Genomic DNA, 138,845 nt, shown 5'->3' with positions numbered 1-138,845 from the left:
TCTCTGTCTCCACCTTCAGAACCCACCGTCCCAATTCGCGTTTTGTTCTAGCTAGCCACGTGTTTGTCGCGTATTTGTCTTTGCGATTTTTTTTTTTCCTTTCCATGGGGCAACAGAAATTCAAATACTACAAGCTATTAGTCGCTGAGCGGAGAAAGACTTCTGTCCAAGGAGTCGGGCGACATGTGTATCCCCCACCCCCACCCCTCCTCCCACCCTTCCCCCTGTTTCTATTTAACTCTTGACCATAAACATCATTTTAAAAATAAGAGCTGGGATCGGTGCCTGCCACATAGTAGGTATTCAATAAACGTTTTTAATGAAAAACGAACTAATACAAACTGCAGAGCAAAGAGAATCCAAAGGATACAGAACCCAGGAGAAAACAAATGATCTTGGCCGGAATTGGTGGGTCTGTTGCCCGGGGACTTCCCTCGGTGTGGTGTGGGTGTCCTTTGAAAGGGCTAAAAGATGGTCTCAGGAAGGCGGTTGTGTTCCTTGGCCTGTCCCTAAATAGGAGCCCCTTCCAACTTTTCTGTTATGTTGGGGGACAAGAAAGAGGGTACTAGGCAGGGCGTCCCACTTCCCAGAAAGTGCTCTTTTCCTTCATTTAATGTAAAAGGCATTAATAGACGCACCTCTCAGGTTTTCTCCCTGGGGGACATAGCCACTACTCAACTTCTTTATTCCTAAAACCAAAGCAAGTGACACCCCACAAAAATCCCCCTCCAGACCTCAAAACGCCTGTAAAACGCAGTCCACCCTTTCCCATCCTAGCTTAAAAGGAAAACAAACATTTTTTAAAGTGATAATTCCGTTCACTTTTAGGTGGTTGTTGTGTGTGTGTTTTTCCATTTGAAAAAAAACATATTACAAGTCTAAACGTTAGCTGAAATGAGCTTTTACAATGACAGTAGAGGAGAAAATATGAGTTCTTAAAATTGTACCAACCATTGCTAAATTGAAACTGATTTTTTTTTTTTTAATCAGCTGTTTCACTGAATTCTAATCCTCCCACCCCACCCCCTTCACCAAGATCTTCTGTGATAGTCAAGAGTCTGCAAGAACAGAGAGGAGACAGCTGGGGTTAGAGGGAGACCTTTTTAGCCCCCCAAATCAGTTTTGCCTCAGTGACCTGGCTATTTTAGGCTGAGGTTGGGGATATTGAGTGATGTTGATTGGTGCTTCATCTCTCCCTCTGAGTGAGCCCAGCACTAAAATTAACCTGAGAGAAGGGTTATTTCTTGTCAAACTCACATTCCTAGGTTAGGGATAAAAATGGGCAGACTTAGGACTCCACAATTTATCATCCTCCTTTTCTTTGGCTTGATTTTAATATTAAAGACAAGTAATAAACATTGTGTTTATTTTCTTCTTTTTTCTACACAGCTTCTTTGGACAAGATTAATATGCATTTCAGAGTTAAATTTAGTTTGTGAAAGTTAGCTGCAGGATAACTTATTTTCTTGAATAATAATCTGTATAATTTAATAGCATTCTGATCAATTTTAAAATTATTATTATTATTATATTTGTTCTCTTTCATTTTTCCCGGAGAGATGTTTGGTCCACTTACAGAATTCAGTTTTCCTCTGAATTCAGAAACACTGAAACTTGACTCCATTTTAAAGATGGGATTCTGATCCATTTTCCTACAGTGTGAACATAAATATTCATGCAGAGAGAGAAAAAAAAAGAGAGAATTAAACAACTCTTTAAACATTGGAAATATAAAGTGAAAAAAACAATTACACCATTGTCATACAAAATTAATTTTGTTTCTAAATTGTTTCCAGCATTTGTTCATTTGTAATAGTTTTGTATTTTGTCATCTTATTTTTATATTTTTATTTTTCACTTGCTATTGTACCATAAGCATTTTTCTCATGCTGCCTCAAAATTTTCATAATTCTCATTTCCAGTGAACATGTAGCATTTAGCACAGTAGATGGAAGTTAATCATTAATTGTTATTTTTACCTATATAAAGTTACATCAAAAAATTTTACTTTTGTAACTAGTGCTAAATAGATTTTGAGGAGCATATAACTTTTTCCTCTTAGGTTAGCTCCTTTGGATAAATCCCAAAGAATATATATTGCATTTCAAATCTAACATTTATCAATGACTTTCTATTTTTAAAGTTTAACCTGTTTTACAAAAGAAAGGACAAAAAAGTGGAAAAGCTGTTCTAGGGAAATACATGAAAGGAGAATTTTTTTCTATTTATTTTCTAATGAATCAATCGATTTAGAGATGAAATTATGTTTCTATAAAGGATAGAAAAAGAAAAAAAATCACATTTCCTGACAGGGTTGCTTTGACTTCAAAGTTTTTGGAGGAATTTGGTTTTTGTTTATTTTGTTGTTGTTTGCTTGTGTGTTTTTTTCATTGTTACTGCCTTGGGTTATTTTGTTTCTTCCTGCAACTTTAAGTTTTAGTGTAGTTCTTTTAAATGACTATAAACTTTGAAAAACTGTAAAATAGTCCCAGTTAAAAGTACATGCAGCATTTTCTCCTGTCAAATAAATAAGGATAATTATGTACTTAAGATAACTCATAAAATGTAAGAAAATTGTAAGCAGAAAAGGAAAATTTCCTCCTTCAAAGTATCATTCAAGTGTTCAGTGTTTTTTTTTTTTGGTGTTTTTTTGTTCAGTGTTTAAAATCTTAAAAAGAAATGAGTTTATTCCAGAAATAAAAAAAAAAGACTCAAAGAGAAAAAAGAATTTTAAAAACAATCATTTGTTTTTCTATGGGTCACACAGTAGGTGACAAAACTCAATTTTTTGTGTTCTGGCTTAGATTAGCAATTTAGGAACTTTTAAATAAGTAAGGGAGTAGCTTATTTTATTAACTTTGGAAAAAATGGATATTTTCAAATTCATTTTGTTAGTAAATTAAACTGCATCACACTAGCCTCTATTGACACATGTAAAATAAATGGTCAATAACATTCCTCACATTACTCTTTTATTGCCTTTTGCATTTTTTTCACTCCAGAATTATTTGGTTAAAAGATAATAAACAACTGGGAACATTTGATATCTTGCTCCCCAACACATATCCTCAATTTGGCTCAAATAGATTCATAAAAATACAATAAAAAGATAATGAACAATTTTGCTTAATCCCAATTTTGCACAAAATGCAAAATAGATCACTGGTTCATTTGGGGGAGGAATTGTACAATTTAAGAAAAGAGAAGGAAATAAATGTTGTTTTTCAAAATAAAACAAATTGCAAAAAGCAACAAAAGAGAATCCATACCTGAATAGTGTTTCAGTGAAAATAATATAATGTTGTTCTTGAAATCTACATATCTTCAAAGTATTTAAATGAATTTAATTCAAAATGAATCAATTACAAACTTCATGGAGGTAACTTGATTTTTACTACATAATATCTATGCTTTTTAAGACAATTTTTCTAGCTGGAAAGCAAATTATTTTTGTTTGCATGTTTAAAGTTTTACTCCTGACTATAAGTTTAATTGGTTTTACTCCTGTTTCTAGTTAGGATTTTTTTTTTTTTTTCAGGAGCTGTCTTAAATATTTCAAAGTGCCTAAAAGGAGATGCTGCTATGGTTTTTTAAGTTTAAAAAATTAATACATATAGTATTTTACTAAGATTTTTATCACCAAACTATTCATTAGAAACAGTTTAATCTCTTTGTAAAACAAACCACTTTTGTAAAGAAAAGGGACCTAGACTAATAGTGTTATTTTTTTTAAAAAAACTGGTTGTGTGACTAACCAAAATACAGTTCTAAAAGTGATTTCTAATTTCCATGGGTTGATAATTACGAAAGAGTTTTGGTCCACCCACCTCTCCCATAAAGACCCTTACATTTTTAAGAATTATTAGCACAACTTTCATGCTATAACCTGAAAGTATTTGGTCAGCAGTCGTATGATAAGTTAGTGAATACGTTTTTAGAGTTTTCACTTTTAAAATGTGTTCATAAACTGTGTAGGAAACAAATATTAGGGTTATTTCTAAACTGCATTGAAATGAGGTTCATGATCTCCCTATCTTCCTCTTCCTCCCTGCCCCTCCTCCTGCCCCTCCCCTTTCTCTCCCTCCCCTCTCCTTTTGTTCCTCCATTTTTCTTCCTACTCCCGACACTGTCAATTCCTTTCCTCCCCCCCTTTACCTTTACCCTCTTTTCAGTTTTTCTTTTTTCTTTGTCACTTCTCTTCCCCCTTTAATTATTCTTGGGCTCCTCTGCCCCTCAACCCATTTCTTCCCTGTTTTTAATCAATATACCTACCCAAACTTTCTATCTTTTTCTTCACTCCTTTCCTTTTCCTTCTACCTCTCCCACGATCACAACTTGTTATCATTCGAACTTATTTCTGGCGAAGTGGAAAGGTTCAGAGAGGCTTGAATTATTTCATGCACCAAAAGGTTCTCATTCTGCATTTTTTGAGAGCCCCAGGTTGACTCAGACCCCAGAGCTCCTCCACCCTGTGCCCTCGCTCTATGTTTATTGGCTGAATATTCACAATGTTACTTCTGTGTGTTATTTTTCTGTGTCGTCTGTTGCTTATAACTAATTTTGTTCTCAGCATTTTATGTATCAAGTCCTCAAGGTCAAATCACTTGGGGAGTCCAACACAATGCTGACACGTCTCCAAAAATATATATTAAATAATTGTCTTGGTACTATCTGAGAAGACGTGGTCATTGTGATCAGACAAAATGATGTGTTTCGCCTACTGAGTGCTTTTTCTTTCCTTGCATCCTTTTTTTTTTCTTTCTTTTTAATATACACTTTTATAAATACAATACTCCACAATCATCGGATAGAATACAGGTAAATTGGGTAATTCAGAAGGTTGACTTGTCTACATCAAGAATAGCAACCACAGCTGATCGATGTTTCTCTCTCATCGATGTTTCTAGCTCTCTATCCCTCTCCCTTCCTCCCTGTAAAAAATCAATAAAAAAATAAAAATAAAAGAATAGCAACCAACAAACAAGTGCCGGTGAGGCTGTGCGTTGATTGTGGGATTGCAAATTGGTGCTGCCACTATGGAAAACGGTATCGAGGTTCCTCAAAAGTTATGAATAGAGCTACCATGTGACCAGCAACTTCACTTGTGGGTATCCATCTGAAGAAAACAAAAACACTAATTTGAAAAGATATATGCAGCCCCATGTTGACTGCAGCATGATTTACAACAGCTAAGATATTAAAGCAATCTAAGTGTCCATCAATAGATGAATGCATAAGGAAAAGGTGGTACGTATACAATGGGATATTACTAGCAATAAAGAATGAAATTTTGCCATTTACAACGCTTCAACCAACTGAGCTACCCAGCCAGACTATAAGACATTTTATTCAGCCTTAAAAAGGAATGAAATTCTGATACTTGCTATGACATAGATGAATTTTGAAAACATTATGCAAGTAAAATAAGCCAGGCACAAAAGGACAAATATATAATTCCACTTATATGAGATATTAGAATAGTCAAATTCATCAGGACAGAGAGTAGAATAGAGGTAACGTTACCAGGGGTTGGCAGGAGGAGATGGGGTGGGGAGTTAGTGTTTCAACTTGGCAGGATGAGAAAGTTCTTCAGATGGATAGTGTCACAACAGTGTAAATATACTTACTGCTGCTAAATTTTACACTTAAAAATTGTTAACATTGTAAATTTTATGTTATGCATATTTTACCATGATTTCAAAAAATAAAAAAAACCTTTCAATATCTCAAAAGTAATAAACACATGTTAATTACCACTGTAAAGAAACACAACCATAAAAATGCTTAAAAACAGGGGACTCTTTCCAGTAACTTTTAACATAGGCGCTTGGTAAAATACGATGTAGCTATGAAAATTGTATTCAAAAGGGTTTAGAAAAACTTGGAGTTTTTTAAAAAAAAGAAAAGACAAAAGAACTTGGAGGAAATTTACAAAAATGACACATCACAAAATTGAGTGTTTGTGCACATATACTTCATATGATTGGAACTATCTTTTAAAAAGAACTACATGTGCATAAAAGATTAGAAATAACCTTACAGAAACTCTTGCACATGAATGCCCAGAAGGATGTACAAGCATATTCAAAGCAGCACTGTTTATAATACAAAACCTATAGCCCTGGCCAGCTAGCTCAGTTGGTTAGAGCATTGTCCCAAATACCAAGCTTGAGGGTTCGATCTCTCGTCAGGGCACATACAAGAATCAACCAGTGAATGCATAAATAAGAGGAACAACACATGGATGTTTCTTTCTCTAAAATCAATAAGTTTTTTTTAAAAATTTCAATCCTTACCCAATAATATGTTTTTATTGATTTTGAGAGAGAGAGGAAGGGAGAGAGAGGAACATCAATGTAAAAAACATTGATCAGCTGCCTCCCTCACATGCCCTAATGGAACCTGCAACCTGGCTGTGTGCCTTGACTGGGAATTGAATCAGCCACCTTTTGGTGTATGGGAGGACACTCCAACCAACCAAGCCACACCAGCCAGGGCTTTTGTAATCTTTAAAAAAGAAAGAAAAGACAGAAAATGATAAATAAAATTTCAGGATGTGGTTAATTCTGGGAAGGAGCACAGGGCACTTCAAAGGTATTGGGGATGGATGTTCTAGTTCTGAATCTGAGTGGTGGATACACAAGTATCGGTTGTATTATTCTTGAAACTTTACATGTACAACTTAATTTTCTTTGTTAAGTGTGAATATTTTATAATAAAATTAATTGAATTAAAAGTCTGGGAAAAACTGTTAATAATTTTGTTTTGAGAATATAGGTACATTTTTGTTTCTCTCTCCTTCCTCTCTATTTTTCCCTCTCCTTATCTATTTCCCTCTCTCTTGACTCTGCTGTATTTGCCAAGATTTCTGGATTGTCTGTTATACTTTTATAACAAATGAATCATCGCAGGATACCTTCACCAGCTAATGGGGACTGGCTCTGGATCATCCGCTGTCCCAAGGTTTGATGCAGCCAGAAATTCTTCCATTAGCAACCAGGGTTGAGGGTCAACTGCAACACACCCTGATCAATCACGGATGTGGCTTGACTTTTGCTAAAGGACTGATTAATTATACATGTGTTCCTAACACACTGGGACGGGATGTGCTGGAACTTGGGGCCAGCACGGTAAACAGGAGGAAGCAAGTGCTTGGATTCACACCTTCCCAGGTTGTCCTGGATCTTGCAGACACATTCCTCCTTTGAACTCCCATGTTTGAGTCATTTTCGTTTTCTTTTGCATTCACGGGTACCCTCTAAGAGTGAAGCCCATTTCTTCTTCATCAGTCTGGGAGTCTCTAGCTAGCTGTGGGGTCAACACACTGGCAAACACAGGGCAGGATCCATGTTGCTTTCTGGATCCTGCCCTGTGAGTGGTTTCCTTTTTTTTTTTTTTTTTATCACCGAAGATTTCCTTTATTATTTCTCCACGAGGCCAATGTTTTGAAAAATGTGGTCTATCAAAAAATTCCGTTGTCAAGTAATAACAAATTGTTCCCGTATTGAGTAGCTAAGCAGAGATCATGCTCTGAACAAGTGGCAAGAAGTTATACTAGTCCCACCCACCAAAAGCAAAGGGACTCGGGATGGGAATTTGCCCAAGCAGCCTTGCCTGGAGAAAAAGGTCTGATTTGTGTTAGATGTTCTAACTGGTTGAAAATAGCTCATGGCTGCCCTAGCTGGTTTGGCTCAGTGGATAGAGCATCAGCCTGTGGACTGAAGAGTCCCCGGTTCAATTCTGATCAAGGGCACATGCCCTGGTTGTGGGCTCGATCCTCAGTAGAAGGGGTGCAGGGGGCAGCAGATCAATGATTCTCTCTCCTCATCACTGATGTTTCTCTCTCTCTCTCTCTCTCCCTTCCTCTCTGAAATAAATAAAAATATTTTTTTTAAAAAAAAAAGAGAAGAAAATAGCTCATGGGTACCATCGAACCCATTACGCCTTCCTGCCTTCCTTCTTAGAGCCCTGGGAGTCTAAGAGTTGGAAAAACATTACTCAAGTGCTCATTTTGCAGCACATACACTAAAATTGGAATGATACAGAGAAGATTAGCATGACCTCTGCACAAGGATGACATACTAATTCGAGAAGCATTCCATATTTACAGGGATGTAATGTACAATATAGGAAATACAGACAATAATATTGTGCCCTGCTCAGGCAGCCCAGTTGGTTAGAGCATCATCTGGATACACCAAGGTTGTGGGTTCCATCCCTAGTCAGGAGCACATACAAGAATTGAACAATGAATGCATAAAAAAGTGGAACAGCAAATCAATGTTTTTTTCTCTCATTCTTCCTTCCTCTTTCCTTCTAAAATCAATACATTAAATTTTTTTAAAATAATATTGTAATAACTATGTATGGTGACAGTTGGGTACTGGAAATATCAGGGCAAACACTTTGTAAAGTATATAATTGTCTAACCAGTATGCTGTACATCTGAAACTAATAAAACATGATATTTAATGTAAACTGAAAAAAATATTTTTTATTGATTTAAGAAAAAGGGAGAGAGCGAGAAACATCGATTTGTTGTTCCAGTTATTTATGCATTCATTGATTGATTCTTGTATGTTCCCTGACAGGGGGTTGAACCCACAACCTTGGCTTATCCAAACAAAACTCTAACAACTGAGCTACCCAGCCAGGGTGAAAAAAAATTTTTTTAATCTAAAAAGAAATAAAAACATTACTCAAGACCAGCTTTCCCAGCCTGGCCGGTTTGGCTCAGTGAATAGAGTGTCGGCCTGCAGACTCAAGGGTCCCAGGTTCGATTCTGTTCAAGAGCACATGCCCAGGGTTGCGGGCTCAATCCCCAGTGGGGGGTGTGCAGGAGGCAGCCTATCAATGATTCCCTCTCATCATTGATGTTTCTGTCTCTCTCTTCTGTTCCCTTCCTCTCTGAAATCAATAAAAATATATTAAATTTAAAAAAAAAAGACCAGCTTTCCCAGTTCTCGCGTGCTGTGTGGAAGGAGAGCAGAAGACACAGAGAGAAACCACTGTAAATTGTAGAAAACACCCTGACGTGGGTAGTATCATTATTTCTACTTTATAGGTCAACTATGCCTAGATAGGTGACAACTAGGATTCCAACCCAAATGTGCCTAGATCCCAACCAAACCCATGCTCTTCTTGCATTTAAAAATGGAGCATTTAAAAATCCGAATCCAACCCACAGATATGTATCATAATTTATACAAAGGTGTAAAGACAACTCGATGGGAAAAGGATAATCTTTTTAACAAATGATGCTAAAACAATTAGATATTCATAAGCAAAAAAAAAAAATTTTTCCTTCCATACTCCATTCTATCTACAAAAATTAACTCAATCATATACCTAAATGTAACCATTTAGGTTATATAACTAACTATAAAACAAAAGCCTATAAGACTTCTAGGATAAAACCTTTGTGACCTTGGATTAGGCAAAGATATCTTAGATATGACACCCCCCAAAAAAATACTTCATAAAAAGCTGAATTCATGCATTGAACTTCATAAAAAAATGTTTCATCCTCACCTAAGGATATGTTTTTTGTTTGTTTGTTTGTTTTTAGGATATGTTTTTATTAAATTTTTAGAGATAGAGGGAGAGAGAAAGAGAAACATCGATGTGAGAAAGAAATGTCAATCTGTTGCAAACTAGGGATCGAACTCAAATCCGAACCTGAAACCTGGGTATGTGCCCTGACCAGGAATCCAACCCAAGACCGTTTCATGTAGAGGATGACGCTCCAACCAACCGAGCCACACCAGTCAGGGAAAATGTCATCAAAATTTTAAAAACTTCTTTTCCTCAAAAGATACTGTTAGGGAATAAAACAACAAGTTACAGACTAGAGAAAATATTTGTAAATCATGTATCTGATGAAGGACTTGTATCAAAATCTCAAAACTCAGTAACAAGAAAACTCAGTAACAAGGAAACAAATACCACACACACACACACTCACACACACACACACACACACACACACATACACACAAGGAGCAAAACATTTAAGCAGATATTTCAATAAAGAGGCTATACAGATGGCAAATAAGCCCACGAAACAATACTTGATATCATCAGTTATCAGATAAATGCAAATTAAAACCACAATGAGATACCACCATGTACCTATTAGAATGGTTAAAATGGAAAAAGACGGACCATACCCAGTTTGGGCAAGACTGGGAAGGAAGTACAACTTTTATACAGCTGGTGGGGATGTAAATACTACCACCACTTCGGAGAAACAGTTTGGCAGTTTCTTAAAAAGTTAAACATGTTCCAATCCTAAGTATTTACCCAAGAAAAAGAAAAGCTTACATCCATATATAAAGATGTGTCCACAAATGTTCATTGCAGCTTAATTTGTAATGCCCCCCAAACTGGAAACTATCTAAATCCATCAACAGGTGAATGGATAAACAAACTGTAATGTATCCAGATGATGGGAGAATACTACTCAGCAATAAAAGTGAATGCACTGTTGATCATGCTACAAATAAAATTGGATATCAAAATAAGTATGCTGAATGAAAAAAGCCAGACCCTCCCCCCCCCAAAAAAAGAGTACTTACTGTATGATTTCATTTATATAAAATTCTAGAAAATGCAAACTAATCTACAGTGACAGAAAGCAGATCAGATCAGTGGTTGGAAGGGGAGTAAGAGATAGGAGATAGGAGCTCTAGGAAATTCTGAGGATGGTAGCTATGTTCCTACCTTAGTTGTAGTGATGGTTTCATGGGAGAGCATAGGTCAAACCATCAAAATTGTACACTTTAAGTTAAATGTGTGCAGTTAATTACTTGTCGGTTATATCTCAAAAATGCTGTTTCCAAAAAAATCCCAATGCTGGGGAGGGAACGGTGAACTGGAAAATGACCATTTTCCATCATCATAGTAAAGATGGGTTCAAGCAAGAATCATCAATGGTTGCTCAATAAATCTGAGGGTGGGGGAAGTCTGAGGAGGAAGAATGTATTTGCATTGTCTAAAAGTGTCTCCCTTCCCCCACCTGGTGAAAGAAATAGACTTACAAGTTCAGGAAGCGCACAGAACCCCAAACAAGAGGAATCCAAAGAGGACCACACCAAGACACATCATAATTAAAATGCCAAGGGCAAAAGACAGAGAATCTTACAAGCAGCAAGAGAAAAACAGTTAGTTACCTACAAGGGAGCACCCATACGACTGTCAGCTGATTTCTCAACAGAAACTATGCAGGCCAGACGGGAATGGCAAGAAATATTCAAAGTGATGAATAGCAAGAACCTACAACCAAGACTACTCTACCCAGCAAAGTTATCATTCAGAATTGAAGGGCAGATAAAGAGCTTCACAGATAAGAAAAAGCTAAAGGAGTTCATCACCACCAAACCAGTATTATATGAAATGCTGAAAGGTATTCTTTAAAAAGAGGAAAAAGAAGAAAAAAGTAAAGATAAAAATTATGAACAACAAATACATATCTATCAACAAGTGATCCTAAAAATCAAGTGAATTAAAAATCTGAGGAACAGAATAAACTGGTGAACATAATAGAATCAGAGGCATAGAATGGGAGTGGATTGATAATTCTCAGGGGGAAAGGGGTGTCTGTGTGGGGGGTACGGGAAGAGACTGGACAAAAATCATACACCTATGGATAAGGACAACGGGGGGGAGGTAAGGACAGAGGGGGAGTGGGAACCGGGTGGTGGGGAGATATGGGGGGAAAAAAGGAGAAACAATTGTAATAATCTGAACAATAAAGATTTATTAAAAAAATAAAAAATTAAAAAATAAAAGTGTCTCCCTGCACATGACCTTTTAGTTATAGGAAGAAAAATAGTAACGATACAGTGGGAAAGTTCAACAAAACTTTGACTGGGGGATCAAAATTATCATCAATCATGGGCAGGTAGACATCTTGCTCCTCCAGGTGGGATGCCTTGGAAAGGACACACCTTCATTTTTCTAGTATTCCGGCTAGGATGCATACCCTGAATCTAATTTGGAAGAAACATCAGACAAACCCAAATTGAGAAACATTCTATAACATAACTGGTCTGTACTCTTTTTTAAAATATATATATATATATATATATATATATATATATATATATATATATATACATATACATATATATATATATATATATTTTTTTTTACAGAAAGGAAGGAGAGGGATAGAGTTAGAAACATTGATGAGAGAGAAACATCGATCAGCTGCTCCTGCACACCCCCTACTGGGGATGTGCCCAAAACCAAAGTACATGTCCTTGACCAGAATCGAACCTGGGACTTTTCAGTCCGCAGGTCGACGCTCTGTCCACTAAGCCAAACCAGTTAGGGCTGGTCTGTACTCTTAAAAATGCCAGTATCGTGAAAGACAAAGAAAGGCTGAGAAACTGAGGAAAGAAAATAAAGAGATATGACAATTAATTACAGTACACAATCCTGGACTATATCTAATAATGGAGGGGAAATAGCCAAAAGGACATTATTAGGACAATTTAAAAATAATTGTAATGTGCACTATAGACTTTATATCAATTTTACATTTTTAATATTTTATTGATTGATTAGAGAGCCAGAGAGAGAGAGGAAGGAAGAGAGAGAAACTTAGATTTGTCGTTCCACTTATTTATGCATTCATTGCATTCATTGGTTGGCCCTTGTATGTGCCCTGACCCGGGATGGAACCCACAACCTTGGCATATCAGGACAATGCTATAATCAACTGAGTTATCCAGTCAGGGCAGTGTTATATTTCTTGACTTTTATAATAGTACTTATTGCGGTTATATAAGTGGACATCTTTGTTCTGAGGAAATATACTAGTACATGAAAATATTAAATGATATAGACCCTTGCCTGGTAGCTGAGTTGGTTAGAGCATAATCCTGATATGCCAAGGTTTCAGGGTCAATCCCAGTCAGGGCACATACAGGGATCAACCAATGAATGCATGAGTAAGTGGAAAGAATAATCGATGTTTCTCTCTCTCTTCCCCTTCCTCTCTCTCTAAAACCAATAAATAAAAAATTTAAAAACAAACGTGCCTGCCCAGCCGGCATGGCTTAGTGGTTGAGCATTGACCTATGAACCAAGAGATCACAGTTCCATTCCCAGTCAGGGCACATGCCTGGGTTGTGGGCTAGATCCCCAGTGTGGGGTGTGCAGGAGGCAGCTGATTAATGATTCTCTCTCATCACTGAAGTTTCTATCTCTCGCTCTCCCTCTCCCTTCCTCTCTGAAATCAATTTTAAAAAAATATTTTTTTAAAAAAGAAGAAACATGCCCTAGCTCAGTGGTTCTCAACCTTTCTAATGCCGCGACCCTTTAATACAGTTCCTCATGTTGTGGTGACCCCCAACCATAAAATTATTTTCGTTGCTACTTCATAACTGTAATTTTGCTACTGTTATGAATTGTAATGTAAATATCTGTGTTTTCCAATGGTCTTAGGTGACCCCTGTGAAAGGGGTCGCGACCCACACGTTGAGAACCACTAGCAGGGTCGCCTAAGACCATCGGAAAACACAGATATTTACATTACGATTCATAACAGTAGCAAAATTACAGTTATGAAGTAGCAACGAAAATAATTTTATGGTTGGGGGTCACCACAACATGAGGAACTGTATTAAAGGGTCGCGGCATTAGAAAGGTTGAGAACCATTTCGTTTGGCTCAATGGATAGAGCATGTTCCTGCAGACTGAAGGGTCCCAGGTTCGATTCCGGTCAAGGGCACATGCCCGGATTGTGTGTTCGATCCCTAGTAGGGGGCATCCAGGAGGCAGCCAGTCAATGGTTGTCTCTCATCATTGATGTTTCTATCTCTCTCTCTCCTTCACCCTTCCTCTCTGAAATCAATAAAAACATATTCTTTTAAAAAGAAGAAACATGATGTATGCAAATTTTGAGAAGATAGAAAATAGAATGATACAACATAGTGGCAAAATGTGAAAATTTGTTGAATCTGTGGGTATATTGGAGTTCTCTGTATTATTTTTGCAACTTTCCTATAAGTTTTAAATTTTTTAAATTGATTTTTAGAGAGAGAGAAGAGAGATCGATTTGTTGTTCCATTTATTTATGCATTCATTGGTTGATTCTTGTATGTGCTTTGACCAGGGATGGGACCCACAGTTTTAGCATACCAGGACAACACTCTAACCAGCTTTCCCGGGTGGGGCTAAATTATTTCAAAAGGAAAAGTTTTAAAAATCTCCAGGCTAATGACTCTGGGAATGGCCCTGAGGCATTGAAATTTTAACCCTGACCGGTGTGGCTCAGTTGGCTGGAGCAGGTTTCAGGTTTGATCCGCCATCAGGGCACATGCCAGAATCAATGAATGCATGCGTGAGTGGAACGAACAACAAATCCATGTTTCTCTCTCTTTCTCTCTTCCTTCCCTTCTCTTTCTAAAACCAATCAATCGATAAAATTTTAAAGAATAAAAAGCTTTCCGTGAAGAGTACAAACTGGGGCAGCCAAAGTCCTATGTTTAGAAAGTTTCTTCCCCATTTGACTGAATAATAGTTGAAAGGGGTGCTGTGGAAACTAACCAAAGGAGGCATTGTGCTTCCAGAAAAATCTCAAGGAAACGTATTGCAAGCAACAGTAGTAGCTGTTGGATTTGCTTCAAAGGAAAGGGTGGAGAGATTCAACCAGTTAGTGTGAAAGTTGGAGATAAAGTTCTTCCAGAATATGGAGGCACCAAAGTAGTTCTAGATGACAAGGATCATTTCTTATTTAGAGAGGCTGACATTCTTGGAAAGTATGCAGACTGAAATAAATCACCACTGAAATGGCATCACGGGAAGCTGCCCATCCCACTGAGGTTCTGAAATTTTTCATCATGTAAATAATTTCCATGTCTCTCTCTCTCTCTTTTTTTTATAGATCTTTACTGTTGAAAGTATCCATGTCTCTTTTATAATAAACTAATGCTATCCAAACCAATGACATCCAGTGTCTTTTAAATTTTAGTTTCACTGTACTAATATAAACATTTCCAAGTAAAAATATATAAATGTTCAAAATAAAAAATTTTCTGTGTAGGGTTGCTAGATTTGGCAAATAAGAGTACATGATGTTTCGTTAAATTTTAATTTCGGATAACAACAATTTTGTTGATATTTTCTTTTTTTCTTCTGTGTCATTTTCCCCCCCATTGGATAAACAACAATTTTAAAACTTATTTTAGTACAATATTTGCTGCCTCACCATCAGTTAGCCTCTAGGAATGCGACATACTGACATCTGTACTCTGCTGGTATTTGTGGAGCATCAGAGAAATTTCTGGCTTTATCTGTCTTCAGTATCTAAAATCATCTCCGTTCCCACTCTTGCAGAGAGAAAGACACCAAGATAAATAGATTTTAAATGGCAGGAGGTTATGACAATGAGAAGAAATGTGTAATGAATCTAGCATCTTCTATAATAATGACAATGGTCAACACTTTTCAGGGTAGATTACACAGGGGTGGGCAAAGTAGGTCGTATGGAAAAAGACATGCAGGTTATAGTAATCACAACAGCTTTATGAACTCCATGTTTCACGTACACCTCCTTTTGCCAACCTCTCAGGTGACTCCCAAGGATCTCTGCCTCCTCGGTAGTCCCTCCCACACTGTACCAGAGTTAGTCTGTGTGACCAACGACATAGAGCTGAAGTAACAGTATGACATTCTGGAGTTAGGTTTTATTAAAAGGCATTTAGGCTTTCGTCCTAGGTGCCTGCCCTTGCTGTGAGCAACCCCATGGTGAGCAGTCGCGGGAGTGAGCTCGGAAGGAGGTCTACAGCCCCGGACGAGTCTTCTGAGATGGCAGCTCAGCTGATAGCTGACTGCAACTTCCTGAGAGACCCTGAGCCAGAACCACCCAGCTAAGCCACTCCCAGATTCCTGAGCCTCAGAGACTGAGATAATATGTGTTCCTTGTTTTTAACTCGTAACATTTGGAGTCATTTGTTATGCAGCAAAAGGTAACGAATGTATCAAGGTAAAATGTAATGCAATGCATGTTCCCCAAGTCCGAGTCAGTTATTTGAGGTAGGAACCCATTTTACAGAAAGGCAGACTAAAGCCCAGAAAGAGAAGTTGCTCTAATCACCCTGCTAGCAAGCATAGGTGGTTCTGAATCCCAAGCCCTTGCGCCTACTATGGAATTTCACAGCCTTCTGTGTGCCAGGTGCTGGGCTGAGCCAGCCTGGCTGTATTATTATTCCCTCTCATTTAATCCTCCCCTTAGCGTGAGGCGGAGGAGATCATTCCAGAGAAAACCAGCAGCCAACACTTGCAGGATGCCTACAAGTTAACCAGACGCTAACGTCACACTTACCTTGGAGGCGGGCAGGGAAGATTTCGTTTTCTTATGCCCAAGTCAGAGTTAGGCAAACTAAGGCTCAGAGGGAGTAAGGGCTTTGGCCAAAGTTGAACGAAGAAAGGCAGGAGTGGGGGGAGGGGGGCGTTTAGGCTTGAATCTTCCTACTCATCCCTTTCCAACCAATCAGGCTACTCCCGAACCTAATTAATGGGGGCAGGGGGTATGTTTTCTGAAGCTGCAGAAGGACTTCCCCACACCCATTCCAGGAGTGAGTGTGTGTGTGTGTGTGTGTGTGTGTGTGAGTGTGTGTGTGTCTGTGTGTGTGTGTGTGTGTCTGTGTGTGTGTGTGTGTGTGTGTGTGTGTGTGTGTTCGGCCAGAAGAGGGGTGGTCAGTGGGGACCCTGGAAACTGCTCCATCCCTTCCTTCCATGCAAGGAAAAGGAAGGGTAAGCCCTCCCTTTCACCACCCTCTCCCTTTCTGTGAGATGTGCTGCCCCCTGCTCCCCCCTCCCCCCACCCTGGACTGAGAGGGCTCAGGAATGCTGCTCGCCCTGGGAGTCCCAGCCCTTTGGTCTTTTATCCTAAATGCATCACCAATTCTCTCCCTCCCAGCAAGTCCAGTAAGAACCTTTTGGCCACCCCTCCCGGTTCTAACTCTTCACGGGGGCTCTCCTCCCAGGGATTAGGCTGCAACTACGAACAGCTGAGCTCTTTTCTTGACAAACAAAAGCAAACAAAATAGCCTTTGAAAACAGCAAGCGGGGCTGGAGTTAGCGCTGAGAGGGGACTTCCAGACGGATCCCTGGTAGCCGATGGTCCCGAGAAGCTGATCCTTCTGGGAAGTATCTTTACCTGAGCAGCACTGAGGCTGGTGCGGGCAAAAGTGTTTGGGACCGTGACGGTTTGTGATGCGACTGGGGAGGAAAGCTACCGGTCGTCCCCCTAAGAATCAGGAGAGACCAGATGACCTGACACAGTTTGCGAGGGTTCCTGTCACCTCTTGTCCCTCTGAAGGAGAACAACTCTGCCACCTGTTTCCAGAGAGATCAGAGGAGGGTGCCTGCCTTCTGAGTCAGGCAGTGAGCCTGAAGACCAACTGGACTTCAAAAGCAGAGTCCACGCAGGAGGCTGTGGCCACTGTGTGAGTCAGCCCGGCCTGGCTGCAGGGGGGGCCTGGAATGTCTGCGGTGGTCCGGCCGGCCGGGGTGGGGGTGGGGGTGCGGGCAGTGACTCACCACCTGGAGCTGGAGGAGTCAGTAAACCCCCAGGGCTCTCCTGCTGTTCCAGTTCTCATTCCTGGGGCTTCAACTACGAAGCCAGAGGGTATGAGAAGCAGGACCGTGGGTTCTCTTGCAACAGTCCTGCCATCACCCCTTCCTGTACGCGTTCCTGACTCCGGGAACTCCTTGGACAGCCCCACCCCCACCCCCAACTCGCTCTAACTGTCTGGGCCATCAGCCTTAGTCTCTGGGCTTTGGGCTGGTTGGAGGGATCCTCCTGCCCCCCCACCCCGTGTCCTCTCTGACCCCTCACATCCTGGAAATGGACCGGGGCTCTGCCACCCCCTGAGCTTCCCTCCCCACCCCGCCCGCGCTGCACTGAGTCCTGCACACCGGGGCTCGGGGCACGCCTCTCACTGGGGCATGAATGGGCTGGCCAAGTTGCCAGTGGGGTTGATTGAATGAATTTGATCAAGTCCAGAAGGCCCTTTTCATCCCAGAAGCTTCTCAAGGCCGTTCTTTGCCATTCCCTGGCCTCCCGCTATGCCCTGGGGGTGGGGGGGAGCTCCCCTGGGAGTTTGGCCTTTTCTCTGATCTCCTCCACAGGTCCTCCCCACATCCCTCTCCCCCCACGGGCCCAGGCCACATTCTCCCTAGCCTGTCCACTGCACTGCATGGCATGAGAGCCAGAGATCAAAGGAAATGGGGGGGGGGGGGCCTGCAGAAAGGTCTCCTCCAAGAGGGGGTAGGTGGGGACTTAAAGCACAACAGGGCCCTGGTCAGTGTGTGTGGCTCTGTCGGCTGGAGCGTCATTTCCTGCACCGAAGGGTTGTGGGTTCAATCCCCGAGTTGGGACCCATATGGGAAGCAACCAGTCGATGCTTCTCTCTCACATTGATGTTTCTCTCTCTCTCCCCTCTCCTTTCTTCTCTCTCTCTAAAATCAATAAAAAAAACATATCCTTGGGTGAGATTTTTTTTTTTTAAAAAAAAAGCACAACTGGCCTGAGCAGCCCACCCCCCCCAAAAAAAAAAATCCACAGAAAACGAGGCGGGGCTCAGGGCTGCCAGGACCCATCATAGAACCTTCCTGACTCTGGTTTGGCATCAAACCAGGAAGTGATGCCCATCCTCTGCCTCTGGGGTCTCGACACAAACCCAGTAAGTGTGTTGTTCAACAGGAAGCAGGATCACAAGCAGCCCCCACATAACCTTTGGAGGCTGAGTGTGAATGGATGTCTAATCTCTGCCCCTTGGTAGCTGGGAGATGGGGTTTGGAGAGCTTGCCCAGAGAGAAGTTTTTCTGGGTGGTGAGAAATGGGTGGTGGGCGGGCAAGGTTTCCAGGAAGCAGAGGTGAGTGGCCCTCCTGGCCCCGTTACCTCTCATCCCACACAAGCACTTAACCTCAAGCTGAAGCTGCCCCAGGCAGGGGCGTTCACCTGGAAAGAAAGCGGCCTTTCCTAGGCCCTGGAGCTAACAGGCAGAGCCTGGACTCAGTGGTTGAGGCTTACAGTCCCCCCGGCCAGTGGAGAAGGGAGAGCCAGGAAAGGCGGCCTTGGGGCCCTGCCCAAAATGCAGTGTGGACAGAGCCAAGTACTTGGAGAGAGGCCAAGGGAGCACCCCGATGAGTCTCCCGTCTGGGGGGCAGACCCAGCCCGCAGCCTCCGGATGCCGCTGGAGGATGGAGAAGGTGCAGCCCCTGGTTCACATCCCTGCGCTCAGAGAGCCCCCTGTCTGGTCAGGGAGACCAGCCCCAGGCCTACAGAGCCCTCCTGTCTGACTGATCGGCTCAGCGTGGCCTCAGGGTCCGCAGTCTGACGGCAGAGACAGGACCACAGGCTTCTCTTAAATAGATTATCAGTCTTTATTATTTTTTTAAAATATATTTTATTGATTTTTTACAGAGAGGAAGGGAGAGGGATAGAGAGTTAGAAACATCGACCAGCCGCCTCCTGCACACCCCCCACCAGGGATGTGCCTGCAACCAAGGTACATGCCCTTGACCGGAACCGAACCCAGGACCCTTCAGTCCACAGGCCGACGCTCTATCCACTGAGCCAAACCGGCTTTGACAAGATTATCAGTCTTTATAGATAGTAGAGTTGAGGCTGCTCCCTCTCCCTCTAAGTTCCCACGGGGTAAATGGGCCTCCTTTCTCTCCTCTCCCCTGCCCCTAAGAAGAAAGCCAGCCTGAGTGTAAGGTCTCAGCTCGCCCAGCTACCACCAGGGAACTTCCATCCTTCCCATCCCCTCCGCCCACTGCCCTGATTTCCCAGTCTTTCCCCAGCCAGCTGGGGCACCCTCCTACATATCGCGATGGGGACACTGCCGCATTGCCAGTGCTGTAGGCCACTAGCCAGAGCTGGGGTTCAAATGGCTGCACCCCACCCTTTCCCACCCAGAAGCAGCCTATTGCCTCGGATCGAGAGTGTCTTCCTTCCCCAGCTACTGCCACCCTCCCCAAGTCTGCCTGCCCTGAGGGCATCCTTTCTAACTGAGGACACCAGCAAAAGAAATGGGGGGCAGGGGGGGGGAGTAGAAGAATACTGGGCCCTGGGCCCAAAAGGGAGGGGGAAGTAAAAAGGGGGCACTTAAGGCACCCTACCCGTGGGCAGGCTCCAGACAGCGGCTGGATATACCCAAATGTTAATCACCAATTAGCACAGTTCAGGTGGAAAGGGAAACTTTATTACGTGTAAAATGGACTTAATGTGGCAGGAGCTGTGGGCTTAATTTCTTGAGATAAGATGCTTTTAGGCTAATCAGAGGGTCTGCAGTGCCTGGATATAAAGGAGGCACGCAGGCAGAAGTCACTGAGCAGGCTCCGCAGGGCCAGAAGTGAGGGGAAGAGACGCACCCTGCCCTTCGGGGAGCCCTGGAAAGGACAACTGGTAAGAGGGCAGCTGGGACAGGGACACTGGAGGGAGGTGGGCCTGGGACCCCGAGGAGCTCAGCACCCTGGCACCCCCTTTCTTGTCCTCTCCATAAGAAATAAGACAGTGGCTCTGATGGCTCCTTCAAGCCCCAGGTGACGAAGGCAGGAAGACGAGGTCTTGCCGCCCGCACATGTCTAGCCTAGCTTTGGTTTTTAGGGCCTGGGAGGAAGGTTACTTACTGTTCTTCCTGTACTGAAGACCCCCCGCCCCCGGCCCCGACCACCACCACACCCCGGACGAAGCGGGGGGCCAGCCCTGGGTAGAGGGGTCAGACCTCAGAAAGAACTTCCCTGGGTGGAGAGAGTGAAGTCTGAGAAGGCAGAAGGGGATGGTTCCTCGGGTGGTTTTCACTTGGGGCTAGAGGGCTGTGATGATTTAGGTGACAAGCCAGTCTGAGAGCTGGGAGGCTGGCTGGTATGAACTCTGGAGGGCTCTGAGGGGAGAATCCTGCCAAACCACATGCCTATGATGTCTAGCCACTGAGCCGGGAAGGGGGGCTGTCCAGGCACACAGGTCCCACTGCTTCCTCCTGCCTGAAGCACCCCCCACTCCTTACCCTCCCCCTCCCCCCCCCCCCCCCCCCCGCCCCTCAGCCTCCACTTAAACACAAAACAAAAAGAAGGCTCACCTCTTGGCCAGATTCCTCGTTCCTTCTAGTTACTAGCTGTATTGCCCAGCACGCCCCACCCTCCCTAAGATCCTGCTCCAGCCTCTTAGAAAAACTCCAAACCACAGGACCCAGTGCCCCCCAGCTTTCAGAACCCCCACGGCTCTGAGGCATGCTGACTGCTCGCTCACACAGTGCTTCCCCCTCATCCTGCTCCTGCTCTCTCTTAGCTCAGGAATAACCTTGGAAGATGGTGGCCATGAAGATCTCTCTGCTGCTGGTGTCCCTGCTCCTGGCCGTGGTGCTAGGAGATAAGGAAGAGAGTCCTTCCAGGTGCGGAGAGGAGGGAGGGGCCGGCTGCTGGGGAGGGGGCTGGGGAGGACAGGGCTCTGGTCTTGGAGGCGTGAGAAAGGAAGGAATCCTGGGCCAAGAGGAAAGAAGCTCCAGGGGAAAATGTGCCAGAAGTCTGAGAGCAGAGTGAGGCCAGAAGCAGAGAGTATTTCTCATGAGCTCCTGGTTAGGCCTCTGGAAGGCCTTCTCAGTGGCTAAGCATCTGACCACACCTCCCTAACCATTCATTCAGGAGAGCCTTGGATCATCTAACTTGATAAAGGACCCCACCCCACCCCCCGCCCCGTGTACAGGTGCAGGAGATATACGTGAAGAGTGGTCCACAAAGCCCTCCTGCCCTCATGGCGCATACAGGGCCAAGGGGAAAACAGACAAAGAATCACCGAGGCGAGCTGCAAACTCTCATGAGTTCTGTGAGGAAAAGCAGCGAGTACTAGGAATGAGCACAGCAGGGGGCTCTGTGTTTTGGGGACCAAGAGAGACCTATCCGAGCAAAGTGTTGGGCGTTCTTGGACGCAAGGACAGCTACAGGCTCATGTAAGTTCAGTGATGTAAATCTGAGGCACGGCTGTCAGAGACATGTACAAGGAGAGACAATGTCACGCAGAAGTTAAGAACATAGACCTGGGCCCAGACTGCCCTGGGGGCGAACCCTGGCTCTGCCACCTATCCTGTGCGCTAAATTAATCTCTCTGCTCTTTGGTTTCCTCATTCACAAAAAGGGGGTATGGCTAGTGTCTGCCTCCTCGGGGTGTTGTGAGGGTTGAATGAGGGTACGTATTAAAGAGCTGTTAGAGGCCCTGCCGCATGCACAGGGGCTCACTATTGTCAGCAGTGACTGGGAACCAAAGACCTGAACCCGGTGCGGCCAGGGCGAGAGGAGTAAAGGAAGGCACTGGGAGCCAGTCCTTTGGGGTCAGGGGGCCCTCTGATCCCTCTCCGCCCAGAAGCCAGAGCCACACACGCTAACGATGCAGGAAGTGGGCCTTTCAGCTGAAAATAAAGTCCCAGGGGCTCAACGCAGAGCCAAGAGGGTGTCTCCACAAAAACGGACCCCCAAGAAACGGGCTGGTTCATTTTCACATGCTGGCCTCCTGTCAGCGACAGTCATGTATGCCGGGATGGTGAACCCCCTCAACCCTGCCCCTTCACGGCACCCTGGTTTCCCTCTCTCTCCCCTCCCTGCCCCCCAGAGTCCACTCGAAGGTCAGAGGCTCTACACCTCGAGGCCGCAGGTATGCCGAGGGGACTTTCATCAGTGACTACAGTATCGCCATGGACAAGATCCACCAACAAGACTTTGTGGACTGGCTGCTGGCACAGAAGGGGAAGAAGAATGAGTGAGTCATCGCGCAAGCCCCTCCTGTCCCCAGCCTCCCGCTCCCTTCCTGCATTCAGACCAGGCGCCATCGCGCCCCACAGGGCCCTGCGGTGCACAACTCCAGGTGGCGCCTTTCACTTAGGCGATGATAGGGAGCTGGACCGCGTGGCGGCCCTGCTTCGGGCAGCGGTCCAGTGTGGGGGCAGGACTAGGGCAACTTCCCAATCCTTTTCTCCTAAGGGGAAGGGTCGGTGAAGATGTGCGGGGCTCACCGAGGATTCCCAGGAGGCTGGGGGTGAAGGCAGGGGAAGCTGAGCTGCTGCCAATGACTTTTTGGTGGTGGCCTCCTCAGACTCTGGAAATAGAATGAACTGCCCTCGTCCTACTTCCTTCTCTTTGCCAAATCTCGCCCTGCCCTCACTGTTTGGTCGGCATGGTAGATTCTGGAAAGCTGTTCACCAGCAGCTTGAAGACAAGCGGTGAGGAGGTTGAGGGAAGAAAGAGGTACCCCCTGTTCTGCCACCCACTCCGTAATCCTTATCTTACCAGCTGGAAGCACAACATCACTCAAAGGGAGGCCCAGGCCCTAGAGCTGGCCCATCAATCTAACAGGAAGAAGGAGGCCAGGGAGCAGCAGGGGTGAGTCAGCCCACAGGGGAAGGAGGGTGTGGGGCCTCCTGACCCACCCCCACCTCATTGTTCCCTCTCCCAGACTCCAGAGCAGGGCCAGGCCCCAGATAAGCAGCCCCTTCCACTCGGAGTTCAAAGAGGGGTCTTCGCTGAACTCTCGGAGGTCAGCCTGAGCTTAAGGGAGAAGCCTGGGCGGAATGGGGGCGGGGTGCCTGGGAGGGGTTTGGGGGCCTGGGTTTCTAAGATTGATGATTTAGTGTGTAGTAGAGGGGCAGCGAAAGAGACCTCAGGAACCGGCTCCCCCACTTCTCCCTGCCACACACCAGGAAGGACATTTGTGGAACTGGGACCATCCTGTCCCACGGCCAGTCCCCTAAAGTCAGTTACCCCGCTCTGAGGAAGCTGAGGAATCTATGGCACAGATCGTTATGAAGAGCGAATGTCCCCCAAATAATCTCTTGGGGGTTCGGACTGCATTCTGGGATACTTGTAGAGGTGGAGAGTGGGGTGTCTCCCACCAGAATTCTGTTTGGCTTTGCCTGTATTGAAGATTGGCAGGCAGATAGGGTTGGCGTTTTAAAAGCTAAGGTAACCCAGAGGCAACTGTGTTGACTCCCTCCCCCACCCCCTCCCTCGGAGTCCCGGTCCCGTATTTACTCTCTCTGGGTGGGGCCCGGGCTAAGGCAGCCTGCCTGACGCTTTCTCCTTTGCAGCTCCCTACCCGCGAAGCCCAGTGATGAAGATCTGCTCAAGGACTTACTGATTCAAGAGCTGCTGGCCTGGATGGTGGATCAGACCGAGCTCTGCAGGCGCAGGTGGCAGATGGGAGGCTTTGGGAGTCTTGTGTCGTGGTTATGAGCTTGAGTATTGGGGTCTGACACAGTTAAATCTTCATCCCAACATATGCTGGCCAAACCTCAGGCTCTCTGAACTTCGTTGTTTTCATGAAAATCGGCACTATTTAAACCACTTCATGGGGCTGCTGTGGGTTTTAAATAAGGTAACGTAAGGGAAAAGCTGAGAGCAACCTCTGTAGATAGTAAGAGTTCAGTAATGGTGGCAGCTATTATTACTGCTTGCCCTTCTTTCTCAACCTCCTCCAAGTGAGATGCTCTCTCCCCTCCCCTGCCCACCCCAGCTGACCTGCCCATCCTATTCTCAGCTCCACCTCTGTACCTGTGTGCTGTGGCACCTTCCCAGTGATGGAGCCCCTATAGCTGGAGGCATGATGCCCTTCCCCGTAGCTGGTCTCAGTGGTCCTTGGATCCATATCACTATTAGGGAGGCCTTCAACCTATTATGCCTAGAAGAAAGGGACAGCTGAACACCATGGAGAGACCCATCCACCTAAAGGGTGAGACAGGACACTCATTCCAAGTGCAGACACCCAGGCACAGAAACCAAAAGGCATGTAGACCAGCGGTCGCCAACCTTTCGGACCTCGTGGGCCACTGACCACCGGTTGGCGACCGCTGATTTAGACTTCCATGCTGGGGAGCTAGGGAAGGGCTGAGGGCACAAATGGGGGAGGACTCCCTGTAGGAGGATAAGAAGGATGAGAGGAATGTGACCACAACAATAGAGAAGAGGGTATGAGAAAATATCCGTAGGAAGGTGGGTAACAGGCTCTGTGCTTTTTGAATCATTTTGATTATTTATCAATAAAAAGGTACTTTGGAGGTAGGAGCAGTTGAACTATGGCTGGGTGCCAGGATAAATTTACTTTGCTGATTCCAAGCTGATAACCACCCTCCGTCCCCTCCTCTCTCTACTCTCCACAGGATTCAGTGACTCTGACTAAACCCAGCTCAGGACTGGACTCTGCCCTTCACTGACTCAGCTCCTGGGTACCCTAGACAAGCCAAACCAATAAAGTTCAAGCTGAAATAAATCTTTGTGCCCATTGTCAAAATATATTCAAATGTCTACTGAGCATATCTGTGTGCCGTGTACCACCCAAGAAAAAGAAGATATGGCTCTGACCCACCTGTTAATTCATCTATTTATTCTGTAAACACTTATTGGAAACTTAACATAAGCAGGGTTGTGCTCAACAAGCGTACAGAGCAATGAGGGAAACCAATACAATCCTTGTCCCTGTGAGGGGTTTACAGTCTAGTGATGAAGACAGACCTTAATCTGTAAACACACAAACACAACAATCACGTAGCATGCTAAGTTCTGCAAAGATGAGGTTGTTATGAGAGAGGACAGAGAAACCTTATCTAGGTGGAGTCCGGAGGGCCTCTTGGAGAAAATGACATTTAAGCTGAGTAAGATTTGAAGGATAAAAATGGCCAGACCAAGGATGAGTGGAGCCTTCACATTAACCAGAGTTATTATTACAGCAACATGGGCAATGGGAAGACGAGGACAAGCAGGTCTCGACAGGTGGGCGGAGGCAGGGCCTGAAAGACCATGTTAGAGCTTTTGGATTTTATCCTCAGTGCAAGGATAGGTCCCAGAGGGATTTTAAACAGGGTCAAGTCACAGAGGATCTATTTGCCTTCCAAAACGATCACACTGATGAAAGTAAGAATTACTAGTATAGCCCTAGCTGGTTTGGCTCAGTGGATAGAGCGTCGGTCTGCGGACTGAAGGGTCCCAGGTTCAATTCTGGTCAAGGGCACATGCCCTGGTTGTGGGCTCGATCCCCAGTGGGGGGCGTGCAGGAGGCAGCCAATCAATGATTCTCTCTCATCATTGATGTTTCTCTCTCTCTCTCCCTCTCCCTTTCTCTCTGAAATCAATAAAAATATATTTTAAAAAAAGCATTACTAGCCGAAACCGGTTTGGCTCAGTGGATAGAGCATCGGCCTGCGGACTCAAGAGTCCCAGGTTCGATTCCGGTCAAGGGCATGTACCTTGGTTGTGGGCACATCCCCAGTGGGGTGTGTGCAGGAGGCAGCTGATCGATGTTTCTCTCTCATCGATGTTTCTGACTCTCTATCCCTCTCTGTAAAAAATTTAAAAAAAAGAGAATTACTAGTATATTGAGATGAATAGGGATGAAAGGGGAAGAGGAAGACCAGTAAAGAGGCTTTTGCAGGATTCCAGATTTATACTAGGGTGGTGGTGGGTGGGGACGGGGGGAGGAGCAAAGTGGGCAAAGTCAATTTACCCAAAAGTCAATACCTTTATCTCCCATGTTCAGAGCTTTCCCCACCTCAGCTTGCTGCCTTCTCCAATGCCCTGCATCCACAGATATGATATACCTTCTCTCCCTAGCTTGGGTCACCTTTTCCTGGAATGTCCTCCTTGATCTAGTCATAGTCCAGTAGACTACTAGAGTCAAACACACCTACATTCAAAGCACCTACTAGCTCTGTGAGTCAGCAAGTTAGTTTCTCTCTCTTAAACTCAGTTTCCTGTCTATAAAAATGGTGAAAAAGTATCCACCCAATAGGGTTAAAGTAAGTATTAAGATCATGCCTGGCACAAAGTAAGTGGTCAATAAAAGTTAACTTTTGTTATTATTACCCACACACCTAAGCCTTAGTTTAAAAGGGTATTAGTTTAAATCAGGGAGTGGCAAGCTGGATGGCTAAAGGTCTGGGCCAGTAACATAAATGAGCAAAGTGAGGAGGGTGTAAGACAATAGGAAGGATGGGGACTGGGAAATGGAAGAGACATGTTCGCCTAAAATCTTTCTGGCGCCAAACAACACTCTTTTGAGAGCTGAATTGGCCTGAGCACTGCAGGTTTGCCATCTCTCCCATATTTGGTTTCCTCTCCTCTATAAACTCCTGAGGTCCCAAGAATGTGTACCACACAATTTAGAGCATGCCTTTGTTCAGAGGATGAATTTTAGTGATTCTCCATGATAGTACTGATTGTCTTGGGGAGAAGTTTGGATCTAGATTTCTGAATTCTTGGGTGTTTCTTGAAATCAGTAAATCAGAAAGGGTTATTTTAAAATATTTTATGCAATGTTCTTGCTATGGGGCAGGCATTGTGCTCAGTCTCCTATAAGCATTTTTTCAACTTTTTAAGTTTTTTTATTCTTTTAAAAAATTATTTATTTTCTTATTTTAGAGAGAGAGGAAAAGAGGGAGGGAGAGAGAGAACAATCATTTTGTTGCTCTACTTATTTACTCATTCATTGGTTGATTCTTGTATATGCCCTGACCGGGGATCGAACTCACAACCTAGGCTGACACTTGAACCAATTGAGCTACTCGGTCAGGGCTGAAGTTTTTTTATTATTTTGTTGTTGTTCAAATTTATAAACATCATTTTAAAAAGTCATGATGATCTCATTGAAAGCCTCATCACAACCCTTTAAGATAATACCATAATAGCTGCTAACCATGCACTACACTGCCTCCATGAGGCAGAGAATTAAAAGCCTATGCTATTAGCCACCTTGCCACAAGGCCCGTGAGTCACTTAAAGCAAGTGAGGGCATCTGTCACCATCAGTATTCCTGGTGTACTGTAGCCACGTGCTTCTGAGAGCCATTGTTAAATTGTCAGGAATTTTGAGAGCAGGCTGTAAAACCACTGATAGCTTGAAACTGGCCATGGTTAGAGGATTTATACCATAGCAATCCGCATATGCTATGTACATCAGAGCCCCCCTTCCCACCTGGAGAGGTTGTTAAACACTTATTAGCATATTACTGGTCAGCATCCTTTCTCTAAAAGTATAAAGGAGAACAAATGTGTACGAATAAGGGAATAAGCATATATGCTTGAGGATGGCAATGAGGTTTGTCAAGGGTCAATGTGTGTATCTAAAGGAGTGAATATGTATATGTGCATTTGAGGATATGAATAGTTAAATCTAAGGTCAAGGGTGTGAGTTAGTGGTCAGTGTGTGCACCTTAAGCTGTCATACACTGTGAGTCAAATAGTGATAAATGGACCTGGCTGATATTTCTCAATGGTTAGAGTCTTGGTTGCAGGCTCCATCCCCAGCACATGCAGGAGGCAACCCATTGATGTTTTTCTCTCACATCCTTGTTTTCTCTCTCTCTCTCTCTCTCTCTCTCTCTCTCTCTCTCTCTCTCTCTCTCTCTCCCTCCCTCCCTCCCCCATCTCCCTAAGAAGAAAAAAAAACAATGGAAAAAATATCCTCAGGTGAGGATTAAAAAAAAAAAAAGTGATAAATGAAGCAATGAAGCAGGTGTGTCTAGATGGTGTCAATGGGTACCTAAAGGACCAAGTTTTTGTGTTAGCAAATGGTGTAGTAGGAAAATGAGGATATGAGGTCAGTGTATCAGTATGGGACTAGTGTGTGTTTTTTTTAATTATTTATTGATTAAGGTATCACATATTTGTCCTCGTCCCCCCATTCCCATCCCACACCCCTCCCCACACATGCCCCCACCCCCCTGGGGACTAGTGTGTTTTTCACAGAAAGGGGTGAGGAGGTATATTGGAAGTCAGTGTGTGTGTGGGGGGGTGGGGTCTGAAAAAGCTAGTGTTTGTTGAAGGGGACAAATATGTGTTTGAGAAAGGTTGTGTCTAAAGGGGCGTATGCTATCTGAGCTTAGTGTCTGAGGATGTGTAGGAGAATGAATCTGAAAGACAATTATGAAAGGCTGAGTGATTGTTTTAGCCTTGGTCCGTGCATCTGTTAAGACTGTCTTCTGCTTCAAATAACAGAAAAACACAAAATAACAGTGGCTTTAGCAAGATAGGAAATTATTTCTTTTTTGTAAACAGCCAAAGGCAGGCAGTCCAGGGCTGGTGTAACAATTCTGCTCCACGAAACCCTCAGGGACCCAGGCTCACAGGACTCACAGCTCCATCAGATCTTAAGGCTGCAAATGGCAACTAAACATCTTGCTACCAATCTGCACCATCCTCTTATCCTTTTACTAGAAACCCCTCTAATAACATAATTCACTTTGGTTTCACCTGGATCTGATTCCCAGCCCAACTTTTCCTGTAGAGTTTCATACAGAAATAACAATTGGCCATCTCTCCTGTGATGGCCGGAAGACCTCAATTTCTACATGTTAAAAACTACTCTTAATTATTGCCCCAGCTTCATGTTGTGGTCTCCCCCCACCCCCAATGGCACCATCCTTGGTGCTCAAGCCAGAAACTGAGCATCCTGCTGACTTTCCCCACCTACTCTGGCCCCATCTTGTCAGTTTTATCATTTCACCTTCTTCCTATCTCCTGAATTTGTCCCATTGTATCTTTATTGCCACTATCTTAGTTCTGGCCCCCATCATTGCTTGTTTATTTGGCAGAAACAGACTTAAGTATAGGTCGCCACTACCTTTTCTAAGACAAAAATTTCATCTTTTAACTCACTGACTTAAGAATCCTCTATAGCCGAAACCGGTTTGGCTCAGTGGATAGAGCGTCGGTCTGCGGACTCAAGGGTCCCAGGTTCGATTCCGGTCAAGGGCATGTACCTTGGTTGCGGGCACATCCCCAGTAGGGGGTGTGCAAGAGGCAGCTGATCGATGTTCCTCTCTCATCGATGTTTCTAACTCTCTATCCCTCTCTCTTCCTCTCTGTAAAAAATCAATAAAAAATATATTTAAAAAAAGAAAACAAAACAAAAAAAGAATCCTCTATATTGACTCCTTTGTTAGACTCAATAATCACTGGGGGGGAAAAATCACCTACGGAGTTCCCTAAACACACAGGTGACTAATACCCCTCTTTACTGACTAACAATCATAGCTGATACTTAACTGATGTGCCAGGCATTGTACTAAATGCTTTGCTAATATACTTTCTGAATTAATCCTCACAACAACTTCACGAGTAGGTATCATTTACCACAACTGTGGACACTGCCACACCAGAGACAGAACTTGCTTGAAGTGAACTGGACCATGTGTCATGGAAGTAAGCTATGGAGCCAGCAACCTAATTCCAGAGTCCAACTTCTTAACCGCAAGGCCTTCGCCGGACAGAATGCGTGTGACTCTCACGGGTAAGGCCCATCAGTCTAGAGTGGATTCTGGTTTATGCTCTATGTCTATATGGAACCCTCGTTGTCCAAGAACCAAGTAGGCGGCCCGTGAGCCTGGTGCCGGGGGTGGGGATGCAGGGGCAGCCACGGGAAGACGAGAGAGTCCGAGACGTCCACGTGGGTGAGGAACGCAGGGCCGCACCAGGACGGCCTGGGCCGGCATCCGGACACCGTGCCTTCCCCGCCGCCGCCAGCTGCGCGGACCCGGCCACCGAGGCAGAGCAGGGCCCGGCTCCAGGCGCGGGGCTGTCGGCGCCCCGCGGAAGGAAGTCGGCGCGCGGCTTCCGGCGCGCGGAGATGACGTAAGGACCGCGCTTCCGCGTTGGGGAGCGGGCGGCGGGTCCCGGGAAGTGCACACCCGGGGTCCCGGCAGCGGGGTGGCCCGCGGGCCCACGGCGGGATGCACCGCCGCGGGGTGGGAGCCGGCGCCATCGCCAAGAAGAAGCTTGCCGAGGTGAGGGGAGGAAGGCGGGCCCGCAGCCATCTCCGGTCCGCGGGAAGCTGGAGTCTCTGGAGCGGAGAGCTCTGGAGCCTCAAACTGCCTCCCATCCATCTGACGCGGGCTTCTTGGGTCCCCGGGAACGGAGTTGCTCTGGCTTCCGATAGATTGGAATGTCAGCATCCCCAAATCTACCCACCCTTTCCCCCACTTCGTCCATTCTACTTCCTCATCCCTCTCCCTAAGAAAAGCCAGTGGAGAGAGACCTTCTTTTCAGCGGAGGCAGTCTGAGTGGGTGCCCCCAGCGCCTACTCTCTCAACTCATGCTGGTCTCTCTGTCCGACAGGCCAAGTACAAGGAGCGAGGGACTGTCCTGGCTGAGGACCAGCTGGCCCAGGTGAGTCGTTTGGAAGGCTCCAGGCAGGAAGGGAGACCTCACAAGGCTGGGCAGGACACATCTGGAATAAACTAGATTGTTTGGGTTGAGTTAAAAATAGGCTATTTGGCAAGTCCTGATTTCTGAGCTCCTCAGATCTTGTAGGTGACTTGCTAATAATAATGATAGCTAACATCTTTGAGTGATCACATGCTCATAGCCTCCCAGGCATGTGTCCATTTTCTTTACATAGACTGTCTTGTCCATTCCTCCTGAAAATCCTGCCAGGAAGGAACCCTGTTCTTCCTAGTGTGAAATCGAGGACCCTGTGGTATTACGTAATTTATCCAAGGTTACATGGGTAGTAAGTAGTAGTGCTGTTTGACTTAGGTCTTTTGGATTTTTTTACTTTAAATTCCTAAGAATAAGACCAGCTTTGGTGGATCTGGGGTTGAGCTTCAACCTATGAACCAGGAGGTCACGGTTTGATTCCCGGTCCAGGCATATGCCCAGGTTTTGGGCTCAATCCTTCCTCTCCGAAATCAATAAAGATATATCAAAAAACTTAAATTCCTAAGAATAACATGAAAATATTGCCTACCCTATGGCACCCATCACCACGATCATCATGTCTAGGTACATACCAGAAGTGTGTATGAGTGATGGGTGTGGCTCCTGCAGTTTCCTTTTCTAACTACTAGTACTTCCCTTTTCTGTGCCTGCCCTGAGTTTACTCAGTTATTGTAACTGGTGAAGAAGAGAAGAAGGCAGTTAAGCAGGGAAATCGGCCCTTGAACTGAGGAAAGATAGTAGGCACAGGTTGTGCTTTTCAAAAGCTCTCACTCAAGGGGAAATGGCATGCAGGAACCACTGGAAATGATGACTAAACAGTATGTAAGTTTCTCATGTGCAGCAAGTGAAGAGATATTGGGCCAGACGTAACTCTAGGTGGGGTAGAAGATAGGCTTTGTGAGAAGGAGTAATACAAACAGGACGTCAGAAAATCCCCAAAATATTTGTATTTAACTCTGGAATGTAATCTGGAAGAGCCACAGCCCTCAGTCAGGGATTCTTTATCTGGAGTTGATCCTCAAGGAGGTCCATGACTCAGATTAGACAACCACCGCAACGGCAACACCTAATTCATGCCAGGTTTCCTTTTTCTCCTATCCAGCCTTTCGTTCAGGGGCTGAAGATTTCCCGTTGCATGCATGCTGCAGTCCCTCATTTTGAAGACAAAATGAATCATTAGATTCATCTTCAATTTAATAACAGTTTTCCTGGGGAAAAGAAGTACCACATTAGATAATGCACATTGATTGTTAGATGCATCTTGACTTTAGAACAGGAAAAAAAAAAGTATATTTTAGAAATAAGGAAACATTACCGCATCTCATTTCTGCGGACAACGGAACTGCGAAGGAGAGGCAGGGATCAAAAGAAAGGGAACAGAAAACAGCATAATGGCAGGCCCGAGGACATACCTACTTCAGCCTGCGCACTGCCACTGGGCCAGGACCTGTTTTGACATCTGATTTTCACCTACGGGGGCTAACCTTACCCTCCCCCTTGTCCATCTTACAGATGTCGAAGCAATTGGACATGTTCAAGACCAACCTGGAAGAATTTGCCAGCAAACACAAGCAAGAAATCCGGAAGAATCCTGAGTTTCGGGTTCAGTTCCAGGATATGTGTGCCACCATTGGGGTGGATCCTTTGGCCTGTAAGGAGTTGTCTGTAGGAGTCTGTGTTCTCCTAGGATTCCCAAGGGACAGAAGCTACCTAGTTGTTATCACAGCTGGTACAGGGGCATCTTCTAGAAGGGACTGCAGGGAGATAAAGTGTTGTCTTCCAGTTTGATGGGGAAGATGGAGAGGCTGGAATGCAGGATGAGGAGCCAGTGTTCTCCTCTTGAATGATCTACAGTGGAATTTTTTATGGCTATTTTTTCCCTTTATTACAAAATACTTAGTTTTAATTAAAATAATGTGTGATCATGCAATCAACAAAGGAGAAAAAAAGAAAAGGAGAAAGTAGAAGTCTTCTCAGTCCTATAATTTCAGAGATAAAGTACTGTTAAGGTATATCTTTCTAGACACCTTCATATTTATAAATTTCTTTTACATGTATGGGATTAATGCTCTAAGTACAACTCTGTAACTTGCATTTTTCACTCAAAATACTGTCTTCAATAGATTTTTTAATGCTAGGTCTGTGTATTTCTCTGAGCTTTGTCTAGACCACATGTCCCATTATGTTTCACTGCATACTTTGGGAAAGGAAAACTCATTTTTATAGTATCTTGAGCCAGAATCAGCAGCCAAATAGAAATGCCTTTTAGATTGCCTACCTTTACAACTGTCTGAGCCTGTTTCAGGAGTCAGATTGTGTTGAGGATCCTACGTATAATTGGAGCAGAAGGACTTAAGGCTAGGCAGGGAAGACTTCCCATAGGGTAGCTTTGAAAGAAAAAAATGTAACTAATGAATACCTGGCTTTTGTTTTTCTGTCTTTTAGCTGGAAAAGGATTTTGGTCTGAGATGCTAGGTGTGGGAGACTTCTATTATGAACTGGGCGTCCAGATTATTGAAGTGTGCCTGGCCCTGAGGCACCGGAATGGAGGTGAGGTGGGTAGGTTCTGTGGACTGGGCTTTGGGTTTCTCTGAGAATAAACCTTGAAAAATAACCTTTCCCGTCCTGCTATCTGCAGGCCAATAAGGTCTTGAGAAGCATCTTAGCTGCTTCATGCCGTTGAATCCTTGGTAGGCAAATGGAATTACCTGAATGATTGTCTCTGTTCTTGAAAGATCTTTGGCTAGGAAGGTCTAGCCCCTAGTCATCGCAGAAAATAGTAGGGAGGTAGGAAATAGGGAAGGATAATGCCAACTAAGCGTCTGTGTTCTCTAAAATGTGACGTGGCCCGCGTTGCTCAGTTGGCTGAGCATCGTCCCATGCACCAGAGGTCACTGGTTTGATTCCCAGTCAGGGCACATGCCCTGGTTGCAGGCTCTATCTCCAGTAGGGGGTGTTCAGGAGGCAGCTGATTGATATTTCTTTTTCTCCCTCTCCCTTCCTAAAAAAAAAAAAAGTCAATAACATATTTAAAAACAAAACAAAATGTGACCTTAAATATGGTCATCAGTGTCATCTTAGTAAGCACATTAAATGGTCTGTGTTGAAGTTAAAGAGAAAACCTACAAAACGGGTTATAAATCATTGGTTATAAATAGACAGCATTGATGTGAAGAGAGCATTTATAGTTTTTCAAAGATGCTGCTGCCTTTGTTTATTAGCTATAAAGGTAACCCTTCCTCTGCTTTCTGTCCCCCTTTCCAATAGGTCTGATAACTCTGGAGGAACTACATCAACAGGTGTTAAAAGGAAGGGGCAAATTCGCCCAGGATGTCAGCCAGTAGGTATTAACTTCCAACCTCTTGGAGTATAGAAAGGTCTTTAAAAAGCAGATGGATATTTTTCCTCCTTACTGTTATATGGCTAGAATAGTTTAGGAATACTTTTATTCCTCATTATGATCAGAAAACTCAAAATACAGAGAGATAAAAAACACAAAAACCACTCATTATTTCTCAACTGAGAGATACAACCGTTAAACATTTGGATATATTTTCTTCTAAGTTTTCCCCCATGCATATATATGTGTATTTTTAAACATTCTTGGGTCTTTGTATACTCTGGAGATTGAGATCAGGTAGAGTGGCAGGCACCAAGAGAGGCTTGGGAAGGGGATTGGGTTAGAAGATGGGGTATAAATTGTTCTGGTTCACCCAGCCTGTGTGTGACTCCAATTTGAGAAAAGGTGAAAAAGGTTGTTAGTATGTGGGCTGAATATGTGGTCTACACATTGTTGTGCAGGTTTTCTTTTTTTCTCATTTGAGTTGGTTTGTTGAGTGGGGAGCCTGACCATCTTCCCCGAAGGGAAGTTTGGTGCCCTTGAACCCTCTTTTTACTGAAGTAGTTAAATGTTGTACAGCCTTTGGAGTCTTCTGTCAAAGTATTCTGCCCAGGGCAGAGGTGAAATTGCATTGTTGCTGGGTTTGCTTTGCCAACGGTCTTTCAGCAGCTCTTCCTCACCTTAGAGACGACCTGATCAGGGCCATCAAGAAACTAAAGGCACTTGGCACTGGCTTCGGCATCATCCCTGTCAGCGGCACTTACCTCATTCAGTCTGTTCCAGCTGAGCTCAACATGGATCACACTGTGGTGTTGCAGCTGGCAGAGGTACTGGTGTGTGTGTGTGTGTGTGTGTGTGTGTGTGTGTGTGTGTGTGTGTGTGTTAGGGAGGGGATTCTGGAGCATCTTTGATCTCAATCACTCAAGTCTTTTTGCTGAAACTGTCTAATGGATGTACTACTCAGACCTGTGCTTATTTAGCAGACATTTATTGAGCAGCTACAGTGCAAAGCACTGGGCTAGACTGTGGGCCATATAAAAATGGGTACTACATAGTTCCTGCTCTCAAGGAGCTTACAGTCTAGTGCAGTAGACATGCAGACAACTAACCGTATTTACTTGGGTAGACAGATTCTTGGATGTCTTCCTAAAACTGTTATGGATTCTTGAAAACAAATTTTTAAATCTTGTTTGCCATCCCCCGTTCCTCATGATGCTTTAAGCATAGGCCATCCTCCCTCAAATCCTTATCATGTATTTAAGGAAGACATGTTCAGTCTTCTTAATTCTGTAATGTAGAACAAAACTAATAAGGGAGGGGCTTTTCTTGATTGGAGAATAGGTAGGGTGAGATGGGCAGGGGCTGAATCCTATATAATAAAAGGCTAATATGCAAATCGACCGAACAGTGGAATGACCAATCGCTATGACACGCACTGACCACCAGGAGGCAGATGCTCAACACAGGAGCTGCCCCCTGGTGGTCAATGCACTCCCACAGGGGGAGCGCCACTCAACCAGAATCCGGGCTCATGGCTGGTGAGCGCAGTGGTGGTGGCAGGAGCTCTCCCGTCTCCGCGGCAGCACTAAGGATGTCTGACTTACGGCTTAGGCCCACTCCCCAAAGCTCGCTGCCTGTGGGGAGTTGGCCTAAGCCGGCAGTTGGACATCCCCCCAAGGGCTTCCGGACTGCGAGAGGGCGCAGGCTTGGCTGAGGGACGCCCCCAGCCCCCACCCCGAGTGCACGAATTTCATGCACTGAGCCTCTAGTATTTAAATATTTTAGATTACCACTTTTTCCTATCACTTAATCATTCTGAATCTTCCCTTGTCACACTAGAGTTCTCTGAGAAAGTAAAAATATTTTAGGGCCAGAGACTCTACTTTTTAAGACTGAATCACTCAACCTACCTGTCACCCCTCCCTTCCTCCTCCTCCTCTCTGCTGGGACCTCTAAACATTGTTGTGTGTTTTTTAAACATTGTTTTTCTATGCTCTTAGGCTTTCTGTGCCCACAAACAGTTCCTCCTTCTGTCTGGATAAGTCAGTTGTCCCTGGGCAAAGGCTGGGTTCTAAAAATTCCCATTCCTCCTTCCTTCAGAAAAATGGCTACGTGACTGTCAGTGATATCAAAGCCAGTCTTAAATGGGAGACAGAGCGAGCTCGGCAAGTGCTGGTATGTGACTTTTGGAATGGCCCAGAAAAGTTGGGCCCCAGATGGGCGGAAGTGGGTGGTCAGGAACCACACAGACAGGAGTTGCAGCCTTGATCTGCTGGCCTCTTGCCTGGAAGGCTACTGCTGCCACACTGAAAGTAACCCCGGCATTTCACTGAAGACGGCTCTGAGAGGTAGAACACATAAAGGCAGGCTTCTAACCTCGACACGTGTAAAACCCGGCTGCCACTACTGCTGGAGGATCAACACCTGCTCTCTCTCCTGACCGTAGAACTTGGTCAGATGGTTAATAGAGTTTATACTGGAAGTAACAGTTCGGAGTGAAAGGAATTATTAACACTTATGATAATTACATATCTAAGTTATATACTATTGCATATATATCTATAATTATATACTATTGCATATAGTTATAGTTTTATATATACAAATTTCATGTACTAATGAAAGATTGATGTGGTGAAGAGGGAGTAAGTAGCATGGAAATGTAGGCTTTTAATACCTTCTTTCTTAGCCAGACAATTAACCTGTAGACACAACTTCATCTGTAATGTTAACATAGACATCTGTAAAGATAAACATACACATCTGTTTAATATTGGGAAGAACAAACTCATCTCGAGCCTATTTCCAGCTGTAGGAATTGAGTCCATTATAAATACTAATAATGAACTTGCATTAAGTTCTCCAAAAAGGTTTACCCACATTACCCAGTAAATTAACTGAAAGATAGTGATCTCCATTTTGCTTCAGGGAATGGAGTCTGATTAGCTCAAGGCCATATACAAATACTCCTGTAGTTTGTACCCTTTTTTTTCTGAGCAGCACAGGTTAAGTGACTTGGTGGCATTTTTCAAACCTCAAAGGTTGAGGCCAAACAGATCATTACAGTTTGGTTGTGTAAATGTGTGAAGGCACTCGTGTAGACTTAATTTGAAAACCCCATTGAAGCCCGAATAAGACGGGATTCTCTACTTTTGTTTGTGGGAACTCCCCTTTCTCAAATGATTCTTCCTTTTCCCTCCAGGAACACCTGCTGAAGGAAGGGCTGGCCTGGCTGGACCTGCAGGCCCCAGGGGAGGCCCACTACTGGCTGCCTGCTCTCTTCACTGACCTCTACTCCCAGGAGATTACCGCTGAGGAGGCCAGAGAAGCCCTCCCCTGACTCTGGGAGTGTGGAAGGGGGCTCAGCAGCAGGCAGGGAGAAGAGGGAGGACCTGTGGGTAAATAAAACCTGGACAACTTTGTTTAAAAAAAAAAAAACCACACACACAGAAAAATATGTTCCAAGTTTTTTTCTTCCCCCAATATTCTTCACTCATTATTTTATTTTATTTTTTAAAGTGCCTTCACATTGCATCTTTATTGGAGAAAACCTCATTTATCCAGTAAGGATAACCTGAGTAACAGAACAGCGAGCACGTAAAATGACTTGCACTGGTCATTGACAAGTCCATGGTAGAGCTGGGCCTAGAATGAAGGCCATCTGTCTCCTGGCTTAGACAGTCTAGTCTCTTTGTAGCCCTGAGACATAAATTACAGCCTCTGTTAATTCAAACTTATTCCTTATAAAATGTTTTTGTTTTTTTTAAATCTCAAATGAGATCCTAACGTACTAGTAAATTATATTCACTCTTCCAGCATCCTCTTATAGAGGTTCCAGGTTATGAGACTCAGCTATGAGTGTGAAGGAAATAGAGGTTAATGTTAAATGGTTATAGGGAAGAAAACAATGGGATTTAAGGGGAACTGACTAATAGTGAATGCAATGTTTCTTAAATTCCCTACTAGCTTTTCCTCCTGGACTGATCACTAGGTCCTTATAGCCTTAGTTGTGGGAAAGGAAGTAATTTACTGAATCCCTACCCTGTGACCATTTCTATATACACCTCTTAATCCTCACTACCACCTTCCAAAAAAAAAATAAAAAAAATAGGTATCCTTAACTTTGCAGGTAAGAAATCTAATTTGCCAGGGACCACCAGTTTAAGAAGCAAAGCTAAAACTAGAGCCCAGGCCCACTAACCTGAGCCCTCACTGCAGGACACAGGCTGGCAGGACATCCTTCCTCCACGAATGGTCAGTGAACAGGAAAAGCCTCTGCACCAGAAAAGCAGGGGTGGCGATGAGCAGGAAGGCTAGTTCAGTTGTTTTCAGTCTGAATGCTAAACTCCTAAGGGTTGGCTTAGTACAGAAAACAACCCAATGGATTATCCATACTAAGACCCCCTTCCCTTAGTAGGGGACATAGCCTAAGTCCATCTTTACCTCTGTCTGTGCCCGTAGGACATGCTCTTTCCAGTTTCTGAACAGGTATCTTTGGAAGCAACCGAGATTCCAATGGCATTCCTTTCCTTTATTGCCAGAGCTACAGCCTTGAAAAAAGACCCTATTTCTGGTTGATGGAAAAGTTTTACCAGTAGCCCTGCTCCCATCCACATCAAGTAACTCGTTTTTAGCTTCCAGACAATTCACTGAACACTTCCTTCCTGACCTAGGTGAGATGTGTGGTTGTCCATATCCCATTCTTCCTTGACACAAGCCCTCCCACACCCATAGGCGCTTCCTCCTTCTGCCAAACAAACTTTATTGCACCAAAAAGAAAAAAAAAAAACTTCATTTATGTACAGTCAGATATAAAGACATCTCTTTGACTCCTGTGCATATATTTCCTCAACTCAAGATTACGGAGTAAAAGTCAGGCCAGTATGCCAGACATGCTCTGCCCATGACAGGGCCAAGGAGAAGATTGTCACTTGAAAGTGGGAACACTTAAATGGATGACAGACAACACTGGACCGACAGACCAAGGGCATTCTAAGCCCTGTACTAGCTCTGGGAATGGAAGAGGGAAATTGGAAGCAGGGTGCCTTTTTGAGTCCTTGCAGAAAGACCACCCTTTAGATATCCAAGATAAACTTCTGTTCTCCAGACCCACTTCCTGTCCAGTTTCTTTGCTTCCTGCCCTCCCAAGTAGGACATTCTCCTTTGTGCCCAACCCCCTTCCCAACTCACCCAGGGAAGTCCCATGATTCACAAGGCAGAGGCCTCCATAGCAGCTGGAAGAGCAGATACAAGTTATCCTCTCTTTACATGTGGCTGGATACTGATTGGGGCCCTGTGTCAGGCGGGTCACCAATAACCCACTGGGAGCCATAACAGTAAGAATCTGGAAAGCACAGGGATAACCCCTCAAAAATGGGAAATATGGACTCCCTCGATGCCCAGTATCAGGGCACTTAAAGCACATTTTTCTGAGCCAACCAGCTAAAGGATCACTGCAGCTAAATACAGATAAGCACACAGCCAGGCAAACACCCATCAGAGCCAGTGACAAACAGCAGCTGGGAGGAAGGGAGAAAGGGAGAGAAGGGTAGGAGTTGCCAGAGTTCCACCCTCAATCTCTGCCACTGGCTACCCTTACTCCCCACTAGTCCCTGGGCCTTGACATGAGGAAGGGGGACTATAGGCTGGGGGTTGGGGGGAGCACACAAGGACAGCCAAACAAAATATAACAGGATTAGCATCAGCCTCCCCCCTCACCCCACCCAGGAGAAATACCCTCATTGTGACTAGTATTGATGAAAATCTGAGAGACTATTCTATATAGTGGCTCTATCATACATCCAGCAGCTGCCTGAATTGGGAACTTTTTGAATCAATGATTTTTGGGAATAAATAGTACTTTCAGCTTCCTATGGTACCTGTGCAGGCTTTACCAAGACTTTGGTTCAGTCCCATCACATTTACCTTCTGTCTTAAATCTAGAAATGGGTGAGGGGATGGGCGGAGAGAAAGGTGCTCAGGTGCTAAGTAAAACTCACTGATCAGCAGCCTAGATTCCACCACTGTTCCTTCTCTTTGGTCTGTCTAGAACAGTGACTATAAATTAGGAAAAACAAAATTATGCTGGCCCACGGGAAATAATGGGGGAAAAGAGGCGAGGAGGAAAAGGGCATTGGGAAGCCCTGCTTCAAGACTGAAGACAGACAGACAACCAACCACCCAGACTGCTTAAGTGTCACAGACAGCCCCCCCACCCCAAGCTCCCTTCCAAATATCCCATAATCATTTGGGCACACTCCCTCTTGGAATTGCAATTTCTGTCTCCCAACTATCCCTAAGGAGCTGGCCCTTTGGAGAGGTGTGTCGGTTGTTTTGTTTTTGCCAGAGGCCCTCGCCCTAGGTGCTCCTGCATAGGTCCCTTGGCCCCTGATATGGGATGAACATAGCCCCAGATGCTTGAGAGCCAGGGAAGTCAGATCAGGAACAGCCTCCCCACTCCCACACCCTGGGAGATCCAAGCTTGCTTGGTTCTTGCCATCTTGCAGGATGACATCACGTTGGAGGGAGATACACAGTGCCTCTCCATCCCTGGGGTGGGGGAAGGAACTTGCTGGGACTCTCGAGTGGGGGGAAGGGAGAAGGGAGCAAGATCTAAACCCTCAAGCTCCCATGCAGGTCTGTCTCTGTCCCAGACGAGCTGCTGTCAGAGTCCATTTCGGCGTTTTCATTATGGAGCCTCTCCAGCACTCTCTGACGAATCAGTCCCAGGCGTATCAAGAGGGACTGGTAGTCAAAGTGGCCCCGCTTCTCTCCAAAAGGGTCCTGTAGGGGAAAGGAGACAAGGGGGATGGAAGATGCAAGTCTGGGTGGCTCACCCTAGCGAGAGCAGCTTTAGGCCCATGTGAAACGCATGCTCAACTTCTGAATCATAGGAAGAGAGGAGGGCACAGCACAGATAGTTCTGAACAGCAGACAACATACCGTATTCTCCGGCGTATAAGAAGACTGGGCGTATAAGATTTTCCTGGGTTAAAAAGTCGTCTTATACTCCGGAAAATATGGTAGTCTAATATATCTAATCCATTATATCTAATCTCATCAATATACTGTATTTTCCGGTGTATAAGACGACTTTTAAACCCAGGAAAATCTTATACGCCCAGTCGTCTTATACGCCAGAAAGTACGGTAATCTTTGTTCAGGAATATTATGGCACATGTACTGTCCCAGACAGGTCTGGCTTTGGCCAACATTCAAATGTGTTTGCATTCCTCAGAAACAAGCCAATATACAGAGGTGACACTAAAGGCAAGAAAAATGGGGAAGAGAAATACAAGACCAGGATTGTAATAAAGTATATCTGTGTTTCCAATTAACCTAAAAAACTATACAAGGGGGAAATTATCCTTCATTGCCTATAGAATAGGTCCTCAAATCACTCTGGTTCAACACTGATGCCTAGGAATGTAACTCTTCTTTATATCAATTACTAGTGACCTGGTGCATGAAATTTGTGCACGGGGCGGGGGAGGGTGTTCCCTCAGCCCAGCCCGCACCTCTCCAATTGGGGACCCCATGGGATCGGGCCTAAACCGGCAGTCGGACATCCCTCTTGCAATCTGGGACTGCTGGCTCCTAACCGCTCACCTGCCTGCCTGCCTGCCTGCTTGCCCCTAACTGCCCTCTTCCCCTGCTGGCCTGATCGTGCCCCTAACTGCTCTCCCCTGCAGGCCTGATCTCGCCCCCAACTGCCCTCCCCTACCTGCCTGATCTTGCCCCCAACTGCCCTCCCCTACCTGCCTGATCTCGCCCCCAACTGCACTCCCCTGCCAGCCTGATCTCGCCCCCAACTGCCCTCCCTTGCAGGCCTGATCTTGCCCCCAAATGCCCTCCCCTGCCGGCCTGATCACCCCTAACTGCCTCTGCCTCGGCCCCCACCACCATGGCTTTGTCTGGAAGGAAGTCAGACGTCCAGAAGATGGCTGGTTGACCTAGTCTAATTAGCATATTACCCTTTTATTAGTATAGATGGTAAACTTGGTTTTGTTATATGTTGTTTTGCTGCCGTTCCAAGAACCTAACAACATTAAATGAGGACTTACTGTACTCAAAAAGGGTAATTTGTTTTCTAAGGTCACAGAGAGGTCTAGAACTCAGGAGTTCTGACTTCTAAATAAGCACCTGTACTCTTTCCCAGGGACCAATCACCATATTCCTGTCCAGGTTTCTGGGCATCACGCCAGGGCAACTAGCCTTGATCCTAGTCCTTGTCATTCTAGATCAAAGATCTCCAAACATTATACAGAAAGGGCTTAACTGTCCTTAAAGTCCAAAAATAGTTGGGATGAAGGATATAAAAAAAGGAATTAAAACAAAACAAAACAAAGAATTAAAAATGCTACATAAGGAATATGGCAGCCAAGTAACATGGCCGAGGCTCAAATAAATGGAGACTACTTTCCTTGGCAGTCACAAAAAGGCATATGATTTTTACTTCTCACAATTTGTCTCTTTCACCTACATAAACTCCTTCCACACTTCTGCCCACATATAACCCTCATGATCTGGGACTAGGTGATAGAAGCCACAGTCACTGTGACCATAGTGCACATTTTACACTTACGAAGGTTATATTCCCCCAAAGGCTGAAATCCACACTTACTCTGGAGCTATCAATTTTCCAAATCTTCCTTTTTTTAAAAAAAATATACTTTTATTGATTTCAGAGGGGAAGAGAGAGGGAGAGATAGAAACATCAATGATGAGAGAGAATCATTGATCTGCTGCCTCCTGCATGTCCCCTACTGGGGGATCAAGCCTGCAACCTGGGCATGTACCCTTGATTGGAATTGAACCCAGGACCCTTCAATCTGCAGGCTGACGTTCTATCCACTGAGCCATGCCGGCCAGGCCAAATCTTCCTTTTTTCGTCATTGGGTCCATTTCTACCCACTGTCCTTCCCAGATGTTGCTCTCCCTTTCCTTCCCTCATCATGAGTTATTTTTCCTTAATAAACTGAATATTGGAAATGCTGCTGGGTACCAGCAATGAGAATTCCTGATGGGGAACAAACCACAGCATCCATCATCTTCAATATACTTTTTAAAATAAATATTTTTTATTGATTTTAGAGAGACAGGAAGGGAGAGGGAGAGAGAAAACATCAATGAGAAAGAAACATTGATCAGCTGCCTCCTGCACGCCCCCTATTGGGGATCAATCTGGAAACCTGGGCATGTGCTCTGACTAGGAATCAGGGCTTGATATACTCTTGAGCTGGCCTTACCCTTTTGAGTTTAAATGTGTCAGGTGGGTGTGAAGTCCTTGAAGGAAGGATAGGGAAACTAACATTTCTAAGCAGCACCTGAGGGAACAAGACATTTACTTCTGCTGCTGGTGCTGGGTGGGAAGTGGGAGGGAGTGGGGCAGGAGAAGAACCCAAGAAGACCTGGAGAGAACCTTAAGAGGTCTTAGTCATTTACCCAACTCGCCATATTTCTAAGTAACATCACCAGTAAGTGACCCAAAAGACTCAAGAACTAGTCCTTCAATACTAAGGGTTCTCACACTCTACCAACCAGGTTGTTTATTTTGAAGCCTATTTGCAATTTGGTTTAATAAGAACCTCTTTTTTAAAAAAATTATTATTAATTTCAGAGAGTAAGGGAGAGGAAGAGAGAGATAGAAACATCAATGATGAGGAGAATCATTGATCGACTGCCTCCTGCATAGCCCACATTGGGGGATAGAACCTGCAACTAGGGCATGTGCCCTGACCGGGATCCAACCATAATCTCCTGGTTCATAGGTTGAACCTCAACCATGATCCACACTGGCCAGACTAAGAATCTCTTCTTAAGCCTTAAGTTCTGTACTCTTTTAAAAATATATATATTTTTATTGACTTTAGAAAGGCAGGGAGAGAAAGAGAGAGAGAGAAACATCAACGATGAGAGAGAATCATTAATCGGCTGCCTTCTGCACGCCCCTTACTGGGGGTCAAGCCCGAAACCCAAGCATGGGCCCTTGACCAGAATCAAACCCAGGACCCTTCAGTCCGCAGGCCGACGCTCTATCCACTGGGCCAAACAAGCTAGGGCAAGTTCTGTACTCTTATTGGAAGCAGAAGCACATTTCCCCAGTATATGCACAGAATGAATAATTGGTTACCATCTTGTAATAGGAATCTCAACATATAACACTATATACACAACGCTTCTCTAAGCCTTCTTTCTCTTAGCACCCCTCTGGGCTAGGGATGGAATTCCAATAGATGACTCTACCCTTACAACCCTTAAGATTCTGAGAGAGCTGAGGGTTCTTGATTCGAAAAGACTGCTGACCAAGAAGAGGAGTTCTAGGCTAGAAGGATTCGTATTCTGCTCATGAGTACCTAGTTTATGCTAGGAATTGAGAACCAACTCCATATGGCTTTAGGCAAGTCAGGCTCCTCTCTGAGCCTCAGCTACTCAACTAAACTAGGTTCCTTTTGGCTCTGAGTTCTATGAAGGGGTGGATGTCACTCTAGAGGGGGATTTTACATAGTCCGCTGGAAGGCCTCTGGAGTCAACAGCAGGGGCCGCATTACCTGCATGGTCTGGCCTTGAAGGTGCAGGCGATCTTTGCAGGCCACCTCATAGAAGTCATAATACTCCAGGAAGGACTTCTCCATCACTCCTCTGGAAAACAAGCAGAGAAGCTTAAGTTAGGAACAAAGGGGCAAGGGGTCACCCCTTCACTATCTAAGCTTAAGGCCAAATTAAACAGTCAGAGTTCCTAAGCTCATGGTTAATTTCTCTAAATCTTAAGGATTATAAAATGAGTAACTGTTAATACTAATCATTCCAATCCCAACGTTAACTCATGTCTTGCTCAATCTCATTTGTTTTCCATAGGCCATCCTTAATTCCAATCCTTACTCAACATTCTCCAAGGAAGTTTGTTTCGTTGCTCTTGACTTTATTCTTCTTGTTTTAACACTTAGAAATAAAGTTGAACATTAAGAAATAGGTTTATTATGAAGTGCTCTATACCTCATTTGGCTGTAGAACAGTTATGTCTTTAATATGGTCAGATTCTCGAAACTGGGGGCTCCCTGAGGACATAGATTATATCTTTCCATCAGGCCTGACACTCTCTAAGAACAGAGAATCTCTCTCTGAACTTCCTCTTGGGGAACCCTCATGAACCACATGTTTTTAAACCACTTGCTTCTTCTCTGTCTCCCTCTGGTGCCCAACACGGGATTTTGCCTCAAAAGTTCTCAAAGGTATGAACCAGCTAAATCTCCAAAAGGAATACAAGTTACAAGTGGGTTCTTGAGACACATACCGTAAGGGTTCAGGGCAGGGACACTTTCCTTCCATCATGTCACAGACTGCCACTCTGATGGTCTCATGCCGAATACACTCATTATAATTTTTGCTGTCTCCTGGATGTCTCTCCTGTAATGTGACAGTCACCATAGAATCCAAGTACAAAGAGAAAAGCCAATGGGAAGAGACTTCAGAATTAGTATGGGGCAGGTGACCCAAGCAACTGAACAAGGGAATATCTTTTCACTGTATGGCAAACCCATTAAAGAGCAACTAGGCCTTCATTTTTGAGACTGTTTACCTCCTCCCAATGCATACCAATACCCATCCTCTGTTATGAGTCATATGATCTATAAGCATCAAACTAGATCCATCAAATTTTCCAAAGCCTGAAATGAAAGGCTTCTCAGGGAAGGATTAGTGAGAAATAACCAATTATGCACAAATGACGTTAGGAGTCTCAGTCCAGAAAGTCTGTAAGATATCAGGATGCTCCCTGGTTAACTCCTTTACACATCTGTATGGTTCTACCATTATTGATTATATGTGAATTTTCCCCCAGTAAATACAGTTAGCCCTTCTCATCTGCAGGTTCCACATCTGTGTATTCAACCAACAGCTGATCAAAAACAGTATCTTCACATTCCCAACCATGAATAAAAAATACTGTTTTCAATCCACAGTTGGTTGAATAGATGGATGCAAAGGGCCCATTATAGTCAAAGTTATATGCGAATTTTCTTCCTTAAAAAAAAAATTTTTTTTATTGATTTCAGAGAGGAAGGGAGAGGGAGAGAGAGATAGAAATATCAATGATGAGACAATATCATTAATCAGCTGTCTCCTGCATGCTCCCATAACCCTTGACCGGAATGGAACCCAGGACCCTTCAGTCTGCAGGCCGACACTCTATCCACTGAGCCAAACCAGCTAGGGCTGTACATGAATTTTCAACTGTGGATTGTTCAAGGGTCAACTCTTATTTCATAACTCCCAAAGAATGCCTGGCTTGGCAACAGTCATTACAGAACACCTCAAGGGGACACTGGAGAATGGAGGCATGCAGAAGAACACAGTAGGTAAGACAGCCCCCAAAGCAGGCTCAGAATTAATTTCCAAATGATTCCACTGACTTCCACATGGTGGATTAATCCAAGTCAAATGGCAATACCTTGAGTGTTATTGTAACTTACAAGGGAAAAAATTCACTAATGAGGAGCACTCATGTCAGCTCCTTTTTTTCCTCCTAAAGTGACAAGTTTAATACATAGGCTAAGCCAGGTTAAAAACAACAATCCCAAAACCCTTGAACAGACCTCTCAGATCTCTTAAAACCCAACATTCCACACCCCAGAGCTGGACCCACCTGGCCTTACCTGCTCAAAGCCAGGCTCATTGTGATAGGGGTTCTCAGTCATCAGGGACTGGATGGAGATAAGTACAGAAGAGATGCTCTGGGCTGGGCTCCAGGCAGGGCCAGTCCATGTACTGCAAAATACATCAGAGGAAATGGAAGAGGGATGAGGCACAGAGAGAGGGGGAAAGACCAGTACACAAGTACCCTGGGGCCTAGCAGCACAACCTTTCTCTTTCACTATTAATACTCTGGATTTTCCCAACCTCTGTCTCACCCTCATTCACAAGAAATCAGTCAACTGCCTAATCCTCTTATCAAGTGGGACAAAAGAAAAGAGGGTAAAGCAAGCAAGATAACTTTGAAGGGATTTTCTTTGGGTTAGGAAAGAAACAGTAGCTAGGAAAGGTTCTGTTAATCAGAATGAAAGAAATAAGGTGAGAAAAAGCTCCAAAGGGAGTAAAAATGTTAACTTCTGTGGACCTCAAAGAGCTTACTTATTTACTTAGGGGTGTGATGGAGTTAGGAGAGAAAAGTTGAGCACAGAGGGACAGAGCGGACAAAGCCATCTGGTTAGAGGCCACATGGTGGGATTGATGATCAGGGATTCAGTGCTCTTTCAAGCCCCCAAGGAGTGTCAAATTCTCTGAGGATTACAGAACTCTGCCAAAGGACATGAAGGTAGAATAAGGGGCACTTCTATATTGTGGAGGGTCTGAAAATATATGAAAAACAATTTGAACAGGAGAGAAACACCAAAACCACTCCTCTCTTTCATAAATCTGACCAAATAGTCAGAGGAAGAGGGCGGGCTGGACATTAATTATATTTATTTTTAGTAACTGATAAGAGGGCACCTGAGCCACAACTGCTTCTTCAAGTTAGCTGGTCAATTCTTCTTCCCCGTTGGACTCGAGGAAAGCCCAAGTAAGCGATTCGAAACAGTAACTACGTCAGAGCTCGCTCTCCAGTACCTCTCAATCTGTTCTTCTCAGCTTTGCTCCCCCCAAAACTAAACTTTGTGCTAAGGTGTCACATATTCAGGGATTCAAGTCAACATGGTACTTTCATTAAATTTCTTTTGTAAGTCAGCCCAGCATTTTTTTCTAGGTAGGGAGGAAAAAAATGAGGCTGATAAAAGTGAATATAATCACCCAAGAACTCACGGGAAAGTTCTACTTCAATTCTTTGTGGCAAATATTCAATTTCAGGGTAGCTTCTTCTTTTCCACCCAACATACTTCTGCCACTTTTACCCACCACCATCTTGCTTCCCCTATTTCTACTGTGAGCTGGTGTTTGCTCAAAATAGTTTTATATTGGCCTAGTGAAGGAGAATTTAATACAAAACACTTTCATGAACAAACTTTATACAGAAGCAATAACTACACTTCTTTACCACTGTGGGTTACACAGACCACTATCCTACCTGCAGACAGTTATATACCCTAGTGAGATGAAGGACTTCCTTACTGTCACAATCATAAAATATACCCTTAGGTCTGAGAGATTAAAAATATATATATATATATCATGTCTCCAGTTTGTGTCAGCTACCTTGTCCACACACAACCCTGGAAATTATTGGACAGGAAGAAAGGAAACAGTATCACCAGCACGGGTAACTTTCTCAACTGCAACCTGCACTTGCTCTCTGCCCCGGGGAAATTCAGACCACACTAAAAAGACCAATTCAGAATATATTAGAAGACATTTCCATTCTGAATTTTCAACCCCTTAATGCAATTAAAAAGAATGGATGAGAACTACATGAAGCAAAATCTCGGTTGCTCCCAGAAATGAAATGTACTTAAAACTTCTGTGTTTTGTATGTGATGTGATTTCCAACCTCAGGCATTTTTCATTCACTTGTTAAAATATCGTAATTATCATCACCGCCTCCAAAGCCACTCAACGAGAGACTCAGAAATAAGACACCCACAATCTTGAATGGCACAGATCTGCAGCCTTTCTCAACCTGTTTGGGAGAGAATTAAGCCCTGATGCCCTACGGGAGTGGTTCTCAAACTGGAGTGTGCAGCAGAATCACCTGGAGGACTTAGAAGACACAGACTGCTGGGCCCCAGGCCTAGAGTTTCTGATAGAGTAAGTCCAGGGTGGGGCCCCAGAATCTGCAAGGCGACAAGTTCCCAGATGCTGGTGCTGCTCAGGGAGAACCACTTCACTAAGGCATCCACTGTATGTAATGAATTAACTTCTCTCTTTTGCATCTGGAACGATACTAGTTATGGACCATCCTGAGGAGAATAGTCACTCCAATTATTTTCTGTGTTCTGTAGTTCAGACGAGAAACTCTGGTTGATAAAGGCTGGCCTAGAGTAATTATTTGCTAACAACCAACTTGGCCACTTAGAAGTCTCCTCTTACCCTAGAATACTCAAGCAGACTTTCCCATTGCGGTAGAAGTTGGGGTTAAACCTCACTGTGTTATTGCCCGTTGTCATCAGTTTGACCCGAGGAGGGTGGATGGGATAGTCGGGCGGACACCGAAACACGAACAGGAAGAAACCCCCTTCATAAGGAGTGTCAAATGGGCCTGTGATCAATGCATGAATCTGCAAAATAAAACCCCATCTCAAAATCGTGAGGTGATGTCCCATCCCAACCCCTCCTGGCTTCCACGTGCTGCCCGTGCTGGAAGCAGGACCTTCATCTGGGATCCAGTCCACATCCTCTCCATGCAGAATGAACAGCCTGGACTCACTCATATTAATCAACATGTTTGGCCCAGTGGAGTGGCATCTTACTCAGGGGTTACATTCTAAAGGTAGAGCCTAAGGTGAAAAGCCAATCTAGTCAAAATCATCCTTCAGTATCCTTAAAACTCCCTTAAAGCCTATTTTTTGCTCGAACTTCTCTGACCAGTGTTATGTATAGCAAATGGACAGAACACCGATGTGCAAAATATAATATGTATCTGTGAAGTATTATCCTAACATATTCTAAGAAATAGGTGTTTTTTTCTGAATATGTATGTTTGGATTTGTCCAAGTTTAACATGCGTAGGATGCAACTCCACCCTCCATTTATGTGGCACAAAGGGGAGGTAAGATGAATGGAAAAGAGGAAAGGGATTGGAAGCCACAGCACCAGTGCCAGTAACAGTACAGAGCTGAGGGTTGTGATGGAGGCCTAGGGTGTCTACTTCCTCTACAGAGGATCAAACCTTCTGTAGAGGATGTGGCTCAGGGAGCACCCAGCTGTGTCAAAGGTACTAAGAAAAATATGAAAACCTCATGGTCTACTCAGAGCCATTAGACCATCCCCAGAACTTTCCCCAACACTGTAGGGTACTTTTTTTTTTTTTTAAATTAAAAAGGAAAAATGCAGTAGCACTTAAAACAGAACACTAAATTCTCTTCCTCCAGCCATGATTATTGAACAAGATTCCCCTAATCTGAACTCAGTTATATTTCTTCTACAAAGGTTCCTAGGCATGTGAGTCTACTCAGAATTTGAACAGCAAGAAGGACCTACAATCCAAGGCCTCAGTGTAAGTCCCTCCCTTGCTCGGGTGGCACGCTGTTTTCTTTTAGCCCTCAGTCATTGGAAAAGCAAGCTCAATGGTACCAACATGGCATCAATTCTGGGAACCTAGGGACTAGCATATTAATACTGCTACTTGACTGAGGACAAGATGTTCCAGGAAAAACATTTCTAACCACAAAAATTTTTTTTAATTGAAAGAGAAACCTATTCATAACAGATACCAACAATACAAAATCTGAATTTCTACTGTTAAGAAATTTGAAACTATGAGTTTTCATTAAACACAAGATTTAGGAAATTCACTTCTGATGGTAGAACACTCGATGACAGAGAAGCCTGTGTATCTATGCCAGAGAAATTCGACGTGGCATACTAAGCTTTCTGTGTTTTGTGTGTGAAGGACAGGAGAAGAAAGGTATTTGGGTGGAAGGGATACTCAAAAGCAGCCAGTAGGGATAGGAGCCTAACAATGCCTTTTAACTACAAACTCTGTTCACTAGAGCCTGCCCTGTCCCCAACCTTCTCTGCGCCTGATTGACAGCAGCACACTTAAAGGTCAAGGGTGGCGAGGTGGGAGAAGAGTTGGGTAGTACAATGGTAGGGTGTCCACATAATTTATTATCCAAACTGGAGCGCTTCTGAGAATGAAAGAGTGCCCTATTAATAGTTAAGCTGGAACAAGAGGTGTGAACTGGGATTTTCCAAGCCAAGCAGGACCTATTGGCACCCTAATAAGATACCTGTTCAAGGCTTTGTTCCACCTCACTGTGTAATCTTGGGCAAGCCATTTACTCTCTTGGGGGCTTGATTCCTTCTGTATGCAATCAGAGATGTGAGCTGGATAATCTTTTAGACTCTTCCAACTTTATGGGCCCAACTTCCCAATAAATCCCGACTCCCAGCAAGTTACATACCTTAGTCATGTCAACAGTATCAGGTACAACGAACATTCCCGGAGGAGGCTCCTTATAAATGGACATGATATCCCTGTATAACACCAAGAGGAGGTGGGGGAGGGAGTGAGGGAGAGGAGAAAAAAGGGGAATCCCTTGAACAGGACAGTTGTTATCACCTCAGTGAGGCCAGGGTTCGAGAAAGTGGTGCTTGGTACCACAAATGTTTGCACTGTCTTGTTGGCTGAGAAATCTCAGCTGAGTACTTGTCAGGCAGACAGAGAGCAAATTATTATCAAAGGGGCATTGTTTCCTCAGGGGGAGGATTAGGAGGGGGGGGAAAAAAATCAGAGATCCCAATGGCATCAGATGTCACCCTGGAAAAGCCACATCCCATTTACTCTCACTTCCTCCCACATGGCAATTCATTCACTCCCACCCCCGAGATTCTCAGGTACTACAGCTGAATCCTCAATGGAAACTTTTTTTAGTTAACTGGGAAGGCACCATCAACCTCACTAAAAAAATGAATTCCATAAACCACTGTGGACCTTCGTTGGCAAGTGAACTGTCAGGGAGCAATGATCTTCTTGCCCAGGAGACTAATAATAGGGCTGAAATCGCTTCAGGCTGGGGAGGGGACCCTCCGAAATTGCTGAGAATCTCACATCTGGAAGATGACAAGTAGGGACTACTATAAAATTGGGAGGATTTCTAGATCATATCTCACAAACCAGAACGGATCAGTTGTAAGCAAGGGTCTAACGGGGAACATGCTAGGTGGAAAAAGGCTAGGGACTTACCAGGGTACATAGGGACATAAAAAGGTGCAAGTAGAGCAGAGAAAGTAAGTAGTGGCAGAATTCAAGGTATGTCAGGATTGGAAAACTGTCCTGTGTCAAGCACTGCGCCAGGGACTTTATTATACACAATGTACTCTTTAATTTCCATTAAAGTCTTGAAGAGATACACGTGAAGGGACTGGGAAAGTGGGGGATGAGAACACCTAGACGGACTGGAATGGGTGCATGGGGAGAGAAAGTCTGGTCATCAGGAACCAAGTTTCAGGATTAATAGCAGCTGAAAAGCATTGCCTTGTACTACGCTAAGCATGTTTGCAAAATATTACCTACCACATGATATGATCAAGATCAGTCACCCAAGAAGCAAGCACAGAAGGGACTTAGGACCTTGTTCCTGTATTTGAATTGGGTACAGCTACTTCAGAAAAGTAACCCAGATAACCCAGAGGAAAAAATACAGGAAAGAAATATCTTGACCGGGATATGACATGCCAGAGTGAGACTGGGGGGGAGGAAGCCCGAGTTCCTGGAACAGGTGTGAGAGTGGCAGTGGTTCCAGGGAAGACTGTGGGTATGTGAGGGAAGTGACCTAGACTTGGGAAGGGAGTCTACGGAGGGGGTTTCAGGAAACGGAATAAAAACAAAGGCTGGTCTCGGGTCTGAGGCCAAGAAAGCAATCGATAGTGTGTGTGTGTGTGTGTGTCTCACAAACGGGGCTCGGGAAGAGACGCCCGAGGGACCCCGAAGGGTGGGAACTCCACGGAGTACCTACAAGGATGGGGTGGGGAAGGGGGAGAGGGGCGGGGCGGTGGGCGGGAGGGGGTGTCACTGAAGCGCGAAGGGGTCGGGTTTCGGGCAGCAGGTATGGGGGAGGGTTCCGGCTGGGAGACGGAGGGCTCGCCGGAGGTGGCCGAGGGGCGGGGTCGGACCTGGGCACGCGAAGGAAGAGGGGTTTGGTGCGTGCGGGGCGGGGAAGACGGGGCTCGGGTCCCGACGCCCCGGACTGGGCAGAAGCGGGCCTTGCAGCCGGGCTGCCGAGGGAGGCGCGCAGGCGGCGGGGAGCGGTAGCGGGAGGGATGGGGGCAGGGAAGGTCGAGCCTGGAGCTCGGGGCTGGGGGAGGAACACCCCGGCTCACCGCTTGATCCGGAGTAGACACTGCGGCGCGGTTCGCTCGCTGTCCCAATCGGAGCTGAGTGTGGGGTCCCAGTGGCTAAGCAGCGCGGCCCCGTGGGCAGCGGCCGAGGGCGGGAGCCCGGGCAGCGGAGCCAGGCCGCTCCCGGGTCCCCCGGCCCCGCCCGCTGCCGCCGCCGCCGCCCACACATCCGGCAGGAAAGGCGGCCCGAACCCGCCGCCGCTGCCGCTAACGCCAACAACACCAGCGACGCCGCTCGCCCCGGGGCCTGCCGCCCCGGCGCCCGCCGTCGCCGTCGCCGCCTCTTCAGTCGGACTCTCCGCCATCGCTGCTTCGCTTCCGGGACTGCTCGGCAGCACGTCCGCCGACCAGAGCGGCCGCTGCTCCCACCCGCGCCCGCACCACCGAGAGCCGGGCCAGAGTGTCCCCACCCTCGGCAGCCACAGCCCGGTGGCGCTGGCTCCGCCCACCCGCCTCTACCAGCGAGAGGCGCGCTGCAAGAGCGTCCACCCCGGTCCTCCAGGGCGGGCGGGGGCGGGGCTGGCGGGAGGGCTGGAGCCCGGGGCTGGAAGGGCGCCGCGCTTGGAGGAGCGAGCTTCCGAGGCGTCTCCCCGGGCGCCTCGGTGCAGTTGACAGCCCAATTCCAACATGTCTCTCAAACGTTGAAAGGGGAGGAAGGGAGGGCCGTATCCCTTCTTAAGGAGAGCGACCCTCAGACGTGTCCGTGGGGCAGGGTCGGGGGTCCAGCCGCCTGCAGGGAGACGCTGGATAGATTGGGATCGCTCGTTTAGGCCCCTTGCGGTCCGAAAGGCTCGGTGACCTATCCTTCCTCCCTGCACCCTCACTGCTGCCATTGCCCCTGCCTGCAACAGGACCAAGAGGAAGGAAGAAATCAGAACCTGCGAGTAAAAAAACTATCTCGTTTTAGTGTTTATTCAATATATATTTATGAAGAGACTGTTAAATGCCAGGCACTGTTGCTAGGCGTTGCCATAGGGATCAGGAAACAGACCTAGAGAAGCTTGGTGAAGGGAAAATTCAGGCCTCCTGACTCCAAGCTCGGTGTCACACAAGCCCTTGAATATACAGGAATCAAGCAAGGGGCAGTGAGTTTAAATCCTGGAAGGGCTTCTATTTTCCCGAGATATGTAAGGTGAAAAATAATACTATGGACTAAGAAAAACAGCTTTCTAAAAAAAGCTTTCCCTTTTCTCCCTTGCAAGATTACAAGCTCATAATCTTAACCCGAAAGCCCTGAGGCCAGATGTGTTTCAGAATTTAGAGTAATACTTAGCAGCAGGGCCTGGGGCAGTACCAAATACCCAAACATTGATACTTCTACTGTAAAGTGTATGAATAATCATACTAATCTGGGTGCCCTCATGCTTATTCATACTTAAGTCCACGGAATAGCCTCACTTTGGATTATATTTTGCCTCCAAATTTGTATTTGTATTTTTGAAATATATTTTTATTGATCTCAGAGAAGGAGAGGGAGAGATAGAAACATCAATGATGAAGGAGAATAACTGATCGTCGGCTGCCTCCTGCACGCCCCCTACTGGGAATCGAGACCAAAACCCAGGCATGTGCCCTTGACTGGACTGAAACCTGGGATCATGTAGTCCGCAGGCCAGCGCTCTATCCACTGAGCCAAAACGGCTAAGGCCAAATTTGTGTGGGTTTTTTTAAGTGCAATTTTGGTCCTTGCTGGGTAGCTCAGATGGTTAGAATATCATTTGGATGTGCCAAGGTTGCGGGTTCAATCCCTGATAAGGGCACATACAAGAATCAACTAATGGGCCTGCTGGTGTGGCTCAGTTGGTTGCTGGTTTAATTCCTGGTTAGGGCACATGCCTGGGTTTCGGGCTCCATCCCCTGAAGGGAGCATGCATGAGGCAGCCTATCAATGTTTCTCTCCCTCCCCCTCTCTCTCAAAAAAATATCAAAGATATTTTTTAAAAAGAATCAACCAGTGAATGAATACATAAATGGAACAACAAATTGATGATTCTCTCTCTCAAATCAATAGATAAAAATTACACACACACAAAAAGGCCCACTTTTCACAGCTTTGTGATTTCCAGTAAGGGACTGTGATCTTGAATGAAAATGACCAACATTTATTGATAGCTGAAAATTTGTGGGGGTTTTTTTAGCTGATATTTATTGAGACTTAATATGTGTCAAGCTCCTTGTATACTTTGTCTTATTCCTTTGAAGGATCCTATGAAGTAAGTACTATTATTAGTCTGTTTTGACAGATGGAAAAACAGGCTTACAAAGGTTCAGTCGCTTACAGGGGTCACACTGAGAGCAAGCTGCAGAATTAGGGCTGGACGCCAAATCTGCCTGACTCCAGAGAAAAAGTTCTAACCACTAGGTCATACTGTCACAGCTATGAACTCTGCCTGCATTTTACCTTATACCAATTGTCCTCTGGTCACTGTTGCTCCCACTCCCTATCCCCCAACACACACACACACACACACACACACACACACACACACACACACCTCACACTCTTGGGGCTCCAGACTATATACTAGTATTTGTGAACCCAGGACAGGACCTGGCACAGCTTAGGTACGTAACATGAAGCAAAATGAATCAATACAATGTTTTATACAAATTTCATGATTCATTGACAGTGTTTTACCTTCTGTAATAAAGATGACAGAATATCTCAGAAAGAGTACACAAGAAACGCAACCGTGGTTGCCTCTGGATGATTCTGTTGCTGACAAGGTGTGCCAAAGGGAGAGAGATACCTATCTCTCTCTTTATACCTTTTAAATGTTATACTGTGCATCTACTGACTATTCAAACTGTGTGTTTTATTGATTTTTAATGGATTTCTGAATTTTGCTTGGGTATTGATTTAGTAAGATGGTCCAAAAGTCCATTCACTGGGTAACCTCACACAATGAAAAACACTACTCCAGAAACGCCTCCCTGGCTACGGACTGCAGAGGTCCAGCTATGGACTCCGGGGTGAGAGGATGCCTCCGTTTGTCCCCTCCTTACTGCTGGACCCTTGTTTTTAAGCACCAGGTCCGTTAGCGATGGGGCAATGAACAGAGAACACTTACCTTAGATCTGGAAGGAAGGATCAAGCTTTTGATTTGTACCATTTGGCAAATATCCAATTTTAGCCAACTTCTGCATCCATAGAATGGTGATATTTCCGACCTCTCAGGGTTTTTTTTGAGGATTAACTGACATTTCCAGAAATGTTCTGTCAAGTGGCAAGCACTGTCCAGCTAATGGGCACCTCTCCTGCCCATGTACCTTCTTGCCCCCTTTGCTCCCATTTTCTCTCCCTGGAATAGCCTTGCCCTCTACCGGGGGGCATTGTAGTTATTAAACTTGTCGAGCCTCTTTTCCTCATCAGTAATATTGGGAAAATAATAGGAGCTATAAACAAGTAATAGTGTGATAATGAATGTGTACAATACCTGGCCGGAGTAAATGTTCAATAATTAACTCTCATTACTTTTACAGTACTCACCTTCAGAGCTGGCTGGAATATTACTTTCTCGGCCAAGCCTAACACCTCCAGGCATGTTATTATTAGTCATTTTTAATTACCCTATCCTCTGGAGTAATTCATACCTTTTTTATGGCACATATTTTGATTTCAGTGGTTTGGTTACTCATCTGTCTAGCTACTGCAGATGATGTCCTCTAGGGCAGAATGCACGGAGCACTGATCTTGTATCCCTAGGACCGGACCTCCAGTGAGGACTGTAGAAATGGCGAACAGATGGGAAATGAGGACATGGTAGTTAGCTCCCCTTCCCCTGGCCATGGATCTTTAGGTTTGCACCTCTTCCTGCTCAGATATGCCTGTTTTCTTTCCCAAGGGCTGACCTGAGCTTGGCACAAAAAATCTGCAAACCAAGGCCGGAAGGGCTGCAGAGGATGGCAGCTGCTTAAAGGGAACTCCAGGAGGCCTGTAGGCTGGGGAAGAGGAAGGGCCAGGGAGAGGCTCAAAGGATTTTTTAAATTGGCGTTGGTTACTTTACCCAGTGCTCACTGATTTTTTCCAAGGCAGCACCTGGCTGCTTCTCACTGGCAGCTTGGCCAGAGGGCAAGAGTATGCCTTCGGGAGCCACTCTCATGCCCTCTGGGGATGCATGACACAGTGGTCTTCCTACAGTAACTTGGATCCAAGCCTCTTGCTTTCCTCCCCAGGAGTGGACTTGCTCTGCATTGAACTTTTTATTTATTTTATTTTATTGAATTATTTTGTTAATCCTCACCTGAGGATATTTTTCCATTGAATTTTAGGGAGAGTGGGAGAGAGAGGGAAAGACAGAGAGAAACATCAATATGAGAGAAACACATCGATTGGTTGCCTCCTGCACGAGCCCCGACCAGGGCCTGGACTGGGGAGGAGCCTGCAACGGAGGGACCTACCCTTGACCAGACTGTGGGACCCTTTGGTCCGCAGGCGACGCTCTATCCACTGAGCTAAACCAGCTAGGACTGCATTGAGCTTTTTATGCAATAAAGTTGGTAGTGCCTTGCTCATGGCAACTTGGCAAGTGTCCTTCCCCAAGGACAGGCCAGCAAGCATCCTAGAGTCCAGGTCACTGCCGTGTCTCAACCTTCTCTAAAGATACATTGTTAAGATCCTTCTTCTCCCGTTCCCCAAAATCCTGTCTCCCAATGCTCTCTGGAGAAGTCCTTCAGCTCCAGGGCCCAGCCTTTTGTCCTGGGCTCAATGCCAGGGAAAGATGAAGAATTCCCATCCAGGCCATAAATTCTGTACTAAAAAGAAAAATTAGAACTTGGACTGGGTGATTTGAGACTTCTGACTATAAGTAGTAATAGTTATATTTAAAATTTTAATAATACCTATATTATATTATCACATATCTCAACACATCTTGATATATACCTCATTAATATTGTACATATATATTCCATGCATCATTTGCATATATTTACCTATCTCATTTAGTTGTCACAACCACCATGAATTGTTCTCTTTCCCATTATACAGATGAGGCAATCAAGGCTCAAGGGAGATAATTAACTTCCCAGTTAGGAAGTGGCAGGGCTGGGATTGGCACACTCCTTTGACTTCTAAGTCCACACTCTTTGCTAGCATGCCGAACTCCTAATGCAGAGATGACTGTTTTTTGGTCATTACCCCTGAGAATATAATGAAAACAATGGATTCTCTTCCAAGAACAACGCACATCCGTATCCACTCACAAATAATTCCCACTAAGCAAAATGATTCTGTCCATGGACCACAGACCCTAGATAAAAACCTCAATGGTAATTGACTGACTAGCCTGGTTGAGGGAGGGGGAGCATTCTCCCCTGACCCTGTAGGGCTCCATGGGCTGCTAACCACATTTCCAATCTTGCTGACTTGGATTTCCAAGCAATTCCAAGGCTGTTTGGAGCCCACGTGGAGGGAAATTACTGCCCTCGTGGAGCTTTGCAGAAAGAAAAAGGCAACCACCTCCCTGGGGGCTGCTCCTTGATTACTAGCAGAGGGTAGTGACCTGGCAAGGATGCCAGCCTGACATCCCAAAGGGTTACTGAATTCCGTTTGCGTAACAGTATTAACAGTTAATCCACGGCTCCCTTGGTGATACCTCAGCTGCCAGTTTAACCTCAGTCCCGTTCCTTCTCTTTGGCCCTGGGATTCCTGGGCTCTGCCTTGAGTTACTTAAGGTGAAGAGGCTGGGGACAGGCAGCAGGTTATGGTAGACCAGTAGTTCTCAACTGGAAGTGATTTGTCAAGAGACATTTGTCAATATCTACTTGGCAATTGATTGTCATGACTGGGGAAGAGGAGGTTGTTACTGTCATCCGGTGGATAAGAGGCCAAGGATGCTGCTAGCAGTCATACACTGCCCAGGACAACCCCACAACAATGAATTATCTGGCCCCAAATGGGCCAAGGTTGAGAAGTCCTGTGCTAGATCATGATTGCTGAATGACTGTTAGATGGACTTGGATTAGAATCCTTGGTCTGCTGTACGATCTTGAGCATGTCACTAAACTTGTACAAACCTTAGATGAAGTCAGCAGGGGTAAGAACACAGGTTCTGGAGTCTGAATCCCAGCTTTACCAACAGCTGTGTGCCTCAGCTTTCTGGGCCTCCCCTTTTCCTTACCTATGACATGGCTTCAGAGGGAAGCTGGAAGTTATTCATGGAAAGTGCTTAGCAATGAGCCAACATACAAGTGCTCAAATGTCAGCTGATAGTCCTGCAACTATCACTGGTCTCTGCTTTTCCTCTTCTACAGCACACAGCTTCTGAACCCACATATCCTGTAACATATGGCATTGTTCACTACTATATCCCCTCTGCTGATACCATATTCCTTCAGAGCAAGGACCTTAGATTTCTTTGCCTTCTCCAAGACTCCAGGGGGATGCTTAGCACCTAAATACCGGTACTTGCATGACTGTCTTCAAATTGCATATAAATTACAAATCTATTTTATTGATTCACGTTTGGTGTTAACACTAATTAGGAATATTCTTGGTTTCACTATTTCACAGATATTTTGCAATAGGTTGAGGTATAAGGTTTTCACAAAATGGGTCCCACTTATAAGTTATTACTCCTTTTGAAACAACCCAATTTGAGATAACCATGTCTACCAGCTCCTGTGTTCATGCTGCCCATGTTTTGCTCCTGCTAGAGCTGAGAGAAGCAGCAGGTGTGGGTGTATCAGCTTCTCTTTCTCTTACCTAGGTTATCAGTCCCACTTTGGCCAAGTGGAGAGCCTGCTGAGCTGACTTTGAGAAGATGCTTCGCGAAGCTCTCAAGCAATTTGTTAGTTTGCTCCTCCTCCCCTCCCCGCAAAACACCTGCTTATCCCCAGCAAAGCTAAGATTGTAAATTCTCCAAGAACAGAGACTGTGTGCCTCATCTGCTCTATTCAAGAACAGTTAGGCACTCAAAAAGGCGAACTGATAATGAGATTTCAAGTAGGGCTGAATGTAGGTGGGTGGAGGCCTACCTCCATCTCTAACTTCTTCGGGACTAAGTTTCCCTCAATTGGGTGGCCAAGAGTAAAACAGACGGGACAGCAGAGTTGAAGGTTTAGGCTGGCCTGAGGGGGAATCCCTAATTCTGCCGCTTACCAGCTCTGTGATGGTACACAAGTTATTTTGCTTCCCTAAGCCTCAGTTCCCCCATTTGTGAAACTAATCACTGTACTTATAATTCATAGGGTTGTTGAGATAAAAACATAAAACACTCGGTACAGAGCTTGGTGCAAATGAACCCCTCAAAAATGTTACATATTATTATACTCAATTTGAAGGGAAAAAGCAGCAGTTATTGCTTAGACAAGCTCATGCTCTCCCTGGGAGACAATGAGGACCTCTGTGTTCTTACAGTCGCGGCAATGACATTTCTCAGCCCTGAGGAGTTCCTAATCACCAACAGCTGACCCAATCTTGTCCCACCTTTCCACCAACACCCTCCCCAAGGGCAAAGGACAGAGGCACAGGCATATGGGTTTAGAGAAATCTTGTGTTTAATGGGCACATTCCAGCACCGGGCCTGGAATCGAAGCAGCAGGGACGGGTAGGTGACCCCACGGAGCCTCACATGGCGAAGAGGATGAGGAAGGCGACCATCAAACAGAAGAGCCCCATGGCCTCAGACAGGGCAAAGCCCAGGATGGCATAGGAGAAGAGCTGCTGCTTGAGAGACGGGTTCCTGCCAGGGACAAAGACGGATGGAAAGGAAGGGGTGAGGGCATGGGTGGTGGTGGAGGACTCAGGGAGGTTCGGTGAACGGGGATGGCTGAAACTGGGAGAGGGCCTCGCCTGCATATATCCTCGGGACTTGGCCAGATAAGCAGAGCACTGCCATGGTAAGTTTAAGTGAGCCAGGTTGGAAGCATGTTTAAACTCTGATTCAGAGTGTTCAGAGAGGTTTCTCCTCTCCTCCTGGGGAAAACAGGAGGTGCACAGAATAAACCAGAAGCTACAGGGATCTCCTCTTGCTGAAGCTTCCCCCAAATAGGGTGGAATTTACGATGAGAGACAGTCTAGACCCCCTCCAAACTCACCTGGCATAGCCAATGATCAAACTGCCAAACACTGTTCCAATTCCGGCCCCTGAACCAGCCACACCCACTGTGGCAGCCCCAGCACCAATAAACTTGGCCGCTGTGTCAATGTCCCGGGAGACAACACTGGTTTGGAACTCCCGTCTGGCCACCTGGAGTGGGGAGCTGCTATAGGAAGGCTAGAAAGAGAGAGAGAGAGAGAGAGAGAGAGAGAGAGAGAGAAAGAGAGAGAGAGAGAGAAGATAAAGGAGATAGTGAGGCACAAGGACAGGTGGCTGACTCCACCCCCTTCACCCCACCCACCTGAGCTCTGAAACTGTTGGCAAACTGCCTGGCAAGTACAAAATGCTCAGACTGCAGAGCATGCTGGGAATTACTCTTAGGGTCCGTTCTCAGAGAGGGCTAGGGAAATGTCATGGGTTAGGGAAGCCTCACTTTTGCAAGTTTCTCACCCACAATGCTTACCTTGGGGTACTTAGCACTATTTAAAGCACCACAGATTTTCTAACTCCCCTCCCACTTTGGCCTAAAGGCAACTCAACTAACTTGAAGGACATCTGTCTGGAGAAATTCACTAGAGGGCCCATACTCCTTTACCTGTTCAGATGGGATCTCTGGCCTACTCAGGAAGGAGGCAGACACAGGCCTGATCAGACCCCTGGTACAGCAGCGGATCTGTAAAATGAGAAAGACATGTCCCCCCAAATCAGGCAAGGAAACCCCCCACCCCAAACCCAAGTGCTGAGCTTCTATTAAGAAGGACTACAAATGTTAGAAACAGAAAAAGTCCAATGTATTTCAAGGTCAATTAAAGTATTCCTGTTTCTACCACGAGGCCTGCACCAGACAGCTATCCTGAGACCCTGGTGTTGTCAGCGGTGGCAACCTTCCCATGTAAAACTGGGTACCAAAGTTCACTTCTATGGGCACAGCCCTAATCAGTATCTCAGAATGAGCAAAACCCCACACCGGTATCAAACCAGGTACAGGAGGGGTCTGTGCCTAGATCACCAAAGGAATCAGAAGGGGGGAAATCTTATTTTGCTAAAACGGTGCTCACTGTTACATACCCTGAAGCCTGCAGAGGCTCCTGAAACAGCCACCTAAGCAGAGCCCTTTATTACATGGTTTTCCTGACATATTTTTTTAGCGCAGTGGTTCTCAAACTTGGCTGGGCATTGGAATCACCTGGGGAGTTCTAAAAAACACAGATGCCTGGGTTCCATCCTTCTTCCCAGAGTCTGTGAAGCCTGGGGATCGGTACTTTTTAAGGCTCCCCAGTTGATTTTAATGAGCAGCCAAGGTAGAAAATCACTGTATCCGTGGGCCAGGCTGGGGGTAAAGGTCAGATCCAGACTCTCTGACCACATTCCCAAGCCAAGACAGTTTGGTTTACCGATCCAAAAAAAAAAAAAAAAATAGGGGTTAACTGCATCACATCCGACAACCTCCCCAAAGAGCCAACGTCACCTCAGTTCATTCATTACACAGTGATGGCTCCCACACCTGGCACTACAGAGCGCCCGGGAGCCGCAGCTTACCAGAGCCGGAGGAATGAGTAGTGCCCCGGTGGTCTGCATTTTCCCAGTCTGCAGAGGAAAAGAGAAAATTCCATGGACAGTCTGGTTATTTCCTTAGAGTGGCGACCTTCGGTCGTCCCCTTCACTCGCGCCCGTCACCCCTGGACCACGCTCTTCCTAGCACCGGGCCCAGCATTAGAGGTCAGAGGGACGGCGCGAGCTCCCGGGCCCACCACGCTCAGCGTGGCGGGTCTGCAAAGGAAGGTCATGCGGATCGGAAGTAGCGGAAGGAAGCCCGAGCCCCAGGAGGGAAATGTTGCGAAAGAGGACGGTCTCCCGGGAAGACGGGAGGCCGACACTGGGCAGGGGCCGTGCAGGGTCCTCGTTCATTTTACACAGCCATGCTGCTCCGCCCGCCTAAGTCGGGACAGTTAGTCGCTCATTTCCGTTGGTAATTGGCATTAATTGTTAAGGCTACAGATGCCCACCGTCTCTCCCGGCCCTGGGGGGCAAACGCCCGTCCACACAGCCCAGCCCACGCCTCTGCCAATCGCTGGCTCCAGGCCCCAAGTCACCTGCACTCCCACAGCCCTGCTGCCCTTGCTCAGACCACGGCGCTCGCCCGGCTCAAGGTGACTGACTCACCTCCCAGCTTTAGCTCTAGGTTTCAGAGCTCAGCTCCCCCACCCACGTGTCTCGGGGTCCCCCGACTCTCATTGGCCGCAATCCCCCCGCGCCCCCATTGGTTAACGTCCTCAATTCCTCTTTCCTTATTGGTTTTCCGCAGCCCCTTCCTCTCTCTTCATAGGAGCTTCGTGGCATTTCCCGCCTCCCTGCGGGTAAAGGCGGGGTTTTCTCCCGAGATCTGGCTCCCGATTGGTTGATCTCTGAAATGCTCGACCATAGAGTCGGCGGGACTCGGAGGTTCCATAACCTCCCGCACAAAATGGCGACTAAGATGGAAGCGGCAGAAAGGGGCGTGAGAGAGACGACCGGACGCCTTCTTACGCAGACAGACACATGACCTTGGACCCGAGACTTCATTCGAGCGCTTGGGCCTTGAGGCGCGTTGCATGTTGGGATTTGTAGTCGGGTCGTAGGCCCAAGGACAGCTGAGATCCCGCGAGAAGCTCTTTGCGGGGCTGGGGGTGCCAACGCCTTTGCAGCAATTCCCGCGTGGGTGATTTGTGGAAACCGTGCTTCCGCCGTGGGGAATAAAGGCTGCCCGCTGGCCTCGGAAGTTCGCTGGTGGGCTTCTGCTGGTGTTCTGCAGTCGTGCACTAGCAACCAGATGTTTTTTGTTTTAAGTATTATTTTGTATTGTGAAAACATTCTAAGGATAAACAGTACCCTGATAGAAAAACAAGCAAAGGATAGGAATAAGCAATTCACTAAAGTATTATAAATTGAAGGAAAAAACGTTCAACTCCACTAATCAAAGAAATAGAAGTTTAAACGCAACATTTCGCAACTATCAAAAGAGCAGAGTTCCTTTTATTAATGTGAGCCAGGCAATCTCCTATACTGCTGCTGAGAGTATGAAATAGAAAACCTTTCTCGAAAGAAATTTGGCAACATTCATTGGAAGGCTTTGAATGGTCCATTCTCCTTGATCCAGAAATTCTTGAGGAATTGAGAGCCTTTTTAAACTCTTACTATCCTTTTTGACCCAAGAATATAACTTCTGGGAATTTGTCCTGAAGAAATAATCAGAAGTGCAAAGATTCTATTTAAAGGATGTGCACTGCAGAGTTTATCGAAATTGGAAACAAGTAAATGGCTCAATAAATTATGCTATCTTTCACTTGATGACATAAGCAGATATTTAAAATCATATTTCTGAAGAGTACTTTATATTGAGAAAATTTTCATGATGAAAGACATGAAAAATGCAAGACTGTATGTATAGCATTGTGAAAAAACTATGGAAAAAAGATTGGAAGAAAATAAGACTATTATTAGTTAATTCTGAGAGGTGTAATATGCTTGATTTATGAGTATGCATTAAAACTATAACAGAAAAATATCAAAAATTATACTAATCTGGAGAGTCTGGACTCTTAGAAAAACATTTTAAGATTAAGGAGACTTAAGATAACCTGCCAGCATAATATAATGTGAACAGTGTGGAGTTTTGAAATCCCACAGACTTGAATTCCTATCATGGCTTTTCCAGGCATAAGTGGATATGTACCTCTGAACAGATTACCAAATTTCTCTTATTTTCAGTGTTACAAACTACCATTTATTGAGACCTCACCATATGGCAAGCATTATGTTAAGTGCTTTCACCTCTTACAAAATTTAATTCTCAACGGCAAACAAAAGAAAAAATAATCAAATGGGATTACATCAAACTAAAAACGTTTTGCACAGCAAAAGAAACCATCAAAAAAACTAAGAGACAACCTACTAAATGGGAGAATATATTTGCCAATGATACATCTAATACGGGGTTAATATCCAAAATTTATAAAGAACTCATACTACTCAACACCAAAAAAAATAAATATACAATCCAAAATAAAAAAATAGAGGATATGAATAGACACTTCTCCAAAAGGGCATACAGAAGGCCATTAGACACAGGAAAAGATGCTCAACATCAATAATTGTCAGAGAAATGCAAATTAAAACCACAATGAGATATTACCTTACACCTGTCAGAATGGCTATCATTAATAAATTCACAGATGACAAATGTTGGCCAGGATGTGGAGAAAAGGGAACCCTAGTATACTGTTGGTGGGAATGCAGATTGGTGCAGCCACTATGGAAAACAGTATGGAGTTTTCTCAAAAGATTAAAAATGGCCCTCGCCAGTTTGGCTCAGTGAATAGAGTGTCGGCCTGTGGACTGAGGGGTCTCGGGTTCGATTCTGGCCAAGGGCACATGCCTGGGTTGCGGGCTTGATCCCCAGTGGGGGGCGTGCAGGAGGCAGCCTATCAATGATTCTCTCTCATCATTGATGTTTCTATCTCTCTCTACCTCTTCCTTCCTCTCTGAAATCAATAAAGAAATATATTTTAAAAATAAGAAATAAAAATGGACCTGCCTTATGACCCAGTGATTCCACTTCTGGGGATTTATCCAAAGAAACCCAAAACACTAATTTGAAAGACTATATGCACCCTATGTTCATTGCAGTGTTATTTATGGCCAGCTAATGTTCCATTGTATATATGTATCAATAACTCAAGTGCCCATAAATAGACAAGTGGATAAAAAAACTGTGGTATGCCGAAACCGGTTTGGCTCAGTGGATAGAGCGTCGGCCTGTGGACTGAAAGGTCCCAGATTCGATTCCAGTCAAGGGCATGTACCTTGGTTGCAGGCACATCCCCAGTAGGGGGTGTGCAAGAGGCAGCTGATTGATGTTTCTCTCTCATCGATGTTTCTAACTCTCTATCCCTCTCTCTTCCTCTCTGTAAAAAATCAATAAAATATATTTTTAAAAAAACACACACAAAAAAAACGGTGGTACATATATACAATGGAACATTAGCTGGCCATAAAAAAGGATAACATTTTACCATTTGTGACATCATGGAAGGACCTAGAGGGTATTATGCTCAGTGAAATAAGTCAGGCAGAGAAATACAAATACCATATGATTTCACTTATATGTGAATTCTAAAGAACAACATAAATGAACAAACAATATTGAAACAGGTTCTGCCCAACTGGTGTGGCTCAGTGGTTGAACATGGACCTATGAACCAGGAGGTCATGGTTTGATTCCCAGTCAGGGCACATGCCTGGTTGCAGGCTCAATCCCCAGTGTAGGTCATGAAGGCAGCCGATCAATGATTCTCTCTCATCATTAATGTTTCTATCTTTCTCTCCTTCTCCCTTCCTCTCTGAAATCAATAAAAATATATTTAAAAACCATACATTAAAAATACACACATAGCCGAAACCGGTTTGGCTCAGTGGATAGAGCGTCGGCCTGCAGACTCAAGGGTCCCAGGTTCGATTCCAAGTCAAGGGCTTGTACCTTGGTTGCGGGCACATCCCCAGTAGGGGGTGCGCAGGAGGCAGCTGATCGATGTTTCTCTCTCATCGATGTTTCTAACTCTCTATCCCTCTCTCTTCCTCTCTGTAAAAAATCAATAAAATATATTTAAAAAAATACACACATATATAAAAGATCAAGTTATTACTATAAGTTTACTGTTATTAACACTGAAACTCTCAGCATGGCAAGAATATGATATTTTTATGTTATTATTTTTGCTTATCTACAGTTTTTAATCTTCTACAATGCTAGTGTATTTCTTCTGAAATAACAACAGGTTATTTATATTTTATTTTTATTGAATTTATTGTGGTGGCATTGGTTAATAAAATTATAAATGTTTCAAGTATACGATTCTGTAATACATCTTCTTTATATGTTCACCATCCAAGGTTAAGTTCCCCTTTCATCACCATTTCACCATTTATCTCCCGTTTCCCTGCTTCTACCTGCTCCAACCCGCATTTCCCTCTGGTGACCATCATACTGTTGTTGTCGATGTTTTTGAGTTTTTTGGTTTTGTTTAATCTCTTCACCTTTTTCACTCAGCCCCCCAAGCCCTTTCCCTTCTGACAGCTGTCAGTCTGTACTCTGTATCTATGAGTCTATTTCTATAAAACAGGTTATCTAAAATCATAATGTAAAATAGTGAATAAAAAACTAAGAATAAGAAAAATAAGAGAATGGAAGGAGAGGACAAAATATCATTCTTTTGAAGAATTTTGCTGTAAAGGGGAACAAAGAAATAAAGCTATAGCTGGAGGAGGAGGTGGGGTCAAGTGAATTTTTCTTTATGATAAAAAAAAATAGCAGCATGGTTTTATCAGATTGGAATAAACCAACAGAAAGAGAAAAAACTGATGAGAAAGGAGGAAAAAAAGGAGGATTTCTGAAGCAATGCCCTTAAGTAGGCCAGAGTAACGGGCCTTATAACTATATTAACATCAGGCAAAATATCCTTTAAGCAAAAAGCACTATACAGAAAAGAGGCTCATATATACATTAATAAAGGGTTCAATTCATGAAGAGAATATAATTCTATTTTTTTAAAATATATTTTATTGACTTTTTACAGAGAGGAAGGGAGAGGGATAGAGAGTTAGAAACATCGATGAGAGAGAAACATCAATCAGCTGCCTCCTGCACACCCCCTACTGGGGATGTGCCCACAACCAAGGTACATGCCCTTGACCGGAATCAAACCCAGGACCCTTCAGTCCGTAGGCCGACGCTCTATCCACTGAGCCAAACCGGTTTTGGCGAGAATATAATTCTAAACTATATGCATCTAATAACATGCATATAAAGTGAAAGTTGACAAAATTAAAAGGAGAAATTCATCCTCATGGTGGGAGATTTAACACAACTCTGTTGGTAATTGACAGATCTAACAGACCAATATTTAACTAGGATATAAAAGATTTGACCAATACAATTAAGTACCTTTATTTATTGAACTTATATAGAACTCTGCCCTCAGCAATTAGAGTGGACACACTTTTCAAGCACAGATGGACACTTAAAAAATTGACCACTTACTAAGCCACAAGACAAGGTTCAATAAATACCAAAGAATCAATATCACACAGACCACATTCTCATGATACAATTAGATAAGAAATCAAAACATTAAAACCTACCTAGCCCCAGTGGTTCAGTGGTTGAGCATTGACTTATGAACCAGGAGGTCATGGTTGGATTCCTGGTCAGGGCACATGCCTGGGTTTCGGACTCAGCCCCAGTGTGGGGGTGTGCAGGAGGCAGCTGATCAATGATTTTCTCTCATCATTGATGCTTCTATCTCTTTCTTCCTCTCCCTTCCTCTCTGAAATCAGTAAAGATATAGTAAAAAAAGAACAACAACCATGCATTTAGACAAAACAAAACCCAAACAACCTTTCAAATGTGACTGTTGGAGTCCAAGAACTGAGGGGCAATATCTAGAAAAGGGAAAGTGAAGACTCATAGCCAGGCAGATATCCCAAAAGATCTCCACTACATGCTAGGCCACTTTGTCCACCACATGTGTATATCACACACGTGTGCACATAGATACTTACAGACACACACATACCTTCCTCCTAATATGGCCTAAGATGACCCCCACCAAGCACGACCCAACCACTTCAAGGACAACCATAACTCATCTTCCCTAAGTTAAATCATCCATGTTCAGTTAGTATCCAGAGGCAGCCATTCCCCAAGGATTATAATCTAGAGATGTCCAGTCTTCTAGTTCAAGCTCAGTCTTACCTTGGGCTGGCCCCACATCATCCTGTCATTTATGGATCGAACAATAGATATAACTGCCATCTGCCCCCACCACGTGCTCACGTGGAGCTTCCTTCCATGCAGCAAGGTCTCATGTGGTGCAAGGTCAGGACAGACTCATGGACACTTGGTTCACCAAGACCTTTCTGAGTACCTAGGTTCATTGAATTTCATTTCGTCCATAACTTAGACATTTAGTCTACGGATCTCAGTCATTATCTTTGCACAAAGTTCTTCTCAAAGTTCCAGCTCAATTCCTCCCTCTCTCTCTCTTATGATGGAAAAAGTGTCAAATGGTATAATATATATATTTCAATCAATTTTGTATCTCCCAGTGTTTCACTTACTAAGCATGTTCGCTTAATTTTCTTGAATTTCTCCAACCCCAAAATATTTCTAAACACCCATGCTCAATTATAAGGTACATTTCCTTATATATTAATGGCCATAACAAAATCCCAGTTTTAGTTCTTATTAAAATCTCAGTTTTAGTTTTGATTAGCAGTACCTACTAGTAATCAGTACTCATATACGATACTGGGAAAGGAAAAAAAAAGATAATCACAATAGCTACTCTAAGCACTCTTGGACAAGTCTATACTAGAATCAGCAGATCTCATAGGCACATTATGTAACTCACTTCCTGGGCAGTGGAATGATCTCGTTGGTACTTATGATCTATCGGCCTGGAGGGCTTCCCCTGTACAACAGCATCCTCCAGGACTGTTCCAAAGAAGACCCATTAATGGATAGGGTCTCCTATAGGGAGCTGTGTAGGTTGAGCCATCTGCTTCCTATTCCTATTACTGCTGGTATTCTTTTTTTTGAGTCTTCCTACAACATTGGATTAAGAAAGTTCCAGGCCTCTGCCAACATTGTATATTTTTGTCTGGTACTACAATTCCCATAAAACCTGGGCAGCCTGAGCATTTCATTTGAGAGGTCTCTGCTAAAGAGCCCAAACTAGAAATCTTGTGTTCGATAATTTTCCAGGCCTGGTAAAGACTCAGAGCTGGGCGGGACTAGGGGTTATACCAACTTCTTTCTAACAAGAGCCTTAACCTCAGGATATGGATGGTGGCTAATGGGAGTGAGGGGTCTGATGGGAGCCTTTCTCCTCTAATCTGCCTTGGAAGGTTAATTCCGCAACCTTTCATTCCACGCTACTAGTAAGTTCTTTTTAAATGGGAGGCAATTCACATTTGTCCGACAGAGGGCGCTCAATGGAAGATTTGGAGAGACCTGAGTCGGTCTCTCTCTCTCTCTCTCTCTCTCTCTCTCTCTCTCTCTCGGTCTCCCCCCCCCCCCCCCCCCCCCCCCCCCCGCCCCAAACACACACACCAAACCATTCTGGATCTGACTTCAAATTCTGTCTAGGATCTGACCACTTCTCCACACCTCCTGTGCCACAGCTCTAGCTCGAGTCCCCTTTATTTTCTCAGCTGGATTACTGCGCAGACCTAACACTTGCTTGCCTTGCTTTTACTTGTTTATTTACCATCTAATCTCATCTACCCAGAAGCCAGAGAGATCCTTTCAAGATACAGCAAGTCCCTGAATAATGTCCTTTCCTTATCATGCAGATGAGTTGCGTAGGAACTTAACTCTTGCTTATATCAATTAGCCTATGGTAAAATCGATTCGGTTATATATCATTCAGTCACAAAACCTGCTCAGGACGTTAAGTGAAGAGCTGCTGTATAAGTACACCAAATCACTCCTCTGCTCAGAATTCTGCCATTGGTCTCAGAGAAAAGCAAGGTCCCTTAAACTCCACCCCACCCCCCCCCCCCCTTGGTCCTCGGTTGCTCGTCTGACCTGTCCTACAACTCTCTGCTCACCTTTCCATATTCTTGCTCTTCCCCTTTAAATCCACTCCCTAGTTTCTTTCATATATTTGCTCAAATCTTGCCTTTCCAATGAGGTCCGCTCTGGCCTCCCTATTTAAAATTGCAACTAGGTCTTCCCTGCTCTCCCCAAACTTCTTACTGGGCTCTGTGATTTCCGCCATAGTACTTAGCATCTTCTGACCACTTTTCTATTTTGACTATAACAAACAAATGCAAATTTGTTTGTTTACTGTTTATCATCCTTCTCCCTCCTACATTTAAGCTCCTTAAGGCAGGGAGCAGAGATCTTTGCCTATTTTTTTCACAGTGTTTAGAACAGTATCTGGCCCAGAGAAGTTCAATCAATACCTGTGAATGGATGAGTCAATATCCTCATTCCAACAGCTAAGAGCTTTCAGTTTTCTAATCATTGCTCTAAACTTCATTCTCGGGTGTGGAGGCGGTATCCAGAACCAGAGAATCTGACGGCACAATTCTGCAGGGTTCAAGGCTAATTCTTTTTTTTTTTATTAAATATATTTTATTGATTTTTTACAGAGAGGAAGAGAGAGGGATAGAGAGTTAGAAACATGGATGAGAGAGAAACATCGATCAGCTGCCTCTTGCACACCCCCTACTGGGGATGTGCCTGCAACCAAGGTACATGCCCTTGACCGGAATCGAACCTGGGACCCTTGAGTCCGCAGGCTGACGCTCTATCCACTGAGCCAAACCGGTTTCTGCTCAAGGCTAATTCTTGATCTGGACTGTGAAAATCTCAGAGAGGTCGCCCTTGGTTTTACCACTTTGGTTACCTGGGCCAGTGGTCGGCAAAGTCGTTAGTCAACAGAGCCAAATATCAACAGTACAACGATTGAAATTTCTTTTGAGAGCCAAATGTTTTAAACTTAAACTTCTTCTAACGCCACTTCTTCAAAATAGACTCGCCCAGGCCGTGGTATTTTGTGGAAAAGCCACACTCAAGGGGCCAAAGAGCCGCATGTGGCTCACGAGCCGCAGTTTGCCGACCACGGACCTGGACCATTGATAGATAACAGCTGATCTGTCTGGCTGCAGCTTACTTACCATCCAGGTGATCTTGGACAAGTTGATTAACGTCTCTGTGTTTCCATTTCTTATACAAGACTATTTAGCAGATTAAACGAATTAATATTTATCAAGTATGTAGAACACTGCTTGGCACATAGTAAGGGTCACAGAAGCATTTGCTTTTCTTTTTTTAGATATATTTTATTGATTTTTCCGCAGAGAGGAAGGGAGAGGGATAGAGAGTCAGAAACATCGATGAGAGAGAAATATCAACCAGCTGCCTCCTGCACACCCCCCACTGGGGATATACCCACAGCCAAGGTACATGCCCTTGATCGGAACCGAACCCGGGACCCTTGAGTCCAAAGGCCGACGCTCTATCCACTGAGCCAAACCGGTTAGGGCGCATTTGTTTTTCTTTAACTAAATATGTTAAGCTGTGGCTTAACTTTCATAAAATCCCAAACTTTGCACCTTATACAGTGGGTAGCCTAGATGTAACAGGATTTCTCCCCCTCCTCCTCCTCCTCCTCCTCCTCCTCCTCCTCCTCCTCCTCCTCCTCCTTCTTAAATTCCCAACTGATTTTTTTCCCCTCCCCTGAGAGCATTACTTCCTAGAGCACCTCTGTGGATTCGATGTCCTTACCAATAATCATGTTTTCCTCTTCTTCCTTCTTAATCATCTGTTTTGAGCCCGGCGTTCCTTCTCCACAGTGTTATGTGTGTCAGCAGCCGGGAACTCGAGCCCAGCCCCGGGGCAGAACCTGAGTGAGTCACGGTGATTTCATTTTCCCTGCCGCTGACTGGTTCGGTAGTGGTCAGGTGTCCTCCACTGGATTCACTAGAGCACAGCCTGAGACAGGGATGCTTGTGCAAGTGGTTGATGGACAGGCTGTCCTCAGGAAATGAGGGGCAGCAGGGAAAAGAGAAGCAAGGATACGGTCTCACTTGGAGATCAGCTTCAATCTGAGCCTGTGGGGAGCTCTGGAGGGTGTCTTTGTTTTGGCATGGAAGGCCCACATCCCAGAACACCCCCTGGTCCCAGGCCAACTGAGATGGTTGGGCCCTCTACACAGAACCCAAGTTTGGTCAATGATACATGAAGGGAATCCTGCCAGGGGGTTTCCAAGAAAGAGACACAACAGGGATAAATAATTAGGTTTCTCTCTCTGGACGTTGTGTGGATTGATGCTCGGAACTGCTGCACTTGCTGGGTGGCCATGACAGGAGAGAGTCTTCAGGCAGCGCTGACACGGGGGTGTGGGTGGGTGGGGGGTAGTGACTAGCAGCTACTCCACCTGGAAGTCTAGGCAGAGGGTGAACTGGCTGTCTCAGCAGAACACCCTGGTGAAATATGGGCCTGTCTTCCCTTCACAAAACACACTCGAGGCAACCATGAATGAAGGAGCTCAGAAGAGCTGTGGAGTGTGAAAAAAGGGACAGTAATTTTATTTCCCATGTTCCACTGCGTCATACAAGGGAGGGGACTCCCGTCGTAGGCCTTAGAAAGGAGGTGTTTAATGTGGACTCTCCCTCTCACCCAGCTTTGTCTGTCTCCTCAGTCCTCCCCCCTCGCCCCTCTTAGAGGCTCTCAGGACAGTGCACCCCGGCCTCTTCTTGAGGAACTTCACCCCTTGCCTAAAGAAAGGAGACTCCGTTCTTGTTAGTCCTGTGGCAGACAACGTCAGTGCCCCCCCCCCCCCCCCAGCCCCATCCCTTCCACGTGCTCTGTTCCCTTTTAGGCCTGCCTTACACACAGGTGGTCTGTATGTCAAGTACCTGCAGCTTCCCACCTGGGGCATACTGTGCTGCTGAAGCATGCTTGGCCTCCTTGGGGCAGGCCAGGAGCGGGCAATGTTGGGAGTTGGGAATTAACAGCTCTGGGGATAGCCCTCAACCGATGATGGGTAGGATTTGGTGGATGAATACCCCAGCTTTCTCACTCCTGGTTAGGGCAACTCTGAGGTGGATTCTATACAGGATGGAACCCCAGCTGCCTACAGCAGTCATCTGCTCATTAACACTTCCCGTGTTGGCTTCCTTCCCTCACTTCCTCGCTTAGTTGTTTTTAATACTTTGCTATTAAGGTCATTTCTTTCTCATGAAGCAGTAGGAGGGGAGCAGCCCAGGGCTTTTAGGGTGTCTCTGCCATCCTCAACGTGTGGCTTCCATCTCTGTGTCTAGGCCACATCTCAATCAGCAGGAAGGGAGGATGTGAAGAGAACAAGCTACTTTCTCTTTTCTGAAGATGCAATCCAGAAGTTGTGCATGCGCACCTCACTGTTGCTCACCTCCCCTTAAGCCAGAACTTAGTCACGTGGCCACACCTCGCTGCAAGGAGGGTCATAAAATCTGGTCTCTGGCTGGACTACCAACTTATCCTACTAAAGCTTAAGGGCGGGGTTTCCAGGACACGGGAAGAAAGGGAGAGTGGGTAGTATGGGGTGGTGCTTCAGGGGGTAATTAGAACTCTCTGTCCCAGTGTCTGCATGAATCATAACAAAGGACGTTTATTGAGTGGTTATTATGTGGACACCCTGTTCCATACACTTGGCATGTGTAAGGCGTTTAATCTACAGTTATGTCTGAGATAGGTTCTATGCCATTGTTTTAGAAAGGAACCTGGGGCGGAGAGCAGTCAATTAATTTTGCCCAGAACCTCATAGGCAGTAAGTGATGGAGCCAGGACCATCTGATCCTAGAATCAGTACTCTTTTTTTAAAAAAAAAAAATGTTTTATTGATTTTTTACAGAGAGGAAGGGAGAGGGAAAGAGAGTTAGAAACATCGATGAGAGAGAAACATCGATCAGCTGCCTCCTGTACACCTCCTACCGGGGATGTGCCCGCAACCAAGGTACATGCCCTTGACCGGAATCGAACCTGGGACCCTTGAGTCCGCAGGCCGACGCTCTATCCACTGAGCCAAACCGGTTAGGGTTAGAATCAGTGCTCTTAGTCACTATTTTATTCTGCTTCGAAGCCATACGTAGGTATTGTGAGATTTATTTTTTTTTGCACTCTCGGACCAGAACTTTATTTCCCTTAACGCATACATCGGCTGTTCAGCTTTCAGACATGTCACGCTCATGCACTTTCCTAGGAATTGTAATGCCTGCCAGTAAAGCACTGCCTTCCCCACAGCTGCACTGTGGCCTTGTGGACCAGTCACCTTCCCCCCTGGCACGACCTGGCCTTCCCCGTTGGCCTCTTAACAACCCCCCATTATGTCAATCACTTCACTGCGGCTCAGGTCCTTGCTACTTGAAAGAACCCCAAACTCACCCCCTTGTATGTGAGGCGGGGAGTTTACTTTTGTCTTGTGCATGTTGATGAAGAGGTTTAAGCAGGGGGAAGTAAGAACAGATTCTCTCACGATCTAGAAGCTTCCTTAGGTAGCACCGGGGCGGGGCAAGTAGGAGGTGGGAGGGAGGAGAAATAAGGAGGTCAATGCCAGATCTTAACCTAGCCCCGGCAGTGGGGACGGAGAGAGGTTCCTCCCTCTTGTTTGGCCCAGGAGCCCGGCCAGAGCGTCACGTTCTTATTTTTCCAATGCTAGTTTCCTCTCCATCTGGCCCCACCTGCCTCTCTAGGTGGGTCTTGTACTGTTCCAGACTATGCACGCTCCAGCTACACCACAGCTCTCACTGGCCCCCCAACAAGCCTGCACTTCTACAGTCATTGCCTTTGCTCATGCGGTTCCCTGTGCCTGGAATGTCTTTCCTCTCCAGCGCTGCCTAGCAAACTCTTACTCCTCCTTCAAGGCCCAAGTTAAATATCACTTCCCCTGTGATGCCTACTCTTACGGCCCCAGACTTATTCCCATTCCCGCGGTGCTCCCACAGAACTTAGTACACACGTCTATTACCATAGGCATCGCACGGAATTGTGATCATGTGTTGATGTGTTTGCAGTGGCCATGACAAAATGGTGACTTCCCAGAGACAGGAATGAGCTTTATTCTCTTCCTGTTACCCTCTGTTCCCAGAGCACGGACATGGTGCCTGGTATAAGCAGACGCTCAGTAAATGTCAATGAGTGGTGGGGTTGATCTCAGCCTGATAGAAGAGGGGGCTCCTCACCTGCACCTTCTTGGAGCAACCTCTAGAGGGCAGTCTCGCATCACGCCCGTTTTTTCTCTAGCCTCTGCCCAGTCGCTTTTCTCCCCTAGGCAGCTTGATAGATAGATAGATAGATAGATAGATGATAGATAGATAGATAGATAGATGATAGATAATATATACGATGTATAGATAAATTAATAGAGATAGAGATAGGCAGGTAGAGATAGATATAGATAGGGCATGGTCCGGATGGGCTCCAGGACTTGGGAATCTAACCTACTAGAGGCACTGCCGGCCCACCCCTTAGACAGAGGCTCAGGGTCTAGGAAGTATGGTTGAAACTACTAGCTTCAAAATGAAAACAGGAAATTGCAAAATGGAAATTTACAAATATTTAAATAAATGGCTATAAAACAAAAGGTCAGCCAATCAACTGCAACTCCACTTGTACACAGTTTACGCGTAATTTCATTTCACGTGGGATAGGAATGCATCTTACTATTTTTGATATGATGTGGGCAGTCCTAAAGGGCCCTTATGCCCTGGGAAAGGCCTTGGGAGGGAGTAAGGAGTGGAGTGTTACGTGAACCCCAGTCTGTCCGCCAGAGGGCTCAGGGCGCTTGCCCACTGAGTCAGAGGCTGCTGAGGTCCAGTTTCCCCTCTTCCTGCTGAGGGCTCCAGAGCTAAGCCCACGAAGATAATGGTCAGTAACAAGGATTGCCCTCAACCAGTGGTTGGCAAACTCATTAGTCAACAGAGCGGCAAACCGTGGCTCACGAGCCGCATGTGGCTGGCGAGCCACAGTTTGCCGACCACTGAGCTAGGGCAAGGCCTCTTATTTTAAAAGGAGATATTAAAGAGCAGATAGGGAACAACAACAAAAACAGCCCTATTGTTCAGCCTGCATTTAGGTTTCCAGAGACTGGAGTTGGCTACAGGAAGAATTTCCTGACAATGAAGGGTGTGAAGCCTGAGCAAATAGTAAAAGCGCCTCCTCAGTTTCCTCCCAGGAGCATTTTCATCTCAGGGGTGGTCATTTCCGAAGGCCCCGCCTGGAGGAGATGCCCTGGTGACGGGTGATGGGCAGGTGGGTCTGTTTGGCTTCCTGAATCCATGACAGTTGATAAACAGATGCTGTTTGGCATTACCTACGGTTTGCCAGCAGGAGATGGAGCCCCTGCCTTGCCAAGGTGCCCATTTACAGTATAACTAACTATTTCCTGGACCGGAGTCAATTTCTGTTTAAGCCCCTACCTAAACCTCTCTACTGCTTAACATTAACAGTTGCTTCTCTTTGGCTGAGAGGGAGCTGAGCTGAAAAAACCCTTGGAAAGAAGAAAGAAAGGAAGGGAGGGGTGAGGTGGCAGGGCTGAGCCCCCCCCTCCCCCACGTCTCCCCCACGGAGGATTGGCCAGGATCTGGGCCTGAATGTCCCTAGGCCTCTTTAGGAGGATTTATCCTGACTTGATGGTAAGCTGGAAAGCCTGGCTACTAGCAAATAGTTACTGAGCCTGACCAGTGTTGCTCAGTGGTTGAGCACCGACCTATGAACCAGGAGGTCACGGTTCGATTCCCTGTCAGGGCACATACCCAGGTTGTGGGCTCTATCACCGGTGAGGGGCATGCAGGAGGCAGCTAATCGATGATTCTCTCTCATCATTGCTATTTCCCTCTACCCTCTCCCTTCCTCTCTGAAATCAATTTAAAAAATATATATAAAGAGTTACTGAGCATCAGCTGAAGGGATGGCAAATAGCGAGGGAGCTGCCCCCTCCCCGCCCCCAAACAGTTCTTATTTATTCAGGGAAAATTTCAGAGTCTTTGTCATTTGCAGAGAATTTCCTGGACTGTGAACTTTATTGCAGGGAGGACAGAATGGCTGGGAGACAGGAAGTTAGGCCCCACCCCCACCCTCCCATCCCCCACAGCAGGGTTTGCTGTTTCCCCAACAGCAGGGTGGGAAACCTAAATCCAGGTGCAGCCTGGCCTCCTGCGGCTGCGAGCCTTCCTCCAGTCCTCATCCTCACCGAGCCTTGGCTCCCTCCTCTACAAAAGGGGACGGCAATAGCGTTTATAGGAAACGCTCCATGTATGTTGGGTTTAAATAATGTAATGCATGATGACTCCTGGAGCCAGAGATTTGCAATGAGGTCAAGGAACAGAGAACAGAGTCTGTCCCTGTTCCTGGGAGCTGATCAGAGGCACAAGACAGGCACCCATCAAAAGAAAAAGAAATGCAATTGGAAAATGCCTTTCCCAGCCAAGGGCGGGGAGCAGAAGCACGAAGACTGAAAACAAATTCTAGCTCCTCTTTGCAGTATATTTGGTCACATGTTTGCACTGGCTTTCCCTCCCCCGTCTATTCTGAGATGCTGTTCAAATGAAGGTGTGTCCCCAGGGCTCCCACAGGCTGACTAACAGGAAGCAACTGCCAGGAAGCACAGCGTGGCCAGCCGGATATTTGGTCAGACGTGTGCAGGGCCCACTGGCCGATGCCAGGGAATTGACCATTTAATTACAAAAGCACGGAGGACATTGTAATTAGGGACTAGATGGTGCTGCTCGAAGATTAGGCAGGAATAATCGAATTCAGCACAAGGCAGCCAATTCACTCTCCACAGTGCTTCTACACCTAGAACCACAGGGACTATTCTGGAATACAAATCTGATTTCTCCACTCCCCTGTTAAGAAATCTCAAAAGCACCCTAACCCGTTTGGCTCAGTGGATAGAGCGTCGGCCTGCAGACTCAAGGGTCCCGGGTTCGATTCTGGTCAAGGGCATGTACCTTGGTTGCAGGCACATACCCAGTAGGGAGTGTGCAGGAGGCAGCTGATCGATGTTTCTCTCTCATCGATGTTTCTAGCTCTCTATCCCTCTCCTTTCCTCTCTGTAAAAAAAATCAATAAAATATATTAAAAAAAAAAAAAAAGAAATCTCAAAAGCTCGTTATTACCTACAGTAGGGCCAAGTCCAGATCATTCCTCCGAACGGAATACAAGGCTCTTCCCAGACTGGCTTTCCCGCCTCCTCTCTCATTGTGCCCCAGTGGGAACACCCTGCTCTCATCATGTGGGTGGGGGTAATTTTCTCAACTCGACATGCTCTTTTGAAGCTCCTGTTCTTTCTTAATTAAATTTCAAATTTTGAGATAATTGTAGATTCATATGCAGTTGTAAGTAGTACAGAGATTCCGTGTACCCTTTATTGCGTTTCCCCCAGTATCTTGTAAAACTTTATTACAATATCACAACTAGGATATTGACATTGGTGCAATCCAGCAGATTTCCCATTTCACTGGTTCTCACCCGTGTGTACTGTGGAGTTTATCGTGTGCAGGTTTGTGTAGCCACCAGCACAGCGGAGATACAGTTATATCAGAAGGACCTTTGGGTAGCCCTTCATACCACACCCATCTCTCTTCTCCCTCTCCTTGCCTTGTCTTAACCCCTAGCAACCACTAGCCTATTCTCCATTTCTATAATTGTGGAATTCTAAGAGTGTTAAGCACAATATTTAGTATGTAATTTAAAGTGTTTTTTTAAAAAATAGATTTTTATGATTTCAGAGAGGAAGGGAGGGAGAGAGAGATAGAAACATCAATGATGGGAGAGAGTCATTGATCAGATGCCTCCTGCATGTTCCACACTGGGGATCAAGCCTACAACCCAGGCATGTGTCCTGACTGGGAATTAAACTGTGACCTCCTCGTTCATAGGTCGATGTTCAACCACTAAGCTGGGCTTATCTGTCATTTCTATTTCTCAACCTCTTCCAAAGCACACCCTTATAAGACATCATTAACTTGGGCTTTGATTAGAACTTAATTAACCATTAGGTCTCATAGCTCTATGTCCTCAGTTTGCAAGAAGACTTCCCTTATCCTTGTGTCCTTAAATTGCTTTGTGGGTGACTATCTCTTTTCTCCATATTAGGAGACCCCCTGAAAACTGAGACTCTCTACCCCAGCAGTGTGAGTTCCCCTTAGGGGAGAGAGAATGTCTTCATTAATCTTGTAGATCCTTCAAAGGAAAAACTTGTCTTCTATTTTTGTAATCCTGACCCTATACTAGTTCTGCACACTATGGGTGCCCAATAAATGTGGATTGACTGAATAAACAATAGACTTGATTCCCTGGAGTGTCATATTCTTTCTTTCCACAGTGAGAAAGTAATAACATTAGACAGAGCAGGCTGGATCTCTTAATATGATTACCTGGGATTTGTGGGCCGGTGGCTCTTTCCCCCAAGCTTATTGGATACATTCATCTTCACAGAATAGATATTCCTAGAGACCACTAACGCTGCTGGCCACTAATTGCCCTGACCCTGTTAATCACAACGGAAGCTGCTGTCTCCAGCCCGAGACAGGGGAGACCCCAACACTGTTGTGGCAGTGAGTTGAACTGAGATGAGTGTACTCTAACCAAGTTCAACTGTTGAGTTTGCTCTGTGCCATATGTTATTTAAGACACCCTACCGTGAGCCAATGTATGACCTTAGCAAGTGTTTTTTTTAAACCTTTTAAATAATATAACAACTTGAGATATAATTCACATAGCATACAATTCTCCCATTTGAAGTGTAAATTCAGTGGTTTTTAGTACATTCACAGAGTTGTGCAACCATCTCCACAATACATTTTAGAACATTTTCTTTATCTCCCAGAGAAACTCCATACCCATTAGCAGTCATTCTCCATTTCCCCCAACCCCCAGCCCTAGGAAAACACTTATCTATTTTGTTTCTATAGACTATTTGCCTATTCTGGGCATTTCATAAATATGGAATCATATAGTATGTATGTTTTCATGGATGACTTCTTTCACTTAGCATGTTTTCAAGGTTCATCCATATTGTGACATATATCCATACTTCATTCTTTTTTATTGCCAAATAATATCCCATTGTATGGATATACCATTTTTATTTACCCATTCACCAAATGATGAACATTTAGGTTGCTTCCACTTTTAGCAGGTCATTTGTTTCAACTTATTCATCTATAAAATATGAAATACATTCTAAACTATAAAGCACTATATGCATGTAAAGACATTATTTTCATATTTATACTAGTGCACATTGAAAGGAAATTAATTAGAAGGTGGCCGGCGGAGCAGGACTGGGCAAGACGGGGCCAGACACGCCCTGGAGCCAACCTCCCGAGGTCCCTCCCCAGCCCGCCGCACCTAGGGTCAACGGTGTCTGCAGAGTGAGCGGGGTCCCTCCGGCAGGTGGGGTCCCTCAGCCTGGCCTGTGGGGATCAGGCCGAAACCTGCTCTCTGACATCCTCTGAGGGGTCCCAGAGTGCAAGAGGGCACTCTGTAAAGTTGCTGTCATACAGGGTGTGGAATGCAAACCAGATTCGGGACCAACAGTGCCCCAGCAATATAACCCATGGCGGAAGGTGGAAGCGTGTGGCCCCACGATGAATCGGGCTCCCTCCTCTCTGGTTTGGGGGTGTGTCACCTGAGAACCACCGCTGCCAAGTCACTGCAGCTTGGCAGCTCCTGTGCTGAGCGTCTGCCCTCTGGTGGTCAGTGTGCATCATAGCGACCAGTCAGACGGGTGGAGGGACACTTAGCATATTAGCCTCTTATATAAATAGATGATAACTAAGGGGAGCACTGGGGCCAGTGTGACTTCTCTGAGCGTGTGGTCTATTATTGGGTATCTCAGGGGAATTAGGTGAGTATCTCTTTGGGTTTGATCTCTATGTTAAGTCCATTTTGCTTTTTTCCTAGGTAATGGACTGTATCACTTAGCCCTAGCCTATCATCTCATTAATATTTGTTGCTAGGAGACCAGGTTAGAGTATGCTTAGCTCAGTGTAATCCTTGCCAATGTAGAAAATCACTCGACTCAGGAGAATATTTAAACATTAAGGCAGTTTCATTTCATCCCAATTTTAAGCAAGAACAGGGACAAGGGCTGAAGCTACAGGAGTTCTTAAGGGCCTACGTTTACCAAATATCTTGCCAGCTCTCCCTTTTCTGATTTTAGGTTAGCTTTCCTTCACCACTCACACACACATGTGCCAGGGTGACTTTTTCCCACTGCCCATCAAGTAAATGTGTTAAAGTAATATTAAAATATTTTAATATTAGACCAAGAGAAAATAAATTAGGAAAAAAACCTTGTTGCTATAGAAGAAATTGTCTTCTACGTAAGTACAAAGATTGTAAAATCTAATTTAGACATAAATACTATTTTGCTCCTATAACGTCGTATTTTTTTTTTTTTTTTGGCAGGTACTTTACAGCTATAAAATGTGTGGGTGCCAGATAGTGTAGAGGGGAAAGGCTGGGGTGAGGAGTGGATTATAGAAGATTGTTTCCTTTACCACTAATAGCTGCCTGGAGTATAATTCCCCTTCAAAGCTTTGGTAAGAGCAGCTGGGGACAATGAACAGTGGTTAAGATGTTTTGTTTTACATCCAGCAAAAAGGAGCATTAACACCTCAACTGGCTTTTTAAGGAAGCCTTTGGAAGGGCTCCTGCTGCTGTTGACAATCACAGTAACCCTCAGGATGGTGGCAGGGCAAAGTGGTGGGTAATTCACCAGAAGATGGTACTCAGTGATTTGGATTCTGTGCACGACTGCTCCTCTCCATTCACATGTTTAATTAAGAGCTGATGAGTATAAAATAAATGAAACTGCAGTTCTTCACTGGAACTATCAGGAAGGAAGGGTATCTGCTAGAAAAACTGCATCATTTCCCCATTACACGTCTATTCTAGAGTTAGTCTTTTTAAAATATATTTCTAATTGATTTTTTAGAGAGAGGAAGAGGGAGAGAGAAACATCGATGCCAGAGCATAACATCGATTGGCTGCCTCCTGCATATCCCCTACTGGGGATCGAGCCCAAACCGAGGCATGTGCCCTGACCAGGAACTGAACTGGCAACCTTTCAGTGCACGGACAATGCTCAACCAACTGAGCCACACCGGCCAGAGCTCTAGGATTAGTCTTGATGTCACATCTGATTCTAGGGAGAGGGAGAGATAGAGACATCTATGATTGGTGAGGTTCATAATTCCCACAATTCTTTTGATTATGCTTTTACCATAAGCTTAAAAATAAAAGACCATAAACTCAAGATTTTAAATTACCAAAGTTCTTAAAAAAGAGGACTAGTTTATTTTTAGTATTAAAGAGGTTAACATTAGTTCTCATTATTCTGACTCATCCATAATGAAAGTCACCAGCTTACAAAGTTGCAAACCCATAGTTTCTAACAACTCCCACTAATTGTTAAAGACTTACAACAATAAATGTTATGTGCATAGAAAAGAGCAAAGAGTAGAAAATGCCAATCAGAGGTATCCAGAGAGAAAGAAGGTTTTCTGTGACTGAAATAATATTTCATGTCCATGGTTCCGGAATAAGGCGCTTCTATTAGGAGCTGAGAAATCGTTGGTATCCCAACTGGATGCCTGAGTTCTCTGCCATGCCATTTTTGGCCAGCCTAATGCAATCAGTTGGAGAAAGAGGCTTGAAGAAGAGCAGGAAGAAATGCTCAACTTCTGATCAATCTCCAGCTCCAAGGGTAGGACTGAAGACTGAGTACAAATATACTCAAGGCTTGACCTTGAATGGCTGTGGGACAACTTGGAAAACAAACCACTTTGTATTTGAGTCAAACCTGTTCTGAATAGCCAGGGTGCTTCTATTCCAGGGCCCTTGTACTGGCAATCCTTGGAAAAACGGGCATCATAGGTGAGAGGCTGATATAGCTAGCGTTCTGTGATTTAAAAGGTCATAGCCCACACAGATGGAAGTAAGAGCCCTTAACACTATCCTTTAGATTATTGACATGATTCTACCTTTAGGGCAGCAGGACTGAGTAAATCCTTAATGATTTCAGGTTAGGCAGGCTCTTGTGTCATAACCATAGTAGAAGCTATCGGTTCTACTCTATAGAATCTATGTGCAGTATAGCTCCAGGAGGCTGGGTCACTTAGAGACTGTGGCAGAACACATGGTCTTCAAAGATTTGCTCTTCGTTTGGTGAGAAGCTCTTGTCACAAATTGGACAATTCAAAGACAGGGTCTGAATGGGCTGCAGCTGCGAGATGTGATCAAAAACGTCGTCAGCAAGGTTTGATTTGCAGGTGGGACACTTCTTGATGGAGCGCTGGGAGCAAGAACAAAGAGGTCGGTAAGAATGTAGGCTGTATGTGGCGGAGACAATGTCTACCTTCTTTTCCACGCTCTCCTCAGCATCTAGCATAATGCTTGGCACATGGTAGGTGCTCAAGTTCACATCTGGAGAGGCTCCCTGGGCTTTCTCTAACCCCAGGATTGAAAGGCCCTAAAGTTGCTGAAGCAGTCAAATAGCTTCCAGTCTGGAAGGGGCCCCCGACATACCTTGTTTGGCTAGCTGCCTAGTTCACACCTCCTTCCTAATCTTGTACCAAACCCAACTCACAATGGAGACCTGGAGCAGGATGTTGATGGATAAACTGTGCCTCCTTCTCCCACCTCAACAGGCTGCAGCTGACCTCAGGAGTTACCAACATGACCCAGTTTCCCTGTGGTTCTCCCATGAACTGAAGCAGAGAGGGAAATTTCCTCAAGGATTGGATGTGGTCAATCTCATGATTCAAAATACTTACCAGGCTGGGGGCAGAACTTTCTTGGATGCCTGAGGGTCATAAAAAAGATTTCATTCAATGAGAAAATATCACCCCCAGATCTCTACCCCAGTACATGTGTTTTAGCAGCTGTTTTTTGTAACCCCCATATTTCCCTTTCTCCCCACTGCCTCTGACTGTCTATCTCTTTTATAAACCATTTACTTCTGATAGAGGTCAATAAGGGGGGAAAAATGAAAAAATAATGAAGTGGCCTTTTCAATAGCCATGTATGTTACATAATCAGAAAAAAAAATCTATTTTCAGTGGGTGGCAAATGAGATTTTAATAAAAACAGTAACAATTTAACAAGGAGACAGCCTGAGAATAGATTTTAAGACTGAATCCATGTAGTTGTTTTACAAATAAAGTACTCACAAATATTTAAAAGGAAAAATAAACGTGTACCCCTGCCTGTTGCAAAGATCTGATTGTGACTCTTGAGAGAACATGACTGCTTTAAACTTCCAGAAAATGAGGTCTCAGGTCACTTTTGAAGACAAAAGAGGGACGTTCCCGGTTTGGTAAGGACACCTGACCCCTGGTCCATGAGAGACCAGAGTGGTTGTCACCCCCATTTCCTGTCATCCACACCCCCAGGGGTCACTGTGGAGCACACTCCTGCTGCCCTTGGTCAGGCCATCAGGTGGCTGATGTAATGCTCATTTCTGGGTGGCACTGCCCGCCTCTTGTGCTTTCATTTCCAAATCTTAATTAGCCTCCTCAGCTTTGCATGTGTATATCTTCTACACAGAGACAGTTCCCTGATTTATATATTTGGAATATAGCCACGGGACTCAATTTGTGTCTGCTGCTTCTAGGCGAATGATCTGATTTGCGTCTTCTAGATTCAGATTTATTTCTCAATTAACACTTCTCGCCTGGCAATCTTTCTACTGGGTCCTCAGCTTCTGCCCAGCAAGACTTAACAATGAGACTGGTCTTCATTAGCATCTCAGACACACAAAAATTGAGTCGGGGAAAGGGATGGCGGCAGGGGTCTTTCAGCTCCAACGGCAAAGCTGTCTTACCAGAATATGGGTTTCCAAAGACAAGTCCTGGGTTTTGTCCTGCACCTCCTTGATCTGAAGTAGGCGCTTGAAACGGCAGAGAGTCAAAATCCAGACCCATGTAACTCATCAATCTGATGTTATCCCTCTTCAAAAGCTAAGGACAGAAGATTTAGAGCAACATGTTGAAAGACAACAACAAAGAATGGCCTCAACCAACTGGCAAAAGGGTGCCCATTACAGGTTAGCTCTTAATAAACAATGTGGCACTGAAGAGCCGCGGACATGATAAACCACGATTCTTGAGAAGGGAAAGAAGCAGCCTCCGGGACTCTGAAGATCTGAGTTAAGATCTGAATTTAAAAGCATACCAAATTCTGTTTCGATTAACGTAAAAAAGAATTTAAAATCTCTAAACACATGCAAACTGAAGGAGGTACAAAAGTTGTATGGATATATGAGGCTGGCAGGAGCTATGTTAAGATTGAAATTGTTGTACATTATTGGGAGCAAAATGCTTCTTTTTAGTCTCCTTCCTAAAACAATTTTCTTACACAATGTAAATATTAATCTGATATAGTTTTCCCTTCTTTGTTTTATCCCATCCAATGGATATCCCAACAGAGAGAGTGAGAGGGAGGAAGGTAAGAGGGAGGGAGGAGATGAGAGAGAAAGAACGAGAATAAGCTACAAGGGGGACAGAGAGCACTGGAAGTTCTTTAAAAAGAAAATTAGTGTACTGCTCCATAACATCTTAAGAGGACTTTACTATAGCTCTTAGCAAAGCTCCCAAATATCAGGCCTTTTCCTTCTTGTGCTAAATTGTGTGCATACTCGCCCTCTACCCCTGCCTGGCCCCATTGGATTATTCCAGGAAAATAGGGATTTCAAAGTAAAGTGTATTTGTCTAAATGAAGAGGTTGAGAATGACAGGGCCAGAAATAGACTCCAAATGCCTTTTACAATACTGAAACACACTGGAATAAATAGTAAAATCAAAAGTAGAAATGACTGCTTAGAGGCATAGCCCAGAAGGGTTACAGAGAAGTTAGAGAAGGGGAACTACTGGAGGTGTATGGCAGACCTAGAGGGAGTAGCCAGAAGGCATGGCATGAGAATGGCTTCAAGTGCAACCACTTCATTTGCTGTCAGCATCCTCAATTAGTCAATTAATAATAATCTGTGTTTAACACAGCAGAAAATACCGGTTGGATGAATGAATGAACAGATGAATGAATGAATGAATGAATGAATGCAGTTATTAGGAGCCTACCATGGGTACAGGACTGGTACAGACCACCACTTCTGCTCCTGGTTTGGCAGCAGAGGAAAAAAGAAAAAGTTGTGCTGAGGGAAAGGGGTTCCTCACTAGCATAAAAGTGACACAGGATATTACCCTCCAAAGACAACACTTACAATCTCGCTGAAGATAAAACCAAAAATAGTAAGTTAGATCACCATCAAAGCTGTTCCTTTCAGGTTGACTGTTGCCATGCCAAACAAGTTTGTTATAGAACAGAGAGAGGACTTTGTGGTAGATCGGGAAACCAGATTAAATTTACTTTGTTTAGCAGCATGTGCCTCCCCCACTGTCCCAGAATGGGCTCTTTTATTTAACTTATTTAGTTATATTTATTTTTTAATCTTCACCTAAGGATATATTTTTTCCCCATTGATTTTTTTAGAGAGTGGAGGGAGTAGAAGAAAGAGAGAGCGAGACAGAGAGAGAAAGATCAACATGAGAAAGACATATCTATTGGTTGCCTCCTGCCCGAGCCTGGGATTGACTGGGAATCAAACCCGAAACCCTCAGGTCCCCAGGCCGATGCTCTAACCACTGAGCAACCAACAGGGCTATTTAACTTTATTTTATCACCGTACCTCTGGTTCACCCTGCTCCTTCCCCTTAAAATCTTGGGAGTTTTCTACCCTCATTTACATACTCACATCATTTTCTCCTTCCAATCTCTCTTTCTCTCTCTGCAGAACAGTACATATCATCTTGTCCTCACTCAGCCTTTTTGACAGGTCAAAGTTCTGGTCCTGTCAATAATTAAAAAAAAAAATTAGGATTAGGATCATATATGATAATTTGGACCCACGGTGGGATAAAACAAGATCGCAGAGGTTTTAGCTTTTCAAAGTGTTGGGATCGAGGTGGGGGAGGGAACTGGAGTAGGGAGGAGTACTATAGAGCAGATGTAACTAATAGAAAAGTGACTTAAAATGCCCGAAGGCCTGGGCGAGCATCCAGGTGCCGGTTTCTTCTGGTTTATAAGTGACCAAAAGAGAGAAACAGTTTGGGGGGAACCTCAAGACTGACTTATCAGAGTTAGGGATAAATGGAGCCTTGTTTAACCCCACCCAGCAATGGAAACAATCATCTCTGTCTTGAATAAACATCTCAGTCAATGCAGCCTGAAGCTTTTAGGGTTAGGTTGGCCTGACTCCCTCCCAGTGTGAAAACAGGCATCTGGACTCAAGTTACAGTGAGGAAGAAGAATCTGAGCAGGAATTTATTCAAGGCTACCGGGAACCCACACGGGGATGCTGGGCTTGATGTTGCCCTGACTAGTTTATGAATCCCAAACTCCTAGGCATGCTTCAGAGCTTTCCATCTCCTACCTACACGTATCCACATTCCCATACCTCACAGAAACACTTAGCTAATCCTACTAATTGTGGAGTTTTTCCTAAGATTTTTTATTTGAATGCTGGTGCTCAAACTGCTGTGCGCTTCTAGACAACCCTGAGGTAGTAACGCCAGAGGGGCTCCCCGATGACACTGCTGACTGCAGGCCCCTGGCTTCCCATCCCCATTGGCTCCTGCTGGCTCTTCCAGCCCTGCTTCACTTCCTCAAAGAGCAGGCATAAGGAAGGGCTCTCCGAATCTGCTCAGAAATCTGCCCAGTGGTTACAAAAATCCTCCCTGAGGCCCATGGCTGGGCTGGGCCTGTATTTCCAGGAATTCCCAGGCTGGTTTCTGGCCACACACTCCATCCCTCCTCTTCTTAGCACAAAGATAAATCTCTCTCCTTAACGAGGGTGCACAACCCTCGGGGTGTGTCTGAGAGCCACACACATTCACACCCCTTGCTTCCTGGGCCCCTTGTCTCGTCACCTACCAGTACGGCAGCCCTGAGTTGCCTGATCTGTCTGTGGAGTCATTGACTCTTTGTACTTCTCGAAGAAACAGGTGACTCTACCCGGCCTCTACCTTTGCCCTTAGCAAGTCCACCTCTTGTACTAACTGCTCTTCCACTGCTGTTTTCTTGTTCCTCGGCCCCTGGAGTGTAAGAGACAAGAGTCCTCATAGGTAGGGGCCTTTTGGATGCATTAGGAATAAAGAATTCGTTTTAGCCGGGGAGCCCCTGGATCTTGCAAAATATCCCATGAAAACCGAGAAAACCCATAGCTGCCACAAGAAGGTTCAAATCTTTGGATGGTTCTAGATTATTTAAAACAGTAATTTCTTTGCTACATTAGAGGTCACAAACTCAAATATGTAACATAATTGAAGGAAGGAGTTGAATGCAATGAAACAGTGAAGACAGCAAATGGAGAAGACATGACCCATCTAAAGGGTGCAGCAGCTACTCAGCTCCAGATGTGGGCTCAATGTGTCCAGATCCTCAAATTTTTCTTTTCTTTTTTTTTAAAAAATATATTTTATTGATTTTTTATAGAGAGGAAGGGAGAGGGATAGAGTTAGAAACATTGATGAGAGAGAAACATCGATAAGCTGCCTCCTGCACACCTCCTACTGGGGATGTGCCTGCAACCAAGGTACATGTCCTTGACCGGAATTGAACCTGGGACCCTTTCAGTCCGCAGGCCGATGCTCTATCCACTGAGCTAAACTGGTTAGGGCAAGATCCTCTAATTTTTCAATGGAAGCTGGAATACAATTTTTAATGGGAAAGATTCCCATTTTTCAAGTATTAGTAACTAACTCAATTTTTAAAAAAACATCATCTGGGCCAAATAAAACATTTCTGTTAGCTAAACTTAACCTATGAACTGATGATTTACAAACTTTGTTCTACTCTTCATTAGGCTAAAATATACAGTATCGTATATATAGTAGTAAGTACTCAATAACTAACTGATTAGATAATGACTGACTGAGTAAATGATGCATATATAATGAGTTATAATTCCAGTAGTTGGATAGGCTCCAGACATCAGGATTTCTCATGTTCTTACATCAATTCAGAAAATGGGGCTCCTAGGCACCTGTCATCATCATGAGGCCTCTTTTCCAATAATATATTATAGAAAATTATTAGTCAATTAGGCTAGCATTACCCTTATACTATAGCTCAGAATAATTTATAATGATGACAACTGACAATATTATATCAATTGTAACAAATTTTTTTGACTGCTGTAATATTTTCCAATCATAGAGCTCAACTTTATAATCATTTGTCTGCCTGCACAATAGCTCTTTAAGAAGGGAATTCCTGTCCGGCTGGCATGGCTCAGTGGTTGAGCGTTGACCTATGAACCAGGAGGTCACTTTTCAATTTCCAGTCAGGGCACAAGCCCAGGTTGGCGGACTTGATCCCCAGTGTGGGGTGTGCAGGAGGCAGCCATTCAATGACACTCTCTCATCACTGATGTTTCTATCGCTCTCTACCTCTCCCTTCCTCTCTGAAATCAATAAAAATATATTTAAAAAAAAAAAGGGAATTCCTAGCCCAAGGCTCTATTTACTACAACTTGTCATAAAGTTTACCTTCCAATATTCTTTTCTCATTCATCACACATTAAAATACCTACCTCTCCTAAACATTTTGTACATAACAAATTCTCTATCCTTCTGGGTAGATTGCAAAACGTCCAGAGGTAAGCGCTATTCTCATCTCTGCTTATTTATCCTGTCCATCACCTGAGTGTAGACCCTATCCCTTCCTTTTTGCAGGCTCCCTCCCATGTAGCCCTCCAAAGATAGACATGCCGTTAACTCCTGCTGTTTCTTCGTTGCAATAGCTTCTTGCTGCTTCAGCTCCTCCATTGTCTTCTCTAGCTTCTGCTGGTGCTTCCTCTGCACAAAAACAGATTTTAGTATCACTGCTAGAAACACACACACACGCACTCACACACACACTCACACACACACACTCTCACACACACACACACACACACACACACACACACACACACTCAGTCACACACACACACACACACACACACACACACACACTCACACACACACTCTCAGTCACTGGGGAAGGGCCTGCCCAGCTAATGAGCAAGCAGGATGCAGAGAAAGAAGCAAGCCTTCTCTTATTAGTTTCTGAGAACAGCCATGAGATACCTCTTTCAGATGGCTTCCTCTGAGACCTTCCCCAGAGCCAGTGATATCCAGGTATATGATAAAGAAAGAACAATGTATATGTTTTCTCCTAAATGACAAAAAATTATATGTTTTTTCATGACTCTACCTGTTCCATTAAACTGAGAAAGAGCTGGCCATTTTCCTTTTTCAGACATTCCAACTGCTCTGTCTTATCTTGAGCTTCCTGAACAAGCTTCTCCATTTCTTTCTCTTGAGTTGACAGCTGTGCCTAAAGCAAAAATAGTAAATACAACAAAGATATAAAGAAGGAAAGCTAACCAGGAACAATGCTTTGTAATGTGCAAAACATCAAGAAATGTGTGTTCCTCCGGCCGGTGTGGCTCAGTGGCTGAGCACTGGGCAAAGGTTTGCCGTCACCTACCTGAAGCTGATCCACTCTGACTCCCATCTTCGCGTTTTCTGAGGACATCTTCTGGTTTTGTTCTTTCAGTCTGCGGAGGTGGAGATGACTATGTGAAATATATGCTGATGCCTGCTGGCTCCCCCAGGCCTTAAATGATTTAAGGCTGCCTGGGCCCTAACCCTCCAAATTTTTTTAAAATCCGTTAGTCTCTTCTTCAGTCCTGTTTTGGCTTCCTGACCTCAAAGTGCAGGGATCCGACACTTCACGTTAACACGTGAATTTAGGTCATTTCTCCTTACCATTCTGACACAAAATTCTCTAACCTGGAAGCAAAGAGATCATGACTCGAAGGGGAGAACCACACCCCTCAATGCCATAATAGGAAGACTGTAGTCTAACAAATTCTAGAAATCTAATCTGACCTCCTAAGGGTGCCTATCAGATGGCAGTTCCTCACATGCAAGGATCGCACTCACTGTAGCAGCTCTGTCTCCCAACTGTCCTTCTGCTCCTTCACTTTCTGTTCCAACTTCTTGTTGATGCTCTTTAAGGTTTCTAGCTCCTCCTATAGATTGAAATGTCAAAGGCACAAACCATTTCTAAGACAGTTTTAATATCTCAGGCAGCCAACAAATATTTATTGAGCACGTATTGCATGTCTGGCATAGCATAGCATAACAGTGAATAAAATATCCAAGTAAAAGGGTTTCTCATATTCAAATATTCTTAATACGTTCTTTTTTTTAAAATATATTTTATTGATTTTTTTACAGAGAGGAAGGGAGAGGGACAGAGAGCTAGAAACATCAATGAGAGAGAAACATCGACCAGCTGCCTCCTGCACACCCCCTACCGGGGATGTGCCCGCAACCAATGTACATGCCCTTGACCGGAATCGAACCTGGGACCTTTCAGTCCGTAGGCTGATGCTCTATCCACTGAGCCAAACCGGTTTCGGCAATACGTTCTTTCCATATTAAAAATGTATCTACCTTAATTTCTCTTCCACTGGAGCATACATTTGCCCATTAATTCATTAAACAAATATTTAATAAGCGCCTACTGCACACCAGACACTGTCTGGCATTGCAGACCCAGCAGTGGATAAAATAATATTGCTTTTCTCCTAGGAATGCACATTCAATAAATTCAGAAAGCCACATATGTAATTAAAAAATGTTAGTAGCTACATTAAAAAAAGTAAAAAGAAACATGAAATTAATTTTACCACTAGTAAATTTAACCCAATAGATCTAAAATATTGTTTCAAAATGTAAACAATAAAAAGAATTTTACACTTTTTTCAGACAAAGTCTTCAAAATCCGGAAAGTATTTTAGGCTTACAGCATATCACAATATGCCACATTTCACATGGGGCAAGTGGCCACCATATTCGTCCTAAACATTTGTTTTTCTTTCCCAGTGCCTTCTGAACTGAATCAATTCTTGTGTGTAAATAACAACTATTTGTTTTTAGCTCTAAGATGGGAAAAGTTTGTTTATAGACTTCTAAAAAGTCATTTTTTTTCCTGTTTAACAAATTGTAGTTAAGCCCTAGCTGGTTTGGCTCAGTGGATAGAGCATTGGCCTGAGGAATGAAGGGTCCTGGGTCCGATTCTGGGCCAGGGCACATGCCCAGGTTGTGGACTTGATCCCCAGGAGGCAGCCGATCAACGATTCTCTCTCATCATTGATGTTTCTATCTCTCTCTACCTCTCCCTTCCTCTCTGAAATCAATAAAAATATATTTTTTAAAAATTGTAGTAGCCCTGGCTGGTTTGGCTCAGTGGATAAGAGCATTAGCCTGTGGACTGAAGGGTCCCGGGTTTGATTCCTGTCAAGGGCATGTACCTCGGTTGCAGGCTCTATCCCTGGTAGGGGGTGTGCAGGAGGCAGCCAATCGGTGGTTCTCTCTCATCACTGATATTTCTCTCTCTTTCTCCTCTCTGAAATCAATAAAAAATATATATATAAAAAATTGTAGTAAAATATACTTGGCATAAAATTTACTATCTTAACCATCTGAGCACCCAGTTCAGTGATATTAAGAACATTCACATTGTTGTGCAACCATCACTCCATCCACCCACAGGACTCTTTTCATCTTGCAGAACTGAAGCTCTGAACCCATTAAACACTAACTCCCCTTTCCCCTCCCCCACCTCCTGGCAGCACCATTCTACTTCCTGTCTCTATGACACCGACTACTCGAGGTACCTCGTATAACTGGAATCTTATGGTATCCATCTCTCTGTGTCTGACCCACTTTTCCCAGCATAATGTCCTCAAGGTTCATCCATGTTGCAGTATGTATCAGAATTTCCTGTCCTTTTAAAGCTGAACAATATTCCATTGTATGACCATGCCACGACACGTCTCGCCTAGCTATCTATCTGTCACTGATACCTGGGCTGCTCTCACCCTTTGGCCATTGCAAAAAATGCTGTTATGGACATGGTACTAGTATCTCTGGGAAAAAACAGGGAGGGAAACTGAGGCTCATCAGAGATGTTAAGAAATTTCTTCTGGCTCATCAAACAGTGGGAGAACCAGCCCGTGTGACTCCAAAGACAAGGTTCCTAACCATTGTATGATCCTGTCTCCAAAAACATAAAAAAATATCTGAGTGCAAATCCCAGCTCGTTCCAAAGCCACAAAATATGACATTGAGCAAGTCACCTACCTCTCAGAGCTGTGAGGCTGTTTTAAGAATTAAGTGAAGCCCTGACCGGTTTGGCTCAGTGGATGGAGCATCAGCCTGCGGACTAAAGGGTCCCAGGTTCGATTCCGGTCAAGGGCATGTACCTTGGTTGCGGGCACATCCCCAGTGGGGAGTGTACAGGAGGCAGGTGATCAATGTTTCTCTCTCATCGATGTTTCTACCTCTCTATCGCTCTCCCTTCCTCTCTGTAAAAAATCAATTAAAAAAAATTTTTTAAAAAAGTTGTTTCTAAAAAAAAAAAAAAAAAAAGAATTAAGTGAAGTGATGTGCTTAATTATAGTGCCAGGCACAGAGCAGGTGCTGAATAAATATTGGCTTTGCTATCTTTATAATAACCAGTAGCAAGTACATAGGAGAGCGAATCCAAGAACCCAGACCCTCTGATTCCTTGGCTAGAATCTGGTAGATAGGCTGTAAAGCTCCTGGCCAGATGCTGGTTCTTGACAGCCGAGTTGTGAGTTATGCCTATGTCACCTTTAATAAATATATCTTTTTTATTTTATTTAAAAAATATTTTTATTGATTTTAGAGAGGAAGGGAGGAGGAGATAGAAACATCAATGATGAGAATCATTGATTAGTTGCCTCCTGCACGCCCTCTTCTGGGGATCGAGCCCACAACCTGGGTATGTGCCCTGACTGGGAATCGAACTGTGACCTCCTGGTTCATAGATCGACATTCCACCATTGAGCCACACTGACCGGGCTAGTTTATAGTCTTTAGAGAAAACTTTCACTTCAGCTTCTAGCATTATCAACTCTCATTCACCACCGGCTGATTTGAAAAGAAGTTACAAAGAGTTTAGATAACCCACAACCTTACTTTATTACTGCTCTTCTCTCTCTTTTTTTTTTTTTAAATATATTTTATTGATTTTTTACAGAGAGGAAGGGAGAGGGATAGAGAGTTAGAAACATCGATGAGAAACATCAATCAGCTGCCTCCTGCACACCCCCTAATGGGGATGTGCCAGCAACCAAGGTACATGCCCTTGACTGGAATCGAACCTGGGACCCTTCAGTCCACAGGCCAATGCTCTATCCACTGAGCCAAACCTGTCAGGGCTACTGCTCTTCTCTTGATGTCCACGTTCTAGCTCATCAAAGCAAATTATTTCTAACTAGAGGCCCAATGCACGAAATTTGTGCAAGAGTAGGCCCTTGAAGCCCCAGCTGTCTCAGCCCTCACAGCCACCCCGGCTGCTGCCTTGGCCCTGCCTCAGCCCTCGTAGCCCCGGCTTCGTCCGGAAGGCGGTGTGGATGGTCATTCCACTGTTCGGCCATTTGGTTGATTTGCATATTACACTTTTATTATTATAGATTATAAACAGGCAATGAAAAGAAGTAGTCAGACTGCATGGGTCTGAATCCTGGCTCCATCACTGATTAGCTATATAAGAGATTACTTAACTCCCCTAAGCCTTCGGTAATTCATCTATAAAATTGGGGTAATAATAGTACATATTCCAAAAGTTTGCCATGAAGTTTAAATAAAATGATCCACATAAAACTTTTAACACTATGCCTATTCAAAGTTATTAGTATAAGGGAGTGAGATCACAAGCAAAACAGAAAATGGTGCTGGACTGGCTAAGAGGCACCATCCAATTCCATACTCCAAAGCCACCTTTAGCCAACAGCCATACCTGCTTTTTTTGGAGCTCAGCCTGCATGTCTGAGTTCTGCTTCTGGAGGCTGACACAGCTGTCCTTCAGCTCCTGGTTTTCTTTGCGAAGCTCATTGTTGTGTTGCTCAATCTCTTCCACCTCACCCTACAAAAGAGCATTCTATAAACTCCTATTTGACCCTTTGTAGCTCAATGGATATTCAAATCCTTGTAGCAGAAAATTCCCATAGCCTGGGATAGAGAAAGTATGAATGGCTCCCACTCACTGTAGTGATATCTCTGTACCCCAAATGGGAGCAGCCCCTCAATATGTAAGGAAGACAGTAATAGATGTATGTCTGTATAAACTGCAGTACTGAGCCTGCCATCATTACCAAGAAGAAAGAGAAACAAAATTAAGGCCCTGTAAAGTGAAAAGGGGGAATGACAGAAGAATGTAGACTCTTCTCACAAACACTTAGTATTGCTTGTCTCTCTCATGGACTTAGCTCTTTGAGGCCACCGACAGTGTTTTAACTGATAGTACAGTGCATCCCTAGTGCCTACCATTGTACTAGATGGACAGTAGGTGTCCTGTTAAGTAAGTGAATCTAATACTCGTGCATGACAGGCTCTGTGTAGAACTGAGAGATCCAAGAAGAATAGTTAGTGCATTTCTCCTCAAATGAGCTTATCAATTTACTGTGGTGATAAGGTGTGGAGGTGGGGAAAATTAAGAAAATAACTGAATGCTAACTGAGCTACACTAGTTTTAGAGAAAGGAGAAATCACTTATGATTCTTGCTAATGCTCCTAAGTCATTCTGAAGTGGGTCTGAGTGAGTACTGTATAAATTATTCTCAATAGTATCTGTTTGACAGTCATTAAGGCTTTTTTACTCAAATCCCTCCCTATCCTAGAATTACTACTCTTACTGGCGGGAAGTGATAGAGGTGAGATATTTACAGACCTGAGTGGTAACAACCAGGATGTCCTCCTCGTTTTCTGGACGGAACTGGAAAGGGATACTTGCTCCCCGGACCACACCATCCTGATCCACGTAGCAGAACTGGTAATACTCATCATCCTTGGGCAGGTAATAAGCTGAAAACACAATATGATTTGTAATCCAAAATAAGGTCTATTCAGAAAACTAAAAATCGGGAAGTCTTTTATCTGCTCTAGAAAGCCCAAGATCAATGAAATAAATTAGTCTTGGCTACTGTTTTCAACACCTTTTACCCACTATTTTTCTCACCTTTGAATTGTACTTCCTGCTGTTTGGTTGATATGTTGTTTGGGTCAACGGGCAAAGTAACCCACATGAAGGTGTAATATTCACGAGTTGTCTTCCATCCCACCTGCAATGACAAGAGGCTCCCATTCAGCATCTGCAAGTGCTCAGGGGAAATCCTTATTTGGGCTATGTTTCTCAAAGTGTGCTTACCTTTTATTTATGTTGAAAGACAATAGAATGAGTGGACAAAATCCACTCACCATGGATCAAATCTTATTTTTTGACCTATGACAACCATGTATGATAAAATGTCTGACACAACTAAAATTTAGCAAACACACACAGAGTCCAAAATACCTGTCTTAGAAGGAAACAAAAACTGATCACTCAACATCTGGTACAAGAATTCCAAAAATTGTATCTCTAAGTCAGACACATAACCGGGAGTGATGGGAAGAAGTTCTGGGATTGTGAACCTGGATCCTGCTATCTTCTTACAAAGTTTCTTGGAACTTCACCAGAAAGCGCTTTTGATCTGTCCTCTCCCTTGGTTTGTCCTTTCCTGTGTCCAGTTCAGTCTTATCACTTACACCAACATGGTTATACTACTGCATTTTTTTAAAATGGATTTTTTGAATAATGTGCATGTTGGGGATGGAGGAGGAGGAGGCTTCTTAGATTACAAGGCACCACATAGCCGAGTCCAGTCTATATAGTTTTCATTTCTTTAGTGTTCTTCTTAATGCATGCTTAATGAAGGCTTTTTGGTGCTAAAAAGAATAACAATCTGATATCATAAAGGCCTCTTCTAGGTACTGAATGCAGTAAGTCATAAGATAGAAGGATACTGTAAAATATGCCGCAGAGCAGACAGCTGGCTACGTGGAACATATTCTCACTAAATGTGAAGAGGAGTACAAGATGGCTCAAATTGTATCTCGGAGATAAGAGGACACCAGGGAATAGAAAGGGAGCCATTGTGTCTCCAAGGGGAGAACACTCAGCAAATGAGAAGCAAAATTACATTTATTGCCATATTTTGACCCTGCCTGAGCCCAGTGGGGAGAAAAAGAACTGAAAATAAATTCCATTTTTCCATATTAAGGAATCGGAGCAGGGTTGAAAAGGCCACACTGAAAGCTCATCAGAACACACTGGGCATATTTTAGTGTCTCATTAATACACACCCCATTGCTGTAAGCATCTCACAGCCACTGCAGAGTGCGGCGGAGCAGGAAGCAGGAATTTTATGGAGTCTTCATTCACTTCCTGTAGTTTCTTAATGTACTGTGACCAAAATATCATCAGGAAAAGCCTAAGAATTACTGCCGCCTTGGAGCAAGAAAACAACTTCTAGCTACCTGCGATTTCTGTCCCTGGCTCCTCCACCTGAGTAGTCCTGGTCCCAGCCTGCCTCTCGTGGTATTTCCCCTCTGAAACCTTGGAGGCATTTACATGCTCAGGTAAAGGAGAGTGTGGAGCTCAGGACTAGACACTGAAGGAAGGAAAGCTGACTCCCACTCACTTTAAGCTCCATCATTGGTGGTAGCTTTTGCAATGTTGAGAAGATGTAGCATACTGCACATTCAAAAACATTTCATGAATGCCTACTTGGTGCCAGGAAGCACTTGGTGACGTGGACTTGAGGGATATGATTAAGAACACACTGAAAAGCCTGGCTGGTGTGGCTCAGTGGTTGAGAGTCGACCTTGAACCAGGAGGTCATGGTTCGATTCCCAGTCAGGGCACATGCCCGGGTTGCAGGCTCGATCCCCAGTGTGGGGTGTGCAGGAGACAGCCGATCAATGATTCTTTCGCATTATTGATGTTTCTCTCCCTCTCCCTTCCTCTCTGAAATCCATAAAAATATTTTTTAAAAAACACACTGAAAGAACACTGGAAAGCTTTAGAAGTGAGACACAAAAGACAAAAGTTTAGAGTTGACTTTTAGTTCTCTAATTTACCATTTGTTGTTCAAAGGAAGAAAGGAGAAGAAGCAGAGGTTTGTATGTCAAACAAATTTTCTTTACCCCTTACTCATTGGGAGGTCTTGGGAAAGTATGACTTATCTCAGGGGCTGCTGTGCTGTGAGGATTAAATTAGAAAGCACACACACACAACCTCATCAAAGGCCTAGCACATTGTGTATTCTCAAAAAGTTTGCATTCTTTATTAGTCTTAAAACTTTCAGGCTTCAGGGTAGGTGTTCAAATCAATAGCTCCATGGACATGAACATTAGAGGCCTTTCTTTGGATTGACTATTTCCTTACTGAGGCCTGGCAATACCTCTGAAATGCATGAAGCATTCCAAATGCAGATGCATTTTTTAAAATGTCTTTAAACACGTCTTTTGAAAAAGCTTGACTTTCATTTGGTTTATGGGCAAGTCTTCACTGGAAGTTGCTAAGTGCTTGGGGAACACAACCAGTCTAAGCTGAACAGAAACATAACAAAAAAGTTACAGATTACACTACGAACTCTAATAAGTACTTTTTGAATCCTCTTTTTTATAATCTACTAGAAGCCAGGTGCACAACATTTGTACAATTGGGGGGTGGTCCCCTCAGCCCAGCCTGAGCCCTTTAGCAGTCCAGGAGCCCTCGGGGGATGTCCGACTGACGGCTTAGGCCCGCTCCCTAAGCCACAGTCAGACATCCTTAGTGCTGCCGCGGAGGGTCCCGCCACCACCGCTGCACTCACCAGCCCTCAGCCTGGCTTGTAGCTGAGTGGTGCTCCCCCTGTGGGAGCGCACTGACCACCAGGGGGCGGTTTCTGCATTGAACATCTGCCCCCTGGTGGTCAGTGCGCGTCATAGTGACCTGTCATTCTGCCATTTGGTTGATTTGCATATTACCCTTTTATTATATAGGATATCTGCACTATCCAATATGATAGCCACTAGCCACATAAGGCTATTTAATTTTAAGTTAGTTAAAATTAAATAACATTTAATATCCAGTTACTCAGCCAAACTAGCCACATTTTATTTATTTATTTATTTATTTATTTATTTATTTATTTATTTTGCTGTTTCTTTTGTCTCTTTTTAATTTTTATTCATTTCAGAGAGGAAGGGAAAGGGAGAGAGAGATAGAAACATCAATGATGAGAGAGAATCATTGCTTGGCTGCCTCCTGCATGCCCCCTACTGGGGATAGAGCCCGCAACCCGGGCATGTGCCCTTGACTGGAATTGAACCCGGGACCCTTCAGTGACAGGCCGACACCCTATCCACTGAGCCAAACCGGCTAGGGCCACACTAACCACATTTTAAATGCTCAATAGCCACATGTGGCTAGAGACTACTGGACTGGACAACGAAGGTATAGCTCCATTGTACTAAGTTCTACCTTACCTGTGGGGAGGATAAAACAACTATTATCTTCTTTACAAAATAGGAAACACTCTGGTGTGTCAGTTTTCTGTGTTAGGACATCTTTTAGTCTAAGATTTCAGCCTCCTGCAGGCTCCGGAGATATCATGCTACCTGCCAGTGTCCCTCTGGTTGTCTGTCCCTGCCTCGAAACACCAGCTGCCCTGGCTCCAGCAATTAGCTTGGAATTTCAAACAATTAGGGGAAAGTAAGTTAGTGGGCGATGTAAATAAGCACCAGCTCCTTCACAGTGTGGTCAGGAATGTCTGAGTTCAGGATGAACAGCACTGGCAAACAAGCACATGACATACTGTGGTGTCAAAACAAAGGTCACAGACATTGGAACTCAGCAGTATAAATTACTTAAATGTGACCTTTGTTTCCCGTCTCTGGAAATAGGAAGATTTGTCATTATGATGTGTGTGTGTGACAGATAAAGACACAGATGAGGGGAGAAGCCGAGATAGAGAGCAAGTTGACTCTAATAAAGAAGTAGCATTTCTGTACTTGAACTGACAGGGTGATTAGACATTAGAAGAGGCCACTAAGGGAGCTCATAAACCTTCTGCTCTGGGAAATCTTTACAAAGAAGAAAGACACACTTATTCAGGAACAAACTTAGATGTAGGATGCCAAACCAGGCAACTTCTCAACATCCTTTCCAGATTTGTAATACTCGTATTAAAACAAATTAAACACTCTACTAAGTAAGAAAAGAAAGTCACAGAAATGATGTAAGGGGACAATATCCCTGTCAAGTCACAGATGAACATTTCAAAATAGGATAATTTGTAAAAATTTACATTTGGTCTTTGAAAGCACAATACAACTCGGGGATTGTATGATTTGCCACCTTATTTTCACTTGGGTCTCAAGGCACATGTTGGTGTGTGAAGGGGGAAGTGCTGGAGAGCTTCGTTCAGGACTTTAACATTGGCCAGATATAACATGCAAAATGCTTGTAACCCACGGTAATGAAGATTCACCTCTAGTTCCCAGTCACTTGGTACTAAAGGAACTACTTACTCTAAAGATTCCAATCCAATCCTTTCGACGGGGAGTGAATTGCTGGGTGAGGGTGTAATAGCATGTGACATCCCCTCCAGGAACATAGAACTTCTCCACACTGTTAAAGATGACCTGAGAGAAGTGACAGTGGTCCAGCAAGACAGCTGATGTGGGCGGGTCTCCTTCTGTCTCCTCCATGGCGGGGTCCTGTTATGAGATATGGGATAGAATACAGCTCAGAGGGAGTTGTCTGAAATGGTGGCCATTTCTGGCTCTCACCCAGGGAACATTCTGTTAGAGACAAGTCAGGAAAAGCAAAAAGCAGCCTGACTAGTACTGAAATCATACAACCTGCTTTTGGTTTCACTTTGAGCCATTTTGCATTCCTAACTTCCTTTGCTGTAAGAAATTCCTGAGAATATCTTTGACCTCTTCACCACAGGCACCACCATGCTCACATACCCTTGTTCTCTGCTCATAGCTAGTTTGTTCACCTTCTTCTACATGCCTTAAATAAGTGAGGCAGCCCAGAGGAAAGCAGCTGGAGCTGGGAATTGTAAGATATAGATTCTAGATTTTTCATCCCAATAAGCCCTGTGACTTTCGGAATACCAATTTCTCTAGATTTCAACTTCTCCATTCAATTCCACTTACTATCCTATAATCATCAGACCCTTCCATATATTAAGGCACTCTTCTAGGAACTGGGGATGAGTGCTGGAAGGATGATAGGGATGAGAGAAGGAGACTATTTGACATGTGATGGTGACAAGCATAGGTTCTGTGATCAGAATGGTAGAGTTCAAATGCCAACTTCACCACCAATTATATGTGTGACCTTTACTTAATCACTGGGCTCTATGCCTGTTTCCTTAATCTATAAAATGGGGCTAATCACATCTACTTCATTCGGTTTTTCGGAGCATGAACTGAAATAATGTAGTGTCCAGTCTCTAAATCAGTACTTGCCATAGAGTAGACACTTCACACAAAGTAGACATGTTGAATGACAGAATAAAGTACTTAGCATAGAGTTTATATAAAAAAAGGGTTTAACAGATGTTACTGAATTACTACTGCTGTGGGTTTTTTTCCCCTTCTGACACAGTGTTTGCCCTCACAATGGGCCCCAACCCAATATGGAAGTTAGATGAGTAAACAAGTGACAGCCAAATGGATGGTATAAGGGCAAAATCTCTTAAATTCAAAAGGAGAAGACATGCGACTGTTTAGGAAAATGAAGGAAAGTTTCGGGGAGTGAGTAGAATCCTAGATAAGGCCCTCAAGGAAGATTAGGATTTTGACTAATGGCTTTGAGGTGAGGAAATACCAGGAATGAAACAGCATGCAAAAGAGCAAAGAAACAGAAAAATGCAGCCCATGTTTGGAGGACAGCAAGCGAGTTTGGATCCCTATCTATAAAATGGAGATAATAAACTTTCTAGGTCACAGTACAGATAAAATGTGATCAAGGATGGGAAACAATTTGGGAGGTAAAAGCAGTACATAAAAGAAACACACTCAGTCTTTTGAACTTCCGAGACTTGATATTTCTTATCCCTTAAAAGCTACATGTCCTGACTTCTAAATGCCTCCCTGGTCTAACATGTAGTGAATCCATGATTTGCAACCCAGAATTTTATCAGGAAATAAAAACAATATTGCATTTCTACACAGCAGATGAAGAAAGAGCTGTACATGTGCAAACATTATATGATACCTTACAAGCTCAGCTGTTGGAAGACTGCATACTAGTACACGCATATACACAATTTAAAATAAGTAAGTACAATAATAAAAAAAAGACAGTAGTTCTTCTAGCCCTGCCCCACTTTACTTTTCCTGGTTTTATTTTGAACTCTAAGCAACCAGGCCAGTTTTTCCATAGAAAAGCCAAGGCGACTTTGAGGCACTGAACTATCAATTCTTGGGATTGAGTTTAATTAAAAAAAAAAAAAAGTATTGGCTTTCTGGTTTGTGACACAGTTTAACCACATCCTCAATCTCAAACCTCAGATCAGTTTTTCTAAGGAAGCGAGAGATCATGTTGCAGTCTAGGTCAGGACTTGTTCCTCGTGATAAGCTGCTGCCTGCGTGAGCTCTTAGATGAGGGAGGGCAGGACGTTTTCTCAGCCTTCAGACCCTTCTCTTCCCTAGTGGTCTCCAGTCATCCTGGGGCCAGCGTATCTCCTGTCATGTAACATGACTTCCTCTGTCTTTTGACTATGGATCTGAACAGTCAGGTAAGAGGGACTTCAGGATCTCAATTAACCCAAGTACCATACTCCCTGTTCTTTTTCTTCATAACACAGTCACCACTGCACACACAACATAATGCCTACCTTGTAGTGATTGCTAATTGAGCATTCATTGTATAAATGAATGAATGAGATATATGCATGTAATTCATCAAAAAATGAAAGGTGGTGAATGGTGGTGGGACTAATTTTTTTTTTTAAGTCCTGCTCTATTTTGTTGGATACTCTTGGAGGAGCAGCTGTTTCCCAGCTTTCTCTTTTCTAAAATAGGGTAAGGAGATGATAATCTCCAAGTGCTTCATCAATTCTTGGTATAGCTGGTTCAGCTGGTAGAGCTGGTTCAAGTGGCATGGTGCCAAAAAAACAGAAGGCACAGATTTGATTTCCTGAAGGACCCATAAAATTGACACTCCATTACCCACCTTCCACACATTCAAACTCTCAGCTGCTTTGCAAATGGATGCTACTGTGAAAGACAAGACCAGCTAATGGCATGGGGGCTGGGTTCAGCCTCTCTTTCCTTACTAGAAAAACAATCTATACATTAGCTCATGAACAGAAGGTCACTGATGAAAGGTCAGGATATATGTTCAAAACGACATGGAAGAGCTCATGTCAAAGCTTGAGTGCAGCCCAGCCGCTGTGGCTCAGTGGTTGAGGGTTGACCTATGAACCAGGAGGTCACGGTTCAATTGCGGGTCAGGGCACATGCCCGTGTTTCTGGCTCGATCTACAGTAGGGGGCATGCAGGAGGCAGCTGATCAATGATTCTCTCTCATCATTGATGTTTCTCTCTCACTCTCCCTCTCCCTTCCTCTCTGAAATCACTAAAAATATATTAAAAAAAAAAAAAGCTTGAGTGCATAGCCAATGGATACTTTCTTATCTTTCATCTGAAAATCTAATAATCTATCTGGAAAAGTCAACAGTCTTGGTTACTTGCTTATTAAAAATGTAAGACTCCATAAAGTTACCCATTTCAGTGATCCCATCACCTTCCCAGAAGGTCCCAGCAGGCACCCAAGGGCACTCTGGGTTTTTGGAACTCAGACATTCTTAAAATAAAAACTATCCTCTGCCAAGCCTGTGCAAGGGGCTGAGGAGGCAGGTAGAGCAGAAAACAGCAGTGGTTTCCCTGGCCTGCCTCTTACCAAAGCTGAGGATGGAAAGGCCATGGGCAAGCCTAGAGCATGACCTTGCCAATCTAAGCTGGGCCAGTGACGATACCTCATTCGACTTTTCCTGGAAGGAAGACATCAACTGATTTTTAAGGTCAGAGATCCTAATAGCCTTTCCTCCCACCCGGTGATAAAATTCCCTGGGGAAAGCAAACCCACATTAATTTAATTTCTTCATCCTTCTGCTTTCTTAACTTCCTAAATGATTAGCAACTAGAAAATGGACGAACTAATTTGAGTCCCACTCCTGGCCCAGGAAGAGATGCTTTCACAGAAATACCCTTAGAGAACACTGACAATAGATACACTGGATTTGTAGATGGCATGAGACAGTAAACAAAAACAAAGACACGGTCACTGGTCCTCAAACTATTAAGCCACTTACTGTAATTCAGATTTTCCAAGTTCATTTTAGTTCCTTACCTAGAGTCTTTCAGAGTGCCCTAGAAAAATTTTATGCCCCCAGGAGGCTTTACATGGTACTCATTAACAACTGACTGGATTGGCTGCCCAGCTCCTTCTCAGCAGGCCCTCATCCCACATCCCATACCACCAGTGCCAGCAGTACCAGGGAAGAACACAAACATAGTTCTTGGACATAAGATGCAGGCAACCATAAGGAACTGTGAAAAGCTCTAGGCTGTGTACTAAATCTCCATTGAACTCTACTGAGATTTTACACTTTTCCCTTTAAAGGGGTGACCATGCTAACTCCTGAAGTGACCAGTGATCGTGTTTGGAGTGTAGTGGAAATGGGACTAGGCTAGGAGCCGGGGCACCTGGGTTCCTGTCTTAGTTCTGCCACTAACAAGCTCTGAGATCCTGGCCAAGTCACACTACCTCCTTTGAGGCCTCAGTTTGCTCATCCATAAAATGCACAGATCAGGCTAGAAGATTTCCAAGAAACGTGGCAGCTATAATGATGACCCTAAGTGAAAGAAAAAGGAATTCAAAGAGGATATTTTAACTGTCTTCCCATCTAGGAAAATAAGGAAGCATGGCATTATATCAATAAGCACTGTCAAATGTTTTTAAAGAGCCCTCGATGTACTAGCTGACTTGAAAGAGAATACAACCTGTTAGTGCTACGGAACTCTTACTGACCGCCTTTCCCGGGGTCCTTGCCACTCCACAGCTGTCATATCTGCTTAAGGGTAGAGTTTCAGGTAGAGGCCTTCTGAAAAGTCACCCGGTATTCTTTAAGCATGTTGCTCTACCCTATCTACGAAGACCTGCTGCTTCAAACGGTTTTTGCAATAGTGGAGATAAGTTAGAATATACAGCCGTCCTCGAATAACGTTGTTTTGTTCAACATCATTTAGTCCTCCTGTCGATAAGATGCAGTAGGAACTTAACTCTTGTGTATATCAATTAGCCTCTGGTAAAACTGGCTTGCCTATACAACGTTTGGCTTAACCCTTTGCACTCACTTGCTTTTTTCTCGATTCCTTTATTCTAATGCTAACCGTGTCGAGTCACACTCGACATCCGAGTGCAAATTAAAGTTGCAGAACCTAGGACAACGCTAAGTGACGGTTTACTGTGTAGCATCAGTATTATTCTATTCAGCTCCGCCACTTGTTGGCTGGCATCAGGAGCAAGAATCCAAGTGAGAGAAAAAAGGTAACGTGCTCGGTTGAATTACAACGTGAGTGGAAACAATTAGCCCCCCAGCTAAAGTGGCCTGGTGGTGGCAGTGGGAGGGGCGGTGGGAGATCGACAGCAAAGAAGCAGGTCACTCCACTCCTGCTCCTCCTTCTCGGGTGCCCGGAACGCCTCCTCCAATTACAGAGGCCTCACCTGCAGGAAAGGGGTTTCGGGGATCAAGCCTAGTCACAGGGAAAATGAGGCCCAAAGGGAAAGTAGGGAGACGGCGCAGGGCCCCGCCTCCGCCTCCACGCACACAACGAAGACGCCGAGGGCTAGGATTAAGGAATCGCCAGGACTTCCGCCCGCGGGAGGGGTGTGATGCTGTGACGTCAGGACCCTCAGTCCCGTCAGAGGGACCCCCTGCTGCCCACGGAGTCTCCCACCCGGCCACCAGCACTGACGCCCGGCCTGGCTCGGGAGAAAACTGTCCCTCAGCCCTCCGAGGCCGCGGAAAGCGCTCCAGGGGCCCCCTGACGCCACTCCCACGGACTGTCTCCCTAGACAGATGGGAGGAGGCGGAAACCGAAACCGGTAGCACCTTTACCACTCACGGTACTTCCTCAGCACTGCACGTCTGATTTTGGGGAACCCGAGGGCCCAACTGCCACCAACTGCCCTCCTTCACCCCAGGGACTCACCAGGGGTAGCAGCCGGCGACGACGCCACAGGACCGGGTAGGGGAGAGGGGCGGAGCCAAAAACCCAAGGGAGCGCTGATCCCGCCCGCCCCCGCCCACAAGTCACATTGATCAGAAGCCCCGCCCCCACGCGGTGCTTGCTGGGACTTGTAGTGTTCCGATGACTGGGCTCCAGGGGATCTTCAGGGATCTCATCCTAAGGAGCTTATTTTTTCCTCTAAAACAAGCCACTTACTTACCTTAAAATTTTTTTTCAAACTTTATTTCTTTCAGTTTTGAATGAGAAAGCTCCATATCTTCGAATGGCCATTGAGAGGTCATCTTCATTTTTCTCCTGCCTCCACATAGCACTTCACTAAGAGTCTTGTAGATGAGACCCTCTTTGACATTTAATCATGCTTCCCACCAACCCCTAAAGGAGACCCAACAATCTGCCAGGTGCCCCAGAGTTTGTGTTTCATCATCCCCTCCCCCCCCCTTTTTTTAATCCTTATTCACGGACATGCTTAGAGAGAGGAAGTGAGAACCAGAGAGAGAAACATCCATCGGTTGCCTTCTGTACGTGACTGGCGATCAGACCAAAACCCAGATATGTACCCTGACTGGGAATGGAACTGGCAACCCTTTGGTGTTCAGAATGACACTCAACCAACCGAGCCACTCCGGCCAGGCATCATTTCCTTTCTATAAAGAAATGATCCTTTAGCATTAACTCTGTCGAGGTAGTACTCTTTTTTTTTTTTTTTTTTTTGAGGTAGTACTCTTCCCAGCTGCTAAGAATTAACTCAGCAAGAATCCTGCTAAGTCACCTTAGAGAGAATTCCCTTTAATATCTGAGCAATCCCTGGCTTACCTTTAGCAAGAATCCTTCTTACCCTCGGTGTCTCCTCCTTTTCATAATCTTCTTTCTTTCTTTTTTAAATTAAAAAAAAGTATTGATTAATTTTAGAGAGAAAGGGAGAGAGAGAAACACACATTTGTTGTTCCACTTATTTACACATTCATTGGTGTATTGGGACTTTGGGGAGGTTACTCTAACCACCTGAGCTCCCTGGCCAGGGCCCCTTTCAGTAATTTTCATCCACTTGTCCTTATTGTATTTACTAGTAGAGTTGAGCACAATTTCTCTTCCCTATTGTAATGTCCCCATTGCAATAGTCCTGGATAAAGTCTTTCTTACCATTTTCATAAGGGCCAGAATAGTTATTTCTTCAACACTGCACATGCTATCTCTGAAAGGTTAAAAACAGAAGTGCCCCTCCTCCAAGGAGTGGCATCCGAAGTTATGCCCCTGAGGCCACTTTAGGTTTCAGTCAGGAGACTGAGCATTCCTGATTCTGCCTTCTCACAAGACTGGTGACATTCAACTGAGGTGAATGGATGGTGAGGAGTGAGTAAACCAGGGAGTGAGGCTTCTGTTGAAAGTTCAAATCACCTTCTGAGTTACTAAAATAATACTCTTCCACTTAAAACTCTGTCCTCAAGGGACAAGTGCTGTCAGTATTCTGGATATGTTTCCTTTAATTTTACTTACTAGCTTTTTAAAAAAACTTTATTGACTTTTTACAGAGAAGAAGGGAGAGGGAAAGAGAGTTAGAAACACCGATGAGAGAGAATCATCAGTCAGCTGCCTCCTGCACACCCCCTATTGGGGATGTGCCTGCAAGTAAGGTACATGCCCTCGACCGGAATCGAACCTGGGACCTTTCAGTCCGCAGGCCGACGCTCTATCCACTGAGCCAAACCGGTTTTGGCCTTACTAGCTTTTTAAAAACCACTGAGAACTGACACCTCCTACACCCACATAAGCTTACTGTCTACATTAACATGACAACTATTTTATGACATGCTTGCCTGGAACATAAAAGTGCAGATACAGTCCAGCCTCGGTAGCTCAGTGATTGAGCATTGACCTATGAACCAGGCGGTCATGGTTCGATTCCTGGTCAGGGCACATGCCCCGGGTTGTGGGCTCAATCCCCAGTGTGGGGTGTGCAGGAGGCAGCTCAGCAATGATTCTCTCTCATCATTGATGTTTCTTTCCCTCTCTCCCTCTTCCTTCCTCTCTGACATCAAAGTCTCAAGCAATACCACGACTTTGTCCTGCTGCCTCTGAGCCACTACTACAGCTCTGCCAAGGTAGTGTTCTTCCTTACTATGGTAAGAAGAAAGTCAGTTTTGTCTTATCAACAGATTGTTTTACTGATATTCTGGGAAACTATTTGACAGCATAGAATAAAAAAAGATGAACTAGTCTGAGTTTTTTCCAATAGAAATGTCAAGGGGAGGCTGCAAGTACAACCCTTTTATAACTGGATATGACGGACTGGGACTTGATATTCAGACCTAGAGAGAAAATTTTCTACTCCTATCTTCAACTGCTAGGAGTGGAGGCAAACAAAAACTGGCGGTGGGTGGGGGGGGTGGGGTGGTGGTGGTAGTTACTCGGGGCCTGACACAATGGATTATCTAATTTAATCTTTATAAGGGAAGCACTTTTATTATCCCCATTTGACAGATGAGGAAATTGAGGCTTAGAAACATAAAGGTACTTGTCCAAGCTCACACAGCTAGTAAGTGCCATCAGAGGGCTTTGAACCCAGTATTCAGACTAAAGTGACTGCACTCTTAACCACTGTACTCACTATACGTTTCATGAGAGTTCAGTAATCCAAAAGGAAAGACAAACGTGTGACTGAGTTTAATGTCACATAATATTGGCTTTAGGAGAAGAACTTACACAGTGCTAAGATAGCACAGAATTAATTTTTCCTAGGGGCAAGAAGGATCCTGGCCGGGTGGCTCAGTTGATTGGAGCGTCATTCTGTGCATCAAATGGTTGTGAGTTCAATTCCTGGTCAGGGCACATATCTAGGTTTTGGGTTCGATCCCCAGTTGGGAGGCAACTGATCAATGTTTCTCTCTCTTTCTCTCTCTCTCCTTCTCCTCTCTCCGTCCTTTCCTCCCTCTAAAAACAATAAGCAGTTCCTCAGGTGAGGATTTTTTTTTTTAAAGGAAGATTTCATAAAAGAGGTGTTAAAGAAAAAATTATTCTGAAGCCTGTTAAAATGGAAAGAAAAACTTTATTCGGGATTATTGCAATAGGAACATTGTAATAGGGGAGAGAGATTGTGCTCAACTCCCAACCCAATAAGGCAAGTTGGGATTTACAACCATCAGGCCAAGTGAAGAGGTCAATGGATAAAAAAGTGATTGAGAGGGTAGGGAGCTTCTGGCTAAATTGACTTAATAGGATTCTTGCTGAAGGCAGGCTAGGGCTTGGTCAGATATCAAGGGTGGAGGATTCTATCTAAACTACTTAGAGTTTTTAGTAAAATTTGACTTGGCAAAGACACAGAAGTCCAAGGTGAGGCCTAGACGAGAAAAGGGTCAAAATAGTTATTCAGAGGAGCCTAATGAAGTTTGGTCAATGAGAGTCATTGTCGGAGGTGACATTTGATTAATTTGAATAACAAGCTTGACAAGCAGAATGGGAGAGCAATGCGAGATGGAGGGAGTGCAGCTCATCTCTAGCAGGGCTGGCAGGTGGATGGACATGTGGACATTTCTTCATAAGGATGGGCATGTCCAACACCTGCGCTGGCTGACCCAGTGACCACTAACACACGTGGAAATGTGCTGTTGCAACTGGGAACTGGATGTTTATACAATTTAAATTTAAATAGCCATGTGTCATCCCCGTCCTGCCTAGGGCAGATCTACAGCCTCCGGGTAACTGGGGTGTGGACGCTGGGAAGGAGAAGCAGGAGGCAGCCGAGGAGCAGGTGCCCAAGCAGCAGCTGCTGCTTTCACCTTTGCCCTGAGCTCCGGTGCTGCCCAGCCCTGCCCAGCAGTAATGACTCTGGCCTTTGGACTCTCACCTGCACTGAAAAAGAAGGTGAGAGACGTTTTATCCCTGACACTTGCTGTCTCTGTCTCCACCTGGACTCAGCAATTTAGGCCAGGTAGTTTCTATGCCCACGTTGGAGAAAGAGGTTCATAGGTCGATGCTCAACCGCCGAGCCACGCCGGCTTTCTTGTGATGAGCACAGCAAGCAAAGGCTTGGGGCGGGGATGCGGGGGGGGGGGGGGGGGGGCTGGCTTCAAGGGAGCGGAAGCAGGACCGGCTTTTTTTCATGAGGGACTCGAAGAGTCCTAAGCTGAGAAACAAGAGTCTGTGTGTCAACTGCAAACAGCCTTCGGGGGATTTTGTTGTCTTACGATTTATTTATTGAGTCAGGTGGATTTCCTAAGGAACAAAAAGACAGTGAAAACAAGAGTTTCAGACTTTTTTCCCCACACACTCCTGCCTCCGAGTTGGAGCTCAGCGGAGGGGACACCGTCCACATTTTAAAATATATATATTTTATTGATTTTTTTACAGAAAGGAAGGGAGAGGGATAAAGAGTTAGAAACATCGATCAGCTGCCTCCTGCACACTCCCCGGTCCACTCCCCACCGGGGATGTGCCCGCAACCAAGGTACATGCCCTTGACCAGAATCAAACCTGGGACCTTTCAGTCCATAGGCCAACACTCTATTCACTGAGCCAAACCAGTTAGGACCCGTCCAAATTTTTTTAAAAAATATATTTTATTGATTTTTTACAGAGAGGAAGGGAGAGGGATAGAGAGTTAGAAACATCGATCAGCTGCCTCCTGCACACCTCCCACTGGGGATGTGCCCGCAACCAAGGTACGTGCCCTTGACTGGAATCGAACCCGGGACCCTTCAGTCCGCAGGCTGACGCTCTATCCACTGAGCCAAACCGGTTTCGGCGCCGTCCAAATTTTTTGATGACTGGAAGGACCCTCCAACATATTGCTTCAACTTTTCACATCCGGGTTCAAAAAAAAGCTCTGTGATTGTCATGTTTCTCGTTTGCCCGGCACAAATCATCACAAAAGCTCTCTGATTTCCCGGCTGTCTCTCTCTGGCCCCGGAGGGGATGCCCGATGGGGGTTCAAGCCGCTTTGCTCTCAGTGGGGGCAGCTCTACCGTTCGCTCTGTGTTTGTTCCTGTCATCACCCATGAAAGGACAGCGGTGCCAGGCCCTGGCCTATTAGCTCCTCCTGCAGCCAGAACTCTCATAAAGAACTGGCTGTCAGGGATTTTAATGGAAACCCTCAGGAAACCGTAAATCTTTGCGGTTCCCTCCAGCATCCTCTCCCTCATTTCCATCACAATATCACTCCAGAGGGACCAGAGACCAAAGCGGGAGCTTGGGAGAGCAGATTGGTGGGACACCAGGGAAAGAAAAAGGCGGGATGGGGGAGGGGAACAGAGCTGGGACAGTTGGAGTTAGGGAAGCATCAGCTGGGTGGCCAGTTGATGATGGTCACCTGGGCTCCTAGGGCCTTGGAGAGGGGGAGGGGCAAGATAACCCAGGGCCACCTGGAGGAAAGAGGGAAGAGGACAGGAGAGGTTTCTGGAAGATCAGCAGATGGGCCACCGATTTCACCCTCCAGGATGAAGTTAAGCACCATGTAGCAGGCTGCTTGGGACTAAGCCATGCCTTTGCCTCTAGCCTCCTGCCTGGCCAGATCAGCAGGTGTAGGTAAAACCGAACAACCAATAGGTCCGGGCTGCCTGTCACTACTTGAGCCAATTCAGCAGAGACAGGGTTGAATCATACATGAGCGTTTATTCCAATACTGCCGGCAGCATGGGAGAGCAGCAGGTCACCCACAAAAATCTGCTCTGCACCCCCCCACAAGCCAGCTGTGTATAGGCATGGGGAAGTAGGCTATGCAGGTTGGGATGGGGCTTCATTGTTTGGGCAACACATTTGTTAATCTTTCCATGATAACAGGCAATTCTTTTTTTTAAAAAAATATTTTTATTGATTTCAGAGAGGAAGGGAGAGAGAGAGAGAGAGCTAGAAACATCAATGATGAGAATCATTGATTGGCTGCCTCCTGCACACCCCATACTGGGGATCAAGCCTGCAACCCGGGCATGTGCCTTTGACCAGAATTGAACCCGGGACCCTTCAGTCTGCAGGCTGACGCTTTAGCCACTGAGCCAAACCAGTTAGGGCTACACAGGTTTGTTGTGTGTGTGTGTTTTTGTTTTTGGAATGTCCATGTTAAGCCTCCCTGATTCCCCAGAGGTGGGGGATTATGGCGGTTCCTCTACTAAAGCTCTGCTATTCAAATAAGGGAAGTTCAGATAAGGTTTCTTTCTGCATCTTCTTTTTTTTTTTAAATATATATTTTATTGATTTTTTACAGAGAGGAAGGGAGAGGGATAGAGAGCTAGAAACATCGATGACAGAGAATCATCCACCAGCTGCCTCCTGCACACCCCCTACCAGGGATGAGCCCGCAGCCAATGTACATGCCCTTAACCGGAATCGAACCTGGGACCTTTCAGTCCTCAGACCGACGCTCTATCCATTGAGCCAAACCGGTTTCGGCTTTCTGCATCTTCTGTAGCTCAAATGTGTTCATGGCAGGTGAAAAGATTTTTTTAGTCCCTTTCACCTGCCATTTCTCTGATGTCATATCACAGCCTGATGTCCTTGGCACACGCATGGGACACATGTTCCCAAGCTTTTACCACCCTCTAGGAAACTTTGCTGGACCAGCTCCATCAGATGTGGCTATTGCCTCTTCCATGAGTCCTTTTGAAGAGGTTTCCTGAGAAGGGCCCGTTTCTCCTCCATGTGTGCTTCCCTTCAACTGCCAGGAAAGATTTCTACCCTCAAAAGAGAGTAATGACCCATAGTCTCACTTCTTGGGACTAAATAATCGCTTTCACAGGAGCAGCTACGTTTCAGTGGCATCAAATCAAGCATCTGGAAAGCTCTCAAGAATGAAGAGGGATGGATGGACACAGGCAACAAGAATCCTCAGCTGAGTCCTTACAGGTGTTTCTAAAATCACTATGATTCAGGAACTTGAAGTTGATTTTTTTGTTTCATCTTGCACCAATCCTGAATTAATCTAGGCAGAAACAGCTCTACTGGCTGCCAAGCCTTAGAAGGTAGGAGTCTGGGTTTAGCCAGGTGTGGACGAAAAGGGGGCCACATACCAAACCTGACAAGCTCAGGGGAGGCCTTACAAACTCAGAGACACGAAGTAACTACAGGTGGTCTGAATTAAAACCTCCTAATAAAATCGAGTCATGGCGGGTAGTCAAGTCGAGGCCGGTATCTTCTCTGACAAAGGTCAGCCTGTACCTTAACTGAGCCTGTCTATTGTCTTTTTGCATCTAGGATAACACACCTTGGGAATGTCAGGGTAATTTCTTTTTTTCCCAGACCCCTCAGGGCACAAACACTGCACCAGAGCATCAACCACAAAACCCCTCATTGTTACTCATGTTGTTATCTATTAATTATCTATACCCGCCCAAGTAAAAGAAGTATGTGTCTATTCATTTTACTTGTTATCTAATCCCCAAGATTTCCCCCATTTTGCTTTCTCCTGCTTCCCTAATCTATCAACAATGGATTTCATGTAACCCCCTTACAGTCTTGTCCTTTGATTCTGATGTATAAAATAAATGGTAAAACTGCCATTTTCCAGAGCATTTTCTTAATCCATTGAGCGTTTGCCTCCCGGTAATCGTCATCAGTTTGGCTCAAATGAACTCATAACGATTCTGAAAGGTTCAAGTCCGTGGTGCTTGGGCAGGCTAAATAGCCACCTCAGAAGATAATTAAAGAAAATTTGAATTTATTTAAAGAAAAGGGGATGGGGGGATGGGAATATCCAAAGGGAAGAGCTACACAGCACTGAGCCAAAGGGTATTGGGTCCATGATGGCAGCAAAAATGTACTTAGGACAGTAAAACAAGGAAGGCCATAGAAGAAACAACAGGAGAGCCTTGGCTGGGCTGCTTTCATTCACTGAAAAGTCAGAGAAAAGAAGGCCTTGGAGACAGGTTCAGGGGTGAGCCTGGGATGAGCTGCTGCTGCCCATGGCTCCCCTGGGGACCCTTAGGGGGAAGAGGGAAAAAGGGAATAGCGCTGACATGCTTCTCTTGGGGAGAACCGGTGCTGGGTCCTTTGTCCTGAGCGTATTTATCTCTCTTTCATAGGTAGAAATCTTAGGGGAGGTCTCAGGAGAGTGTTTCAATAGAATATTCACCAGCTTTCCAGGTGTGCTCTTTCAGGGTCATGGTCTCCACTGATTGGTCGGTGCCAGGGCAGGGGGTCATTAGTCAGTGTCCCTGGTCCTGAGGCAGCCGCGGAGTCACTTGTCTGATTTTGCTGCTTTTCTGGGTCTGGAGTTAAAATACAACTGAGGCCTCAATGTTGTCTTTAGGGAGGAAAAAAGGTCAGGAGGTCTAAACTGCCTGACCTGCGATATGAAAGATCAGGGGTCCAAACCACATGACCAGGGATATGCTAAGGGAAGAAAAGGTTACCCTGGGGGTGAGGCTCTTGTTTTCCCAGTTTTGCTTCTTGCTAGGCATCAGCCCTGGTGAGTTTCTGCACCTGGCCCACGGTCCTTGCTCTGCTCCTGTCTGTCTGACAGATCCTCTCCAGGTTTGGATGTTAGGTTGACACAGGAAGAAAAGGAAGGGAGCCCCTATTATTTGAAACCAGTCAGGACTCTGATCCCCCCACCTGTCTGAGGACAGTCAACATGTTCCTGTGAGAAGCCAAGACCCCCCAACCTTGGGCTGCCCTCTCTTATTGACCAACTCAGCGGAGGAGCCACGATCTCTCCCATACGCTGGGGAGTTGTCAGGATTAGAAAGAGCTCAGCCGTTCATATAGGTTTGCGATACCCATTTTACAGTTGAGAAGCTAGGCCTAAGAGAGGTCCTGGGATCTTGACTTGGGTCCCAATCCAGTGCTCTCTGTACGGCGCTCCTGCTCCCCAGAGGGCCTAAGTACCAGGCGCCCCTCGATCAGCGCAGCTGGAGCTGGGGAGCCAGACGGTTCGGATCTGCGCCTGCGCCTGGCCCCCGCCCCCCCCCCCCCCCCGACGGTGCGGTCGGTCGCGGTGGACCCGCGGGGAGGGGGCGGGCGCGCAGCAGTCCAGCCCCGCGCTCAGGGCGCGTGGCTCCGCGTCCCCCGCGTCTCCGTCTCCCGGGACAACCTCAGGCGCTGGCCGCTCCGAGCGCAGGGGCGGTTAATTGGATGAGGAGGGAGGAGGGGGGTCATGGCAGCCCACCTCAGGGGCCAATCGAAGGCCTAGAAAGCCCTGTATGCAAATATGAGGGCCGGGCGGACCCCAAAGTAGGAAGAGCGCGGGTTGGGGTTAGGGGTTGTCTGGCAGCCAATGGGAGCGTGTCTCAACCCTTCGAGGAGGGGGTCCTCAAGCGTGCTTGCGAGCGACCAGGGCCCGCACCGCCCGGGCGAGACGGGGGAGTAGGAATCGTGGGTAAGAGCTCCCCAAAGCCGGGTTCTGGCCCTAGATCGCGGCCTCTTAGGGCCTCCCCGCTGAAAACCTGGGTCTACACGCCCCCCAGGCCCCCACGGGGCTCATCTCCCCAGGGCTGTTCCTCTGCCCTCCCTGCTAGCGTTCTAAGGCCAAAGCCTCTCCCCCCCGACGGCCCCTGCTCCCCGTGGGCTCCTCAGCCTCTCTCTTCTCAGTTGGTCCCAGTAACGCTCCCTCTCTCCCCCGCCCCATACGCGAATTTACCGCTAAAATACCCTCATTCCCTTTTCTCATCCTCAAGACCCCGATGCCAGGACCTTGCCCACAAACCGACCCTTCTTTTCCTAGCTCCACACACCCTTCTGTCGTCACATATCTCCGGGGGCACCCCCGCTTCCTGCCCTCCCAAGCCCTTCCCCCCCAGGGAGCTGTCCCTTAGATACCAGAGATTCCTGGGAATCGCGCCCCTCTCTCCGCCCCCTCTTTCCCCATCATTACATCCTCTCTTGATCACCTGTCTTCCTTTTTCTGGAGACACCTTCCAGAAACACACCTCTGGTTTTCATGGCTGGCACAGCCCTCTGCAAATGCTCCTGCCTCCTCCCTCCTCCTTTTCTCTCACCTCCATTTGTTATTTCTCACTCTCCTAAAGGAAAGTTCTTCTTGAGGAAAGATCTCTTTTGGGATTTGAATCCTAGGAGAAATGTAACTTCTATGTGGGGATGTGCGAACATTGACTAAGCACTGGTATGTGGCAGGCACTTTTAATATGTACACCAGTCCTACCATCACATTTTTATTTTACAATATAGCCCTTATTTTGAACCATGCCCTGCTTTAAAAAAATACTAACTTATCTTTAAAGCAACCCCATAGGATGAATATTATCCTCATTTTACTTAGGAAGAAACTGAGGTATAAGAGGCTCAGTTTCTCATCCATAGTCACCCTTCTAGTAAGTGGTAGAGCTAGGTTGGATCCAGATCCATCTGTCTTTGCTAGTAATCCCCTGAGTATTGTGGAGAAAATGGCTGGGCATGAGCTTGCTCTGAAAATTGCATCCTCCAATTTTCTGAAATTCCTTAATTTTTAGCAGAATAAAAGATGGCATTTGAGTCAGCAAGATTCTTATTGTTCCCAGTGAATGTGGCTGGTCATTCTCAGCACTTTAAAAAAAAATTAATTCATTTATTTAAAAATTATAGTTGACATACACTATTATATTAGTTTCAGGTGTACAACATAGTGATTTGACATTTATATACCTTACAAGGTGAACACCATAAGTCTAATACCTATCTGCCACCACACAAAGTTATTATGATATTATCCTATATAATAAAAGCCTAATATGCAAATTACCCCCTCGACCAGGAGTTCGACCTGGAGTTCGACCGGGGAGTGGGGCTGGCTGGCCAACTGCCTGGGGCCCCTCCCCCTGGCTGGCCCCACCCCAATTGGCCCTGATGGGAATGGGCTGGCTGGACCCCACCTGTTCATGAATTTGTGCACCGGGCCTCTAGTTGATTATATTTCCTGTGCTACACATTAGTCTCAGCACTTCTTATTGGCAAAAATTCAAAGGGTGGCTAGAATGAAAAGCCAAAAGGCCATAAAAGGCATCTTATTTGGTCCTGCCTCCATCAACGCTCAAAGCACTTTTCTAGATAGCAAGTTTTTAATCTTCTTGGTGATCTTGTAATCACAGAGAAGATAGGGAATGAGGGAGGAGGAGATAATTATAGTAGTCCCCCCTTATCTGTGGGGGATATACTCCCAAGATCCCCCAATGGATGCCTGAAACCACAGATAGTACCAAACCCTATATGTACTGTTTTTTCCTATACCTACATACCTGTGATAAAGTTTAATTTATAAATTCGGCACAGTAAGAGATAAACAACTAATAATAAAATAGAATAATTATAACAATCTGCTATAATAAAAGTTATGTGAATGTAGTCTCTCACAATATCTTACTGTACTGTACTCACCCTTGTTGTGATGCTGTGAGATGGTACAAAGCCTGTGTGGTAAGATGAAGTGAGGAGAGTGATGTAGGCATTGTGACGTAGCATTAGACTACTACTGGCCTTTTGACGATTCCTCAGAAAGAGGATCATTGAGCAATGACAGTGTTGATGGGTGGGTGTCAGGAGCAGATGATGTCGATGGTTGGGGAAATGTAATATTTTCAAACCTCAGTTGACTTCAGAAAGCAAAACCGTGAATAATGGGGGACCCATGTACTTGGCTTTTTAGGGCATACGTTGTCAAAGAGGCAAATCTGAGAGCAAGTCTGTAAGCAGACCTCTTACCTCCACATCTTCCCCTCACCCCAATCCTCGTCAACCTTTTCCAAGAGCTAGCCCCTGGAAGCCTATGGAGAGATGCTTCTGTAGAGGAATGAGGACCAAAAGATGAAAAGGGGAGGCGATAAAGGAAAGCCTATTATTTGGGGGAAGAGAAGGAAGTCACAGGCAGACACAGTAGGAGGGCTCTTCAGTGCTACACATTTCTGCGGACTGAAAGAAAAGTCTGAGCTCTGAAGGTCGGGATGAAAAGATTTGGCTAAAACTTGAAACAGGTTCCCCTATTGTTCTTTTTTTTAAAGAAAAACACACATATTTTTATAGAGGAAGGGAGAGGGAGAGAGAGAGAGATAGAAACATCAACAATGAGAATCACTGATTGGCTGCCTCCTGCGTGCCCCCCAATGGGACCCGAGCCCATTGCTACCCGGGCATGTGCCTTGACCAACCCGGGCATGTGCCCTGATAGGAATCGAACCCTGACCTCCTGGTTCATAGGTCGATGCCCAACCACCAAGCCACCCCAGCCGAGCTCCCCTATTGTTCTTAATCAAATGATTTTTTCCTGCCATTTACAGGACACTGTGTTAATTCAGCCTTGCAAAAGAAAGCACTAAACATTTTTCTACCCCTTTGCACCACCTCTAGGGGCAAGAAGCGTAGTCAACAAGTATAGCCCAGAAATAACCTGCAGTGTTTGCATGGAGCCACCCTAGAGTTCATTTCCTCCCCCTGGTGGCCAGGGAAGGTCATTTTCATGCAGTCTCACCCGGCTTTGGTTGGCAGCCTCTGGCTTGGAAGATCCCAAGCTCAAACCCCATTCTAAAATGGAAGAAAATATCAGATGTTTTTCACTGTCTTCACTATCCTATTCGGAAAGGTGAACTGAATGTGTCTTGTGTCATTAAGAAAAACTGAAGATGGTATTACTGTGTTTGCTATATTGGTAGGCCAACGTAGTCTTCTTTTTTAAGCTCCCAAAGTAAAGGTGCACACTGACTGGTCACTAACCTGGCATAATGCAAAGGTATGTAGAGGGGCAGGAAGCCGGGGCTTCAGGCCTGGTTCCACTGGCTTGCTCTCTGGCTTTGTGCAAGTCAAAGCCTCCTCTAAAAATCAAACAGGTTGCCCTAACCGGTTTGGCTCAGTGGATAGAGCGTCGGCCTGCGGACTGAAGGATCCCAGGTTCGATTCTGGTCAAGGGCATGTACCTTGGTTGTGGGCACATCCCCGGTGGATGGTGTGCAAGAGGCAGCTGATCGATGTTTCTCTCTCATCGATGTTTCTAACTGTCTATCTCTCTCTCCCTATCTCTCTGTAAAAAAATCAATAAAATATATATTTAAAAAAATAAAAATAAAACAGGTTGACCTAGACACTCTCCAAAGTCCCTCCCAGCTGTAATGTTCAGGAATTCCATAGAGCTTGGAAAATGTTCTAGTTATACCCCTAATAAGGCCCCTGGTACAAGGTTGATATTGGTAAAAAAAAGAAGGGAAAGAAACAGTGAAAATAATTACCTAGAAACCATAGAACTGGTCTCAGGTTATGGCAAATTTGGAAGACCCAGGCCCTTGTGGGAATTTGGCAGCAGTTGGCTTTAAGGAAAATGCTGTGGGACCAACTGATTCTTAAGGGACAAAAGTCACCAAGACTCCTTGTGGGAGCCAGGAGGTCAGTTGCTTCACTTTATGATTGTACCACATACGGGTGATGAGCAGAGAGGGAAAGGCCGTGGGTGGAGTGTGGAGTCAGACAGCCTGACTTCTAATCCCAGCTCCGCCTCTCACCTTGCTCTCTCCTTGCCTTAGACTTCTCCTCTGTAATAGATTGAAAATAATATCTATGATATGACTTTATCAGAAGGCAGGAGAGAAGGCGGGAATCCCCAGGTTAGCAGGGAGGAAGTAGTTGCTGAGACCGGGAAGGAAAATCTGGTAGAGTCTAGTAAGGCCCACATCTGAGTAGACTGAGAGGGTTCTAGCTTCAGCCAGGATCATATCTAATTCTTGTTCTGAAAATGAGGGGGTTAAAATGTTTTTGGTCCAGCCTTGGAGGTCTGGTACATCCAAATGTCTATGGGGCCAGGCATGTAGCCTACATGAGAGAAGTGACCTGGACATACTAACATGTTTTTCTCTCTCTTAATGCTACTCTAAGGAAAACAATAGCACAAGGGCAACCATCACTTGGCTCCTGTATCAGAGAGACAATAGGGAATGGTAGGGACTGGGGCAGACACGGAAAATGTCTAAAGAGGAAGCCATTCCCCCACTCTAGTTAATTGCTGGCATGAAGCAACGGGGACCTATTTTCTGAAAGAAATGGGAATCTGGGGGTTTTATGGGGAAAAAAATCTATATTTTCTAGAACTGGTAACTACTATTGAACAGCTATAACAACCACCCACACTATTGTGGGCGAAGTAAACGTTCCTGCACGCTAGATTCATGATGCAAGCCTCAGCAGTAACCTTTGAGCAAGATTCTCTCTTTTGGGAGACTGTGGAGAAAAGCTGGCAGGATCTAGCCTCTGGGATGAAGCAGGAAGGCGAGACTGGGGGAAGAGAAGGCCAGGGGACCAAAGACAGCAAAATTAGCCACATATGACAATGACAATGACAGTTGTTTGCCTTAACACCTGTCTCAGGTGCCATCCAAGTGGCTCAGGCGAAGGTAGGCAAGAATGCCGTAGTGAACCAGTTCCTTTAAAAGTACATGGGCCTAGCCCTAGGTGGTTTGGCTCAGTGGATAGAGCGTCGGCCTGCAGACTGAAGGGTCCCGGGTTCAATTCCGGTCAAGGGCACATGCCTAGGTTGTGGGCTCGATCCCCAGTAGGGGGCGTGCAGGAGGCAGCCCATCAATGATTCTCTCTCATCATTGATGTTCCTACATTTCTCTTCCTCTCTGAAAAAAAAATAAAAAAAAGTACATGGGCCAAGTTTCTTGCTATATGTGCCTGAGGCGCTCCCTTGTAAGAATGAACAATTTGACCTTTGTTGTTGATGTTGTTCTCTTGGAGGCAGACAAATATAAGCAGGCATGACTTGTTCTTGCTACTTGGACAAGGATATGAAAAACAGCAAAGACAACCCACAACTCGAGGCCAAATTCAGGGTCGGTTTTCTCTCCTCAAGTTAACATTAACCTTTAGGTAAACGGGGCCACTCCTCCAGGGCTTGGTAAACCGGAGCCGTTGCGGAGGGCGGAGGGAGTGGAGCTGGCTGTTTACCTGGAAGGAAGGGAGCAGCCTAAGGTCAGGGTTTCGTGTACTTTAGCCTTCTTGAACTTTGCCAAGAATGTGCCTGTTCACTGGGAACAACTGACTCTCAGGGCCCAGGTTTCATCGCTTCGTTGCACTGAGCACAACTCTTTCTTCCCCTGCGCGGGTGTCCCCTAAAGGGACCTGGGTGTAAGTGACAGCCCCTTCAGCAAGAGAGAGAAACAAGTGCCCATCCCTGGCCAACTTCATAATTGTGCCTCCCTTTTGGGGGTGGCTGTGAGCATTCAGTGAGATGGGGTATGTGACGATTTTTTGAAAAGTCCACATACGGGTTTATTATTAAACTAGCGACCCAGTGCACAGATTTGTGCACATTGAAAGGAAATTAATTAGAAGGTGGCTGGCGGGGTGGGACTGGGTGAGATGGGCCGGACACACCCTGGAGCCAACTTCCCTTGGTCCCTCCCCGGTGTTTGCCGAGTGAGCGGTGTCCCTCCGGCAGGTGGGGTCCCTTGGCCTGGCCTGTGTGGATCTGCCAGAACTGGCTCTCCAACATCCCCCGAGGGGTCCCGGAGTGGGAGAGGGCACTCTGCAAAGTTGCTGTCGTACAGGGTGTGGAACGCAAATGCAAGTGTACAGTAAACCAGATTCAGGGCTGACAGTGCCCCAGCAACAACATAACCCACGGCCAAAGGTGGAATCGTGCGGCCTCGCGAGGAATTGGGCTCCCTCCTCTCTGGTTTCGGGGTGCATCACTCAAGAACCGCCACTGCTAAGTCACTGCAGCTTGGCAGCTCCAGCATTGAGCATCTGCCCTCTGGTGGTCAGTGCATGTCATAGCGACTGGTCGGATGGTTGGACATTTAGCATATTAGTCTTTTATATATATAGATTATTTATAGGTCTAGAGCCCCTGTCCCCAATTTTGGTTTGGGAAAGGGGCAGAGCGAGGAGGAAGGGTGTAGTAATGTTAAAAACATGGCTGTAAGGCATAAAATTGTCTCAAATGAGCAAGTCTGGGTACAGAGGAGAGGTGATTCCCAAGAGGTTGTGTGACTGGTGAGCCTACTGTAATTGCATAATGCTGGTTGTAGTCCAAAGGGTTGGAATCCCTCTGGGAAACAACATGGTGATATAAAGAAATAAATACATAACATACATAAGCTACAGAATTTTCATATTCAATAACCTAGTACTCCTGGTTCTGTATATGTATTGTAAGAAAATAATCCCAAAGAAGTAAAAGGATTTCTGTACATGAAAGTATACATTTTAGAGCTAGTTATAGAATAATAAAATTGAAAGCAACTTACATTGTTAACAATAGGGCAGTGGTTGGTTAAATTCAGACACATTCCTTCAATGGATTATTATTACACAACCATTAAAAACTAGAAATATGTAAAGTTGGCCATAACTGAAAGGATGTTGATATGATATAAAGTGGTCAAAAAGCGGATACAAAATTCTTTACGTTATGGTTACAATTATGTAAGAATAATTATGCTTAAAATTAAGAATAGCCCTGCTGGTGTGGCTCAGTGGTTGAGCCCTCGACCTTTGAACCAGGAGGTCACCGGTTCGATTCCCAGTCAGGGCACATGCCCGGGTTGTGGGCTCCATCCCCAGGAGGCATGCAGGAGGCAGCCCATCAGTGATTCTCATCATTGATGTTTCTATCTCTCTCTCCATCTCTTCCTCTCTCTGAAATCAATAAAAAATTTTAAAAACAATTAAGAATAAAAAAGAATATACAAAAGGGCCAATGTTGCCATGTTAGGGTAGAAGAGCTAACGGTGAATTCTCGCCCTACCCTCTCCTAAACTTTCTTTAATGTTATAGTATTTCAAGAATAGTAATAATAAATTAGAATAAAGATATTATTACTATCTTTACAAGAAGTCGAAGAGTATGCGAGGGAAGAGGACTACAGGCATTAAAAGAGAGGACTGGGTGGTGGGAGGTTGGCCAGGGTTTGGAGGTGAGGAGAGGCAGGAGAACACCAGAAATAGGCTTGATGATCATGGAAGTCTTAGATGTGAACAGGATATAAATCAGTTAGTTAGGCCTGGGCAGTTCTGGGTTACCCAGAAGCAAACTAAGCACCTTCTTAAGGATTAGTGAAGCAGGGGTATTAAAAACCATTAAAAAAAAAGACTTGATATATGAAATTCAAGCAAACATCCAAGAAGTCATCATGGGGTGGAGGGATGAGAACTTTGCTGGACTTCCTCATGAGTCTTTTCCGATTGGTCTTGCTTTCACTTGGAATGGGATGGTGGGGAGACACAACAGCCTCTTCTGTGGCTGGGGTCTCTGAAGCTCTGCTTTGGGCCCGGGGCTTGAATCCTGTCCAATCAGCTGCAAGTCAGTCCTGCACTCCATGAGCACCGGTTGCTTTTGCTCTCAGGCCAGCAGGTTGCCTGCAAGGGGTTTCGTGCAGAGCCCCAACGTGAACAGGCCTCCGCAGAGCGCCTCATATGCACCCACTGGGACTGACTCGCTCAGCTAGGAAGGCTTGGGGCTTGGTTCTGAGGCTGTCTCCAGACACTCACTCACTTTAATAATAAGATTGTTTACCAGGCGGTGCCATGCATAGCATCTCAGCCTGCTCCTGGACATCCCCGGAGGGAGAAACCAAAGCCAGGATTGGCTGAGTGAGTCCCTCGGGTCCTAGTCAGGGGCAGAAGCTGGATTCAGCTCCCTCCTGGAGCCTGGCACCAACGGTGGAGGTGTGGTGGCCTTTTGTAAACTGCAACCTGTTGTCTGGTCCCAGAGCACTGGTGGACCACCCCCATGAGCAAGAGAGGGGGTCCCCCTGCAGGTGGACCCAAGTAATTGCCGCTTTCTCTTGCCTTCTTTCCAGGGGGGGCCTGTATTTCCCCAGAGTCTCCTCCTAGTCCAGGGAGATGCTCCAGCGTCAGCCTCTGGAAGGCAAGAAAGGGACAGAGTCAGAAGAGAGGGAGGAGAGTTCCATGGCAGATCTGAAAGAAATCGTCACCCTGGCTTTGGTGGGAGAGAACATTGGGACACAAAAGGGGCTTCAGAATGCCCAGCAGCAAGGCAAGAAGAAGAGGAAGAAAAAGAGGTTAGGATTGAAAGATGGGAAATGGGGATCCGTGGTGGTAAGAGCAGGAGGGACCTGGGAGGAAGGGGGCCTTGGCTGCTAATGCATGGGGAAAGGAGGAACTGTCTGATATGAGACTGCCCAAATCACACCACTGTCGGTTCAGATAAAAAGAAGCCACTTTTTGATGACGTTTGCTAGAATGAAACCATGGTGCATGTAATCTAAAACCGCACCTCGCCCTAATCTTTGTTGTGTCTGTGTTCAGGCTGCCTTTTATTTATTTTTTTAAATTGTGTGTGGCGGGCTTGTGTTCCTGCAGCCCCACCTGGGACGGGTGGTAGGAGGGATGTTCCTGTGTGCAGTCTCTTGTTCTGGCAAGTGTGTCTGTCTCTGTCTTGCTGCTTTTCTTTTTCTCTTTTCCAGATGATTGGTGATCAATCTATCCAGCTGCCGATATGAGAGTGGTGAGCATCTGCATTCAAGGAATCCGCGATGGGGACTCACTGGATTCCCCCACAGGGTTGGGAAGGGTCACTCATATATATATATATTATTGATTTCAGAGAGGAAGGGAGAGAGAGAGAGAGAGAGAGAGAGAGAGAGAGAGAGAGAGAGAGAATCATGGACCGGCTGCCTCCTGCACACCCCACACTGGGGATCGAGCCCGCAACCCGGGCATGTGCCCTGACCAGGAATCGAACCCTGACCTCTTGGTTCATAGGTGGACGCTCAACCACTGAGCCACGCCGGCCGGGCCACTCATATATTTTTGAGGAAGAAAAGGGGTGTTTCCCAATCCTGTTCTTTGCTTCTCTCGGCTCATTTAACTATCTGAGGAAGTTAGGGAGCTCATTCCAAGAAAATATGGGTTTGACCGCAATGCTGTGTTATTAGGGGATCTGATTGTAGGGAAGGCAGCTGTTGCTATAGTCAGTGGCTCTTTTTTAGAGCACATCTTCCAAACTGGCAGCCCCTGAGCTGGAGGTGACCTGTAGACCTACTTTGTTCTACAAGCAGAGTGTTGTCGTTATTTTAATTTCAGATCTGGATGCTTTGGGCCGGCCCTGCCTCTCTGGTCACTGCAGGCACTTCTCCCTTTCCAGGCCCTGGAAGGCATTTGCGTTGGGGTTGGAATCAGCTCCCAGTTATCAATGCTAACAGGGACAGGGGGAGAAGGATGAGAGAGCATGTGTGTGGATTTGAAATACATTGTGTAATTTTTTTTTCTGTTAATTGACTTTACTAATTTAGCTTGGCTCTGGCTGATGTTAAGGATTTTGGTTTCTATTCCCTGAACCTTCAGTGCTTCGTGTTTAGGGGAAAGCCAGACGCCCACTTCCTGGTCAGGGGAAGCCAGGGTGGTTAAAACATTCATCCCAGATAACCTTCTGTGGGGATTATGGGACATAGGCTGAATTTTTTAAATAGTTTTCAACTCTTTGTGTTCCTTTCTTCGCGATGATGTCTCTAGTCAGGGCAAGATGGCTTCAGTCCCAGGGAGCCGAGTGTCTCACTTTGGTGCTTAGTCTGGGAGCACCTGGGAATGTAACTTCCCCACTTTATGCTGCTCCCTCACCTCCCGGGCTCATAGGCCTTTCTCTCTCCAACCCCACGGCAGTGCGTAGGGCCGCCCAACAGTATGGCCTTCGAGAGGGAGGGGAAAACGATGACTGGACTCTCTACTGGACTGACTTCTCAGTGTCGCTGGAGCGGGTGATGGAGATGAAAAGTTACCAGGTATCTGGGTCAGAGCTGGTCCTCAGCATAAGTGGGGTCCTCACTGTCCCCCAAGGGTGTCCCATGGGTACTCCCGTGTCCCCCATTGTTCATGAGTTCCGGCTTCCTTTGCAGAAAATCAATCACTTCCCAGGGATGAGTGAAATCTGCCGCAAGGACTTGCTGGCCAGGAATATGTGTCGCATGTCAAAGTTGTTCCCTAAAGATTTCCACTTTTTCCCTCGGACCTGGTGTCTTCCTGCTGAGTGAGTGCCTACCTGAGCTCCCTTCTCCACTGCCCACCCCAATTCCTTTCCCACAGGATCTCCCATCTCTCTCTCCTGTTCAGGAAGAGAAGGGATATAGGCTGTGGCCAGGGTTCCCAGACTTTCCTCACTTGTCTGGAACGACTTTCAGGGCTTAGTAGCAACTTAGGAGGAAATGTGTTGGCCATCAGGTCAACAGGCACCTCCGGATTTCATAGCCACCAAGGACCATTGAGTTAAGTGACTTCTCCACTGGTCACAGGCTTCTTTGAGTTAAAGTGCAAAACAAGAAATATAGGAAGACTGAGATTTATAATCCATTAAGTTTCTCTTCTGAATATACTTTCTTTTCTTTTTTTTAAAAAAAATATTTTATTGATTTTTTACAGAGAGGAAGGGAGAGGGATAGAGAGCCAGAAACATCGATGAGAGAGAAACATTGATCAGCTGCCTCCTGAACACCCCCTACTGGGGATGTGCCCGCAACCGAAGTACATGCCCATGACCGGAATCGAACCTGGGAAGTTTCAGTCCGCAGGCCGACGCTCTATCCACTGAGCCAAACCAGTTAGGGCTATACTTTATATATATATTTTTTTATTTCAGAAAGGAAGGGAGAGGGGGAGAGGGAGATAGAAACATCAATGATGAGAGAGACTCATTGATCGGCTGCTTCCTGCACGCCCCACTCTGGGGATCAAGCCCACAACCCGGGCATGTGCCCCGGAGGGGAATTGAACTGTGACCTCCTGGTTCATAGGTCAATGCTCAACCACCGAGCCACGCTGGCCAGGCTGAATATACTTTCTTCAAAGTATGTTGAAAGATGGTATTTACTCTCTCACACTCTGGCTGGAGTGGAGATACTACAGAGGAAGAGCTGAGCCCAGAGTGGGGCAAGAGGCTGATTGACCCAAGGCCACGACACGGGGCTTGAGCCGGATTCAGATCTCCAAATCTCCAATCTGCAAACCAGAAAGTCAAACTCCTTGGTCACGGCTAACTTTATGGGGTGTGCAGTCTATATCAGCACCCTGTCTGTGTTATGCCATGTACAAGATGGGTGTCATCACTCTCATTGTGAAGATGATGGAATTGAGGCTTTCAGAGGCCAAGTCCTTGCATAGGGTTACACTGGTAAGTGGTGTTGCCTGGGTTTCAATCCAGGCCTGCATTCCCTCCAGAGCCCATCTTCTCCCCATTGTGGTTGCTTTACTGACTCTTCTATTACCAGGCCTCTGGGCATCTGTCTGTCAGCTCCAAGGTGTTTGTCACATTAGATCGTTTTGTTTGTTTGTTTTTTTAAATAAAGCGTTAGCCTTCCTTTAGCTCCCCAGCTAAAAGTGTATCTCGTTCCCTCCCTGTCTGGTAGCTGGGGAGACTTGCAGAACTACAGCAGGTCAAGAAAAAACAAGACATACATTTGTAAGCCGGATTCGGGCTGCCAAGGGAGAGGTATATTCATCACCCGGACGGTGAAAGAAATCAAACCAGGGGAGGATATGATCTGTCAGCTCTATATTTCAAAGGTACTTCTTCATTGTGATTGTTTGTTTATCCCCACAGCAACCTTAGGCGGTGGTTCCACTGGACCGAAGGAGAAATGAGGGAATGGAGGGCAGGGGTGAGGGGGAAGCTGCGTCGTGCCTTCTGCCTCGGACTTTGTCAGTCCAAGCCTTCTGGCCGGGGAGGTGACACGTGCCCGGGCCAGAGTGTCCCTCACCCTGGCACCCTGCCCCTTGGTCTGGCTCTACCAGGCTGGTCCCTTGCCTCTAAGAGACGACAGCTGGGAGAGCACCTTTGGTCTGTGGAGGCCCCAGCTCATTGAGGAGAGGAGAGGAGAGCAGTCCTGGATAGATAGTGGTAACCAGCTCTACTCCATGGCTGGAGGTCAGAGGTCACAGCGGTATAGCCCACTGCAGGAAGGGAGTCCTGCAGAAGTGTGCACGGAGGGGGAGGCACCGGCCAGCATTGCAGGTCAGCGCCGCAGGGAGAACGCCTACAGAACTGCAGCAATAACGGAGCCCTGGATAGTGACAGCATGTTCTTCATCACAGGATGTTTTTATTTTTTTAATCCTCACCCGAGGATATGTTTCTATTGATTTTTAGAGAGAGAGGAAGAGACATTGAGAGAGAGAGGGGGGTGAGAAACAGCGATCAGTTGCCTCCCACACATGCCCTGACTGGGGACTGAACCCACAAACTAGGTATGTGCCCTAACCGGGGATCGAACCTGCAACCTTTTGGTGTATGGGATGATGCTCAACCAACTGAGCCACCTGGCCAGGGCAGCACAGGACTTTTGCATGCTATTTTGTTTAGTTGACTAGAGTTCCCTTGGAGGTGGTTACTCATGACATTTGATAGAATGAGGGACAGGCACGGTGTGGTTTAGTGACTTGTACAAGGTCATGTGGCTAGTCACTGAGCCCCAACCCCCTTGTCCCTGTCCCCAGCCCTGGCCAAGTCTGCACTCTGTGGCAAGAGGCAATGTTGGAGCTGACGCCAAGAAAACTAGACGGGGTGCTAATGACTTGCAAGTCTGAATCTCTCCGATGCTGGTGTAACTTCTGTTCTCTCCTCCAGCCCTTTATCATTGACGGGTTCAAGTTTGACCTACGGATTTATGTGCTGATTACATCCTGTGACCCTCTCAGGATTTTTACGTACAAGGAAGGACTGGCCCGCTTCGCCACGACCTCTTACTCCCACCCTTGCACAGACAACCTGGTGAGCTCAGGGGACATGCTGCCTTACCTCCCTCCCTTAGTGTGATAAAAATAAATAAAAAAATCCTAGTTAAATCCACTAACACATTCACTAACATTGTGGATTTGGCTGCCTTGGCCGAGCACTTACCACTTGCTGGGTTGCATATATTCTTTCCTTGAGCCCTCCCAGGAGCCCTCAGAAATAGGGATTATCACCTCCCTTTTACAGAGAGGAAATGAAAACCCAGAGAGAGTGAGGCCTTGTCCAAGGTCATAGAACAGAGATCAGACTGGGACTCAAGGCCAGGTCTGCTTGACTGCAAAGCCAGTGCCAGCTCCACACCCCTGGAGTGTCCCTCAGGCAGGGCACCACCCAGTCTCAGGAGGAATTGGAGTTTCTCATACTCCAGGCTGTGGGATACCCCTTCTTTCTTCCACTGTGCTGCCAGTTTAAGTAAGCCCTAAAACTCCCCCCCCCTTTTTTAAAAATATTTTTATTGATTTCAGAGAGGAAGGGAGAGGGAGAGATAGAAGCATCAATCATGAGAGAGAATCATCGATTGGCTGCCTCCTACATGCCCCCCACTGGGGATTGAGCCCGCAACCCAAGCATGTCCCCTGACCCAGAATCGAACCGGTGACCTCTTGGTTCCTGGATCGACACTCAACCACTGAGCCACACCAGGCTGGGCCGCCTTAATTCTTTAAGCCCCAGGGGCCTTAGGAGGAGGCGGGAGGCCTGCCCTTCCTCTGACTCCATAGACTTGCGTCTCTTCCCCCAGGATGATATCTGCATGCACCTGACTAATTACTCCATCAATAAGCACAGTTCCAATTTCATTCAAGATTCGCACTCTGGCAGCAAGAGGTAAGCAAGCGGCCTCACGTCTCTTTTCTTTCCCTGCCAGTCTCAGAGCGGCTCTCTGGGATTCGACCCAAACCCTGTCAGTCCGCATCAGTGTTTCCATCTTGGGTCACATGCTCTCAGAAAATATTTCCTGGCCTCTAAACTCAGAACAGACTCCTTAGTCTCTGCCCTTTGGCTGTTAATCATTAAAGGAAGGCCACATCGTAAACCCTAGGAGGGTGGGAGGAGGAGAGATAAACATGAACTGTTTCCCCAGCAGGGTACACACACACACACCAAAACATACTCTTGTTACAGTTGGCCCTGCTGACATTTCCAAGCCAACAGATATTTATTGATTCTGGTCTGCCGCGGGAAAGGCCGTGCCAGGCAGTGGTTCCTAAGCTGTGGTTCCCTGGTGTGTTGCTCCAGCTGAGATTCTCAAATGGTGTGTCGCGAAGCCTGGTGTGGCCTGACCTGTGGCTAGCTGGCTTTAAGGTTCTCCAGAAGAAGGGGAAACATGAGAGCAAGGCATGCGTATCTTCCCAAGCAGCTTTTATATGCCTGCTATCGTCTAATCCTGTCTCATTTGAGTTTTAAGAAAAAGGGGGACTGAAGAATGTGAACATGGCCAGACAAAGGAGAAGGAAAAAGGAAGTGTTTATGGAGGTCTCCCGTATGTTTGGGCCTGAGCTGGGTGCTTTGGGTGCATTTAAAAAATATATTCTTATTGATTTCAGAGAGGAAGGGAGAGAGAAAGGGAGATAGGAACATCAATGATGAGAACGAATCATTGATTGGCTGCCTCCTGCAGGATCCACACTGGGGATCGAGCCCGCAACCTGGGCATGTGCCCTGACCTGGAATCGAACCATGACCTGGTTCATAGGTTGACGCTCTACCACTGAGCCACACCGTCCAGGCTGCATTTCCGCCCCCATTAAATTTTTACAACACCATGGCAGAGGCATTATAAACTACCCTTTGTAGATGGGGATCTGTGAGTTAGGTGCCATCTCATTTTACAGATGAGGAAACCAAGTCTCTGAGAGGTTCAGTTGCCTAAGGTCACAAGGTTTGAATGCTACAGCAGGACAAGAAGGTCCGTCTGCAGACTCTGAGGCACATGCTCCTTCTGCACCAGATTCAAAGGACTGAAAAACAGGCAACCTGTTTGGCTTCAGAGCATCAGAGAGGCTCGGTGCAGGGAAATCACGGTGTCCTCCGTGGCAGAGTTCCTTCCAAAGAGCAAATGGGAAATCACTAGGCGAAGCCTGCTTGCAGGGATGTGTCGGGCTGGGTGGGGGTGATCTCCCTTTTCCAGCAGGAGAGACCAGGTCCTCTTCCTCTCTCAGGGAGCCTGGCACATAGCTGGTGTGGAACTGGCTAACCCCTGGGCATTACAATGACAATATACATCCATGGTGATGTACCTGCATCATCCCGAAGAGGCTATGCTGATTTGTCATGGAAGCTCCCTCTGACCTGCCCAGTGTGGAGCTGACTGGAGCAACCCCTCAGATGTTTCCTCAGAAACCTGTGCACATCCTCTGACCTCTGTGATAGGGTGACCAGCCATGTCGGTTGGCCTGGGAGTGAGGGGTTTCCTGGGATGTGGGACTTCCTGGGGCAGTTGGTAACTCTGTGGAAATGCCCTGGGGCTGCCTTTTCCAAGTGGGCAATCCTGACACAAAATTTCTGTATCTTTAGTGTCCCCAGAACCCCCTCATGATTGAGGTAGAACTCAGGCAGTAGTGTGTGTGTGTGTGTGTGTGGTTAAGTCTATCTATTGATCTGAGAGAGAGAAACATCAACCCATTTTTCCACCTATCCATGCATTCATTGGTTGACCCTTTATGTGTCCTAACTGGGGTTGGAATCCACAACCTCGGCATATTGGGACGATGCTCTAAACAACTGAGCTACCCACCAGGGTGGTAGTTGTGTTCTTCAAAGGCTCCCTAAGTACTTCTAATGAACACCAAAGAAATAACCACCAAAACAGAAGCATGAGGTAGGGTATTGGTTTTTTAATTTTTTATTTATCCATTAAGCTTTCCACCCAGGATGCTGGGTCCCTGTCCAAGCCCACGGGTGGGTTCTGGGTCACAGTGCAAGTGCCCAGGCAGGCCTTACATGGCATCATATCTGTGCCCACTCCAGGGCTGTGGTGGCTTGAGGCGTGTGGCCCTGTGGCTCCCCCACGAGCCTCCTGAGCTGACAAAGTCCTGGTGCCACCCTAGCTCTTGGGTGTCCATCCCTATTGGCTCTGGCACCTTATTTTCTTCAGAAGTTTCTGGTTCTCAGCATGCCATGGCCTTAGCTGACCAGAGGTGGGCTGCCCAGCCTCATGGCCTGTGGTTCCCCTCCAGGAAGCTCTCCACCTTCAACACGTACATGGAGAGCCATGGCTACAACGTGGAGCAGATATGGAGAGATATCGAGGACGTCATCATCAAGACGATCATCTCCGCCTACCCCATCATCAAGCACAACTACCACACCTGCTTCCCCAACCACACACTCAACAGCGCCTGCTTCGAAATCCTGGGCTTCGACATTTTGTTGGACCGCAAACTCAAGCCCTGGTTGCTGGAGGTAGGGAGGTTGGGGCGAGGGGTGAAAACTGGCCCCTGTTTTTGGGATCAGCCAGCTTCAGGCTCATCTCTCCGCCCTCCCAGCTCAGCTAGATCTGTTTAATCAACTTAGTTGCGCCAGTTCCTCCCACGGTGCTTGCTGCCTGGGGCTCCTCCCTTAGCTGAGAAGTGGCCACCAGAGGGGGTTAGACGGCCAGGAATTGGAGAATTCCTTGTGCCTCTTTGAGGTCCACCCAGACTTGGAAACGGATCCCAGACACAGAGTGACAGCTCTACCTTTTGTAACAGAGTCCTTTCGTTTCCCGGAAAGGAGGTGCTCTTCATCAGAGCTGGGTTGATGATGTTGAAGATCAGATGGGAGCTGCAGGCCTGGCTCTCAGGAGCCTGGACCACTCAGTTCCAAGCACTAACAGAGAATGGCCTGGTGTCTGTGGCCACAGGAATGGGTGTGGAGCCACTCAGTGATTTTCTTGCCTCCCCTAGACCCCGGGGTGATGGGAGGAGGAGGAAGAGAAGCTTCTGGGTGGCTGTCTCTTTTCCAGATTGTGCTTGTGCTCGGCAGCCGTCCCAAGCGGTTAGTTATTCAGTATGCACACTGGGCGGAGGGGTGTGGGGTGGGGGTGCAAGTCAGAGGTGCTAGTGCCAGCTGCCAATGACAAGAGTCCGCCTTTGGGGTGGGAAACCCAGAATTATAGATCAGATCCCCGAGGCCTTGCCTTTCCTCCACTCCCAGTCCTTGTTCCCGGGTGTGGGTGGGAAGGGGAATATGGCTGTTTGGAGCTCTTACCTCAAGAGCAGAATTAGCTACCCGGAGCAAGCCTGCAGAAACTGCTAGAACTCTTCAAATGTCACAGAGTGCCTCTGAATAATATGGACTTTTCTGTGAGCAGGAATGTGTCTTCTCCCTTCTCCCACCTGTCTCCCCCGCAAGCCCGGTCAGGATCTCGAATGCATCATTTCTTTCTACTCCCTACCTACCCTCCTGGTCCTTTGGACCGCCCCTTCCATCTGCTCCAGGCACGTGAGAGGACACCGCACAGCAGATGGAGGGGAAACCAAAGACGGGGTACTCCCTGATGCCTCCCAAAGAGCAAGAACTAAAATAACAGCTAGTTAGCCCTAGCTGGATTGGCTCAGTGGATAGAGCGTCAGCCTGCGGACTGAAGGGCCTGGGTTTGATTCGGGTCAAGGGCACATGCCCAGGTTGTGGGCCCGATCCCCAGTAGGGGGCGTGCAGGAGGCAGCCGATGAATGATTCTCTCTGATCATTGATGTTTCTATCTCTTTCTCCCTCTCCGTTCCTCTCTCTGAAATAATAATAATAAAAAAGATATATATATATATATATATATATATATATATATATATATATATATATATATAAAGAAATAAAATAAGAGCTAGTTAAACTAGAGGGGTTCCACTTCTTCCATTCCTCACTGTGGCTTCAGTCCAGACCTCCTTCCTTTCTCCCTTCCATCATCTTGGAAGCCAGGTCCCCAAGGTGGGCTTAGCTAGCTCCCTGGAGGCGGTGTTTTGGCCTCACTTTCTGCTTTCGCTCTGGACAGCCCAGCTTCCAGCTGCCGTCTTGCCCTCACAGGTCAACCACTCTCCGAGCTTCTCCACCGACTCCAGCTTGGATAAGGAGGTGAAGGACAGCCTGCTGTATGACACCTTGGTCCTGATCAACCTGGGGAGCTGTGACAAAAAGAAAGTCTTGGAGGAGGAGAAGCAACGGGGCCGGTTCCTGCAGCAATGTCGTTCTCGGGAGGCCAAGTACAGTAGCACCCCCCCTCCCCTGCCCCGAGGGACCCCATTTTTATGATTGGTCTGTCCTGATCCAAGTTATGATACAATAGCCTACTCGTTACGTGGCCTTTCTGTCACTTCTCTGCGCCTCAGTGTTCTTTCTGTGAAATGGAGCGAATGATACATAAAGTTGTTGAGGGGAATGAAATGAGATCATGTGTATAAAAGGCTTACTTACCATCATGCCTGGTGTTATCATTTGTGTTTGAGACTATTAAGAATTTTGCCTGGAGTTGGTGGGGAGGGGAGGCAGCTCTTACAAATGATTATCCGACTTGGAAAACTAGTTTATATTTGTGGAAATGTGGCAGTTTGAATATTTTTACTGTGACTATTCCTTTGTCTCTATTTTAGGAGATTTAAGTTATAGGTATAACTATACATAATGGAGATACGCTTATTAATATCATATGGAGATTTAGGGATTACCAAGACGAAAAGTAAAACCGTTCCCCCTTTTTCTTTTTTTTAAACCAAAAGAAAGATTTGCCTGTCCTACCCTGTGTTACTGCGTTGGCAGGAGCTCACGTGTCCCTGCTCCCTGCTGGGAAGCACTTGCCTTGCAGAGGCCTCCTCCTGCAGAGTGAGTCTAGTGTCAGAGGACTCTGAGCCTGGGCGAGGAGATGCCTGTGCTGATTTTCAGACCCGCTGTGGCCCCTGCTCTCATGTGCGGAGCTAGCCCGGTCCTTCCAGATGCAACTTCTGGAACCGAGGCAATAGCATCTGTGTTTGGAAGGCATTTTCATGTGTACTGTCTTCTCTGTAAGGAGGGTGGTAGGCAGTGGGGTGTAGTATGGTCCCGTTTGGAAGCTAAGGAGACAAAGACCCTGGAAGGGGAACTGACTTGTACTAGGTCACCTCGCTGGTAGGCGGCAGGTCTGGCCCCAGAGCCCCAGGGGTGTGTGGCCTGGGGTTCCAGGACGCCCTCCACTGTGCTAGCTTTCTCTAAACTGCTTGCGGAGGAGGCAGTGTCAGTTAAGGAGCAGCTAGGGCGCTCTCCTGAATCATCCTCCTTGTCACAACGTGGCCCTGGATAGCTCAGTGGCTCTTGGTTTTCCTGCTGTAAAAGGGGCTTATCATTCCCCCCCTCGCTGACCTCCACCTCCCCAGGGGGCTGTGAGGAAGAGTGAGATCATCAGAGCTCATAAAAGCTCATCCAAGAAGCCCTCAAATTTAGCAAAACACAAGCTGTCGTTCTCCAGAGAGTGACAGGGTAGGAGGGGCTGTGGTTGGGAAGGTGGCCGTAGTCTGCCTGGTCAGAACCAAGCCAAGAGGGAAATGGGTTTTACCTGCAACAGGAGAGAATCTGATGAACTGTCAGAGAAGACTGTTCTTTTGAAAATATATATATATTCGTATTGATTTCAGGGAGGAAGGGAGAGATAGAAACATAAATGATGAGAGAGAATCATTGATCAGCTGCCTCCTGCACATCCCCTACTGGGGATCGAGCCCACAACCCAGGCACATGCCCTTGACCGGAATCGAACCGGGGACCCTTCAGGCTACAAGCCTATGCTCTATCCACTGAGCCAAACCAGCCAGGGCCAGAGAAGACTGTTCTACACAGCTTTTAGCTCATATGACGGGAAACATTTAGGAAATGGCGATTGACCACTGGTGTGTGCAAGGCCTCTGCCCGGCCCTAGATGATATCCAGCTTGGTCACAGTTCTTCCAAGCATCGAGCCGTGTCCCAACGCAGCCCTGTGTTCTGCTTGCCAACAGGATCGAGGAGCTCAAGGGTTTCCAGGCCTTGCGTCGAGAGAAAACTGAGAAGTATGAGAAGGAAAACTGTGGAAGGTTCCACCTGATTTATCCCAGTCTGAATTCGGAGAAGTATGAGAAGTTTTTCCAGGACAACAACTCCCTCTTCCAGAATACTGCCACCTCCAGGGCCCGGGAGCTGTATGCCCGGTAGGAAAAGAGACTACAGTTCCTCTCCTGATTCATGGGACTATGTTATTGTTGGGAGGATTGTGCTTGACCTGCTGGGTGATTGGCCTAGGTCAGTGAGGAGGGTTTGTGAGCTTCAGTCTCTAACCTTGAACTTGACAGGGAAACATTTGCTTTAGTGTCACAAGGACCAGTGTTGTTAAGTAGCTATGTGGCTGTTTCTAGAAACTCATCCCTGACACAGGCACCACCCCCCCATTCACCCCTCTCCAGAATGCCCAGCCCCTCAGAGCTGCCTCCTGGATTCCTGCAGGTATATAATCTGAGAGCTGGGAGGGACTCATCCCATCCAGTCCAGTCCCCGCCCACCACCTCATTTTATGGAAGGGGAGGACGGGGCAGAGAAGACATCATATAGAGTAATGACAGAAAAGAGACTACAGTTCCTCTCCTGATTCATGGGACTCTGTTATTTCCACTACATTATTGGCCAGAGGCCCAGGATATGATGTGGTCCATTGTGGGAGCCCCTGACTTTGGCCTATCCAGACCCTCTTTTCAGCACCTGTCATGTATGGGATCTGTCCTACTGGGAGGTGGGGAGCGAGACAGGGTTGTGGTGGAGTGTGGTGGAGTCCCTTCCTCCGTATTTCTTGTTGGATACTATTGCTAAGACTGGGAATGATGTGGTTTAGGATATGCCTCTCCTCCACCTCCTGTTCTGTGACCTTCAATCACGTGTGCAGACTGGACATGCTGGGGGAGGCAAGGGGGAGTTGTCTGCTCTTTGCCCAGTCTTGTCCACCTCTCCAGGAGAATGCCCTCATTCAAAGCCCATCCCTAACCTACTGACACTCCCTGTTCCTCAATGGGCAGGCAACTGATCCAGGAGCTGAGACTAAAACAGGAGAAGAAATCCTTGCAAATGAAAGAGAAGAAGGTAGAGATGCAGGGAGAATCGGCAGGCGAGCACGCGAGAGGCAAGGGGGCGAAAAGCTGGCAGCAGACACAACAGCGAAAATACAAGGCCGCCGCCACCCAAGTCTCCAAACAAGTAAACCCGGATGGGAGGGGAGCCCCCGTGCCCAGCACCCTTCCCTGGCTGGGGCCAATTCATTTAGGGGGTGCAGGGGCGGGGGTGCTGAGGAAGCCACTGCTCAGAGCCCAGACGCACTGAGGGAATGGGCTGTACGGAGGGCTGGGCCACAGGAGGGGGAGCCTGAAGACACAAGGAGCCCAGCGTCCTTCAGAGGATTCCTCCATCCAGGCAGAGAGGACGCTCACTGGTCTGTCCTTGCCTCCATCAGTAGGAGTTGGCAGCTGGGAGGGTGGGCACAATCCCCACGCAGGGAGCGGGCTCCAGGACGACATGTACTCATTGTTCCCAACTCCAGTTTGGTTTGTAACGCTCTCTTCCAGGAGGCCAGGGGCACTGCCTAGGAAGGAGGAAGCAGGGAAGAGGTTCTGGGAGGCAGGACCCTCAGAACATTACATGGGGTGACTGACCACAGCTGGGTCCTTCCAGCCTGCTCTCTGCTCAGAGTGTGGGCAGTCCCCCACTGTGGGCCACAGTTGTCCTGTGATCTGAATCTCTGGATTCCTCCATCTCTGCCTAGCTCTCTCTCTGTAGGCTCAGTAGAGAGATTCAATTGACTTTTCAGTCCATCTCCTTCTTTTCTTTCTTTCTTTCTTTTTTAAAA

General features: G+C 45.6%; 6 protein-coding genes across 7 annotated transcripts in view; 3 read left to right on the top strand and 3 right to left on the bottom strand.

The window, feature by feature from the left end:
• Positions 1-21,180: 21,180 nt before the first annotated feature.
• Positions 21,181-25,282, top strand: GIP (gastric inhibitory polypeptide). Its single transcript, XM_079798963.1, has 5 exons — positions 21,181-21,414; positions 22,626-22,772; positions 23,303-23,392; positions 24,097-24,198; positions 25,165-25,282. The coding sequence occupies exons 1-5, from the start codon at positions 21,332-21,334 to the stop codon at positions 25,172-25,174; spliced, it is 432 nt and encodes a 143-aa protein (XP_079655089.1). The 5' UTR covers positions 21,181-21,331; the 3' UTR covers positions 25,175-25,282.
• Positions 25,283-30,637: 5,355 nt separating this feature from the next.
• SNF8 (SNF8 subunit of ESCRT-II) lies at positions 30,638-39,189 on the top strand. Its single transcript, XM_079797816.1, has 8 exons — positions 30,638-30,779; positions 31,111-31,161; positions 32,725-32,863; positions 33,658-33,762; positions 34,480-34,552; positions 35,238-35,379; positions 36,653-36,727; positions 37,755-39,189. The coding sequence occupies exons 1-8, from the start codon at positions 30,726-30,728 to the stop codon at positions 37,890-37,892; spliced, it is 777 nt and encodes a 258-aa protein (XP_079653942.1). The 5' UTR covers positions 30,638-30,725; the 3' UTR covers positions 37,893-39,189.
• A 140-nt stretch (positions 39,190-39,329) lies between these two features.
• UBE2Z (ubiquitin conjugating enzyme E2 Z) lies at positions 39,330-53,906 on the bottom strand. The gene is made up of 7 exons (XM_079797818.1): positions 53,525-53,906; positions 51,607-51,679; positions 49,571-49,758; positions 47,206-47,317; positions 45,846-45,958; positions 45,103-45,193; positions 39,330-41,335 (listed from the first exon to the last, which is right to left on the bottom strand). The coding sequence occupies exons 1-7, from the start codon at positions 53,845-53,847 to the stop codon at positions 41,165-41,167; spliced, it is 1,071 nt and encodes a 356-aa protein (XP_079653944.1). The 5' UTR covers positions 53,848-53,906; the 3' UTR covers positions 39,330-41,164.
• Positions 53,907-61,026: 7,120 nt separating this feature from the next.
• ATP5MC1 (ATP synthase membrane subunit c locus 1) lies at positions 61,027-63,835 on the bottom strand. 2 transcript variants are annotated; one of them, XM_079799134.1, is made up of 5 exons: positions 63,748-63,835; positions 63,124-63,171; positions 62,180-62,257; positions 61,583-61,761; positions 61,027-61,227 (listed from the first exon to the last, which is right to left on the bottom strand). In XM_079799134.1, exons 2-5 carry the CDS (start codon positions 63,160-63,162, stop codon positions 61,113-61,115), a joined length of 411 nt encoding a protein of 136 aa, XP_079655260.1. In that variant the 5' UTR covers positions 63,163-63,171; positions 63,748-63,835; the 3' UTR covers positions 61,027-61,112. The 2 variants fall into 2 exon arrangements, with proteins under 2 accessions (XP_079655260.1, XP_079655259.1); XM_079799133.1 differs by having other exon boundaries at positions 63,678-63,771.
• A 19,587-nt stretch (positions 63,836-83,422) lies between these two features.
• CALCOCO2 (calcium binding and coiled-coil domain 2) lies at positions 83,423-107,437 on the bottom strand. Its single transcript, XM_079797150.1, has 13 exons — positions 107,362-107,437; positions 101,656-101,844; positions 97,277-97,379; positions 96,989-97,122; positions 96,059-96,184; positions 92,167-92,255; positions 91,709-91,778; positions 91,433-91,555; positions 90,946-91,032; positions 87,930-88,025; positions 86,004-86,139; positions 84,955-84,983; positions 83,423-84,473 (listed from the first exon to the last, which is right to left on the bottom strand). The coding sequence occupies exons 2-13, from the start codon at positions 101,833-101,835 to the stop codon at positions 84,297-84,299; spliced, it is 1,350 nt and encodes a 449-aa protein (XP_079653276.1). The 5' UTR covers positions 101,836-101,844; positions 107,362-107,437; the 3' UTR covers positions 83,423-84,296.
• A 19,483-nt stretch (positions 107,438-126,920) lies between these two features.
• TTLL6 (tubulin tyrosine ligase like 6) overlaps positions 126,921-138,845 on the top strand; it is an 18,546-nt gene continuing 6,621 nt past the window's right edge. Inside the window, exons 1-9 of the mRNA XM_079798759.1 lie at positions 126,921-127,039; positions 127,154-127,284; positions 128,657-128,813; positions 129,873-130,016; positions 130,780-130,865; positions 133,217-133,442; positions 135,042-135,217; positions 136,978-137,166; positions 138,022-138,199. Coding sequence (XP_079654885.1) covers positions 127,019-127,039; positions 127,154-127,284; positions 128,657-128,813; positions 129,873-130,016; positions 130,780-130,865; positions 133,217-133,442; positions 135,042-135,217; positions 136,978-137,166; positions 138,022-138,199 — 1,308 coding nt within the window. The 5' untranslated portion in view covers positions 126,921-127,018. The remainder of the gene's footprint in view (positions 127,040-127,153; positions 127,285-128,656; positions 128,814-129,872; positions 130,017-130,779; positions 130,866-133,216; positions 133,443-135,041; positions 135,218-136,977; positions 137,167-138,021; positions 138,200-138,845) is intronic.

This window comes from Cnephaeus nilssonii (assembly GCF_951640355.1).
Source record: "Cnephaeus nilssonii genome assembly, chromosome: 19".
NCBI lineage: Eukaryota > Metazoa > Chordata > Mammalia > Chiroptera > Vespertilionidae > Cnephaeus > Cnephaeus nilssonii.
The sequence above is the reverse complement of the archived record's forward strand: the minus strand, read 5'-3'. Positions and strand labels throughout refer to the sequence as shown.

What these genes read in the sequence shown, in the direction of transcription:
- GIP (XM_079798963.1), top strand. Translation starts at nt 21,332, where the DNA reads ATGGTGGCCATGAAGATCTCTCTGCTGCTGGTGTCCCTGCTCCTGGCC. An exon ending in CAGAAGGGGAAGAAGAATGA is followed by an intron (nt 22,773 to 23,302) that starts GTGAGTCATCGC and finishes TTATCTTACCAG; the next exon opens with CTGGAAGCACAACATCACTC. An exon ending in GAGGCCAGGGAGCAGCAGGG is followed by an intron (nt 23,393 to 24,096) that starts GTGAGTCAGCCC and finishes TCTCCTTTGCAG; the next exon opens with CTCCCTACCCGCGAAGCCCA.
- CALCOCO2 (XM_079797150.1), bottom strand. Translation starts at nt 101,835, where the DNA reads ATGGAGGAGACAGAAGGAGACCCGCCCACATCAGCTGTCTTGCTGGAC. An exon ending in TTCTCAGTTTAATGGAACAG is followed by an intron (nt 91,033 to 91,432) that starts GTAGAGTCATGA and finishes GTTTTTGTGCAG; the next exon opens with AGGAAGCACCAGCAGAAGCT. An exon ending in CTTTGGAAACCCATATTCTG is followed by an intron (nt 84,984 to 86,003) that starts GTAAGACAGCTT and finishes TATGACCCTCAG; the next exon opens with GCATCCAAGAAAGTTCTGCC.
- ATP5MC1 (XM_079799134.1), bottom strand. Translation starts at nt 63,162, where the DNA reads ATGCAGACCACCGGGGCACTACTCATTCCTCCGGCTCTG. An exon ending in TACTCATTCCTCCGGCTCTG is followed by an intron (nt 62,258 to 63,123) that starts GTAAGCTGCGGC and finishes CTCATTTTACAG; the next exon opens with ATCCGCTGCTGTACCAGGGG. An exon ending in TTGATCATTGGCTATGCCAG is followed by an intron (nt 61,228 to 61,582) that starts GTGAGTTTGGAG and finishes TGTCCCTGGCAG; the next exon opens with GAACCCGTCTCTCAAGCAGC.
- UBE2Z (XM_079797818.1), bottom strand. Translation starts at nt 53,847, where the DNA reads ATGGCGGAGAGTCCGACTGAAGAGGCGGCGACGGCGACGGCGGGCGCC. An exon ending in ATACTGTTGACATGACTAAG is followed by an intron (nt 49,759 to 51,606) that starts GTATGTAACTTG and finishes TTTATTTTGCAG; the next exon opens with ATTCATGCATTGATCACAGG. An exon ending in TTCAAGGCCAGACCATGCAG is followed by an intron (nt 41,336 to 45,102) that starts GTAATGCGGCCC and finishes TTTCCCCTACAG; the next exon opens with GACCCTTTTGGAGAGAAGCG.
- SNF8 (XM_079797816.1), top strand. Translation starts at nt 30,726, where the DNA reads ATGCACCGCCGCGGGGTGGGAGCCGGCGCCATCGCCAAGAAGAAGCTT. An exon ending in CCAAGAAGAAGCTTGCCGAG is followed by an intron (nt 30,780 to 31,110) that starts GTGAGGGGAGGA and finishes TCTGTCCGACAG; the next exon opens with GCCAAGTACAAGGAGCGAGG. An exon ending in AGCGAGCTCGGCAAGTGCTG is followed by an intron (nt 36,728 to 37,754) that starts GTATGTGACTTT and finishes TTTTCCCTCCAG; the next exon opens with GAACACCTGCTGAAGGAAGG.